Genomic DNA, 144179 nt, shown 5'->3' on the forward strand with positions numbered 1-144179 from the left:
AACTACATATTATAGCTCATAGAAACGCCCCCTAATGTACAAAGTGGAAATAGTGGCCAAAAAAGTCCAAAAATTTCATTATTTAGCATGTCAAAAAAATGGCCAAAAACGCCATAGTATAGTATGTCGAAAAATGTCAAATTTTGACCCGTCGTAAAAATGGCTAAAAACCACCTATTATAGCTCATAGAAACGCCCCCTAATGTACAAAGTGGGAATAGTGGCCAAAAAAGTCCAAAAATTTCATAATTTAGCATGTCAAAAAAATTGGCCAAAAACGCCATAGTATAGTATGTCGAAAAATGTCAGATTTTGACCCGTCGTAAAATGGCTAAAAACCACATAGTATAGCTCATAGCAACGCCCCTAATGTACAAAGTGGGAATAGTGGCCAAAAACGTCCCAAAAATTTCATTATTTAGCATGTCAAAAAAATTGGCCAAAAACGCCATCGTATAGTATGTCGAAAAATGTCAAATTTTGACCCGTCGTAACAATGGCTAAAAACCACCTATTATAGCTCATAGAAACGCCCCCTAATGTACAAAGTGGGAATAGTGGCCAAAAACGTCCAAAAATTTCATTATTTAGCATGTCAAAAAAATGGCCAAAAACGCCATAGTATAGTATGTCGAAAAATGTCAAATTTTGACCCATCGTAAAAATGGCTAAAAACCAAATAGTATAGCTCATAAAAATGCCCCCTAATGTACAAAGTGGGAATAGTGGCCAAAAAAGTCCAAAAACTTCATAATTTAGCATGTCAAAAAAATTGGCCAAAAACGCCATAGTATAGTATGTCGAAAAATGTCAAATTTTGACCCGTCGTAAAAATGGCTAAAACCACATAGTATAGCTCATAGAAACGCCCCTAATGTACAAAGTGGGAATAGTGGCCAAAAAGTCCAAAAATTTCATAATTTAGCATGTCAAAAAATGGCCAAAAAACGCCATAGTATAGTATGTCGAAAAATGTCAAATTTTGACCGTCGTAAAAATGGCTAAAACCACATAGTATAGCTCATAGAAACGCCCCCTAATGTACAAAGTGGGAATAGTGGCCAAAAAAGTCCAAAAACTTCATAATTTAGCATGTCAAAAAAATTGGCCAAAAACGCCATAGTATAGTATGTCGAAAAATGTCAAAATTTGACCCGTCATAAAAATGGCGAAAAACCAAATAGTATAGCTCGTAGAAACGCCCCCTAGTGTACAAAGTGGGAATCGAGGCTAAAAAAGTCCAAAAATTTCATAATTTAGCATGTCAAAAAAATTGGCCAAAAACGCCATAGTATAGTATGTCGAAAAATGTCAAATTTTGACCCGTCGTAAAAATGGCTAAAAACCACATAGTATAGCTCATAGAAACGCCCCCTAATGTACAAAGTGGGAATAGTGGCCAAAAAAGTCCAAAAACTTCATAATTTAGCATGTCAAAAAAATTGGCCAAAAACGCCATAGTATAGTATGTCGAAAAATGTCAAATTTTGACCCGTCGTAAAAATGGCTAAAAACTACATATTATAGCTCATAGAAACGCCCCCTAATGTACAAAGTGGAAATAGTGGCCAAAAAGTCCAAAAACTTCATAATTTAGCATGTTAAAAAAATTGGCCAAAAACGCCATAGTATAGTATGTCGAAAAATGTCAAATTTTGACCCGTCGTAAAAATGGCTAAAAACCACATAGTATAGCTCATAGAAACGCCCCCTAATGTACAAAGTGGGAATAGTGGCCAAAAAAGTCCAAAAACTTCATAATTTAGCATGTCAAAAAAATTGGCCAAAAACGCCATAGTATAGTATGTCGAAAAATGTCAAATTTTGACCCGTCGTAAAAATGGCTAAAAACCACATAGTATAGCTCATAGAAACGCCCCCTAATGTACAAAGTGGGAATAGTGGCCAAAAGAGTCCAAAAACTTCATAATTTAGCATGTCAAAAAAATTGGCCAAAAACGCCATAGTATAGTATGTCGAAAAATGTCAAATTTTGACCCGTCGTAAAAATGGCTAAAAACCACATAGTATAGCTCATAGAAACGCCCCCTAATGTACAAAGTGGGAATAGTGGCCAAAAAAGTCCAAAAACTTCATAATTTAGCATGTCAAAAAAATTGGCCAAAAACGCCATAGTATAGTATGTCGAAAAATGTCAAATTTTGACCCGTCGTAAAAATGGCTAAAAACTACATATTATAGCTCATAGAAACGCCCCCTAATGTACAAAGTGGAAATAGTGGCCAAAAAAGTCCAAAAATTTCATTATTTAGCATGTCAAAAAAATGGCCAAAAACGCCATAGTATAGTATGTCGAAAAATGTCAAATTTTGACCCGTCGTAAAAATGGCTAAAAACCACCTATTATAGCTCATAGAAACGCCCTCTAATGTACACAGTGGGAATCGTGGCCAAAAAAGTCCAAAATTTCATAATTTAGCATGTAAAAAAATTGGCCAAAAACGCCATAGTATAGTATGTCGAAAAATGTCAAATTTTGACCCGTCGTAAAAATGGCTAAAAACCACATAGTATAGCTCATAGCAACGCCCCCTAATGTACAAAGTGGGAATAGTGGCCAAAAACGTCCAAAAATTTCATTATTTAGCATGTCAAAAAAATGGCCAAAAACGCCATAGTATAGTATGTCGAAAAATGTCAAATTTTGACCCGTCGTAAAAATGGCTAAAAACCACCTATTATAGCTCATAGAAACGCCCCCTAATGTACAAAGTGGGAATAGTGGCCAAAAAAGTCCAAAAACTTCATAATTTAGCATGTCAAAAAATTGGCCAAAACGCCATAGTATAGTATGTCGAAAAATGTCAAATTTTGACCCGTCGTAAAAATGGCTAAAAACCACATAGTATAGCTCATAGAAACGCCCCCTAATGTGCAAAGTGGGAATAGTGGCCAAAAGAGTCCAAAAACTTCATAATTTAGCATGTCAAAAAAATTGGCCAAAAACGCCATAGTATAGTATGTCGAAAAATGTCAAATTTTGACCCGTCGTAAAAATGGCTAAAAACCACATAGTATAGCTCATAGAAACGCCCCCTAATGTACAAAGTGGGAATAGTGGCCAAAAAAGTCCAAAAACTTCATAATTTAGCATGTCAAAAAAATTGGCCAAAAACGCCATAGTATAGTATGTCGAAAAATGTCAAATTTTGACCCGTTGTAAAAATGGCTAAAAACCACCTATTATAGCTCATAGAAACGCCCCCTCGTGGAATAAGTGGGAATAGTGGCCAAAAAAGTCCAAAAAACTTCATAATTTAGCATGTCAAAAAAATTGGCCAGAAACGCCATAGTATAGTATGTCGAAAAATGTCAAATTTTGACCCGTCGTAAAAATGGCTAAAAACCACATAGTATAGCTCATAGAAACGCCCCCTAATGTACAAAGTGGGAATAGTGGCCAAAAAGTCCAAAACTTCATAATTTAGCATGTCAAAAAATTGGCCAAAAAACGCCATAGTATAGTATGTCGAAAATGTCAAATTTTGACCCGTCGTAAAATGGCTAAAACCACATATTATAGCTCATAGAAACGCCCCCTAATGTACAAAGTGGAAATAGTGGCCAAAAAAGTCCAAAAACTTCATAATTTAGCATGTCAAAAAAATTGGCCAAAAACGCCATAGTATAGTATGTCGAAAAATGTCAAATTTTGACCCGTCGTAAAAATGGCTAAAAACCAAATAGTATAGCTCGTAGAAACGCCCCCTAGTGTACAAAGTGGGAATCGAGGCTAAAAAAGTCCAAAAACTTCATAATTTAGCATGTCAAAAAAATTGGCCAGAAACGCCATAGTATAGTATGTCGAAAAATGTCAAATTTTGACCCGTCGTAAAAATGGCTAAAAACTACATATTATAGCTCATAGAAACGCCCCCTAATGTACAAAGTGGAAATAGTGGCCAAAAAAGTCCAAAAACTTCATAATTTAGCATGTCAAAAAAATTGGCCAAAAACGCCATAGTATAGTATGTCGAAAAATGTCAAATTTTGACCCGTCGTAAAAATGGCTAAAAACCACATAGTATAGCTCATAGAAACGCCCCCTAATGTACAAAGTGGGAATAGTGGCCAAAAAAGTCCAAAAACTTCATAATTTAGCATGTCAAAAAAATGGCCAAAAACGCCATAGTATAGTATGTCGAAAAATGTCAAATTTTGACCCGTCGTAAAAATGGCTAAAAACTACTTATTATAGCTCATAGAAACGCCCCCTAATGTACAAAGTGGAAATAGTGGCCAAAAAAGTCCAAAAACTTCATAATTTAGCATGTCAAAAAAATGGCCAAAAACGCCATAGTATAGTATGTCGAAAAATGTCACATTTTGACCCGTCGTAAAAAATGGCTAAAAACCACATAGTATAGCTCGTAGAGACGCCCCCTAGTGTTCAAAGTGGGAATCGAGGCTAAAAAAGTCCAAAAACTTCATAATTTAGCATGTCAAAAAAATGGTCAAAAACGCCATAGTATAGTATGTCGAAAAATGTCAAATTTTGACCCGTTGTAAAAATGGCTAAAAACCACCTATTGTAGCTCATAGAAACGCCCCCTAATGTACAAAGTGGGAATAGTGGCCAAAAAAGTCCAAAAACTTCATAATTTAGCATGTCAAAAAAATTGGCCAAAAACGCCATAGTATAGTATGTCGAAAAATGTCAAATTTTGACCCGTCGTAAAAATGGCTAAAAACCAAATAGTATAGCTCGTAGAAACGCCCCCTAGTGTACAAAGTGGGAATCGAGGCTAAAAAAGTCCAAAAACTTCATAATTTAGCATGTCAAAAAAATTGGCCAAAAACGCCATAGTATAGTATGTCGAAAAATGTCAAATTTTGACCCGTCGTAAAAATGGCTAAAAACCAAATAGTATAGCTCGTAGAAACGCCCCCTAGTGTACAAAGTGGGAATCGAGGCCAAAAAGTCCAAAACTTCATAATTTAGCATGTCAAAAAATTGGCCAAAACGCCATAGTATAGTATGTCGAAAATGTCAAATTTTGACCCGTCGTAAAAATGGCTAAAACCACATAGTATAGCTCATAGAAACGCCCCTAATGTACAAAGTGGGAATAGTGGCCAAAAAGTCCAAAAACTTCATAATTTAGCATGTCAAAAAATTGGCCAAAACGTCATAGTATAGTATGTCGAAAAATGTCAAATTTTGACCCGTCGTAAAAATGGCTAAAAACTACATATTATAGCTCATAGAAACGCCCCCTAATGTACAAAGTGGAAATAGTGGCCAAAAAAGTCCAAAAACTTCATAATTTAGCATGTCAAAAAAATTGGCCAAAAACGCCATAGTATAGTATGTCGAAAAATGTCAAATTTTGACCCGTCGTAAAAATGGCTAAAAACCACATAGTATAGCTCATAGAAACGCCCCCTAATGTACAAAGTGGGAATAGTGGCCAAAAGAGTCCAAAAACTTCATGATTTAGCATGTCAAAAAAATTGGCCAAAAACGCCATAGTATAGTATGTCGAAAAATGTCAAATTTTGACCCGTCGTAAAAATGGCTAAAAACCACATAGTATAGCTCATAGAAACGCCCCCTAATGTACAAAGTGGAAATAGTGGCCAAAAAGTCCAAAAACTTCATAATTTAGCATGTCAAAAAATTGGCCAAAACGCCATAGTATAGTATGTCGAAAATGTCAAAATTTGACCCGTCACAAAATGGCTAAAACCAAATAGTATAGCTCGTAGAAACGCCCCCTAGTGTACAAAGTGGGAATCGAGGCTAAAAAGTCCAAAAACTTCATAATTTAGCATGTCAAAAAATTGGCCAAAAAGCATACATAGTATAGTATGTCGAAAAATGTCAAATTTTGACCCGTCGTAAAATGGCTAAAACCACATAGTATAGCTCATAGAAACGCCCCTAATGTACAAAGTGGGAATAGTGGCCAAAAAGTCCAAAAATTTCATTATTTAGCATGTCAAAAAAATGGCCAAAAACGCCATAGTATAGTATGTCGAAAAATGTCAAATTTTGACCCGTCGTAAAAATGGCTAAAAACCACATAGTATAGCTCGTAGAGACACCCCCTCATGGAATAAGTGGGAATAGTGGCCAAAAAAGTCCAAAAAACTTCATAATTTAGCATGTCAAAAAAATTGGCCAAAAACGCCATAGTATAGTATGTCGAAAAATGTCAAATTTTGACCCGTCATAAAAATGGCTAAAAACCACATAGTATAGCTCATAGAAACGCCCCCTAATGTACAAAGTGGGAATAGTGGCCAAAAAGTCCAAAAACTTCATAATTTAGCATGTCAAAAAAAATGGCCAAAAACGCCATAGTATAGTATGTCGAAAAATGTCAAATTTTGACCCGTCGTAAAAATGGCTAAAAACCACATAGTATAGCTCATAGAAACGCCCTCTAATGTACAAAGTGGGAATAGTGGCCAAAAAGTCCAAAAACTTCATAATTTAGCATGTCAAAAAAATTGGCCAAAAACGCCATAGTATAGTATGTCGAAAAATGTCAAATTTTGACCCGTCGTAAAAATGGCTAAAAACTACATATTATAGCTCATAGAAACGCCCCCTAATGTACAAAGTGGAAATAGTGGCCAAAAAAGTCCAAAAACTTCATAATTTAGCATGTCAAAAAAATTGGCCAAAAACGCCATAGTATAGTATGTCGAAAAATGTCAAATTTTGACCCGTCGTAAAAATGGCTAAAAACCACATAGTATAGCTCATAGAAACGCCCCCTAATGTACAAAGTGGAAATAGTGGCCAAAAAAGTCCAAAAACTTCATAATTTAGCATGTCAAAAAAATTGGCCAAAAACGCCATAGTATAGTATGTCGAAAAATGTCAAATTTTGACCCGTCGTAAAAATGGCTAAAAACCACCAATTATAGCTCATAGAGACACCCTCGTTGAATAAGTGGGAATAGTGGCCAAAAAGTCCAAAAACTTCATAATTTAGCATGTCAAAAAATTGGCCAAAAACGCCATAGTATAGTATGTCGAAAATGTCAAATTTTGACCCGTCAGAAAATGGCTAAAACCACATAGTATAGCTCGTAGAAACGCCCCCTAGTGTACAAAGTGGGAATCGAGGCTAAAAAAGTCCAAAAACTTCATAATTTAGCATGTCAAAAAAATTGGCCAAAAACGCCATAGTATAGTATGTCGAAAAATGTCAAATTTTGACCCGTTGTAAAAATGGCTAAAAACCACATAGTATAGCTCGTAGAGACACCCCCTCATGGAATAAGTGGGAATAGTGGCCAAAAAAGTCCAAAAAACTTCATAATTTAGCATGTCAAAAAAATTGGCCAAAAACGCCATAGTATAGTATGTCGAAAAATGTCAAATTTTGACCCGTCGTAAAAATGGCTAAAAACTACATATTATAGCTCATAGAAACGCCCCCTAAAGTACAAAGTGGAAATAGTGGCCAAAAAAGTCCAAAAACTTCATAATTTAGCATGTCAAAAAAATTGGCCAAAAACGCCATAGTATAGTATGTCGAAAAATGTCAAATTTTGACCCGTCATAAAAATGGCTAAAAACCACATAGTATAGCTCATAGAAACGCCCCCTAATGTACAAAGTGGAAATAGTGGCCAAAAAAGTCCAAAAATTTCATAATTTAGCATGTCAAAAAATTGGCCAAAACGCCATAGTATAGTATGTCGAAAAATGTCAAATTTTGACCCGTCGTAAAAATGGCTAAAAACCACATAGTATAGCTCATAGAAACGCCCCCTAATGTACAAAGTGGGAATAGTGGCCAAAAAAGTCCAAAAACTTCATAATTTAGCATGTCAAAAAAATTGGCCAAAAACGCCATAGTATAGTATGTCGAAAAATGTCAAATTTTGACCCGTCGTAAAAATGGCTAAAAACTACATATTATAGCTCATAGAAACGCCCCCTAATGTACAAAGTGGAAATAGTGGCCAAAAAAGTCCAAAAACTTCATAATTTAGCATGTCAAAAAAATTGGCCAAAAACGCCATAGTATAGTATGTCGAAAAATGTCAAATTTTGACCCGTCGTAAAAATGGCTAAAAACCACATAGTATAGCTCATAGAAACGCCCCCTAATGTACAAAGTGGAAATAGTGGCCAAAAAAGTCCAAAAACTTCATAATTTAGCATGTCAAAAAAATTGGCCAAAACGCCATAGTATAGTATGTCGAAAAATGTCAAATTTTGACCCGTTGTAAAAATGGCTAAAACCACCTATTATAGCTCAGAGACACCCCTCGTGGAATAAGTGGGAATAGTGGCCAAAAAAGTCCAAAAAACTTCATAATTTAGCATGTCAAAAAAATTGGCCAAAAACGCCATAGTATAGTATGTCGAAAAATGTCAAATTTTGACCCGTCGTAAAAATGGCTAAAAACCACATAGCATAGCTCGTAGAAACGCCCCCTAGTGTACAAAGTGGGAATCGAGGCTAAAAAAGTCCAACAACTTAATAATTTAGCATGTCAAAAAAATTGGCCAAAAACGCCATAGTATAGTATGTCGAAAAATGTCAAATTTTGACCCGTTGTAAAAATGGCTAAAAACCACATAGTATAGCTCGTAGAGACACCCCCTCATGGAATAAGTGGGAATAGTGGCCAAAAAAGTCCAAAAAACTTCATAATTTAGCATGTCAAAAAAATTGGCCAAAAACGCCATAGTATAGTATGTCGAAAAATGTCAAATTTTGACCCGTCGTAAAAATGGCTAAAAACCACATAGTATAGCTCATAGAAACGCCCCTAAAGTACAAAGTGGAAATAGTGGCCAAAAAGTCCAAAACTTCATAATTTAGCATGTCAAAAAATTGGCCAAAACGCCATAGTATAGTATGTCGAAAATGTCAAATTTTGACCCGTCATAAAAATGGCTAAAAACCACATAGTATAGCTCATAGAAACGCCCCCTAATGTACAAAGTGGAAATAGTGGCCAAAAAAGTCCAAAAACTTCATAATTTAGCATGTCAAAAAAATTGGCCAAAAACGCCATAGTATAGTATGTCGAAAAATGTCAAATTTTGACCCGTCGTAAAAATGGCTAAAAACCACATAGTATAGCTCATAGAAACGCCCCCTAATGTACAAAGTGGGAATAGTGGCCAAAAAAGTCCAAAAACTTCATAATTTAGCATGTCAAAAAAATTGGCCAAAAACGCCATAGTATAGTATGTCGAAAAATGTCAAATTTTGACCCGTCGTAAAAATGGCTAAAAACTACATATTATAGCTCATAGAAACGCCCCCTAATGTACAAAGTGGAAATAGTGGCCAAAAAAGTCCAAAAACTTCATAATTTAGCATGTCAAAAAAATTGGCAAAAACCGCCATAGTATAGTATGTCGAAAATGTCAAATTTTGACCCGTCGTAAAAATGGCTAAAACCACATAGTATAGCTCATAGAAACGCCCCCTAATGTACAAAGTGGAAATAGTGGCCAAAAAGTCCAAAAACTTCATAATTTAGCATGTCAAAAAATTGGCCAAAAAACGCCATAGTATAGTATGTCGAAAAATGTCAAATTTTGACCCGTCGTAAAATGGCTAAAAACCACCTATTATAGCTCATAGAAACGCCCCTAATGTACAAAGTGGGAATAGTGGCCAAAAAACGCCCAAAAACTTCATAATTTAGCATGTCAAAAAAATTGGCCAAAAACGCCATAGTATAGTATGTCGAAAAATGTCAAATTTTGACCCGTCGTAAAAATGGCTAAAAACCACATAGCATAGCTCGTAGAAACGCCCCCTAGTGTACAAAGTGGGAATCGAGGCTAAAAAAGTCCAACAACTTAATAATTTAGCATGTCAAAAAAATTGGCCAAAAACGCCATAGTATAGTATGTCGAAAAATGTCAAATTTTGACCCGTTGTAAAAATGGCTAAAAACCACATAGTATAGCTCGTAGAGACACCCCCTCATGGAATAAGTGGGAATAGTGGCCAAAAAAGTCCAAAAAACTTCATAATTTAGCATGTCAAAAAAATTGGCCAAAAACGCCATAGTATAGTATGTCGAAAAATGTCAAATTTTGACCCGTCGTAAAAATGGCTAAAAACTACATATTATAGCTCATAGAAACGCCCCCTAAAGTACAAAGTGGAAATAGTGGCCAAAAAAGTCCAAAAACTTCATAATTTAGCATGTCAAAAAAATTGGCCAAAAACGCCATAGTATAGTATGTCGAAAAATGTCAAATTTTGACCCGTCGTAAAAATGGCTAAAAACCACATAGTATAGCTCATAGAAACGCCCCCTAATGTACAAAGTGGAAATAGTGGCCAAAAAAGTCCAAAAACTTCATAATTTAGCATGTCAAAAAAATTGGCCAAAAACGCCATAGTATAGTATGTCGAAAAATGTCAAATTTTGACCCGTCGTAAAAATGGCTAAAAACCACATAGTATAGCTCATAGAAACGCCCCCTAATGTACAAAGTGGGAATAGTGGCCAAAAAAGTCCAAAAACTTCATAATTTAGCATGTCAAAAAAATTGCCAAAAACGCCATAGTATAGTATGTCGAAAAATGTCAAATTTTGACCCGTTGTAAAAATGGCTAAAAACCACATAGTATAGCTCGTAGAGACACCCCCTCATGGAATAAGTGGGAATAGTGGCCAAAAAAGTCCAAAAAACTTCATAATTTAGCATGTCAAAAAAATTGGCCAAAAACGCCATAGTATAGTATGTCGAAAAATGTCAAAATTTGACCCGTCATAAAAATGGCTAAAAACCAAATAGTATAGCTCGTAGAAACGCCCCCTAGTGTACAAAGTGGGAATCGAGGCTAAAAAAGTCCAAAAACTTCATAATTTAGCATGTCAAAAAAATTGGCCAAAAACGCCATAGTATAGTATGTCGAAAAATGTCAAATTTTGACCCGTTGTAAAAATGGCTAAAAACCACATAGTATAGCTCGTAGAGACACCCCCTCGTGGAATAAGTGGGAATAGTGGCCAAAAAAGTCCAAAAAACTTCATAATTTAGCATGTCAAAAAAATTGGCCAAAAAACGCCATAGTATAGTATGTCGAAAATGTCAAATTTTGACCCGTCGTAAAAATGGCTAAAAACCAAATAGTATAGCTCGTAGAAACGCCCCTAGTGTATAAAGTGGAATCGAGGCTAAAAAGTCCAAAACTCCATAATTTAGCATGTCAAAAAAATGGCCAAAAACGCCATAGTATAGTATGTCGAAAAATGTCAAATTTTGACCCGTTGTAAAAATGGCTAAAAACCACCATTATAGCTCATAGAAACGCCCCTAATGTACAAAGTGGGAATAGTGGCCAAAAAAGTCCAAAAAACTTCATAATTTAGCATGTCAAAAAAATTGGCCAAAAACGCCATAGTATAGTATGTCGAAAAATGTCAAAATTTGACCCGTCATAAAAATGGCTAAAAACCAAATAGTATAGCTCGTAGAAACGCCCCCTAGTGTACAAAGTGGGAATCGAGGCTAAAAAAGTCCAAAAACTTCATAATTTAGCATGTCAAAAAAATTGGCCAAAAACGCCATAGTATAGTATGTCGAAAAATGTCAAATTTTGACCCGTTGTAAAAATGGCTAAAAACCACATAGTATAGCTCATAGAAACGCCCCTAATGTACAAAGTGGGAATAGTGGCCAAAAAGTCCAAAAACTTCATAATTTAGCATGTCAAAAAATTGGCCAAAAACGCCATAGTATAGTATGTCGAAAAATGTCAAATTTTGACCCGTCGTAAAAATGGCTAAAACCACATAGTATAGCTCATAGAAACGCCCCTAATGTACAAAGTGGGAATAGTGGCCAAAAAGTCCAAAAACTTCATAATTTAGCATGTCAAAAAATTGGCCAAAACGCCATAGTATAGTATGTCGAAAAATGTCAAATTTTGACCCGTCGTAAAATGGCTAAAACCACATATTATAGCTCATAGAAACGCCCCTAATGTACAAAGTGGAAATAGTGGCCAAAAAGTCCAAAAACTTCATAATTTAGCATGTCAAAAAAATTGCCAAAAACGCCATAGTATAGTATGTCGAAAAATGTCAAAATTTGACCCGTCATAAAAATGGCTAAAAACCACATAGTATAGCTCATAGAAACGCCCCCTAATGTACAAAGTGGAAATAGTGGCCAAAAAAGTCCAAAAACTTCATAATTTAGCATGTCAAAAAAATTGGCCAAAACGCCATAGTATAGTATGTTGAAAAATGTCAAATTTTGACCCGTTGTAAAAATGGCTAAAAACCACCTATTATAGCTTGTAGAGACACCCCCTCGTTGAATAAGTGGGAATAGTGGCCAAAAAGTCCAAAAACTTCATAATTTAGCATGTCAAAAATTGGCCAAAAACGCCATAGTATAGTATGTCGAAAAATGTCAAATTTTGACCCGTCGTAAAAATGGCTAAAAACCACATAGCATAGCTCATAGAAACGCCCCTAATGTACAAAGTGGGAATAGTGGCCAAAAAGTCCAACAACTTCATAATTTAGCATGTCAAAAAATTGGCCAAAAACGCCATAGTATAGTATGTCGAAAAATGTCAAATTTTGACCCGTTGTAAAAATGGCTAAAAACCACATAGTATAGCTCGTAGAGACACCCCCTCATGGAATAAGTGGGAATAGTGGCCAAAAAAGTCCAAAAAACTTCATAATTTAGCATGTCAAAAAAATTGGCCAAAAACGCCATAGTAAAGTATGTCGAAAATGTCAAATTTTGACCCGTCGTAAAATGGCTAAAAACTACATATTATAGCTCATAGAAACGCCCCTAAAGTACAAAGTGGAAATAGTGGCCAAAAAGTCCAAAACTTCATAATTTAGCATGTCAAAAAAATTGGCCAAAAACGCCATAGTATAGTATGTCGAAAAATGTCAAATTTTGACCCGTCATAAAAATGGCTAAAAACCACATAGTATAGCTCATAGAAACGCCCCCTAATGTACAAAGTGGAAATAGTGGCCAAAAAAGTCCAAAAACTTCATAATTTAGCATGTCAAAAAAATGGCCAAAAACGCCATAGTATAGTATGTCGAAAAATGTCAAAATTTGACCCGTCATAAAAATGGCTAAAACCACATAGTATAGCTCATAGAAACGCCCCTAATGTACAAAGTGGGAATAGTGGCCAAAAAGTCCAAAAACTTCATAATTTAGCATGTCAAAAAATTGGCCAAAAAACGCCATAGTATAGTATTTCGAAAAATGTCAAATTTTGACCCGTTGTAAAAATGGCTAAAAACCACATAGTATAGCTCGTAGAGACACCCCCTCATGGAATAAGTGGGAATAGTGGCCAAAAAAGTCCAACAACTTCATAATTTAGCATGTCAAAAAAATTGGCCAAAAACGCCATAGTATAGTATGTCGAAAAATGACAAATTTTGACCCGTCATAAAAATGGCTAAAACCAAATAGTATAGCTCATAGAAACGCCCCTAATGTACAAAGTGGGAATAGTGGCCAAAAAGTCCAAAAACTTCATAATTTAGCATGTCAAAAAAATTGGCCAAAAACGCCATAGTATAGTATGTCGAAAAATGTCAAATTTTGACCCGTTGTAAAAATGGCTAAAAACCACATAGTATAGCTCGTAGAGACACCCCCTCGTGGAATAAGTGGGAATAGTGGCCAAAAAAGTCCAAAAAACTTCATAATTTAGCATGTCAAAAAAATTGGCCAAAAACGCCATAGTATAGTATGTCGAAAAATGTCAAAATTTGACCCGTCGTAAAAATGGCTAAAAACCACATAGTATAGCTCATAGAAACGCCCCCTAATGTACAAAGTGGGAATAGTGGCCAAAAAAGTCCAAAACTTCATAATTTAGCATGTCAAAAAATTGGCCAAAAACGCCATAGTATAGTATGTCGAAAATGTCAAATTTTGACCCGTCATAAAATGGCTAAAAACCACATAGTATAGCTCATAGAAACGCCCCTAATGTACAAAGTGGGAATAGTGGCCAAAAAGTCCAAAACTTCATAATTTAGCATGTCAAAAAATTGGCCAAAAACGCCATAGTATAGTATGTCGAAAAATGTCAAATTTTGACCCGTCATAAAAATGGCTAAAACCAAATAGTATAGCTCATAGAAACGCCCCTAATGTACAAAGTGGGAATCGAGGCTAAAAAGTCCAAAAACTTCATAATTTAGCATGTCAAAAAAATTGGCCAAAAACGCCATAGTATAGTATGTCGAAAAATGTCAAATTTTGACCCGTTGTAAAAATGGCTAAAAACCACATAGTATAGCTCATAGAAACGCCCCCTCGTGGAATAAGTGGGAATAGTGGCCAAAAAAGTCCAAAAAACTTCATAATTTAGCATGTCAAAAAAATTGGCCAAAAACGCCATAGTATAGTATGTCGAAAAATGTCAAATTTTGACCCGTCGTAAAAATGGCTAAAAACCACATAGTATAGCTCATAGAAACGCCCCCTAATGTACAAAGTGGGAATAGTGGCCAAAAAGTCCAAAAACTTCATAATTTAGCATGTCAAAAATTGGCCAAAAACGCCATAGTATAGTATGTCGAAAAATGTCAAATTTTGACCCGTCGTAAAAATGGCTAAAAACTACATATTATAGCTCATAGAAACGCCCCCTAATGTACAAAGTGGAAATAGTGGCCAAAAAAGTCCAAAAACTTCATAATTTAGCATGTCAAAAATTGGCCAAAACGCCATAGTATAGTATGTCGAAAATGTCAAATTTTGACCCGTCAGTAAAAATGGCTAAAACCACATAGTATAGCTCATAGAAACGCCCCTAATGTACAAAGTGGAAATAGTGGCCAAAAAGTCAAAACACTTAATAAATTAGCATGTCAAAAAAATTGGCCAAAAACGCCATAGTATAGTATGTCGAAAAATGTCAAATTTTGACCCGTTGTAAAAATGGCTAAAAACCACCTATTATAGCTTGTAGAGACACCCCCTCGTTGAATAAGTGGGAATAGTGGCCAAAAAAGTCCAAAAAACTTCATAATTTAGCATGTCAAAAAAATTGGCCAAAAACGCCATAGTATAGTATGTCGAAAAATGTCAAATTTTGACCCGTCATAAAAATGGCTAAAAACCACATAGTATAGCTCGTAGAAACGCCCCCTAGTGTACAAAGTGGGAATCGAGGCTAAAAAAGTCCAACAACTTCATACTTTACCATGTCAAAAAATTGGCCAAAAACGCCATAGTATAGTATGTCGAAAAATGTCAAATTTTGACCCGTTGTAAAAATGGCTAAAAACCACATAGTATAGCTCGTAGAGACACCCCCTCATGGAATAAGTGGGAATAGTGGCCAAAAAGTCCAAAAACTTCATAATTTAGCATGTCAAAAAATTGGCCAAAACGCCATAGTATAGTATGTCGAAAAATGTCAAATTTTGACCCGTCGTAAAAATGGCTAAAAACTACATATTATATCTCATAGAAACGCCCCTAAAGTACAAAGTGGAAATAGTGGCCAAAAAGTCCAAAACTTCATAATTTAGCATGTCAAAAATTGGCCAAAAACGCCATAGTATAGTATGTCGAAAAATGTCAAATTTTGACCTGTCATAAAAATGGCTAAAAACCACATAGTATAGCTCATAGAAACGCCCCCTAATGTACAAAGTGGAAATAGTGGCCAAAAAAGTCCAAAAACTTCATAATTTAGCATGTCAAAAAAATTGGCCAAAAACGCCATAGTATAGTATGTCGAAAAATGTCAAATTTTGACCCGTCGTAAAAATGGCTAAAAACCACATAGTATAGCTCATAGAGACACCCCCTCGTGTACAAAGAGGGAATAGTGGCCAAAAAGTCCAAAACTTCATAATTTAGCATGTCAAAAAAATTGGCCAAAAAACGCCATAGTATAGTATGTCGAAAATGACAAATTTTGACCCGTCGTAAAAATGGCTAAAAACCACCTATTATAGCTCATAGAAACGCCCCCTAATGTACAAAGTGGGAATAGTGGCCAAAAAAGTCCAAAAACTTCATAATTTAGCATGTCAAAAAAATTGGCCAAAAACGCCATAGTATAGTATGTCGAAAAATGTCAAAGTTTGACCCGTCATAAAAATGGCTAAAAACCACATAGTATAGCTCATAGAAACGCCCCTAATGTACAAAGTGGAAATAGTGGCCAAAAAGTCCAAAAACTTCATAATTTAGCATGTCAAAAAAATTGGCCAAAAACGCCATAGTATAGTATGTCGAAAAATGTCAAATTTTGACCCGTTGTAAAAATGGCTAAAAACCACCTATTATAGCTCGTAGAGACACCCCCTCGTTGAATAAGTGGGAATAGTGGCCAAAAAAGTCCAAAAAACTTCATAATTTAGCATGTCAAAAAAATTGGCCAAAAACGCCATAGTATAGTATGTCGAAAAATGTCAAATTTTGACCCGTCGTAAAAATGGCTAAAAACCAAATAGTATAGCTCGTAGAAACGCCCCCTAGTGTACAAAGTGGGAATCGAGGCTAAAAAAGTCCAAAAACTTCATAATTTAGCATGTCAAAAAAATTGGCCAAAAACGCCATAGTATAGTATGTCGAAAAATGTCAAATTTTGACCCGTTGTAAAAATGGCTAAAAACCACATAGTATAGCTCGTAGAGACACCCCCTCGTGGAATAAGTGGGAATAGTGGCCAAAAAAGTCCAAAAAACTTCATAATTTAGCATGTCAAAAAAATTGGCCAAAAACGCCATAGTATAGTATGTCGAAAAATGTCAAATTTTGACCCGTCGTAAAAATGGCTAAAAACCACATAGTATAGCTCATAGAAACGCCCCCTAATGTACAAAGTGGAAATAGTGGCCAAAAAAGTCCAAAAACTTCATAATTTAGCATGTCAAAAAAATTGGCCAAAAACGCCATAGTATAGTATGTCGAAAAATGTCAAATTTTGACCCGTCATAAAAATGGCTAAAAACCACATAGTATAGCTCATAGAAACGCCCCCTAATGTACAAAGTGGAAATAGTGGCCAAAAAAGTCCAAAAACTTCATAATTTAGCATGTCAAAAAAATTGGCCAAAAACGCCATAGTATAGTATGTCGAAAAATGTCAAATTTTGACCCGTCGTAAAAATGGCTAAAAACCACATAGTATAGCTCATAGAAACGCCCCCTAATGTACAAAGTGGGAATAGTGGCCAAAAAAGTCCAAAAACTTCATAATTTAGCATGTCAAAAAAATTGGCCAAAAACGCCATAGTATAGTATGTCGAAAAATGTCAAATTTTGACCCGTCGTAAAAATGGCTAAAAACCACATAGTATAGCTCATAGAAACGCCCCCTAATGTACAAAGTGGAAATAGTGGCCAAAAAAGTCCAAAAACTTCATAATTTAGCATGTCAAAAAAATTGGCCAAAAACGCCATAGTATAGTATGTCGAAAAATGTCAAATTTTGACCCGTCATAAAAATGGCTAAAAACCACATAGTATAGCTCATAGAAACGCCCCCTAATGTACAAAGTGGAAATAGTGGCCAAAAAAGTCCAAAAACTTCATAATTTAGCATGTCAAAAAAATTGGCCAAAAACGCCATAGTATAGTATGTCGAAAAATGTCAAATTTTGACCCGTTGTAAAAATGGCTAAAAACCACATAGTATAGCTCGTAGAGACGCCCCTAATGAATAAGTGGGAATAGTGGCCAAAAAAGTCCAAAAAACTTCATAATTTAGCATGTCAAAAAAATGGCCAAAAACGCCATAGTATAGTATGTCGAAAAATGTCAAAATTTGACCCGTCATAAAAATGGCTAAAAACCAAATAGTATAGCTCGTAGAAACGCCCCCTAGTGTACAAAGTGGGAATCGAGGCTAAAAAAGTCCAAAAACTTCATAATTTAGCATGTCAAGAAAATTGGCCAAAAACGCCATAGTATAGTATGTCGAAAATGTCAAATTTTGACCCGTTGTAAAATGGCTAAAAACCACATAGTATAGCTCAGAGAGACACCCCTCATGGAATAAGTGGGAATAGTGGCCAAAAAGTCCAAAAACTTCATAATTTAGCATGTCAAAAAATTGGCCAAAACGCCATAGTATAGTATGTCGAAAAATGTCAAATTTTGACCCGTCATAAAAATGGCTAAAAACCACCTATTATAGCTAATAGAAAAGCCCCCTAATGTACAAAGAGGGAATAGTGGCCAAAAAGTCCAAAAACTTCATAATTTAGCATGTCAAAAATTGGCCAAAACGCCATAGTATAGTATGTCGAAAAATGTCAAATTTTGACCCGTTGTAAAATGGCTAAAACCACATAGTATAGCTCATAGAAACGCCCCTAATGTAATAAGTGGGAATAGTGGACAAAAAAGTCCAAAAACTTCATAATTTAGCATGTCAAAAAAATTGGCCAAAAACGCCATAGTATAGTATGTCGAAAAATGTCAAAATTTGACCCGTCATAAAAATGGCTAAAAACCAAATAGTATAGCTCATAGAAACGCCCCTAATGTACAAAGTGGGAATAGTGGCCAAAAAAGTCCAAAAACTTCATAATTTAGCATGTCAAAAAAATGGCCAAAAAGCATACATAGTATAGTATGTCGAAAAATGTCAAATTTTGACCCGTCGTAAAAATGGCTAAAAACCACATAGTATAGCTCATAGAAACGCCCCCTAATGTACAAAGTGGGAATAGTGGCCAAAAAAGTCCAAAAACTTCATAATTTAGCATGTCAAAAAAATTGCCAAAAACGCCATAGTATAGTATGTCGAAAAATGTCAAAATTTGACCCGTCATAAAAATGGCTAAAAACCACATAGTATAGCTCGTAGAAACGCCCCCTAGTGTACACAGAGGGAATAGTGGCCAAAAAGTCCAAAAACTTCATAATTTAGCATGTCAAAAATTGGCCAAAAACGCCATAGTATAGTATGTCGAAAAATGTCAAATTTTGACCCGTTGTAAAATGGCTAAAACCACCTATTATAGCTCATAGAAACGCCCCTCGTGTAATAAGTGGGAATAGTGGCCAAAAAGTCCAAAAACTTCATAATTTAGCATGTCAAAAAATTGGCCAAAAACGCCATAGTATAGTATGTCGAAAAATGTCAAATTTTGACCCGTCATAAAATGGCTAAAAACCACATAGTATAGCTCGTAGAAACGCCCCCTAGTGTACAAAGTGGGAATCGAGGCTAAAAAAGTCCAAAAACTTCATAATTTAGCATGTCAAAAAAATTGGCCAAAAACGCCATAGTATAGTATGTCGAAAAATGTCAAATTTTGACCCGTTGTAAAAATGGCTAAAAACCACATAGTATAGCTCATAGAAACGCCCCCTCGTGGAATAAGTGGGAATAGTGGCCAAAAAAGTCCAAAAAACTTCATAATTTAGCATGTCAAAAAAATTGGCCAAAAACGCCATAGTATAGTATGTCGAAAAATGTCAAAATTTGACCCGTCATAAAAATGGCTAAAAACCACATAGTATAGCTCATAGAAACGCCCCTAATGTACAAAGTGGAAATAGTGGCCAAAAAGTCCAAAAACTTCATAATTTAGCATGTCAAAAAATTGGCCAAAAACGCCATAGTATAGTATGTCGAAAAATGTCAAATTTTGACCCGTCATAAAATGGCTAAAAACCACATAGTATAGCTCATAGAAACGCCCCTAATGTACAAAGTGGAAATAGTGGCCAAAAAGTCCAAAAACTTCATAATTTAGCATGTCAAAAAATTGGCCAAAACGCCATAGTATAGTATGTCGAAAAATGTCAAATTTTGACCCGTTGTAAAAATGGCTAAAACCACATAGTATAGCTCATAGAAACGCCCCTAATGTACAAAGTGGGAATAGTGGCCAAAAAAGTCCAAAAAACTTCATAATTTAGCATGTCAAAAAAATTGGCCAAAAACGCCATAGTATAGTATGTCGAAAAATGACAAATTTTGACCCGTCGTAAAAATGGCTAAAAACCACCTATTATAGCTCATAGAAACGCCCCCTAATGTACAAAGTGGGAATAGTGGCCAAAAAAGTCCAAAAACTTCATAATTTAGCATGTCAAAAAAATTGGCCAAAAACGCCATAGTATAGTATGTCGAAAAATGTCAAATTTTGACCCGTCGTAAAAATGGCTAAAAACCACATAGTATAGCTCATAGAAACGCCCCCTAATGTACAAAGTGGAAATAGTGGCCAAAAAAGTCCAAAAACTTCATAATTTAGCATGTCAAAAAAATTGGCCAAAAACGCCATAGTATAGTATGTCGAAAAATGTCAAATTTTGACCCGTTGTAAAAATGGCTAAAAACCACCTATTATAGCTCGTAGAGACACCCCCTCGTGGAATAAGTGGGAATAGTGGCCAAAAAAGTCCAAAAAACTTCATAATTTAGCATGTCAAAAAAATTGGCCAAAAACACCATAGTATAGTATGTCGAAAAATGTCAAATTTTGACCCGTCATAAAAATGGCTAAAAACCACATAGTATAGCTCGTAGAAACGCCCCCTAGTGTACAAAGTGGGAATCGAGGCTAAAAAAGTCCAACAACTTAATAATTTAGCATGTCAAAAAAATTGGCCAAAAACGCCATAGTATAGTATGTCGAAAAATGTCAAATTTTGACCCGTCGTAAAAATGGCTAAAAACCACATAGTATAGCTCATAGAAACGCCCCCTAATGTACAAAGTGGAAATAGTGGCCAAAAAAGTCCAAAAACTTCATAATTTAGCATGTTAAAAAACTTGGCCAAAAACGCCATAGTATAGTATGTCGAAAAATGTCAAATTTTGACCCGTCGTAAAAATGGCTAAAAACCAAATAGTATAGCTCGTAGAGACACCCCCTCGTGGAATAAGTGGGAATAGTGGCCAAAAAAGTCCAAAAACTTCATTATTTAGCATGTCAAAAAATTGGCCAAAAACGCCATAGTATAGTATGTCGAAAAATGACAAATTTTGACCCGTCGTAAAAATGGCTAAAAACCACCTATTATAGCTCATAGAAACCCCCTCTAATGTACAAAGTGGGAATAGTGGCCAAAAAAGTCCAAAAACTTCATAATTTAGCATGTCAAAAAAGTTGGCCAAAAACACCATAGTATAGTATGTCGAAAAATGTCAAATTTTGACCCGTCGTAAAAATGGCTAAAAACCACATAGTATAGCTCAGAAACGCCCCTAATGTACAAAACGGGAATAGTGGCCAAAAAAGTCCAAAAACTTCATAATTTAGCATGTCAAAAAAATGGTCAACAACGCCATAGTATAGTATGTCGAAAAAAGTTAAATTTTGACTGCTCCTAAAAATAGCTGAAAATGACATAAAATAGATTGTAGAGAGGTGTCATAGTATACAGAAGTGGGAATAAAGTCCAAAAAGGCCCAAAACCTCAGAATTTAGCAAAAAAAAATGCCATAGTATAGTATGTTGAAACAAGTCAAATTTTGATTGCTCTTAAAAATTATTGAAAACAACATGTTATATATACATGTATTATTATTATTATTATTATTATTATTATTCTTATTATTATTTTTCATTTTTAGTTTTATTTTTTTTTGGATAGAATCTCGGACGACATGCTTTACCATAAGTTTTCATGTTAATCTGGACAACATACTATATTGTATTTTGACTTTCATGATATTTTTTCACATATTACACTTTTCTAAAAATATCATATGGTTTGCAGCGGCATTCATACATATGTGCAGTAATTCTTGCCATGTTAAAAGCCCCACCAGCCTGTGAAACATTTTGTATCTGTAGTTGCAATTGTGGAGATTTCTGTCGTCATTTAGGCATCAATTGCCCTTTAGCTGGCAGATCTGCATGTTAGTTTCTGCTTAACACAGTTAGAGGAAATAAAAAGATTTCCAAAATATCTAATCATATATGTGTTAATGTGGGTATGTTCCACTGTCTGCCCTGTAACTTTCTATGGATGAGAATGATGTTTTTTATCCACGACAAAATGAAACCTGGCTAATTTTTAAAATGGTCCGCTTATAAAGTTATATAATTTATATCAGACTGTTTACAGAAATCTTAACTATTATTGGATTTATACTCAGATGTCTAAGCCTTCTATGCTATTTTTTTCCCCCATTTAGCCAATATTACCTTCAAATGGGGAGTCACTGAAAGTTTTTTCATGCACATACAAATGAAACATTTCAGGTGTTTTGCTTCAGTCTGTCAGACTAATGGAAAGGAAAATGTCCAAAACACACATTAGTTCAGATTTCTGTTCAATAAATGTAAGCCAAATTGCATATTTAAACTTAAAATCTTAGAGGACATGTACATTTTACATTCACCTGGTGTGCCTCGTCTATTGTCTACCAAAAACTATGGAATTTTACAATACATACTAAATACTGAAAGGCCATTTCCCCAAATTATTTTTTCTCATACTCTCAGCCAGAAATCTCTACTTAAGGTTTGTTCCTATATCATCAAAGCCTGCTTTGTACATAATTTTATTCCTGAAAAAAAATAGAAATTTTTCTGAATTTCTGATTTAAGAAGTGCTAAAAAGAGAGAGAAAAGATTCCCGTTCAAAAGAAAACTATCTCAAAATAGCAACGGCTTCATCCAATGTTCAGATTTCTACTCATAAAGTTTTTGCAAATAAGTTGATATCTAATTAGATTAGGCATCTATTGAAACATAAAATTCCAGAACACCTGCAATACAAAAAATAAAATAAAAGTAAGTAATCATTTGGGGAATTTTCATGGTAATATCTATTTGTCAAAAGCTTTACTCTATTGATCTGGGGTGTATCCCCTTAAACTCAACCAATAAATCATAAACACTATCTGATGAAAGACAATACAATATTTTATTACTCAAACATGTTTTCCCTTGAAGTTTAGGTCAAACAAGTTTTAAAACACAAAAAGTAATATAAAACATTTAAACGCAAATACTTCAAAAGCACATTTGAACATGCATGCTGGAGCATCAGTTAAACCAGGCGCTCTTCAGACTCATGTCTAGCTAAAACCTTTAAACTGCAAAACTAAACACTTAAAAAACTACTAAAGTGGAGCTGTGTGGCAAAAAAACAAAAAAACCCTCAAAAGAAGGCGCTCTTTGGTATCATCTAAGGCCATTTTTTTGTACTTTTCAGCCATTATAAAAAATGTATGAAGTATTTTTATGCAGCCATGTTCATAGTCAGTTGCACTGAAATTTAAATGAACACTGAGCTGAACAGCTGACAACAAAAAATACATTTATATTACAATACAAAAGTACATTGTTGACATATTTCAAACAACCAGTTGTTAAACATACTGAATGTTCAGTATTTACGATTTTAAATTAACACCTCGTGTTCCTATGCTGCACCCTCCAGGGGCTCAGATAGAGTTTCATCTAAAGGACCAGCTGTCCTCGTGTCTCTGGGTCCTGCCCAGCAACTCACTCACAGTCACAGACTCGAATGCACTGTGAAAAATTTTCTAACTTACCGAGACTCCCATTTTAACAGTCCTGAATCGTCTTTTGCATAAAGTCTGTGCAGAAAGAGTCAGCTCCGCCTCTCCTGGAGTGAGAAAAAGTTTGTTATAAACATCAAGGCTGCTAAAATGGATTCACTTACATCAAGAAAATGAAAAATGAAACTCATTGGCACTTTTGAAATGTCCGACCCTGCTGTAAACCCATAAAAAAGTTTTTGAGGTGTCTGAAAAATATTCTGATTGTGTTGGTATAAAGGAGCGGTATTTGGCATTGGAGGACATTTTGCTCTCAGGTTGGCTCAGAGGTAGAGAGGCTGCAGATCATCCGAAGGTGACGGTTTAAACCCCAGGCACTGGTGGACAAGAAGGTGGCTGGTGCAGTGACCCTTCAGCTGCTAAAGAGAAATCCAGGTTTTCAAGCGTGACCTGTCCACACACTTCAGTGATGATGATGCTGTGTCCTAAATCCAGGACTAGATACTTCATGTCCATATTTCTCGACCCAATACGTACTTCTTGACTCGTGGACATCATCATATGTTGGACTGAAACTTGTAGTGTAATCCTTGGTAGCGTGGAGCTCTCCTCACTCGTCTCTACACTCATATTCTTTAAAATGCTGAACAACTTGATATGGAAGTGCCTAAATTCATCTTCAGGTGTTGGTCTCTGTGAAGTTTAGACCACCTGAACAGGGTTGGATTAGCAGGTTCAGCAGGATCCATGATGCATCCTTTAACAAGCATCATGAGTGCATTTTCATCCACGTAAAGCCGATGGTTTAATTGGGATACTGGAGTGCTTTGACTTTGGTTTGTGAGCCATCTGGAAGAGTAGAAATGCTGAGTCATCCTGCCTGGAAGCAGATTTTGAGACTCACGGGGTAGGAAACTTAGGTGACATGACAGTTCTGCTGCTTCTGAAAAGAAGCGAGGCAGAGCTTAACAAATCTCCAACTGTCCGTGTGACTTGTGTTTTGGAAAACTGAGAGGGGATGAAAGCTAATCTGACCACACAGACTGTAACAACTGCTCCTTTCCTCTTCCTCTCCTCCTTGTCTTTTCACATCTTACTTTTCTGTCCTCCTTTCATTCCTCTGTAAGCTGCTGTAAAATAATTACAAAAGACACAGTGGGTCGATGCTTTCAGAATAACATCCTCTGAACAGACTCGCGTTGCCTCGTTGTACCCAAAGGCCGGCTGTCTGAAGCTGCCACCTGCTAACTTCAGCAGGAACATGAGGTACAGATGTGTCAGTATGACAGTTCAAATCCAGCGGTGTTTCTGCTATTAGTCCCCTGAGTCCTTACTGTCAGAGTGAGGAGTGTACTTCAGTCGAAATGTCCCTGCGAAAGAAGAAAAATACAGTCACTGTGTTAAAGGTTTGGCGGTGCCAAAACAGTAAAAGCTTGAGCCAAAAAATAACTTTGCTTGATAAGAAACAGCCACTTCTTGAGTATTTTTGGAGAGATTATAGGCTGTACCAAATAAAAACATGATGAGAGGGTTCTAATGTTTTAAAAGTCACATTAAATTCTGTGCCGCAGTTACAAGATGTGACATTAATGGGATTGTGGTGTGAAATCTATGGATAAGGTAACGTTTTTTTTTAACCATGTGCTCACAAGTTATATCTTGTGATAGCAAGTCTGCGCACAAGATAATAGCTTGTTCCCACAACGTAATAACGTGTTCCCACATCATAACATGTTTCCACAAGGTAGTAATATTTGTACACAAGATAATAACTCCTTCCCAAAAGATAATTACCTTGTTCCCAAAACTTGCTGCCAACGTTTTCACACAAGAAAATAACTTGTTCCCACAAGGTTACTAACTTTTTCCCACAAGATAATAACATGTTCTGGCAAGATAGTAATGTTTGTGCACAAGAAAAAGATGATAACTTGTTGCCACAAGATAAGTTTTGCGCACAAGAAAATAATTTGTTCCCACAAGGTAACTAATTAGTTCCCACAAGATAATTAACTTGTTCCCAGAAGACAATAACGATGTCCCAAAAGATATTAACTTCTGTGCACAAGATCATAACTTGTTTCTAAAAGATAATAACATGTTTCCACAAGAAGATAACTTTTGCGCACAGGAAAATGATTGGTTACCAAAGATAATTAACTTGTTCCCACAACATAATAACATAAAGATAATAACTAAATTAATACGCAAAATGTGTCACAGAGCCAGAAAAAAATAGTTTAGTGATAGAAGTAAATATAGTTTTTTTTTCTTCAGACAAATGTCAATTATCAATTCTCGTAAAATCACAGAATTTATCTTTCATGTCATGACAGAAGGCTGCAGTCTAAACATTAGTGTCAAAGCCATTTATTGATAGTACGTCTATAGTAGTTTAGTAGCTATCGATCCCATGAGTTTTAAATTACAAATTACTATTCAACACTGGTTCAACTGGTTTACTCCCTCACCTTGCTGTGCTGAATCCATGGCCGGCTGTTTGCACTCCTCGGCTCTGTGTCCTGTGGCACCGCAGTTGTAACATGACACGTTCCCTGCTGCCCGTTTCTGGCTCCCATTTCCCACAATACCATGGGGCTGGTAAAAGGCAAAACCTTGCTGCTGGTCATGTGACACAGGGCTGTGGCGGTAGAGAGGCGGTGGCACCATCATTGGGTAGGAGAAGGGCGAGGCTCCGGGGCCGGTGGCGCTGGACGAGGCAATTAGGGGGCTGAGGTGGAGCAGGGGACCCAGGGTGAAGAGCGAGGGGCCAGCCGAGAACGGCTGCAGGTACCCAGCTGCTGCGTATCCAGGCAACGCCCCGTAGGCACCACAGTTGCCCCGACAACCGCAGGAGCTGCAGACACACATGGAGGGGGTGTGACCTGAACTTTGATCCAATGAGGAGGCAGAGGAGGGTGAAGGGGAGGGGCTAGAGGTATTTGGGGCTGGGAAGTAAGTGTTGCCAGGCACTGCAGCCACAGGGACACTGCTTGTAGTTGCCATGGAGCTGCCAGACTTTGTGGAGGGACAGGAGGAGGAAGAGAACGAGGCAGGTGGGTAGGAGTAATATCCAGATGGAGAAGTGGATGAAGAGGACGAGAGGTGGAAGTGCAGAGGGGGGTGGGAGACGTGGTGAAGGCTGTTAGAGGTGGAGGTCAGAGCAGAGCTGGTCTCTACCATCAGACCCACGGCGCCTCCCGCCAGGCCGCGGCAAACCAGCGAGTCCTGGAGTGTGGAGGAGCTGTCCATGTTGAGACCAGGGAACAGGGTCTCCAGCCTCACCCCCATCCCCACACTGAGCCCCGTACTGAAGCCTGCGCCGGCTACAGGCAGGCCCGAGCCCAGCGGCTTAGTCCTGTCCTCGGTGCACAGTGGAGGGGGCCTGGGCTTACGAGGGGAGGTCAGGATGCGTGCTGGGTTTGAGACCGGAGAGAGAAGGGTCTGGGGAAAACTGGCCTGTTGGTGGTAAGGAGACTGCGGGAGAGCGAGGGGGTGGTGGGAGGAGCAGGACGGAGGGTGAGGAGGAGCTGGATCGGTTTGGACAGGTAGAACCTGGGCTGTGGGACGACTGGAGCCTGTGGGGCAGCTGGAGTTCAGGATGAAGAGACAGGACCGATCCTTCTCTGGACCCCCTCCTGCTGTGTCTGGACCTGACACACCTGGAACACAGAGACACGGTGTTGTGTATATAAGCCTAATCCCAATTAAATGCCCAACCAGCCCGGTGTGGGTACACGTTTTCACAATTAAAGCCCTGACTCAATTCGAGGCCTGGTTACCGTGCTCTTCATTTTTATAGAAGTTCTTTGGATGTATAAAACTGGGTTTTTGGCTACCTGCTGAGCTCACATTAGTTAGCTGCTTATATCCGGCATACAAATACATATGACTAAACTTTTGGCAAAATGGACATGCTACACACATTAATAGCTTGGTACGATTCTCCACAATTCAGTCATTCAGTTCATTTTACTGAAACAATAAGCAACAAAAAAAGGCATTAATACCTGCATAGTAAACAAGAGAGATGCAAAAAAGAGGTTTAAATAACATTTTGATTGTATTTTTGTGTGGAAATAAAAGCCCATTAAGGCAAATATTACAAAAATAACACACAACTCAGTTACCACTAACACTACTTTGAAGTTGCTACTGTCCATTTTTCAGGATTTTCATTCTAATAATAATAATAATGATAATTCAACAGTCTTGTGAGAAAGCTTACGCCTGTGAATGTCTCTGGTCCTCTCGAAGGTGGAGTCGCAGCAGAGTGGTGTACGGGGGGAGCAGGAAGAGCTGGAGTAGCCTGAGGACGAGCTGCTGTCTGTTGAGACGGGGTGATGGTGCGGCGCAGCGTCCACCTCCACACGCAGCTCTCCTAAAACACATAATACCCCAAACTGTTTTAACCTTTCCAATTCAGAGAACTGAGCTCTGAGGCTGTTTCACAACCGTACAAATCCATATGTTTCTCCTGGGAGCTGCCCAGCGCAAACACTGTTTCCCACGACTGGACACAAGAGCAGCAAAGACACTTTATGGCCCTATTATTTATTATTTCATAGTATAAGTGATTTACACTGAGAATTGTTTTTGTACTTTTAGTATACATAAGGTGCCAGAGTACATGAAACACCATCAAAATAGAGCTTGTTTATCAAAAATAGCGTCAGTGGAGGATCCCCTGCACCCCCACACAAAGATCCTAACTAACCCCCCAATGTCCTAAAATCCTTGAAATATCAAAAAAAATCCCAGAAACTTCCTAAAGCCTGAGAAAAGTCTTAAAACCCTAAAAATGTCTTAAAATCCTGGAATTGGGCTAAATCCTAGGAATGTCCTCAAACCCTGGTAATGTCCAAAGATTTGAGAAATGTCCTAAAATCCCAGAAACATCCTGAAATCCTTGCATTGTGGTAAAATCCTAGAAACCTCCTTAAATTCTAAAAATGTCCTAAAATCCTAGAAATGTCCTAAAATCCTTGAGACATGCATGGGGCTGCTGCAACTGGCCCCTGGCCTGCTTTAATTTTACAGAAGTGGCCCCCAAGCAAAGCATGTGAGTATTCCTGCTTTACAGTTTAATTATAAGTAATATTCAAATGAATCAACTTTGGGCCACTAGCAGCAAATATTTTACCTGGTTTCACATCCAAGCATTGTTAATATAGGTGTAAAAATAAGAATAATGAGCGGAGGAAACCTGAGATGAACCAGCTGTGTTACCTGCGGTGGAGGTGGGATGTGCTGAGGGTCCAATGTGACTGGAAGGCGTCACCCTGGCGATGCCGCTGCAGGGCCGCTTCTCCATCTTCATCTCCCGGCTGGGGACACATACAGAGGTAGAGAGATGTGATGCATGTTGTGATTCTTCCTGTTTTGTAAACATTCAATTGATTGTGGCAAATATTGTGGCATGAAACACAATCATGTTTATTTTTAGTACTATATTTTTAGCAAATGTATAAGACGTGCTGTTGTTATAGTAAATTTCATATGATGGAGGAACAGAACAAATTATCCTTAATACCAGAGCCGTGGACTCAAGTCACAAAACTGATAGCTTGACAAGATAAAAAATGACTAACACCTTGACCGGGGCTTTCCTAACAGTGAGTCCGGACTTTACTTGGACACTGGGTCTTTTGACTTGAAAATAATTGACACTTATATCACTGATGAAAGTCGGAAAAAAATATACAATAAATTTAAGATAAATTTGTTTGCAAACAAAAACCAAACAGTTGTCAGTAAAAAGTGAAATATAGAGATGGTGCAAGTCAACAATTATAGATGGAGATGCAGCAACTTCAAACTTGTTTCAGCAAATAAATATAAATTTTAAAAAAGCAATCAGGCATTTTGAAACTTAGAGCTTAAGACTTGGGACCTGACTTGGAACTTATCAGTCTTGACTCAGGATTTGAGATCAAAGACTTGAGACTTGCTTGTGACTTGCAAAACAATAAGTTGGTCTCACATCTGCCAAATAACATGCATTTAAAATTTTAAAGTTTCCTTAAATTATGGATTAGGTTTTGTCAGAAACCTGTTTTGTATAAATAAACTCTCAGTTTAGGCCCAAAAGTTGAACATCAGTCAGTGTCCACCTCTCACCACTGGAGGGAGACGTTATCCACTCAATGTGCTCCTAACTGTCCCAACTGCTCCTCTGCAAACATGACATGGAAAACCATTGCAGGAACTTTCCATTTTCCGTGTCTTGTTTAAGCATGCAAACACAAACACACGCACACGTGTTGCTACCTGCCTTATGGAAACCTGTTGATACTGGGAATGGAAACACGATTGAGAGATAATAAGAGCTGGTTCACATGTGAACAACCCAGGTGTGCGTGTGTTTGTGTAGGTAAGAGGGTCAGATCATGGGGACGCATTTGCTTATGAGTGCTTGTTTTTGTGTTTTTGCATGTGTTTCTGCTGCTTATCTCCTCATAAGAATATCTTATCGCTGCAGCCCACTTACAGCTGGTTAACCATTGATGCTGTACGGACGGGTACCGATGTATGTGTACTGCTGAAATCAGCGACTGATCTGTCTGTCTGTTAATCTTTAATAGGAAAAAGCATCTGCTGACTTCTCCAGGCACTGCTACACAGATCTGCAGAACTAACACCAGTGAGTCTTATGTTGAAGTCAAAGTGCGCTGCATGGGGACAGCAGCAGCCCTGCATCCACACTGAATTCAGCACCTCTACTTAATGGAAATTTCTTATTGACCAAACTATTATGCAAGCAGAAAAACCAATTCAAGCTGTAATGTATAATCTCTTGATTTTCTCCAGATGTTCTGGCAGATTCTGAGCTTGTGAGAGATGCATGCCGAACCCACTTCTGGCTCAGACTGACACATACAGTAGATGTTACTCATAACTCAGCCTAGTCTAACAGGATGACACTTTACTCCCATGGAGTTTACACACAAGGGATTTAAACTGCCAAAACTCAAGAGTGTGCAATTTAAGACTGAGAGAATAGGAAGCCTTATGCGACAATATATAAATCTGTCCTTGCTTCCCTGTTGACTTGAATTTTATTTTATTATTGGCTTTTGGAGTGGCAGGATAATAAAGACAAGCAATATTATTTACATAAGCACCATGAGCACTCAGAGGCAGGTGTAGATTTCGTTAGTACCAACAAAAAGATTGGAGCTACTAACATATTGATGAAAATATACCTTAATTTTCTTCTGCAAACAGTTTTCCCCAAAAATTCGTTTTGCTCACGTTTTAAGAATGAGACCCAACGTTTTTTTTTCTTGAATTCAACGAACACAAATGATTTTATGTTTTGATATACCAGTGTGATTAGTGATTTTTGGCGTTCATTACTGACTTTTGTAGCTCGAGTTGAGTCTTTTGCAGCTCTAGTTGTGTCTTGAGTTTCTTCTTTGCTCCTTGGGTCAGGTCGTACTTGTTCAGGTCCTCCTCTGTCAGCGCTAAAAACTGCAGGTCACACAGAAAAAAAAAAAAAAAATCAGACATGCTGGTTCGAGCTTTAAAAGCTTACATGTGATTTCACAGAGCTCATATGCATTTTTAGCAATAAATATCCGTGACTTTTCCATGACTTGTTTATTTTACAGCCTATTTTCAAAGAAAACATGCCTTCAAAAACCACATTTTCTTTAAGAAAAAATGCAATTTTACAGAAAACATTTTAGCATTTGTTTTAAATTATTTTTCTGAGGAGGACATTTTTGGTTTTTGTTTTTTCTTTAAAAGGTTTTGGCAATTTTTGAAGAAAAACATGCCTTTTAAACATGTGCATACTTTCTTCAAAAATCAACAGATAATTACACTATTTATCATAGCCAGAAACTGTAAAAACAGAAAGTAAATACTGTGCAGTACTGATTTCAGTGTGTAATTAAGTGTACTTGTTTCCTGTAAGATACCTAGAATAAATGAATGTGTTTAAAGCTGAATCACCTCCTCCATGGTGAGCTGTTTGAACACAGGGTAATACTTATGGAGCCGGAGCCTGCGCAGCCAGTCCAGAATGCCGTTTTGCTCTGGAGTGTTGAGCTGGGACTGGGACGGTGCCTGTGTGTGGGACTGGGAACGAGACAGGGAATGGGACTGGGGGTATGAAAGGGACTGGGAATGTGAGTGGGATGCTGGTTGGGAATGGGACAGGTGCAGGGACTGAGGCTGTACGCTGGACTGACTGCTGGTTTGAGGGTGGAGGTGGTGCTGGGAGTGCTGCGGAGAGTATGAGTGCGACTGAATGTGTTGGAGATGCGGCTGAGAGGAGGGTTCACCTCCGCCAGCCAAGGAGCACTGGGCGGGCAGGGCTGGCACAGGGGGAGGGAGGGAGGACAGCTGGGGGGAGTGCTGGGGAGGAGGAATGGAGGGAGGCAGAGGAGGGGGGAGGGAGGAGAGGTGAGGAGAGGGGCGAGTCATGACAGAGCTGTGGGTACTGACGACGGGCTGGACGCTGGCCACTCTGTACACCGCCCTGAGAGAGGAGATACAGTCAGAGGGCACAAATCAAGATGAATGACAAAAAACGCGTTCACATTGTGGGCCCACGTGACCCGAATCTGAATTTTTGACCCATATGTTTACTGGTAGTATAAACAGCACAAATCACATGAAATCTGATCTTTTCAAACCAAATCTGGGCCACTTTTGTTTGTCGTTCTAAATCAGATACAGGTCAGATTTTTTTTAAAATGCCACCTCAGTCTGAACACCCAGGTGACCCATATCGAAATTCAATGTGACTTTTAAATCAATCTAGGCCAACATCCTTCCATAAAATGAAGAAAAACTTTGTCCGTTAGTCCACCATCCATTTTATTCTTCGATGGATTGCCCAGTCAATCTGAAATTGCACATGGCAATGGGGAACTGCCATACGTAGAGTCTGACGAAGCCTTTTGTCTCATTCACCCACTTCCTGTGCCCGCTTTGTATATAAATACTTCAGAAATAATGCTGACGCTAAAAAATTCACCAATAAGTAGTCACATTGATGGCATCCATGTTTATTATGGACTGCTTCTTCTGGTCTACCTTTGCGTCTTCTTGTTCTTTTGGGCATGCGGGCCACATCAGGGTCAAGACCAGTTCACACTGGAGTCTGATATTGGCCACATTTTAAACAATAATGTGAATAGCTGCATTAAAAACATTGTATCTAGCAAAAAATTCCGAATTAAGCACTAAGGCTTGCAGTGTGAGCGTGGTGAAAGAGAGAGAAAATCTTACCTGTTGGCTCCTCTGTACTGAACCATACAGCCAAGGTCTGAGGGACAGAGTGAGAAGAAAAAGATGTCCATCATCATCATCATCATCATCACCATCATCATCATCAACAACACAAAAATGTTTTTAAAAAACCCTGAGTGAGGGTAAAACCCAGATAATGCTTGTTTGATTGAAATTTTTGCATTAACAAAAAGTAACAGTAAGACACTGGTATCGCTAGGAAATTCAGCTGGTACAACAGAGTTTCAATGTGCAAAAATGCCTCAAAATCTCAAAAGCACACAAAACTCTGACTACTCTCACAAGTTAGACTAATTTCTGTGAAAACTTGGGTGTATTCACAAGAATGGGTCGGCTGGATGGACAATCCAAAAACATTAAAAATAATAATAATAATAGCAAAAAACAATAGACTTATTAAGAGTTTGCAGACTTGATCAATCTGTTCTTTTCGGAAAGCAGTGTAAAGTGATATAAACCCATTTTCCACGTGTTCAACGCAATAAATGTGATAACAGACTCATATCCAGCATATGAAGAATGAGCTGCAATATACTGTGGTGGAGGGCAGAGCTCTTTGTGTTTGTGGAGGCAAATTACAGCAACGACACATTTATATTTGCCCTGCTTCCCTGGGGTCTCCTGTGAGTCTGACACACACACACACACACACACACACACACACACACAGAAACTCATGCAAAAGTACAAGCACAGATATACATTGCAGTAACGGCTATAAATACTCTCCGGGATGAAGTCACACTCACAGAATCTCACACACACTCTCTCTCTCTCACACACACACACACACACACACACACACACACACACACACACACACACACACACACATACACACACACACACACACAAACATGAGGTCACCACACTCTAGGCTTCCCAACACAAACATGCCACGCTGAATTCCCACACTAGACTAAAATAGACCCCGTCCACTCCCTGCGACACCTCCAACACAAACTGCCTGCAGGCTCACCTGTCTCACCTCCTCACTACCACCAGCCAAGACCTCGGCTCACAGCCTTGTCCTTTCCATTACCTCTTTCTTCACTCCCCTCTCTCTTCCCCAACACCAAAACCCAGACAAGAAGTCTTTTAACTTGCCCGTCTTCCCCTGTCTATCCTTGGCACCATCTTCCCCTGCATCTAAGAATAGGGATCTCCTGTTTTATGTCCCTGCTGCCCTCTTTAGAGACGCACACATTCATGACATTTACAGTTTAGCTTATCTTATTTGTCGACTCATATTCAGATATCAAGGGGAATCTTTTTGAAACTTATCTTATGATTTCTCCTATATGTAGTCTCCTGTTTATCTACATTTAAAATAAAAGGACAGACACAGAAATGATATTAAATCCCCCCAAAAATCATGAAAAAAGACAACAAACCAAAATAAAGACTTACTAGAGCTGGAGGTAAATGGACAGGTCGGGGCTACAGGAGCCGTAGGAAGTGGGGAGGGTAATGGAGGGAGGGAGGAGGGGAGGGAGGCAGGACAGCTGGGTGAGAGAGGCCTGGTGGAGGTGAAGAACAGCTGGATGCTGTGGTGCTGGAGGACATGGCAGGGCAGTGCTGTCAGACACCTGGCCACAGGCAGAGACATGGACAGCAGGGAGGACAGAGAGCGAGTCAGACAGACATGGGGAGGGTGAAAAAAGCAAAAAACAATTAAAGCGATGAAAGGGCCCTCGCACCCCTATGTATGTCGGGGTAATGGTGAACTCCAGCTAAAGTGTTTCATTAATTTCAGCGAAAGTTGGATCAGGCAAGAAGAGAGTTTGGACCCTGGAGTGAAATATTTCACATGATGTAGCACTTCCAGCGCCCACTAGATGGCAATGGAGGGCACAAAAATTCCACGTCATCTTGGTGTACGTAATTTGCAGACCAAATCATGACAACTTCATGTAAATTACTTATTTAATAAATATTTTTTTAAACTATTTTGAATGTTGAGTTTGAACCTCATCCAGGGCAAGTAAGTTTTACAGGCGGCTTCCCAGAGAAGAGTCTGAAGTGCAACTTAAAACACAGTTGGTGTCAGATGCATCGGCTCGGTCTGTTAAATCACTTACTCGTAAACTGTAAGACCACAAGTGTCAGAGGGTTTGGCTCAGTGGGTAACTCAGGCGGTTAGCGTGCCTGAGGTTGCTGGTTCAGGTCTTATCTGGGACTGGTTAATTTTGACTTTTATGACATAAATAAAATATCGTCTGATATATGCCTGCTCTGCTGATATAAGTCATCGATGATGTACCTTGCAACAAACACTTAAAACAGTTAAAAAACACACAATTGTCTCCTTGTCTTCTGAATGTCCATATACTGAATACTGAATTTCCCTGCCAAGAGCTTAGTTATTTATATGCTTGACTCATATATCAGTCAAGTTTTCTACAGACGTCACTGCCGATAATGAGCTAAAGCGCATGTCGAAAACATGCAAAGTGTCAGGAGGTTTGGCTCAGTGGGTAAATCAGGCGGTTAGCATGCCTGAGGTTGCTGGTTCAAGCCTCGTCTAGGACGGGTGTTAATTGAGTTTTATGTCTAAAATAAAATATCGGCTGATAGGTCGGTCTGCTCTGCTGATATAAGTCATTGATGATGTACCCTGCAACACACTTAAAACAGTTAAAAACACACAAAGACTGAGCTAAACTTAGGTTAAGAGGCAGGAAACCCAAACTCTCTTAAATAAACATTGATTCCCGAATTAGCTCAATCAAATTTTCCTCAACTCACACAAACCTGTCCGTAATGGGACAGAGATAACACTAAAAACGGTGTCTGTTATGGTACTAACCTGGGGTCCAGCTCAATGGACTGAGGAAGGAATTTCTCCACTCCGTCGTCAGGAAATGCTTGTGACAGCTTAGAAAACAAAAAGGTTTAACTATTAAGACATGAAAACATACTAAACAAAGCACATAGTGTTATTACGTTTCTATGCAGATGATACTCAGGTATATTGTTTCGACGACACAAATGAACAGTTGATGAAATATAGTTCATTTAGGTAACTCAAACAAAGGCTGCACTGAAGCAACAAACACTAAGGATACTTGCTTAAAAGGACAGACACTTTTTTTTCACTTTATATTGTTTTCTTTGTTTGGATTTTATGCTGTTATTTTTTGTAAGGTGACCTTGAGTGTCCTGAAAGGCACCCATAAATAAAATCTATTATCATTATTATTATTATTATGATTATTGGAGATAGCAATGGGGGCAAAAGATTAAAGGGAGGGTTTGTCATTTTATACTTTATTTTGTAAAATAAATAAATAAATAATAATAAAATGTAATAAAATCAATAAAATGATAACAATAATAATAATTATAGTAATAGGCTAATGCATTGAATTGAGCTATTCATTTAATCATACTGTCAAGCATAGGAAATATATTGGATTGTTTTAATAACTTTAAAGAAGCCTACTTAAAGTGTTCCCTGTGCAGTTGTATTATTTAGAGAAATATAAGTATGGGACTGGGACTTTGTTTCGACAAATACTTAATATTAAATATAAAATGCAAAAATACGTCATCGAGACATCCTTGGATTACACTTGTAAAAGATTAATTTGTTGAATAAACAGTACTATTCACTATTATTATTAATATTATTAGTAGTAGTAGTGGTAGTAGTATTATTAGTATTAGTATTATCATTATCAATCTGTGAAAGTAAACATCTGTGCTTCAACAGTGGTCCTGACCTGGGTCATCAGCTCCGTTACCTCCTGCTGAGTTTTGACGACTGAGGACACAAAGCCATCGGACCAGTTGGCCTGTAGGAGGGAGTGCAAAGGAGGAAGGAGGTGATGGAGTAGAAGAAGCAGAACAGCAGGTGGACATAAAGGGTAAAAATATTAAGAGATGAATACAGAAAATTTAGGAATGTGGGAAGGGTCTGTGTTTACACTGAACCCACCTCAAACACATATTCACTGGTGTCTTCAGACTTATGTGTCACTCCTCTCAGCACCACCCTCTCGATCACCACTGAAAGAAGCACAGATTATTCAACACACGATTAAAACGCTTCACATGTTTCAGACAGTTGCTTTGTCACATCAGTCATGAATACTGTGTTGGATTAAACTGCCAGGAGGAATTTAAACTTGGCCTCCTCTCAAACGTAAGAAATCATGTGGGGACAAAAGCAGATTAGTTACAAGTTTAATCATGCCATCAGCTATAAGTACATTGACTTTGAAAGTTTAAGCATAACACACAATTACTTCAGTGTACAGTGTGTTCTTAAAGTTGGTAGGATTGTTGATTCCATGTCTTCTCCAGATGTTCAGATTTTATTCCTATATTATGTTGCAAAATATCTCACTTTCCCCAACCAGTGTTAATTTTGGCAGCTATTTTAGATAAAGTCTTACGCTTTTGTCACATTTTAGTCATTTTTTATCCTTCATAGCTTTAGTCTAGTTTTAGTCAATTGAAATTTAATCATTACTTTTAGTCAAGATGTTTTTTTGTTCTATTTAAACTAATCCCATTAGACTAATACTGGCGTCAGAAGTTAGAATCAAGGTGACAGGTTGTGTAAAAAAATCATTCAGACATTTTTTTTTCTATAACAACAAATCATTTCTACACATGCAGAAACTTGCATTTCTCCAGTTTTTGACAGGTTTAAGGAAGCAGTGTGGCACCCCTTTCTGTTCACAAACTCTCATTTTTACAGCTAAACAGGGTTAAAATATGTCTTTGAAAACACATTTAGAGAGAAACAGACAGTGAAGTAACATAATCTTGATTTGTATTCGATGAGGACCTCCTAGTTTTATTTTGGTCTGACTTTCAGAGACGGAGAGGGCGGCGGGTAAGTCTGTTGATCCAGCTCTATACTCTTCTGGGTCTAATTCATGAAATGTTAGTAAATCTGTGAGCAGATGGTACTAAAAACCTACACCAGATTTATGAACGCCATGGAAAACTCAGATTTGATCGTAGGCACGTGTGCATCTTCATAAATGCAAATCAATCATAAATTGAAAGCGTGCTCCTGCTTGTAAGCAACTAGCAGACATCCCAGCAATAAAATTACTATGGATGAGTGCATCCTTTTTGAACTGACAACATGCCGCAAATAAAGAAAGAGAGAGAAAAACTTTTCTGACACTAATGACAAACAATATTTATCTGCATTCCTTTTTTTACACAAACACTACGAGAGGTCAATATCAGGTGTAGATTTTGTTAGAACCTAAGAAAAGACTGGAGCGACTAATAATTAAATGAATGCCGGAATACACGTAAATTTCCTCCTGCAAACATTTTATACACAAATTCGTTCTGCTCACGTTTCATGAATGACATTCTTTGTGACTGCGGTGGTGAGCAATATGAAAATGCGTAAGTACAGCCTAAAGCTCAACCAAGAGCCGGAGAGCCTGCCGAGATGTGCCCGATGTTGTAAATTACATTGTTTGGCGAAGTCAGATGGGAGGGACTTTTACCACAGTTCATCTGCACATACTACCCACATAGCTGGTTGAAAATTAGCAAAGTACCCCTTTAATGACTTAAAGATCTCTCTGTGCACTCAGAGTCCTGCAGCTACCTGACTGAACATTTTGTCCATCAGTTGAAGCTAAAATCTTGCCAACAAGTGCTCCATGTACAGTATATGCACTCCAATTTGCCATCTGGACAGAAACCCCTGCCAAAGCCCTACCCACAGCTGCTGCTACAACTCATTCAGGATGGTGCTCTCCATCTGGAATTCAACCTCCCCAAATTCTGCTATCTGTCTGGTCCAACCTGTATTCTGTCCTCTGTCCGCCTGTAGCTATTTGTACCAAATTAATAACACTGGGGCTGGCCAAGACTATCAAGGCAGTTACATCTCGAGGCCTTTGTGTAATCATCCAGGCCTCGATTCTGGCACCAAATCCTCTTGACAGGCCCCTACGCCCTCATTCCGTATTGTCCAGAGCACATGATGTTTGTAATAAAAGTTCTTGTATTAGAACTTTTCTATGTGCGTTTTTTAGGCTTTACCCTTTGAAACCTGAATCAGTGTAACTTTTCTTGTGCAGCATTCAGACGCCTTTCATTTAAACCTTTAAAACCTTAGTAAATTGATTTCTTTTGACAACATGAAAAAGGGGTAATGAGCAATTCAGCGAGAAATGTCCCATAAATCGCAAGAAATTTGTAAAAGGTGACATGAAAAATGACATGAAAAAAAACAAAAACATATTAGAAAAATGTAAAAAAAAAAATAATAATAAAAAAAACATTAAAAAAAATTGAAAAATAAAAATTAAAAAATGTAAAGAGAACTACATATTTATTATAATTATATGTTTACAATTATGTTACAGAAATATATGTATACATTATTTTTTAAAAGATTCCAGGTAACTTTTTTGTTTTTTACTCTTCTTTTTTGCCAATTTTCAGGAATTTTTCCTGTAACTTTAACTAATTTTTTTTTATAATTTTCGTGGGGCTTGCTCATTGCCTTTTTATGTCATGTCTTATATTCTTGAACAAATTCAGGTGAATTTTCTCAGCTTTCAAAAGATTACCTTGGTCTTTTCCTGTCAAATTGCACATAGGCCTTTTTTTTAAACAGAACTTGTATTCAGTAAATCTCTATGGACATACATCTGTCTCACATGAGTTAAGACAATATGCATTCACATGTGTGTCTGCATCTATGTATGGTTGCACGCCTCAGGTGCAGAAGCAGGTTAGGGCTGCTCCACTGCTATTAGATCCATGTCATTATGTAGAAAGTGAGAGTGAGTTGAAATGGTGGGAATACTAAATGAATGTGAGTGTGTGTGTGCGTGTGTGTGCGTGCACCCAGAGGACCTCCAGGTAAAGGTTCTAACATATCAGACTCTATCTGAAAACACATGAGGCGTGCAGGCACAAGCAGCAGGGGAGGAGATGACGAGGGAAGGCGGAGACGAATAACGATGGGGATAAAGGAGGAAAGACAGAGGAGTCGCTTTCATCACTCACACACACACACACACACAAACACACACACACACACACACACACACACACACACACACACACACACACACACACACACACACACAGTGCCTGTTGGGCAGCAGCTGTGCAAGGCTTTAAATGCCGCCTGCCATTCACACTAATCTCGCTTGCCACACACACACACACACATCATGAAGTCCAAGAGTGTGTGTGCATGACATGATCAAAGGAATAATTTCAAGTATCTCAGGAAGAGATACTTCTATATGGTGATAAATATCTTTTAAGTTGGTTGTGTGTCTTTAATCCTTTTAAACCTAGAGCAACATCATTTTTCTTGAGCTGCATTTAGACGACTTTCTCAAGTATTCAAATCTTTGGACCCTTAGTCAATCGGTTTGAGTTCTTTCAAAAACATTGGGGTATAAGGTAATGAGCAAGTTGGTGAAAAATGTGGAAAATTATTTTTAAAAAAAACAACAACTTGTAAGAAATATTTTAAAAAGCTAGGGAAGAATGTCCAGAAAACTATATTCATAATTATCATACAAATATATTTAAAATTATGTTATGCATTGTATATTTTGTAAAACTGTAAAATTATTACTGTAGTTTTTTATTTCCATAACTCTGTCATTTATCATACCAACCAAAAGAGTAGGGAAAAATGTCTAGAAACTTTATTTATAATTAGCATCATTTTAAAATTATGTTACTAAAATTATAATTATTTTAAGCACTTTTTGGGTAATTTCTTTGTTTTGACTGTCCCTTTTTTTCTATTTTCAGATCATTTTCTTCTTTTCACAAATTTCTTGCACATTATTGGGACGCTCGCTGCCGTCTAACCATGTTTTTGAAAGAAATCAAACAAATGATTTCAGGCTTCAAAGAGTTAACTACAGTTTGTGTGTGTGTGCCAGAAAAAACACACTGTAAAACCAAGACATGAGGTGTGGCTGATTCTGCTCGGCCTGAGGTAAAAAAAAAACTGTAAACACACACAGGGAAAATAGCACGGCATGGCATATAAACTGAATTGTGTGTTCCTGTAAGAGTGTTTGTGTTCGCTTCCCTGCATTTGTGCTTTATATGTTTATATGTTGTACATGCTGAATACAACTCTGTGTGTGTGTTTATGTTGTTGACAGCTATGTGGTGTGACCATGAGGCAGTGGATTGTTGAGTATTGTGTTACAGACAGAGGCTGGAGGCCAAGACAATAACAGACGGGCTTGGTGAGGCTTGCCCTGACTAAAACCCAACACTGTACACCCCGAGACACCAGCTGGTCTCTCAGAGACTGATATCACTTCAATGATAATGGAAGATATCCTGAGGTGATCAGATGGTCTTATGAATAACCAATAATTCAGTGTGCATGTGATCGTGATGAATGGACAACAAGGTGCTGCTATCAACTTTTGCTAATGTAAGATTTTTGCCCAAGTGGCAACCTCTGAGACTGGAAAATGATCCTAACACAAAGTGCAAAAAGAATGGCCACTTAAGGATGGCAATCCCCACAAACCTCCATGTTAAAACGCCTAAAAAACTTCACAGCAGAAAATAACTTTTTAAAGCCTGGTGCAAAAAGCAGTTTTGGTCCCTATTAGAATTGGGAAGTATCCGGTATTATATACCAACCAGGGTATTTCGAAATCCTGAAGGTATGTTTTTCAACACTATCATAAATACTGGTGCACAGCACGCACCCCCAGAGCTCAGTATTTTAGCAGTCTTTTACTGGTGGAACAGGCAGCTGAGCTGAAAGACACCTTGTGGTGGAGGGAGAAGTTACAGGACTGTAAACAGCCGGCAGTCAGACATAGACTGTGGGGAACAACTGCATGTTTTTTGGGGGTTTTTTTTACATCTAACTTGGTGAATTTATGGAGTTTATGATTGTTGGAACAGTGGACTTATTAACTAGATTAGTAGCAAGACTAACCACAGTGGTTTAGTGGAGTGTATTTTGTTTCTGTTGAGTTTGAATGAAGTGGGTTTTGATGAGTTACCAAGACAATTAAACCTCGTCAGTTGTCTATGACCGAGAGAAAGTTGAAATCCAAAAGGAGTACGGTTGTAGTTCTCTGTTTGATATGGACAATAGGTGTGAGAATATTACTTTTTTTTTTTTTACTTTTTGTGGGTTTCTCTTATTATCATCAGTCTGAAAGCTGAAAGTAAGTCGCATACTCGCCATGGGGGATGGGGGTGTCAGTGCCGCAAGATTACAACGTAATAGATTGTGACATTTCAGGAAGGTATGAAATATAACCCAGAAGCCTAGCTTCTATAGCTAAATTTACCATTCATGACAGCTGAACAGGGGGGATTTTTTAATATAACTCAACTGTTTGCATTTTATTATGGCCCAAAGGTACGCATCATTAAGGGCGTGGCTGCTTTTACTGTTTTTCCACTCAAATGTGCTGGCTTGGCTTGACTTGGTTTGACTCAGCATGTCAGCCCATTACAGCAGGGCTACCTGAAGGTTTGTCTAACTGATCACAGCTTGTTTTGAGTAAAAGTTCATGCTTGTCCCCTCTTATTTTGTTCAAATGTTTTTCCATCACAGGACATGGCAGGTAAAAAAGGGTAACTGTTGGGGGTGAGCTGTTTGCAGAGGTGCAGTAAGAGCCTGATGTCTGCAGCTCTTCATCATACATCTCACTGTTTCTGCTTTTACTCTTCCTCTCTGCAGTGCTGAGACATCACCACTACCCCCCTTTGGAGGCCCTCAGTATATATGTGATGACATATATAAGATATTTTTATAGACATTTTATATATTACTGATAGCAGAAAAAGCCATATAATAGCCTATATTAAAGCACAGTGATGCAAAAAAAAATTTTAAAAATGCTGTGATATACTGTGAAACTGCCAGAATCTTTAAAAATACTGTGATACAAGTTTTAGGTCATACCACCCAGCACTACAAGAAGAACATATTCTAACAGATCCTGCAGTTTTATCACAACATTCATTGTTGATTTAGAAGGTTTTGTGATGATGATCACACTAAGCCTAAAACCATGTGTATCCTGAAGTGACACATTAGACTAAAGCTCTCTCTCTCTCACACACACACACACACACACACAAACACACACACACACACACACACACACACACACACACACACACACACACACACACATACACACACACACACACACACACACACACACACACACACACACACACAAACACACACCCCTGAGCCTTAAGGCAGCATTCTTTACACTTAGTTTTAGTGCTCAGATGTGCCAGCATGCCACAACATGTTCAACTGGGCTTAACTGGGTGTATACCATCACACACACGCTTCATTCCGACACGCACCGATGGAGGACGGGGATGAGGTCACACACGTGCATCCATACATTACATCAAACAGAGAGACAATAAGATGAAGGGAATACAACAGCGCTGTAGAGAATGTTTCCATTACAGAGGGCTATATGTCCTGGAAATCAGTGGTTCCCAACTGGTCCAGCCAAGTGGTCCAGATTTTTCTTTGGTCATTCTTTCAAGGTCCACAGGTTAGATAAACTTCCACACATTCAATCTGATTCAAAAAAATGTAAATAAAACACAGAAACGGTACTTCTAAATAACACTGCGTAAAATTCACTGTACTTCATAATTCAGCTTTGTTTTTTGGTTTTTTTTTTACAAACTTGGCACATTCATGAGTCAGTTGTGGTCTATGCAGAAAAGACCCACTTTTGGACCCCGACCCACCAGTTGGGAATCACTGCTGTAAATAGTACAGGATCATCATACGTGTTCATCTGAGAGTGACACAAAATGTGATCGAAAGATAAAACTTCTGCAATTACTCCAGTCGCTCACCTTTTCCTGCTTTCCCCTGATGGTTCTTGGTTGCTGCATCCTGACCCTGCCCAGCAGGTAGAGGAGGCAGATGAGGAGGTGGTGGAGGAGGAGGAGGGGGAGGAGGAGGTGGAGGAGGAGGGAGGTCCGGATGAGGCGGGGTAAGCTCCTGGCTGACCGCTTGCTCTCGTCGTCCCATGGAGACCCCCGAGCCAAGCCCTGAAACTGTGCCGGCCTCTCTGGTCTGGCTCTGGAGTGCAGAGATGAGAGATCATTCAGTAAAAGAGAGGTTAAAACCACAGAGCACAGGTCACGGTGCATGACCAGACACAGGACAGCTTTAACTCCTCAGCTTGTTTGCACACTTGAGCATGTGCAGTGCCAAAATAACAGTGACCTCAAGGTGCTATGTCTTTGCTTACAGACGGGCCAACTAAAAAAATGCATAAAGTGAATTCTGCATCTGCTCTCATGCGACCACGAAGAAAAACTCCCACACAGTTTCCCTTTTCCTGTCAGCCTTCACAGTCCCACATGGGCACAAAGCAAACACAAAGCAAGGCAGCTTTATTTGTATAGCACATTTCATACAACAGGGCAATTCAAAGTGCTTTACAGAGCAATAAAACAGAAAACTTCTTAAAGAAAAAGGACTTACAATAAATTAGAATAGAGAAAATATATAAAAATATTTTTAAAAAGGCTGCAACCTTGTTAGATTTGCTGGTGGAAATTAGTTTTGGAGATATTGTAACCGGAGAGTTAGTTATTCTGTCCGCTGCAGCAAACAGCATGTGTGAGCTGTTCCTGGTTTTGTTGATGATCTCAGAAAAAAATGACAGCTTTGCACTTCTCAAGCTCAGATTGGAAATGTGTAATATTTCTTTATAATTTTTAAAGTGAATGTGGTGCTTTGATTTACTCCCGATACTCCCTTTTCTGGACCATTACATATGGGGTGTTTCTTCAAGGTGCCTTTTGCCTTTCAGTGATCGATTTCACCTTAACAGGAGCAATGGCATCAATTACATTTGCAATTTTAGAAGTGCAGGAATTCAAGAGATCACCGACATGGTTTGAAATTGCGTCAGTTTCAAATTTGATGGCTTCCATGAAAAGGGTTCTGGCATTCTTACTGAATTTTCTGAATAGGGAAATTAAATCAGATTTTCGGGATTGGAGGATCCTACTATCACCCTCTTATGTAATCTTTGCTTTGAGACTGTAGTTATTGCACTTGGGATGTTTATTCTCTCCCCGCGCCTCAGGTTGCTAAATGACAGATAATGAGTAACACGTCTGCAACAGCAGAGACTCCGGGTGTCCTCGTTGCTGCCGACAGTGCTAGCAGATGCCCTTTTGCTGTCCAAGGCCTTCGGAGCCAGTAGTACGAGCCGAGGTGGAAGAGGTGGCCCACTTCAGGGGGACACCTGGAGGGCTTTGGGGGGCAGGTTAGCTGGGGGGTTGTTTGCGGGTGGAGTATAGGTAATGGCAATGCCTGAGACCTGAGTGAAATTATAAGATGGTGTGAAGCTATGTAAAAAATAAATCCTGCCAAAGCCTATCGTCCCATTCCCAAAAGGAGGTTAAAGTTATCGATCAAGTTTCTTCCGTGAGACTTGCAGGCATTAAAAACACAAGGCAACATTCACAACCATCTATGTGAATGCAATGCTGAAGCTGTGCTGTCATTGCACGAACAAACTTGAATACTAAGCAACGCTCTCTCCAGGGCTGGCACAGTGCTAAGACAAAGTGAGGAAAAAGATATGGCAGCGCGAGCAAACCAATATTTAACCAGGCTCGTCAACTGAGGGGGCACTCTTATTTATAGCAGCGCCCTCGAGGAGAAGTTGTAGGGAGAAACATACAAACACAAACCCAGAGCTGCCTTTCACTGTTCGGATGAACGGCTGCTCTGATTGAAATTGGGGCTGACGTGCTTCGCTTGACAACACCTCGGAAACTGATCCCAGATCTCCCACCAAACCTTACTAATCTGGTCCAGGGAATATTGTCATCTCTTAACAATTTCATTTTGTAAAACTCCAAAGATACTCTTCTTACCAAAACAATATTTTGGGGATTTAATTTCAATCTGTGTTGGACATGCTTTCCTATGACCTCTCCTGCAATTAGTAGTTTCTGTGGATACTTTCAAAACTGTGGCTCAGTTCATTTGGACCGGACAGGAGACAAAAAAGCCACATAATGTTTTTTAAGTTCTTACGTTTACATTTCCATCACTTCTTTACTACACATACATGATGTTTGAAATGTTACTGATGACTAAAATTTTGGGTTTTTTAAAAGAATTGTTTACAACATTTTTCTTGAGGGTTACAAGTCTGAATCATTTTTTTTATTCTTGAAATGGTAATTTAAATAGTTAAAAATGTAGTACAGGCATGTAGAAGCTTTTGCTTCTGCCTGAGCATTTTCAGTCACTACCTGACTATTATGATTTTGTTTATACAGTTCGTATTGTTTGTTCTTATTGTATTATGTGAGATGGTGACTGAATAAAACACTGCAAAACTGCAACATATTGAAGCATTTAGTAGCTAAAGGGCCAGATATTTGCTTCAGAAGTTGGTTGAGACCAAAAATAGCGCTTAAAAGAAAAGTGAATACTGGACTTACGTTCATTAGGCCAATAAAAACACAAATCCAAATAAATGCTAAAAAGTTAACCATATCAGATTTATGAAGTGATAATATGTGTTGTGTTTGCAGCATGTTGTGCAGCCCCCAAGTGACCATAAAACAAATTAAAGCAGATTTAGGGGCCAAAACAAAAGTTATATAATTACAGTCTGTTGTTCATGAATTGAATGTTAACACAATCCTGTGCCACAAGCTGTCATATGTCTTTCAGACAAACAGCACAGTCTGTGAGTCCCTAAAGCCCAGGAGATTATGAAATATTACTCAACTCAAAGCCAGTACTGTAAACCATTTGTCATGCTTATGCGTATCTATGAGATGTAAGCACAACAGGAAATTCAAAGAAACTGGACTTAATGTGTGCCACATGCGTACAGTATCTGTTCAACACTTTACAGTGCAGTCTGTGACTCTAATCTAATACACTTTTTGTCTGATTCAGCTATTCTTTCATCACGGTCCACAGGCTGTTTGTTCTTTGCGTGTGCTGAAAAAAAATCTGGTGTTCACACACAGCCCTGCTTCTGTAAACAGGAAATAAGCAAAGTGGCTCGGATTGAGCCACACAGAACTATTCCAGTCAATCTGCACCAGGGGGCGCTCATGTTTGCACACAGGACAGGGGGGAAGGTAATGGACTATAAAGAATAGTGATATGCTGATCCGATCTCAAACATCGGACTCAGGTCGATCAGTGCATCTTTTTGACTGATCAGGATCGGCTATATTTAGTTTCAGTTATGCAGAGCAACATGAAGCGCAACCCTGGTCAACTCTCTTCCACTCTGCTGTCTGTCAGCGCGGCACATACCATAAACGAAAATGCAGTGTGAGTGTTTATTTACGTTATTAACATAGTGATGAACACTTACTTCACTCAGCTCAGTATGAGAGCGCATGGAGTTTCTGCACCCTGCTCGGAGGAAAGAAAAGCAGGGGAGAGCTGTGCAGACCTCATTGCAACCTCAATCCCCACTCCCCTTTGCAACTAAAAATAAACCGTGCAAGCAAAAAGCCAACATGTATTCATGAAGCATAATCTGCCCTAAAGATGCTGAGGACCACAAAAATAAACGCTCAACAGAATACAGTTCATTTAGTAACTCAGGCTGCACCAAAGCAACAAACGCTAGAGGAACTCCCTCAAGAGAGCGTCAAGACCAAAAAGATTAGCATTTTATACTTTATTTTGTAAAATAAATTAATAACAGTAATAGGCAGATGCACTGCGAAGCTAGGTTATACATGGTCAAAGCCTACTTAAGTATCGGATCAGGACTGGGTATCGGTAGATGCTCAATATTAAATGATTCAGATCAGGGTCTGGGAAAACCACTTCCTCCACAACAACCTCAATTGTTTTGTGTCTGAAACGTTTGACTCTGACCTATAGTGCCACCAATTGGCTGTTTCTGTGCCAACATAAAGGACACATGGAAGTATCAAGGCAGTGATGATTACTACATTTGAAACGGACCGATCTTTTTTTGAACGTAAAGGGAGCATAAATGGGCCTTAGGTCTAAAGTTAAAATAGCTGCCAAACTGAACACTGCTACACTTACTGCAGCACAAATATCCTTATCGTTAAAACCAGTTTGGAGATGCAGTGTTTACATGTATCCTTTTTAAAATAGAGGTTACTACTTGTCATACAGTACAACAGGAAAAAAAAACCCTGAAATGCTGATTCACTACAAAAGATTGCATTCGAGTTGTAAGTTTTTGCTCTCGTACTTTTCAGAGGGAAAATCCAACATGTGCTATTGCCTGCAATCGTACACACACACACACACACACACACACACACAGCACGGGCCCGCAGATCTGAAAACAATTAAGTGTGCTACTGCCACATCCGCATGTTGCTTGCCCAACCTGCCAACTCTCTGCTCTGTCTGCAGCCCATTAGTGAGTCTGACTCCGTCACACTGTAAGTACACCAAGTAAAAACAGCGCTTGTAGGAACAACATGAATCAGCCGACGGGATTACATGGACGAAATAGAAAAACAAGGACTGTGGGAATGAAATTAAGTAACATTCCAGATAAGTGGACGACATGAGAATCTCTGAGATCTCTTTCTCTCAGCAGCTTCTCCTCACTTTCCTACAGCAGTCAGCTCAACTCTGCTGCTAATTCTGAAACTGGCTCTGTTTTACAGCTATATAAATCACTCATATACTGTAATAGGGTGATCATGCAGGTTTGTGTTGGCCCGACAGATGTGGCCAGCGTACTGTATGTGTTGTTTATACCGCTGCACTGTTGCTGGATCCTGCTGGAGAAAATCTAATTCAACTATTTTTCCTCTGGAGAAACTCGAAATCCAGCTGCTTTGTGTTAAAATAAGATCATCGAGTTGACTTAAAATCCTGAAGGAAGAACAGACTGCAGTTGCCCATCTGTCTTATGAGCAGTGGTGAAAAGCAACCAAACACATTTACTTGAATGTACTTCAACATAATTTTGAGATATATGGACTTTTATGAAAGTTTATGTATCATGCTTTTTTATACACTTACTCAAGTTTAAAGTAAAATATTGTACTTTTAATTCTACAATGTTCTTAGCATTGTACTGCTTTGTAGATAAAGATCTCACATGTAAAGAATATGATGAGCTTTTAAAACATTATGCCATTATGCTTTGCATGGAGGCCACTTTTGCAAAATGACAGGAGGCTACGGGGCCAGTCGCAGCAGCCCCATACATTTTAGGACATTTGTAGGACTTTAGGACATATGTAAGATTTTAGAATATTTCTAGGATTTTAGGGCATTTTTAGGATTTAACAACATTTCAATGATTTTAGGATATTTCTCAGATTTGAGCACGGTAATCTGATTTTAGGACATCTTGAAAATATTAGGACATATGTGGGATTTTAAAATGTTTCTGGGATTTTTTAGGACTTTACAACATTTCTAGATTTATTTTATTTTATTTTTTTACATTTTTCAGATTTTAGAACATTTAGAGGATTTTGGGACACTTCTCAGATTTCAGGATGTTTCTATGATTGTAGGACATTTTTCAGATGTTTGCATTCTTCAGATTTTGGGACACTTCTAGGACTTCGGGATGTTCCTCAGATTTTACAGCATTCGTTAGACTTCAGGACATTTTTCGGATTTTAGTACATTTTTCGGATTTTAGAACATTTCTAGGATTTTAGGACATTTCTCGGGCTTTAGGACATTTCCGGGATTTAAAAGAATTATCAGATTTTATGACATTTCTGGCATTTTAGGATTCTTCTAGGACTTTAGGACATTAGGTACTTAGCTAGAGCCTCTTTTGGGAGACACACAGTGTTGCACTCTTCAGTGAAGGCCTCTGTGTCACATTAATACCTGCAGAAGGTGACAGTAGGCCTGGCTAAACGCTGCACTACAGTACAGTAGATAATGTGTCTGCTCTGGTTTACAATGAAACCCTGTCACTCCCTTCAGAGCACTGAGGGGAGGAAAGAGAGCCACAGAGAGGGAGAGAGTGAGAGCATTTATAACTTCCTGGGGATTCACTGGAGACACACACACACACGCTCACAGACACACGCACACACACCACAGAGGGTTGATTTCAGCATAGAGAAATGTGCTGACCTGCACTAAGCAGGAGCCAAGGGCAACAAAACACTAAATACAAACGCTCCTCTCTGAGCTGGGTACTTTCCCCTCGCTGCTCACACATGTTTAAACAGTATGCCTGCCTGCTTCTGTGTGTAAGTCTACCACTGTGTGAAAGAGAGAACAAAATACGCAAACGTTAAGCTTCTTTAACTGTCGTTTTCCCAGCTGTCTTCATCTTGCTCGCTTTGATAAAGTATTCCTTTTTGTCTTTCACATTTCTCTGTTTTGTGTCTAAAAAATGCCAAAACAGCTCTCTGAAACATGATCCCAGATGTTACCATAACAGAGGGTTAATGAGCCACTCAGTTCCCTGCATCATTTGGAAATCCCCACCTCCCCCTGTGAACTCCACCTTTCATTACAACATATCCAGAAAGAGGGACGGACCACATTTGGTTGTAAACACAACTCTTTTCCTTCCTGTCCTTTTTTATCATCAACATGTGGACATTTTTATGGCTGACCGCTGATCTTGTTGCTATTTGTGTTTGTTTTAACAAGAAAAGTACATTTCAAAACATTTCAAAACATTTATCACGTGACAGGGATTTGGCTCATCGCCAGTAGGAAGGCCAATGATTCAAACTTACTTTACTCATAATCAAATCATAAACAAAAGTGAAAGTCAAGGAATTTACACCAAATAGAGGGAATTATGAACTTCTCAGATATAGAAACTGACAAAACATGACACTATTGTTTGTATTTCCATGTCCTTAAACACCTATCACACAAAAACAGCCCACAGCGTATGAGGGATAACGTATGTGTTTCATGTATGGCAAAACGAACCAAAGGAAACTAAGCTGAGATGAGCTGAAATGATTGTAATTGTAACTGATCAGCCTGATGTGTGAGGTGTGTGTGGTTATTCTGTAGCAGCCTGAGGCCTGTACCATGAAGCAGGATTTGGGGTTGGAGGGGTAACTTCAGGGTTAACTTTTTAGCTGGTTCACTTTTTATCGGGCTAAATCATGTCGGTAACTTATGCTGAGCGGCTACCCTGCTCCGCAGCAGGTCAACTTCAGGGTATCAGATAACAACCTGTCAAACCCTCGACCTCTGACCTTTGCATCCATGGTGCAATTGCGAAATCTGTATTTGGCAACAGTCCGACAGTAAGTGAAAAACTCAGCTGGGAGATGAGCAGGGAGATCTGGGCACCGGCAAAATGGAGAAAAGTTTACGACTGTTCATTTACACAGTCTACGTATACTGTTATGGAAAAAAAGCTGGTTAAAAATCAGCAAAGTATCCATTTAATTCAAATTTAAATATTGCACCAGCTACGAATTCAAAACCACCAGTGAGGAATCAGAACATGGCAGCTCATTCACTCATACTCAACTGATGGCCTTCAGGCCAAACATGCCCCCTAATAGGGTGCTGGGTGGCTCCCAAACCATTTTCTAACTCACAATAAAAATACTGATTCAGACTGGAAATTGTTTTTGTACTTTTAGTACACATAAGGTGCCAGAGGGCATAAAAAAACATCAAAAGAGAGCTTGTTTATCAGGAAAAGTGCCGGTAGAGGATCCCCGGAGCCCTTTACAGAGATCCTACCTAAACCAATAAAGTCCTAAAATCCCCAAAAGGTCCCTAAATCCTAGAAATGTCCTAAAATCCTAGAAACATCCAGAAATCTGAGAAAAATCCAAAAAATCTCCTAAACTTCAAGAAATCTCATAAATCTCAGAAATATCCTGAAATCATTGAAACGTTCCGAACCCCCAAAACTTCCTAAAACCCTATAAACTTCCAAACATCCTAAAATCTTAGAAAGGTCCTAAAATCCTACAAACGTCCTAAAATCTTTGATGCATCCTAAAATCTGAGAAACGTCCTAAAATCCTAAAACTACTCTAAAATCATCCTAAAAGTTGTGTATTCTTGCCCTACAGGAATGGAAGTCAGCTGAAAACATAAACATCCTTCAATAATAACCTCAGGCAACGTACGAACAACACAAGATAAAACTACCAGAACCACAGACGACCCATCAATGAAATCGTTACGCAGATGCTTCACGAACTCATGAATTTAAACTTGTTAAAAGTACATGAACACCCCCCCCCCACACCCCCCCCCGCTGTGTGGCTGTCTTACCTTGTGCCAGCAGGTGCAGTGAGTGTGGCAGGGCTGGCAGGCAGACTGAGGCAGTTGGGCAGCGCTGGCATCGGGCAGAGAGGCGGCGGGGGACAGCGATGCCAGTGGCGGGGGCAGGGTCTGATGGTGATAGTGGTGATGTGGCTGAGCATAACATGCGGCAGCTCGATCCCCGCCGGGGCCCGCTGCTTGAGCCTCTCCGCCTCCTCCTCCTCCTCCCCTGCTCACCTGCAACAACCAACATGCTTAGTAAGATGCCAAATCTGAAGCACAGCTAGAGACAAATCTTTGTCTACTTATCTCTTGTGATTTTGTGGTCTTTAGCCACTATTTGCTAGACTGGAAAATTATGTGAAGAGACAAGATCAATTTCACTGATCGCTCCTAAAAAGTTTACATTTGATGGGCTGCTTTCATAAGAAAAGTAACAGGCTTCATACATATTTTACCAGTAACTTTCAAGATTTTGAGGCAAATTTTAAAGACCGTATGTTCTTTTTAATGACCACTGCTGCTCCTTATTGGTTCACCTTCATTAATATATAATAGCTTTTTAAATTACATATTATTTCTAAAAAATTAGGAATTCAGAACAGGATTAGAAGTGAATATTTAAATATAATTTATCGACTGCTGGTTATTTATGAGATTGGAAGTCGTGGTGCAAAAAAGTGGGAGGCATGTCTAATAATTTTTTTTAACACTGGGGGGGACTTATGTATTTATTTTGGCTTACGAGAGGGGTATATAATACAAAAGACCTGTATTTTTCCGTTGAATTTTAGGGAATATGCCTACCAAACTTCTTTTAAAAAATGTTGTTTTGGCGGTTTTAAAAGAATTTTTTTTCTTTAAAATTTCTGAGCGAATTTTGCAGAAAACTGCAGGTTTGGAAAGCACACTCTCTTTAAAAAAAAAAATAAAAATAATGACACCATTTCTCACAGCCAGAATCTGTAAAAACAAAAACTATAGTTGGATTTTCAAATTTACAACGGTCCGTGGACACATCATGTGTTATTAGACAGGTTTGTGAGACAAAAGTTGGATGACCTTTCCAAAACTTTCAGGGTATATTCAGTTTTCAAAAACTTTTCTAGACCTGAACATTTCCATTTGCAAATTCCATGACTTTTCCAGATTTTTCATGCACGTACAAACTCTGCATCAAGCTGATCAAACAATGCTATGTGTTTTTTGAGCTGTTTGAGAGGACCCAGCGATCCAAATTTCAGTGGATATAACCTTGTTATTTTAGTTGTTTTGAGGTATTTCTTATGAGGAATCCAACAAAGCTTGATATTTAAAAACTGCAGCTGTAAGCATCTTGAAATTTTACTTTATGACAGATTCCTGTCAAAAATGCAAATTCTTCTTTCAGCCAAGTCAACCAAAAGAATATATTTTAAATTTGGCCTCAGCTGTGGGAAACATTATAAACTCCTACTGGCTGTCAGCTTTCACCTACAAGCATGTCATTACTTTGTTCCCCAGTAAATAACCCGTGAGTGAGGTCTGTTGTGCTCACGGGCAGCCTGTTATTGACTCTGTCTCACCTGTAATTTTGGTGCACAGATTACATGTCAGTGTGCTGAACTCATCTGTAACATATTTCCTCCAGCAGGTCTCAGAAAAGCCTGAAATTAGTTTGTGTTTCACCTGCTGCAATGACTTTCTCTTTCCTCTGATTGGGTGAAAACCTCACCTGTGCCCAGCGGCCTGATTGATGGGCAGGCGTGGCGATAACTCAGAGCACCGGCGCTGGTTAACAACGCTCAGTGCTCTGAATTTACGGGACTCTTCTATCCTGAAGCACCTTGTCAGAGAGAGGAGGATTCATAGCAGAGTAACATCCTGCAGCCTGCTCACCGCGCCGTCATCTCGCCTGCTTTATGAGCTCTTTCATGTCACTTTTTGTTCGGAGAGAAGGTAACCACCTGCTCTCAGTCAGCTTCTGTGTACAGCAGAGATGCTCAACTTACAGCCCGCATGCCAAATCTGGCCCCAGATAGGGTGCCTTGTGGCCCCCCGATCATTCTCTAATTGACGATGAAATTAAGTGATATATACTTTTAGTATATATAAGGTGCAAGAGTGCATAAAACAGCATCAAAATAAAGCTTGTTTATTTAAAAAAGTGTCAGAGGAGGATCCCCCACATGCACCCATAGAGGTCCTAGCCAACCCCTAACGTCCTAAAATCCCCAAACTATACTAAAGTCCTAGAAATGTCCTAAAAGCTGAGATGTCCTAAAAGCCTACAGATTTCCTAAAATACTACAAATGTCCTAAAATCCAAGAAATGCGCAAAAATATTGGTGATGTCCTTAAATCCTAGAAAAGTACTAAAATCTGAGAGATGTTGTAAAATCCTACAAATGTGCTAAAATTTCAGAAACATCTTAATGTCCTAGAAATTGCTAAAATCCTAGAAAAGTCCAATAAACATGTATTTGGCTGCTGCGATTGGACCCTGTCCTCCTGTCAAGCAAAGCAAGTTGAGTATCCTCACTGAACAACTTTCACCGGTTGTTGTTTTTTGTTATTTATGCCTTTCACAATCATAAGACAGGGATATTTTCAGAGTTGCTACATGAGTTCAGACAACAAAAGTCTCTTTACCATGTTAGACTTCTGTCCCTTGATAAAGTCTGCGCCCATACTTCTTTTAAAACAGATGTGTTGGCATCTGAGGAGGGGAATTTAGACTAGTGAAATTACATTTGTGTTCTGTTCTGTTAAATCATCTACTTGTTAATAAAGTGACATTTCTTCCCAAGAAATAAACTCCTAAAGTACAGAACAGTGCAGCACAGTACAGTACAGTACAGTATGTACTAGAACATGTGTCCTGACCTATCCATCTACATGAAATTTAAAAGTGTGTGTTATGTTAGGAAGCATCAAAGCAGGGCTGGGCAATATGTTGATATTATATTAATGTTGGGGTATGAGATGAGACTAGATATCGTAATATATGTTATCTTTTCCTGGTTTTAAAGGCTGCATTACAGTAATGTAATGTGATTTTCTGAACTTACCAGACCGTTCTAACTGCTCTATCAATTGCCTTTATCCACTTATGTGAATATCTACATTGCTGGTGATTATCTATTAAACATTTCAGTGTGTTAATATTTTGTGAAAGCCCCAGTACTCGACGCTAACATTGTTGCGTCACCGTTATTATTGTATTTGGTTACAAGAAAAGAAGAAGTGAGATTTGATTTTCTCAGTTTTGCAGAGAGCTTAAAAGTATTTTCTGCTCTTCACTCTGTAATGTTTCCAGGACTTTAGGATGTCTTTAGGATTTTAGAACAACTCTATGATTTTATGACATTTATCTGATTTTAGGACATTTCTGAGATTTTAGGATGTTTCTTGGACTTTGGGACCTTTCTAGGATTTTAGAACATTTCTAGGAATTTAGGACATGAGGGGCTTAACTAAGACCTCTCTCCCTCTGTGTGTGTGTGTGTGTGTGTGTGTGTGTGTGTGTGTGTGTGTGTGTGTGTGTGCGCGCGCGTGTGTGTGTGCTGTGCCAGAGATCCGCCATCAGCACTTTTTTTTATAAACAAGCTCTATTTGATGATGTTTTATACACTCTGGCATCTTATGTATACTACTTTGGTCCGGTTTCAAACTCAGTATCATTAGTTTTAGACTTTTACTCAAGTAATATTCTAATGGATGACTTTAACTTCTACCAAATTCATTTTTGGTAAGAAATCTGTACTTTTACTCAAGTGTGGCTTTCAGGTACTTCATGGTGACAGCTGGGCCCCTGCTCCTCACTCCTGATAACCACGTGAAATCTCCACTGTGAGCCTCCTCTCACCTGCAGGATGTCCTGGATCTGGCTGAGCTGCTGCCTCAGCACCTGCTTCTGGTGGAAACTGAAGGCCGGGTGGTGAGAGGCCATGGTGAATAATAACAGAAACTGCTCCTCGGTCCTCCCATCGTTCAGCGCCAGCCCGTAGTTATTGATCACCGTGTCTATGTGAGTCAGGATCCGGTACAGGACCCCCGCCGCCTCCCTGTTGTCCGAGCCCAGCAGCGCGAGGGACACCAGCAGCTTGCTGCGCACCACCTCGTCCGTGATGTTGGTGAGGCCCGACAGGTCTGCGGGGTTGTTGGCTTTGATCTCCGCATCCCGGAGGGAGTGGTAGTCCTTGCGAGCCAAGTCCTCCAGGCAGGAGCCGAGGAAGCGGAGCTCGATGGGGACGCAGAGGTCCAGAAGGCCGCACAGGAACTCTGCTCTCTGTGCTGAGGTGAGGGAAGAGAACCAGCGGTACACCCCCTCCCTCTGGACACAGCCCCGGCTCTCCACCATCCTCACACATCCACTCAGACTGACCTGGAGCTGAATGTTGACACAATAACTGGAATTAAAAATATCAGACTTTCAAGGAGCGTAAACAAAGGGCGCGCGTGTGTATGTGTGCGTGCGTAATTGCGCAGGCGTTAATCTCCAGTGGCCATAAGCTCGCAACTTTCACCAAAGTTAGCCCACTTTCACTGTTGTTTCCACACACTGCAGAAAAAGGAAAGAAGCAACAGTTATTTCCTTTGTTGGCGGAGCAGCAGCGACGGAGCAGCAGGCCTTTTCCCAACCATAATCTCTCCAACTCGCCTCATGTGGAGCCAAAGCGGTCTGGTTTGTGTTCAGCCGGGAGTCCCTCCGCCGTGTCCCTCCCCGCCGGTCGGACCGCTGCCCCCCTGACGGCACAGAAACACTTCTTGCAGGATGGCAGATTCAAAATACACCGCTCCATTCAAGCAAACGCTCAACCGTGAGTTTCTGATCGGAAAGTAAGCTCCTCTCTCCTGTCCCGCAGCGGCACAGCAAACCCTTCCTGTGGAGTAACTCCTCCGTCCTCATGGTTTTCCACAACTTGAAGCCCAGCGACGACAGCTAGCAAGACTATGCTAGGGTTAAAATTTAAAAACAAAACTTGTGTGGCCTGACACTGCTGCTGCTGCCACTGGAAATAACATCACAACACGTCCAAGACCATAAAACGCCGCTGTGGAGCGAACAAAACTCAGAAGTTGCGCTTAAAGTTTTGTTCGAGGTCCATGAATGAGTTCAGTGCAACATGTTGTCCTTCGCTCTCTGCAAACTGCCATGAGTCTCGAATCAAGAAAAAAAAAAAAAAAAACAGCTGTGTATAACATTAACCCAGCTCTGGCAGCAAGGCCCGCCCAAAACACGGAAAACTCTTCTCTGATTGGCTGTAGGCGCCGTCTGTATGCGAGGCGTCTTTTGTGATTGGCTCACAGGGATATCCGCTGCCCTACTATTTCACATCTTTTTCACATGCGCTCATACATATCTCAGGCTGGAGCTTTAAAGTGCCAGATACACGTCGTAAAAATGATGCTTAATAATCTATTTCGTATGATAGTCTCACCACCAGCAAAGTTATAGTCGGTTTCCACTACGACTTATTTAGCTTAGTAGCTATTATCGTTACTTTTAGAGTTTTAAAGAGAAGCTAAAGTTATTAAAAAGTGCCATGACGTTCACCACGGTCTATTGCAAACTCATAAAGACAATTTTTAAGGACATGTGTTATTAGCAATTTTTATAGCGACATTAATAGAAAAAAAGTCAACCACAAAAAAAAAAAACAGTGATGATAATTAAAGGTTGATATTAGACCATAGAAATACAGTTTTGGCAAAAGATGGAAACATAGGCGGATTAAGAGACAACATGCAGAAGGCCCCACCACCTGTCCTATACTGGATCTAAACACTTTATTATACTCATTATACTCACCTGTTGCTTGTTTTGCATCTCTTTGTAGTCGTTATGCATCTATTGTTGTTTTTGTGTCTGTGATCTTTAATTGCATTTCTTTTTACGTCTTGCAATGCTCCTTTACATCTCTTATTAGTTGCTCTGCATCTCTCTATGGTATTTTGTTTATCTTTTTGGTTGTTTTACCTCTTTTTTTTAAAAAAAAATGTGTGTCTGAGTGTCTTTTTCAGCTGTTTTGCATGTCTTTGTGGTCTTTTTGTTACTCTCAGTGGTCATTTCGAGTCTAGTTGCTCATTAGCAAAGTGGTTGTGGGTTAGGTTTAGGGTTCCGTGTGTCTCTTTGCAGCTGCTGTGCGTCTTTTTGTTTTTCTTTGTATTTGTTTTGTGTTTCTTTGAGGTCTTTTTTTATCTCCTGGTGAGCATTTTGTGTCTCTTATTGGTTGTTTTGCCCCTTTTTTAAGTTTTTGTGTGTCTGAATGCCTCTTTGCAGCTGTTTAGGGTCTTTTTGTGTCTTTTAGTGGTTATTTTGAGTTTCTTTGTGGTTGTTTTGCATCTATTTGTAGTCAGTAGTCATTTTGTGTCTCTTTGTGGTTGTTTTGCCCCTTTTGTAGTGGTTGTGAGCATCTGTGTGTTCTTGCAGCTGTTGCACATCTATTTGTGTATCTTCACAGCCATTTTGAGTCTCTTTGCGGTCTTTTTGTGTCTCTGTGATTGTAAGGCATCTTTTTGTAGTTTTGTGAATCATGGTAGTTCTTTTGCATCTCCTTGTGGCCCTTTTCTCTTTGTAGTTGTTTTGCATTTCCTTGTGGTCATTTTGTGGTGGTTTTGCTCTTTCTCAGAGGTGTGAGTATCAGTGGGTCTTTATGCAACTGTTTTGTGTCTCTTTGTAGTTGTTTTCCGTTTCTTTTATGTCACTTTAAGTCTCGTCCTGGTCAGTACATTTCTCTTTGAGTGATGTTTTGCAGTTAAATGCCAGGGGAGGAGCCTGGGCCTACAGGTGCCCATGAGGCTCATTCAACGTTCCATCTACAGATGAAAAATGTGTTGGTGTAATTTTTTAACCAGTTTGGCTGGTGATTCACTAAAACCACAGTATTGATAAACATGGTTTATGCGCTACATGGCAGTAGCAATGTTAAGTAATATATTGACAGTTGAAAAGTTAACTCCAGGGGTTGAGGTGAAGCCCCCTGGTGCTGTTATCATGTAGTTCATACCTATAACCAGAAGATGGTGCCAGATGTTTATGCTGAAACCTGATGCAGCTGCAGACTTTCTCATTGATGTAGTGTTGCATCCAGTGGCGAACTTAGCCATTTGGGGGCCCCCGCATCCATCGGTCTAATGTCATCATTTATCTTGGTTTTCCAGAGGGTGGCAGTAGGTTGATCGTCGTCTTGTCTTCTACTGTATCTTCTGACAACAGATACCACACAAGACAATAAGATATCAATTATGGAGACATATAATGTATTGACTGACTTATCTCTCCTCTCTCTCTCTGTGCTTGTCTCAATCTCTCCTCTCATATTCAAATTCCTATTCAAATCAGCTTTATTGGCATGAAGGTCTGTCACATTGTTGCCAAAGCAAAATCACAGGTTATTAAATTATTATATACATTACAGAAATATATTTTGGCACCTATTACATACATACTGTTTTAGTTACATCGAAACATTTAGTTTTAAGTCAGTCTCTCCTCTCTCCCTCTGTTTTGTCTCAATCTGTTCTCTCTCTCTGTGCTTGTCTTCATATCTCCTGTTCGTCTCTGTCTTCACCTCAGACATGAGTTATTGATAAATTTGGCATTCTGAGGCTAATTTTGCGAAGGGATTTTTTGAAAAACATAATAAATGAGCAAAAAAATAAAGGGAGGGCACGGGGCTCCAGGTGAATGCCTGTTTTGCCTAATGGTAAAGGTCGCTATGGTTGCATCCATCATGACACCTGGCTATGCCTCATCACACATAATGAAAACATCAAACACAAAAATAATATTATTAAAATGTCAATCAAACACAGATGTACTTGATATAACATGTATTACTTCTTGTTTTTCCTTCGTTGCCCCCTTGTGTAGTTCTTCTTGTTCCTCCTCTTCTCCATCAATGCAGCCTCCCTCCATCCTCCCTTTCATTGAGAACATTGGTCTCTAGAGGCAAACCACGCCCACAAACACAGGCCACGCCCCCTCCGCTGACGGAGGAAAATTCAGTTAAGGTTGCTATAGTAACCATAACCCTCCCTCTTAACCAGGCGTGTGCCACTCCCTCTCTGCATCAGGGATGCTGCCCAACACACAACCACACACAGGGAAAGTATGAAAACACAACAAGAAAACACGAAAGCCGAGAGTCGTTTTCTTTCAAACACTTTCATTATTTTCTCCACATAACTCAAAAACAAAACAGAGTAATTCCCAGAAACATAAAGAAAGAAAGAAAGAAAGAAAGAAAGAAAGAAAGGAAGAAAGAAAGAAAGGAAGAAAGAAAGAGGAGAGTCAAACTATAGAGAGAGAGCTTGGCATGCTGTAGCATGCTGCGGACTAACAGGGTGACGCAGGGCATCGTCACCAGGCTGATGGCATACAGCAGAGCTTCTTGAACCTTTTTTAAGTCTGGGACCGAAATGAAATGAAAAATACATTGTTCTGCCTCTCGGGGTGCAGGCACATTAGACTGTACTCTTGTAATAATGTGGGGAGGAAACACCAGAAATGAGCCTACAGCTGAGTTTGAGTTCCAGTTCATAGTTTGAGAAACGCTGTCGGACAGAAAAACAACAGCGAACCTCCCTGCCCCCTGGAAGTTGTTACCGATGGCAACGGGCTCCGCCATCCCATCCCATCACGTGGGAGGAGGAGGATGCACACACATGTTCACACAGTCCGATGAGCATCCATGTGCACACATGCAAACAAACACAGAGGCCGGTCTGCCAGATGGATTTGAAACACACACACACACACGAAGAAAAACCCAGTGACTATCAAAAATAATCAAATTGTGACTGGTGTTCGTGTCTGTTTGTCGTAGGATGATTGGAGGTGAGGCTGAGGAATGGAGGCGGTAAATCCTGACCTGGATCCCGACCACTGCTTGCTACTACTCTACAACAGACTTACATGTTATCACTAAAATCCTTCCAAACAGTTTGATCCCGTCAGGCTGCTCCGAGTATCACTTAGCCCCACGCAGAGGCTTCAGTTAACCCAGAAAAGGTCTACGACAGAAGTTTACAGCTTCACCATCAGTACCAAATTTTCTCCAGACACTGCTCCTATCAAAACATGTCGCATGTACGTCTGAAGCTTTTTCTTTGCTTTCAGATTCAGTGCACAACTAAGATATTACAGTACAAATGCATGCATTGTTGTACTTTTATCAATTTGCGCTACAAAAGCAAGGCAGGTGGCAACTAGTACTTTTTTCAGACATCTTGCAAGTATAGTATAAAAGATGTTGTCTTCAGGTTTGATAGAGGCAGTGGGAGACTGATTTATCAATATGATATTGTCCTCAATATTTCTGGTGTTACGCATTCAAGCTCTTCTTCGGTGAGTGCAGTTTTTCCTCTGAATACCTCTGCCAGTGGTACAGTAGGTGCAGGGCTTTGCCAAGGACGGTCTGTCTTGAACTACCACCAACTCAGACTGGTGTGTGTGGAGGTGGGAGAGAGTAGGAGGGAGATACGGAGAGAGCACAGCTGTCAGCTGATGCTAGTAGGCTAGATGTGGATGAGCGGTGACTGCGTCCACATGAGATGCTCCTGTAAAGTTCATGAACAGCATGAAAGGCCACTGAGCTACTTGGAGACCACACATACACACACATACACACGAAGACATATTTGCTTGATAGTCGCAAACGCACACACATTCTGCACAAAAAACATTTAAACACGCGTACAAAGCAAACATTCAGTATGCAGAGATGCACATAAGCACAAAAAATCCAACTCCCAGCATGAGATGAAGTGAGAGGAGACGGATGAATGAAAGGGATGGGGGTAAAAGCAATAAGTGTGTGTACGTGTGTGTGGACAGGGAGCTGTTAAAGGAGCTATATGTAAGATCTGGGCATAATTTTAGTTTAAAACATTTAAAAAAACCAACGAACCCCATCAACAGAGTGCGAAGAAGTAAGACATTTGATGTTATTTCCAAGATGTCTATGTATTGTTTAAGAACTGTATAAGTATAGCAAAGAAAGTAGCCAGGGACGGGCGTCCCTCCTGTAATAAGACATCCTGGTCTGAGAGGCGATGGTGAGTCACTGTAGCCTCTAATGAGCTGCAGGAGAAGATGAAGAAGTTGAGTCAGCTGGTGTTGTATAGAGTGGAGAAGTAATGAGTCCTAAAACGTGGAAGTCTGTTAGCCTTTTTTACTTCCATTTCTGAAAGTCTATGGGTTCTTTGAATGGGTTTTCGGCAAAATGCCTTAAATAAGGTCTGTGGTTAACACAGGCTAAAGATATTTAGATAAAATACATCCACTTAAACACGATTTTTTAACTTTTAAGGTTTTGCTCGTACTAAAAAAAGCTGTTGCTAACAAGTGTCTAAATGGGACTGCAGTGTTTGTCGGAGATGTCAGACGTCATCACACCGGACACAGAAACTCATTAAACCCACTTGTCCGCCTTTACAGCTTTACAGACTCACACCCGAACTTGTAGATTTATCTGTTTATGATATTTAACAGTAGTGTTTTAACGTATTTTTACAGTATTTGTAGTGGTGACCTTTAAGTCCTAAGACCACGATGTAGTTCGTGTATAGCCTAACAATAGCTGTTTACTTCTGCCGATTTCATTTACGCTTCAAAACACACAAAGTGGTGTTCATCTGTGAAGATTATCGTGCTGAAAAAAACTTGTAAGTCTGTGTGTAAGTATGTGACTGTTTTCTTGTTACTGTGACGTTGCTAAAACTGAGTTTAGTAAGTTATGAAGTAAACTACACACAGACGCCACACATGACGATCATAAGACGGCAGTCTGATTTTGACCGACTGTATTCTTGCTCTGCTGCAACTTATGAGTTTCCTTCATTTCTAACTGATAGCTGTAAATTATGGTTGTAAGGACACAGTCATAGACCGACATTTAAAGGGTGAAATAACGACCCGTGTCAGTTGGACTGGGTGGCTGGAAATTACAAAAAGCTCCTTTAACCGTGTGTCCAGGTGGCACACCCCCACAGCTCCTGACATACACACACATGAACACACACCCTGAGCCATCAGTAACAACCCCTGGGCAGGTGGAGGAACCAAAAGGAGTTATATAAAGAGGGGTGGAGGGTTACAAAATAAAGAATATATCCATCAACATATTGTACATGAGAGAAAATGTTAATAAATAAATTATAAGTTACAAATCTGTTGAAAACTATGATTTGAAGATGAAAAAGTCTGTCTCGTCAGTCCTGTCTGCAGACAGTGGAAGCAGACATCTTGCTGTAATGCCAGCTGCAGCTCTCATGGCCTGGCGATCAGACCAGTTCAGCCCATTTGAGTCTACATGTGAACTATTAAAGCTCACAGAAGTCCAGTTTCTGGACTATATTATCTCCTTGTAGCCCAGTTTCCTGGACTGGTTCACCCCTCTTTCCTCTTTGGGCTATGCACTTCAGCATCTCTTTCAAGGCGAACGGACCTAGGTCAGCCGAGGTCAGCTCGGGTTAGCCACCTTTAGCCCAAATATCGGTGGAGCCCTCCTTGGTCCTCGTCTTCCCTCGGCCTGTTGCGGTCCTCTCTCGCCATGAACACGAAGGGGCGGCGGATTGGTCGTAATACTCATATGAATTTATAGTTGTTGTAGCATAGATAGGCTGACTCTGAAAGCGGTGCTGTCTTTAAATAAAAAAGTGGATAAACAAAATAGCCACTCCAATGTTGAGCAGAATCACCATGACAACCAGGATAGAGCTGTAGGCCTGCGTGGGAGAGAGAGAGAGAAAGAAAAGGGGAGAGTGTCAATAATCAGGACACACACACTCGAAGCTCACACACAAGGCTGTTTTCATACACAGTATATCCAGCCTGCTAACACATACAAATGCACGCAGCCATTTATATTCATCCATTTACTTTTTTAACCAAAGCAATGCAGAAAAACCAAGACTGTTCTTATTACTGCAGCTGGTCATTAATATGTCAATAAACACGCTCTGCAGTATGAGGGAATTAACCCTTAGAAATCTGGATCAGCATCAGTTTTCTTGTGCTGTGTTCTGTTGCCTTTCACAAGCTTTAAAACCTTTGAAGCCTTAACAAACTGGTTGTTTTTTGTTTTTTTTTAGAAAACATGGGAGGCAGTGAGCAAGTTGATAAGATAAGAGATACTGTCCTTCACAAAGAAAGAAGAAAATTTGAAAATTCTCAAAAACTAGGAAAATGTCAAATGCAAATGATATTTAAAAAAATATGTTACAGATTAATGATTGATGATTAAATTAATGATTTCGTTAATTACATTTTAAGCATTTCCTTTTTAGATAATTTTCTTGTTCATTTTGGGATTTTTCAGTTATTTGTCTTTATTTTTCTTACTTTCAGGTAATTTATTTGATATGTTAGATAGATAGATAGATTGACTGATAGATAGATAGATAGATAGATGGTAAGCACATGGTAAATTCAATTGATTGCGAAGTCAGAGGACTCCCAGGATTGAGCCTTGAGAACTCCCACAGATCGGTGAAACAAAATTAAACACTTCAGCGATGGATACAAAGCAAAGAGAGAATCCCATACAAGACCTATATGTAAACCTACTTCTTCACACAATATTAATAAATAGATTCACTTTTCACAGCACCACTTTCTTTTGTTATCCGGTTTGCATTGGGTTGTTGTTTTCTGAAAACAAGACATAATACAATTGGTCACATCTAAAACAAATTTGTAATGCTGTTTAAAATTTGTAACATCTTTGCCACGTATTGAGATAAAACCCAACATCAATGATGATGCAGTTAAATGATGAAGGAGCAATTTGCATCCTCAGATAAATAATACATGTTGCTCCCACAGGGAGGCCCACCTTCGCTGACAGAGTGAGGTCAGAGGGCGAGCTCGGCTGCACAACAGCAGCCTGGAGCTGGTGGGGAGTCACTGTCTTGCTCAGTGACACTTAAGCAGATGCTTGCTGACAACCTGGGTCATGTGGGTGAAGGCCAGTCTTTCTGACCACCTGTCCACTCTGGGTAAATATGTGAAAGTGAATCTAGTATATTCAGTGACATTATAAGCGACGCAGCAGTTTTTTGTTTTTTTTTGCCCCATGCAGAATCCGTCACACATCTTTTACAAGTATTTACATAGAGCGTATATTGGTTTTATCAAAGAATTAACCAGAATAGGAGGAACAGGACATCTGTGGTTTTAATTAAGTCTACCCCTGAAATAATTCTAACAATAGTTGCAATGGGAGAGAGAAAATGGGACTCTGAGCAACACTGCACACTGGTATTAAGCTGCATCAGTGCAACATTGTTGTAAATGAATTTGTCCAGAGTGGCTGCTAACAAGGTTTCTGCTGATCAATCCGGTGATAGGCTTATCACAGATCTGTGTCATAGATGATTACCAGACCGGGTGTATGAAATCCTCTGATCATTAGTCTTTTCTGCCTCTATTTAGCAAGAAAATGTGTGCTTTTTATGCATCCATGCACTGCAGTACATCTTCAAGATATTCGTATCCATTTCCACTTTTTAAAAGGGGCTGGCTGATTTCTGAATAATTTGATTATTTTTCCTCTAATTATTTCATTCATGCCAAAGGAGCATAATTATTTACAATTAGTATTTTCAATGAGCAAATCCTATTAAAACTGCCTGGTTGCAGTTTCATACAGATCTTCTCATCTAAGTTTCTGCCAGAAAGTCAGTGAGTGTATTTCTCAAAACATCAATCTGTTACTTTAAGAATTCTGAACATTCAACCCAAGACTCAAGAGAGATAATTTAGTTTTGTCCTGGAAGACGCGCTCACGGAAACATGTTCATGTAAAATGGGAAATCATGAGAAAAGGCTAGTTAGTGTGTTTTATTTGGGGAATTTTAAGTTGTATCCACACACATTTTGACAGCACAAATAATTTGTTTTCCCACAAATTTTGGGGGAAAAATATCACATTGAACTGCAAAAAAAAAGATCAAAGAAATAATAACATGAATTTTTTTAATTTTAAGAAAATCTCCCACAGCTTTTTATACATGTACAAATTTCTCTACAGTTTGTTACTGTATTTGCAATGTATTCCTAAATCAGTTTAACTCTTTATGTGGCTGGTACAGCACTCTGAAATCAGTATTTCTACTATTATTTCCTCAACCCTCCATTATGACTGAGGAAAAAGGCAGCACCAAAAAAGGCACATTTTTCAACTCCTATTTCCTTTTCATAAAATAGCTCAATAGAGCCGGTTTACTCTTAATCCTGCTGGTGTAAAATCATAAAAAAAATGCACAGAGCACAGAGCAGTTCTCCTCAGAGATAACAAAGATCAGGCTAAGTATAATCACGGTACAAACAGTGTGAGCCCCCATTTGATGTTCTTTTCCCGTTGCTTGAAACCACTTTGCTGTCTTTAATAGAGAAATGCAACTTAATCTCCCCACCAGCTCCCTTGACCCTGCCGAACACCTTTCATAGCAGAATGCTTATTATCCTGAGGATGAAGTGCTGGCAAAGAACAAATCATTTTCCTGCTTACTGCCGTTTTCCTGAGAACTGCCACAGTGAGGCATCGCTTAAAGAAAAGCATGCTGCATCCTTTAGGCCAGTTTCAATCAATTATTCAGTAAAATCATTAAAAAGACAGTTCTTCACAGTTATATTTACCTTAATGCTTCACCAATCAACATTTTAATATTATCAACTCATCAAATGAATGTGTAATATGAAAATTGTGGCTTGCTGTGACTAACCAAGAAAACGATCACCAATTTCTTCAACTTTAGAGCTTTCGTTTAGCTAATCTTCAGTTTTATTGCCCACAAATTTAATTTTGTTGACTTTTACTACTATAATCAACCCCTACAGTACTTTAAGCAGCAGCAGGCAGCTAATTTAAGCAAACAAGCTTCATATATAATAAAACCATGGTACTCTCTCTGCCCAGCACCGCATGGCAGACAAAGTCAGTAGCTAGCAGCTAAAAAGACAGATAGTGGAGACAAAACAGAGCTAAAAGCAGGGTGAATATCCTCCTTTTTCAACAGAGCCCAAATACAGGTGTCTACCAAATGGTTGAGATGGCCATGTGCAATTTACTGGAGTGATCTGGTATAGCTAGAGCTGTTTTGTTCATATGTGGTTTGTTTTATTTTTACTTTGAAGGTATTTATAGGTGAAAATAAACACTGCACTTGACTGGGGTAAAGTGCTGCCACTGCTTTTCTGCTGAAGAATAACACAATTCGAACTCGTCAAATAGCGCCGCTCTGTCAGTGCTCTCTGCCTACAAGTGTGACACCAAAAGCCGCCTTCTGCGTCCAACCAGAACGCGGCTGAATGGCATCAGATGAGAGCCCCCTCGGACAGAAGTGTTGTGATCATACGCTGGCAGAGAGCTGGATGGCAATGGGCGTAGAACCGGTCGCATGCGCATGAAATGCTGAAGGACACCGTCAGGCAATAGTGCTGCCAGTAACAATGTAATATAAGCAGCGTGAGTGTGCTTATAGGGCGGGTGGGTTGAGGTGGATGGGTTTTACAAGCAACTGACTTTTGTGTGGGAGTCTGGAGTTTGCTTCCTGTGTGAATGTTGGTTTTCTTTTTCTACACCTTACCATGTGCTTCTTTAGCCTAATCCTAACCATCCTGACTGTCCTGTTGTGTAAATATAAGAACAATAATGGCATCCTGGGGCGTAAACAGCTAAAGCAGAAGGATACCTCAAACATCACAAGTAGACGCGGAAGGTCACTGACAGAGCGGCAGCATGTGACGAGTTGAGATGGGAACATGTTGTGTGAAAACAGGCCCTTAGAGACAACCCTTCTGCTAATATTGACTTGTGGGATGCCCCAAGGCTCCACTCAAGGACCACTGTTGTTCAGATCACTGACAATATTATCAGTGAATAGAGCATTCATTTTCATTACCATACAAACCACATACATATATTAGACAATTGCAGGTTTAGGTAGTACAGTACAGGTCTGGGACAAGTTGCGGACCCAAGTCAAAAATGACACCCTGTACCTCCATCCTCTAAAAAAAGATCATTAGAGAACAAGCTCAGACACCGAAGTTGTGCAGTGACTTAAGATCCTTGACAAAACACATCAAACCACCACGCTATGAACATTGGTTCGCTTTTTGATCCTCATCTGAATTTTGACACTCACATGTAGAATATCACCAGCACTGCTTTTATTAACTTAGGAATTACAGTACTGCAAAAATACAGCCACATCTCGCCCACGCAGACCTATGCGTGCTTTTACCACAAGCAGGCTCGACCACAGTAAAATGCTTTCTTTTGTGGCCCACCTAAGAAAGCTTTACAATAGCTGCAGACCAACCAAAATGCAGCAGCATGTGTGCTGACCAACAGGAGAGGATTTTTTTATGTATGCATGCACTCTTGGAAGTAAATTCACCTTTTGGTTAACAAATCACTCATTGGAGTAGTGACTGCTGACACATTAAACATGCTTTTAAGATGGTAAATCGGCTCATTTATAAGACACTAGCTGTTCAGTTGTTACATGATCTATAAGAATAATAGAAAAGCAGGTTTTATCTGGAGTCGATGGCATCAGAAACTGTCCAAATGATATTATTTTTAGCACATAGTGGTTTATTATTTTTATGTCATTTTATTTCTTGACTTTCAAGATCTCTGTCGCCATGTTATTTTCCTTTATGAGGGCCATGAAGGGCTTGGTTGTCTGGGGACATGTCTCACTGAGGTGTTGTTCCTGTAAAAGTGAGCCTTTGGGATGCACAGAGGTTTGTTTCTGTGTTCCATGATGACGACTGGTTGATGTCTCTGAGTGGACACAGAGGTGCAGAGCTATTTTGGTGCGGAGGTTTCATAATGGATACAGTCAAAGCATTTATTTTTTTGCTCCTATGTAATGCACATTTGTATTGCAAAAAGCATCATATCAATAAAGTTTGATTGATTGACTGATTGGTAAAAAGCGGTCCTTTCAGTGCGTGGCTGTGTGTCAGAGCAGCCCCATTGTTCCCGCGGTGTTTGCAGCGTTCCCTGTGTGTATTTATCGGAGTGTGATAGTATCTGTGTATGCTGTGAACCTGTCTTACACAAATCTCACTTGCTTCTCTGCGGCTGCAAACACACACACACACACACCACCTCCAACCACCCCCCGCCCCCCTGTCACTGACACACGCCCACCGATTGGCCGCCGTTGAAGCAAGGCATAAGCTGTTCCCTAGCAACAGAGCGCTGGTTAACCAATAGGGGGCCGTCTGTGAGGAAGGGGCTACTTTGCCAGTCTGCTGTTACTAAGGTGCAGAGAGGACCATTGGGGTTGTCTCTCCGCCTGTATATCTGTGTGTGTGTTTGGTGTGTGTATGTTTCAGGCCTCAGGTTTTCATGTAGCAGGTAGCAGCAGCAGTCACTAAACTAAATAAGCGACTTGGCTCACTGTACCGGAGCCATCACACCCCTGCAGACAAATTTGTATTAAAGAGAGCAAATTGCGTGAGGAGCGAGGAACTGTATTTAAAGGTTTACACACAACTTGAGTGTGTGTATGTGTGTGTGTGTGTGAGAAAGAGCTTGGATTCAAAGTGCGCTCAGGAGAGTGTACGATGTGTGGTTTTCACTTGATTTTTCCTGTTGGTTTCATTAGCTAATGCTGTGACCGTATTATCATCCAGGATTAGCGTGGTTGAGGCCGTCCACCAGCCTGAGTCAAGACGTAGCCAAAAAATTATATTAAAACGGCGTAATCCCCCCTGCTTGCTCATAGTACAAAAAAATCTTTCTTTATTTCACAAGGTTAAACCTTGTGCCTCTCCCCCAGGATTATCTTAATGTGTGGGATAACATTGTGTTATGTCACCGGGGATGGAATGTATCCTCATGACAGTGGGCAACAAATCCTTTTAGTCAAATCAATGTGTGGCAGTGACATGACGGATATGACAAATGCACCATACAGCTGCTGTCCAGGCTGATATTAGGGCCAAACAGAGCCACAACTTTGCGTGTGCAAACTACTGAAACTTAAAGCTGCTCTGAACAATATTTTGTACATTAACCCTTTGAAACCTGGATCAACATCAGTTTTCTTGTGCTGCATTCAGATTTCTTTCACAAACTATTTGACTAACTCTGAAACCTGAGCAAATTGTTTTGGTTTCTTTCAATAACATGAGGACAAAAGGCAATAACCAACTTGTCAAGAAATGTTGCACAAATTGCAAGAAAATAGGAAAATGTGACAAAAAAAGCTAAAAAAATTGTCTTAAAAAAGAGGGGAGGATTATTTGAAAACTTAAAAATTGTCACAGAAACTGTATTTATAATTATAATATTTTATATATCAATTATATTACATAACAAACATATTTTAAAGAAAATTACCAAAAACAAACAAAAAAAATATAAGTAGAAAAGAAAAACAGAAGAAAGACAGAACACAACAATGACTTGAAAAAGAGTATTTTTTTCTTTAACATAATTTTATAATGATCACATATATAATTTTCTTGACATTTACATGTAGTATCTTGATAATTTTGTAATAATTATCACTTCTTTTTAAAAAACTAATATTCAGCTCATTTCAATGTCATTTTCATCATCACCTCTGGCTAATTTCTTGCAATTTGTAGGACATTTCTTGTCAAGTTAGTCTATGCATTTATCCCAATGTTTTTGAAACCAGTTTGCTTAGGTTTAAAAGGGTTAATGGAATCTAAGGACACTTATTTAAATATATACAGAACACACTATGGCACTATGGTGTGTGCTCTCCCCTGCCCAGATACACGTGTGTATATTCACAGGTGAGTGTGAGTACCTCCGATTATCTGGTTATTGCTACCAGAGGTAACATAGTTACATTTTCAGTTTTTTGATCCTACCTCTAGATGTTTTTCCCTTCGTTTAAGCCTTACTTCATACCAGCTATAATAATAATTTACCCCTCAAGCTCATTTGTGGAGATACTCCATTAGGCACAATTTTAAAACGGCTCATTAGGCTTAGCAACACAAACAATCAGACTTATACTGTGAGATTTTGAATTTTTAGCAACTGAATATAGTGATGTTTTGATTGCTTGTGTTTTACTACTCCAATGTTTTATGGGTGTAATTTTCATATAAGCCTGTATAGGTTTCTACCACACCCTCACAAGTACTTTTTATATATTTTTTCCCCATCGTGCTTTATTTTATGTGAAACAAATAAACGAAACTAATAAACTAAACCACAGGTGTGTACATTATGATCATAACTAACAGGAGTGATGGCCAAATTTACAAAAATAACCCAACAACAGTATTGAGCCATTAACTTATGTGCTTTGCTGAACAATAACAAATGACCAAACAGAGAAAATATGCTGACTGTGCTGCTCTACTTTGCAGCTCTCTGCGTGTTAAAAAATGCTTTCAGCACTAATTTGTCAGTGTGCTGCTTGATTGGATAAATTAGAATGTTAATCACTGTCACTGAAAATCCATCCACAGCTCATACTGTACATGTAACACGAGACAACACGCAGTGATGCTGATACCTATTAGAGCGTGACACCTTTAATCACCAGGGACAGTGTTCATGCTCTTGGATTTTCAATCAGGCCTCACATAAATATGCGCAAGTTGATCTGATTTCCTAAAGAATAAATTATATTAGCATTTTAAAAAAAATATATATACACTACCGTTCAAAAGTTTGGGGTCACTTAGAAATTTCCTTATTTTTGAAAGAAAAGCACTGTTTTTTTCAATGAAGATAACTTTAAACTAATAAGAAATACACTCTATACATTGCTAATGTGGTAAATGACTATTCTAGCTGCAAATGTTTTTGGTGCAGTATCTACATGGGTGTATAGAGGCCCATTTCCAGCAACTATCACTCCAGTGTTCTAATGGTACAATGTGTTTGCTCATTGCGTCAGAAGGCTAATGGATGATTAGAAAACCCTTCTGCAATCATCTTAGCACAGCTGAAAACAGTTTAGCTGGTTAGAGAAGCTATAAAACTGACCTTCCTTTGAGCAGGTTGAGTATCTGGAGCATCACATTTGTGGGGTCGATTAAACGCTCAAAATGGCCAGAAAAAGATAACTTTCATGTGAAACTCGACAGTCTATTCTTGTTCTTAGAAATGAAGGCTATTCCATGCGAGAAATTGCCAAGAAACTGAAGATTTCCTACAACGGTGTGTACTACTCCCTTCAGAGAACAGCACAAACAGGCTCTAACCAGAGTAGAAAAAGAAGTGGGAGGCCCCGCTGCACAACTGAGCAAGAAGATAAGTACATTAGAGTACCCGCAAAACGCCAGTGTCAACATCTACAGTGAAGAGGCGACTCCGGGATGCTGGCCTTCAGGGCAGAGTGGCAAAGAAAAAGCCATATCTGAGACTGGCCAATAAAAGAAAAAGATTAATATGGGCAAAAGAACACAGACATTGGACAGAGGAAGATTGGAAAAAAATGTCATGGACGGACGAATCGAAGTTTGAGGTGTTTGGATCACACAGAAGAACATTTGTGAGACGCAGAACAACTGTAAAGATGCTGGAAGAGTGCCTGACGCCATCTGTCAAGTATGGTGGGGGTAACGTGATGGTCTGGGGTTACTTTGGTGCTGGTAAGGTGGGAGATTTGTTCAGGGTAAAAGGGATTTTGAATAAGGAAGGCTATCACTCCATTTTGCAACGCCATGCCATACCCTATGGACAGTGCTTGATTGGAGCCAATTTCATCCTACAACAGGACAATGACCCAAAGCACACCTCCAAATTGTGCAAGAACTATTTAGAGAAGAAACAGGCAGCTGCTATTCTATCTGTAATGGAGTGGCCAGCGCAGTCACCTGATCTAAACCCCATTGAGCTGTTGTGGGAGCAGCTTGACCGTATGGTACGCAAGAAGTGCCCATCCAGCCAATCCAACTTGTGGGAGGGGCTTCTAGAAGCGTGGGGTGAAATTTCTCCAGATTACCTCAACAAATTAACAGCTAGAATGCCAAAGGTCTGCAATGCTGTAATTGCTGCAAATGGAGGATTCTTTGACGAAAGCAAAGTTTGAAGGAAAAAATTATTATTTCAAATACAAATCATTATTTCTAACCTTGTCAATGTCTTGACTATATTTTCTATTCATTTTACAACTCATGGTGGTAAATAAAAGTGACTTTTCATGGAAAACACAAAATTGTCCGGGCGACCCCAAACTTTTGAACGGTAGTGTATATATTATTAGAAAACTTTGTTTAAATGGAAGCAAAAACAGGTTAAAAGATTTTGAGTGCTGTAAGTAACTCAGGACCACATTGTAAAGATTAATTGACACTGGATACTTGCAATAATTGATTTTTTTAGACTCTTCAGGGCAGAGAAGGCTGAAAATACAACACTGAAATAGCATCCCCTTTTTTAGATTATTTGTTCTGCTTTTGTCTTTATGTTATACGACAGCATGAAAGGGGGAGAGAGAGGAGATGACATGCAGCAAAGGGCTGCAGGTCCGAGTTGAATCAGCAGCCTCTGTACATGGGGTGCCCGCTCTACCAGGTGAGCTTCTGGGCGCCTCATAATATCACACTATCACCTTTAAGATGATATGGCTAACTAGAGGAGGAAGAAGAAGTAAAAAAAGAAGATAAATGTCCTAATATCTGAAAATCGTCCTGTCGTCCAAGTCTCAGAAATGTCTTCAAATTGTAGAAATGTCCTAAAATCCTAGAAAGGTTCTGAAATCATAGAAATGTCCTAAAGTTCTAGAAAGGTTCATAAATCCTGGAAACATCTTAAAATCCTTGAAATATTCTAAAAATCCTAGAAACATCCGAAAATTTGAGAAATGTCCTGATATCTGAAAATCGCCCTAAAATCCAAGAAATGTCCTAAAATTCTTCAAAAGTACTAAAATTCTAGAAATGTCCTAAAATCCTAGAAAGTGCCTAAAATCCTGAAAACATCTGAAAATCCCTCAAAAGTCCTTAAATCTGAAAATGTCCTAAATCTTAGAAATGTCCTCAAATCCCAGAAACGTTCTAAAATGCTAGAAGTGTTCTTAAATCCTACAAACATCTTAAAATCCTTCAAAAGTCCTAAAATTGTGGAAATTTCCAAAAAACTTGAGAAGTGTCCTAATATCTGAAAATCATCCTAAAATTCTAGAAATGTCCTAAAATCATTAAAAAGTCCCTAAATTGTAGAAATGTCCTAAAATCCTAGAAACATGTATGAGGCTGCTGCAACTGGCCTCCTGTCATTTTGCAAAAGTGGCTCCAAAGCAAAGCGAGCTGAGTCCCCCTGCAGTGGAGGATATAAGCAGACTTTTTAAAAAATAAACAGATTTAATCTCATCTTTCAGAGTTTGTTGAGTGTTTCAGTGTTTGCGTGCTCCACAGATGTGTCAGCGTGCTCAGTGTGATTCTTACCGAGTTGCCTTTGCTCTGCATGAGGCTTTGGTCCTGCTGCTCCGGTGTGATGGGGGACGACTTCAGAGGGGGGGACAGGGTGAGGTCTCGACGTAGAGGCCGTGAATCAATCTTTTCCCCCGCTCTGTCCAGCTTGTGCGCTGAGTCTTTACCCCCTTCCCTCCCCTCTTTCCCTTCCCTCCCCTCACGGTTCTTATGCCTCTGTCGCTGCACGGTGTGCGAGCGCCCCTCTCCGTGAGCGTGAGTGTGCCCGTGCCTCTCCTCCCCGTGCCCATGGGGCTTGTGGGTAGTGGAGTCTCTGGGCTGTAAAGGCTTCATCTCCATCTCATAATTGCTAATTTTCTCCTCGTCCTGCTCCAGCAGACGGCCTCCCCTGCTGTGCACGCCCCTGTGCCCCGACGTCCAAGAGGCAGACGAGGAGGACTCCGTCCACCTGTCCCCTCTGGCCTGTCTGTGATTGGACGACCCATGCTCCCGGGACTTGTGATTGGAGGAGCTGTGTTTGTGTCCATTGGTCCGGCTCGCTCCCCGTCCGCTGAGGCCACCTCCTTTTGACAACATCCCTCTCCTCTTGTCCTCGCTCCAGCTGTTGGCCCGTGGGTACTCCCCCTTCCCTCCTCCTCCTCCTCCTCCATCACCTCCCCCACTTCCTCCCTCCATCAACACCTGGATCTCCGTCTGCCCTCCTCCCCCGCCTTTCTCACCCCTCTCTCCTCCATCCTTCCCCTTGTCCCCGTGGTCCACTGCGCTCTGCCGGTGGAAGCGGGCGCTCTTGCTGCGCTGGGTCGGCCTGGCGGGGGGAGGCGGGGTGTGGGGTGGCGAGGAAGAAGGGGGACTGAGGTCAGGGGTGGCGGCGTCGTTAGAGGGGTCATCGGAAGCACCACTCTTGACGTAGAGGTCGGGGCTGTCGGCGGTGCCGGCGCTACTCGACAACCCTTCACCCTCCACCTCGCTGGACACCTGACGTTTGGGACGCTGCACCTCCATGCCTGCAGGAGACAAGCAGCGTCACAGAGATGACAAACATTTTGGGAAGGTGGTGAAGTTGGGAGACTACGACTCTTCGTTGGCTATCGCTGCTTACTAATTTTCCATTAAACATTTAAAATGAAAGCACAGTTCGCGCTAAAACACCCATCCGATCAATCGTGAGCAGCGCCACTGAACGCGAGTGGCTCACGCAGCTGTAAATAATGGCTGAAAATCACCTTTTTGTAGAATTTCATAACTCATTAAAACCAAAGAAAAAAAGATCAACTGAACAAACATCAGGTTGATGAGAAATACCTTAAATTTTAGAAACTATTTTGGGGGGAAAATATTTGGTGTGTACTTTTGAGTTTTTAGTTTGTTTGGTCGACAAAATTGACACCTCCAGTATTTTTCCCCAAAAAATTCGACCTACCCTTCCTGCTCGCTTAATCATTTTTGTAAAGTCCCTTAGTCTTTATCTGCAAATAAATGCGAAGGAAACAGAAGGATACGCGATGATGTCCAGGATGTGTGAAACACAAACATGTTGCAAAATGTCAGCGCTGATACTTGTTGACATAAATGTCCTCACAATAAAAACAGACAGCCGCTGAGAGCAGAAGAGATGGCAAAAGAACAATCACTGTCATCTCAGGTATCTGTGTGTGGGAGTGTACAGTACGTGTCATAAAGTCAGCGTGTGTGCGTGTGTGTGTGTGTGTGTGTGTGTGTGTGTGTGTGTGTGCTTATGTCACTGTGCTGAGCAGTGCATGTTCTTGTGGGTTGGACACCTGCGGTGCAGTACAGGTGTGAGTGACAGAGGCAGAAACGCAAAGCTGGAGGGTGGTTTACACTGACCTTTACCACCATCACACACACACAAACACACACCGTCACACACATTTACATGCATATGTAGACACACGTGTTGCTGCATATATGTCTGCCTGGCTGGGTTTGTCGATTACTGACATGCATGGCAATACATATGTTGTCATTTTGGTGAATAGGTTGTGTGTTAGAGCAACATGGCTGCAGACAACGAACAAAAGTATTAATACTCTAAAGCTGCACACATTTACTGTCCTCTGTTTGTTTCACGTTCATGTACAATGCTGTTGATGTGCCCTTATATATACATATATATATATATATATATATATATATATATACTGTATATATACATCAGTAGTGCATTTTTCAGGATTTTATTATAATTCAGGACATTTCTGTCACACTCATATGTGTTGGATTGTTTATCTTATATATATATTTTTTGCCAGTATTCGATATGCTGATTCATTTGGCTGACAACCGATATATCCAGTTTTTTTCCCCCACCTAATTTTAGAGATCATCAAGTCTCTCCTGTAGTGGAATTAATATCATACTATGCATACACCCACCAGCTGACGAGGGCATGAAATACAATGCTTTTCAATGTATATAATATTAATTCATTGCGCAAAATAAGAAAAATACTTCGACTTTGTGTTGATGTTTCTATATGTGCATGTTCGTGCATGTCAATTACAAAATTTTCTTTTTTTTGTTTTATGATATTGGCAGAAATCAGCATGTTGGCCGATTCAGATGTTTCATTTTAAAGCCAATTTCTGCTGATGACGTGCCGATCTTATCATGTATTCCTACTTAAGAGTGAATGGAAAACGTACGCTTTTTGAAACTTTTATAACTTTGTTATTGTTTTCATGTATTCTAAAGAAACAGAGAGAGAGAGAGCAAAATAAATCTTGAGGACATCGGTACGAAGCGTGGCCATTGTTTTTGCAGAGCCGTGAAGGTACCGTGAGTGTTTGTGCTCACCATTTCCTGGGTGCTGGAAGGACGGGGAGAACTGCTTGGCGGTGACCCTCGCCATGCGACTCTCCTCCTGGGCTTTCTGAGCTGCTCCGACCGCTGCCTCTGCTTTACCCTGCGCATGAGCCGTCCTGACACACAGAAGACAGAAAAAGGAATATATAGAGGACAATAAATCAAATTTAACTTTAAACATTCAGAATCTTTGGCGGTAGTGTCTAAAATAAATTCCCTTAAGGAAGAAGAACAGCAGGGAGGAAAGTAATAAGTAGTTTTAATATGAAAGAAGAGAACAGAATAAAAACATATTGTCCAAAAATACTGTAAGTTAAAAAAAAATACAATAACTGACCTTTCGAAACAATAAAAGTGCCAACAGTGCACCACAGTGTCTCAGTTTTTTACTGATATGAAGGTATTTGTGGTCGAGTCCAGGTTTTTTCACACAAGACAGAACGCAACCAGTTCACCTCCATTAACTCTTTACTGGTTTCCAAGAAATGATGGGATACTTTGGACGCAATCGTTTCATGTTTAGAAGAAATTTTAAGAGTAAGCGTAAGTAACTGGATGCAAATTTAAAGATCTATTTTTTTCTCCACAATTATTCAAAATCTGGTCTTTTAAAGACAAGTTGGTAACCTTTATTGTTCAACCCACAGCCAATTAAACCCGACAGGGTGAACGGGAGTTTGAGTGAGAGCGCAGTACGCAGGCTAAAGACAGCTTATCTTTTTCTCTCTGTTCTGACCTTCTGTCCACACTAACCTGACATTTTTCTCACATGAAAACAAAGCTTTTTAAAATCACTGTTTATGCTCCTTTAGCGGTCAGGCAGAAGAGAAAAATATGTAAATGAGCACAACAGCGACTGGAAATCATAAGTTTGGCTCTGGCCGTCAGTCAGAGTTCGGCGGTTGGTGAGCGTCTGTGACCCTCGTCGCTGCGGTGTGTCCTGCACCGTCGGCCCTAGTTGACCCTCGTCTGCTATTTATCTGCTGATTCAGCATGTCGACTTGGTGGCAGAGCCCGTCGGTGAATGAAATCAGTGATTGGTGTTTCAGTTCAGCACACGAGAAGACAAACGGAAGTAAGAAATGTAAACAAAAGGTTAAAGTTCAGAGGAAGTGAGGTCAAAACAATATATAAGGTAAGATTATTTTCTTTAGCCATTGAGCTCTTTAGCAGAAATGATTCCTGATGGTTTGTATTGCTGTTCACTGGCGTACAATAAATATGCTTTGTTCTTTCAATATTCAAGGTTGTGTCGTTAATGTGTTAACTGGCTAACTAATGTCAAGGCGGTCTTCTGTTTTTTCCTTTTTGAATGACGATTTCAGACGAGGGCCGTCTGCTGGTATGGAGCTGTGTTTCCTCTCATGAGGCGCAGAACATACACGCTGGTTGACCGTCGGTTTGGTGTGTTCATGCGACTTTTTGGCCAAGACACACAGCAGTGTGAGACGACACAGCAGACGGCTTTCATCGCCTCTAGTTCTCTCGTGTTCGTTTGGTGCATCTGGGCCTTTGAAGCGTAGTAGAGTAGATCACAGAGAGCCAGAGAAGACAAAATGAACACATTACTGCACATTTGTCAAATACAGCAGCTTGGTCAGTAGCCCAACACTTCAAACTATGACCCTCTAGGTACCCCTCAAGGCATCAGTTTTGGACCTTCAGGGAAGGCTAGCCAGGAGGATGGCCTTTCCAATCCACAGCTGCTAAGATGTGATCGGTCGACTGTCTCTCCAAACTGCTGTCAAAGAAAACGGCAGACTTATGTGACTGAGTTTTGTTAAAAGAACATAAAGAAAGCACCGTATAGGAGTGATACTTAGCTTACAGCCCACAGCAGGGTGCTGGTGGCCCTTCAACCATTTTCTAATTTACAATCAAAATAAAGTGATTCACACTGGAAATGTTTTTGCACTTTCAGTATACGTAAGGATGAAAAGCATGAGAATAGAGCATGTTTATTAAAAAAAGGTGCCCCCCGACGGAGATCCTTGCTAAACTCCTTATGTCCTATAATCCTAGAAAGGTCCGAAAATCTGAGAAATGCCCTAAAATCTGAGAAATATTCTAAAAACATGCTAAAATCATAGAAATGTCTTAGTCCTAGAGCGTCCTAAAATGCTTGAAACATCTTAAAATCTGAGAAATTTCCTAAAATCCTAGAAATGTGCTAAAATGCACAAAAAGTCCTAAAATCTGGGGGGAAAAAATCCCTAAACTCCAAGAAACATCATAAAATCTTAGAAACATCAAAAAAAAACAAAAAAAAAAAATATCCACATAACATGTGTGGAGCTGCTGTGTCTGGCCCCTGGCCTCTTGTCATTTTGCAACAGTGGCCCCCAAGCAAAGCAAATTGAGTATCCGTCATATAGTACGCAACTGTTAAATTCAGTTTCTTCATTCATATCCGTGTTTAAAACTTTTGAGAAAATATTGTATTTTCTCCACTGTTTGCGTGCCTTTGCAACACTGAGGACATTTTCCCATCATGTGGAAACATAAATAATACATCTACATGCAAACATATAACTGTTAAGCTCACATAAATCATTTATTCTGAGCTGTCATTATAAAAAGAACATGTGGCATAAGCTCCTTCATTTGTATCGGAGTTATCTGCTCTATTGTGCGATGTTGTAGCTGATGAATCTCATCATAAACGACACCTGAACCAGAGGGCGAGAAACACGCGAAACCATAAACGCTTTAACATAATACATGATACCTCATACAGTAGCTATGGGAGGGAGACGATTACAGCGCCACAGTTTGATGAGGTGGTATGTATTCATCTGTTTACAGGCTATGTAATCATTTGCTTGAAATGTGTTTACTATCACAAAATAATTCATCTTGCTGCCTCTGCCTGACGGGCTTTTCACATCTCCCTCATCTCTCTAACTGCTCCTTTACAGCCGCCTATTCATATCTCCCTCACTCTTCCTTTTATATCTTCCCATGTTCCTTTCTGCGTCCTCCTAATTGCTCCTTCCTCTTTATCACAATCCCCTTTTCATCTGCCTCTTGTCCCACCCTCTCTTTCTCTCTTTCTGGTAATATCAAAAAGATCTTTTTTCTCAATTACAACCCTCTTCTTACCTCCGTCTCTCCCTTTCCACTCCCCTATCTTTTTCTGCTCTCTACTTGTGTAAAATAACCTCTCCATCCCTCCCTCTCTTTTCTCTCTCTGGGCAGTAACAGTCTTGATGCAGTGTTGCATGTCGATGGCTATTGATTTTTTTCCCTCTCTGCCTCTCTGTTTCTCTTTGCCCCTCTCTGCTCTCTGCCAGCGCTGCTGTGCCAGGCCCACAGTATACTCAACACCACCCTGTGTGTCTGTGAGCGCCTGTTGGTTGTGGGGGAGGTGAGGTGTAAGGAGAGAGACAAAGACCGTCTTATTGTTTCACGTGACGCCATCACATGTAGAGATTTTGACAGAAGTTTTTCATCCATAAGGACTTAATGTCATGGATGAGCTACAAACACACTCTGGACACAACCTGCTCTAACTCTGGTGGAGAAAACATCAACACTTAAAATCTTCACTTTAGCCTTTAACTAGCTCTGATTCAGCTGCCTTGCACTCTGCTTTGCCCTTATATACTGCTGCACATATTTGGGATGTTGTATTTTCCTTGATTTTATGCATTTTATATACTCTGTTTTTATGCTTATTTTATTAATAATGTCAGTAGGTTACATATATATATATTTTTCCATTTTATGTTATGCATTCTGCACACTACATTTTTAGAATTATTTTATCTTACTTTTTTATAGTATTATCAAGTGGATTTTAACCATTTCTATGTATTCTATCTGATTTTATTTTATTTTTACATACAGGTTTTATTAGGTCTTTTTCACTTTTATGTGTTTTCATGTGAGGCACTTGGTGCCTTCTTGACTGACTTCTTTATTCTTTTTTTTTCTTTTAATGATGGTGCATTTTTATTATGAGGTGCAAACTGTTAAAATATTTAAAGTAAAAAGTTAAACAGTACTATATACAAATATATATATTTTTTAAATTGTGCACTCTATTAGCGATCACGCCGGTTGTAACAAAGGTTATGGCGACTGATAACACAGCAAACGTTCACCATCCAACCATGTTTTAAAGCTGGATAAACAGAGTAACTGGATAAACTCAACCGAATCATCTACCGGTACTCGGTCTCAACAATAACTTCCATTTCCAAAAGTCCAAAAATGTTTTTCTCACTACTGCTGACGTCATGATCCTTTACTCTATACTCAATATAAAATTAAGAATGTAGTGTGTTCCAACTGCATTGTATCTGGATTTTGTGCACGCAAGAAATGCCAGGATTAAAGAAAATGTATGAGCATGAGAAGTGAGCTTACTCAACACACTCAGTCACCCCAAAATTCAGTGCAGCTCTTAAGACTGTCCGATGGCAAAATGCAAATCAGACAGTTTCACTGCAATAATTAACGCTGGATAAAATAACTGATGGCAAGGGACTTTAAGGTACAGTTAGGAGGAAAAGCACAGGCGCTCACATATAACACTCCTGCCCTCGACCTGTTTCAGGATGAATCAGCTGCCCGCAGAGAAAAGAGATGGCTGTTCAATGGAGGCTTAATAACAAAACACAACATCCTGTCCAAAAGAAAAGAGTTAATGATGGAGAGCAAGAAAAGAGAAAGGAACAAGAGATGAAGCGAGGCGATGAGGAGGGAGGAGAGTGTGTGACAAAGGAGCGGCACAGAGGGTGTAATGGAGTACAGCATGAGGAGAGACTGAAAAGGAAGAAGGAAGATGGACTTAAAAGGTGTTACGTATTCAGCATCACTGAATCATTACCAGATTAATTGTGAGACAGCGTAATTACAGCAGCGCTCCAAAGATTGACAACCTCTACATTAAAGTCAAGGAGTGGGATTTATGAGAAATTTGGTTTTACTGGAATTTAGGGAGGCAGTTGCACATGTTTTAAGACAGTTAAAATGTTCACCTCAGTTTGAATGGAAAATCCAGATAAGTTTTTTTTTAACCCTCGTGCACTATTTCAATTTTCTGACTAACTACACATTTGGTACAAAAAATGTACCCTGTTAAAAAGTGCCATAAAAATACTATATCTAACCATTTTTTCCAACTTCCCCTGCATTGCACTTATCAACCAACATCAGTCCTAATAATAACTACTGAATATTTATTGAATTTTTTAAGATTTTCACCCCTTAAATACCAGGTGGTTTACATGATGCCAGTTTTTTTAATTTAAAAAAAACACTAAAAAGTTGTTATTTTCCAAACACTTATTTATATATTTTTTGTTGTTAATGATGCTATCACAGTCTCAGATAGGTCAATGATTAGTGGCAATATTAATATTCTTTTGTATTTATGTTTTTTGTGTTATGTCAGTTTTTTAAAAAGTCAAAAAGTGCAATAAAAATACTATATATATATAAATATTTTTTTTTCAACTTTTACTGCATTACCTTTTTCAACCAACATCAGTCCTGATAATAACTACCAAATATTCATTCATTTTTAGGATTTAAAAAAAATTCAGGTAAAATGCCCAATCTTGTAAAAAACGGTAAAATTTACAAAAACTTATCCAGGACCACAAAATGAAAGCCTGATATTATGGGATGCATGCATGTTTCAATGCTGGAATGACAATGGGATAAAAAAAAGTAGATTTTCATTTTCAGATTTCTACAATTTCAGATATTAGGACATTTCTCGGATTTTAGGATGTTTCAAGGATTTTAGGACATTTCAAGGATTTACAGACGTTTCCAGGATTTTAGGACATTTCTATGATTTTAGGATGTTTCTACCATTTTAGGATGCTGCTGGGATTTTTGGATGTTTCTACAGTTTTAGGAAACTTTGAGGATTTTAGGATATTTCTAGGATTTTAGGACATTAGGGGCTTAGCTAAGACATCCATCAGGGGGGTGCAGGTGATCCTCCACTTGCACTTCTTTTTTTTTTTTTTCTTTTAAATAAAAAAACTCTATTTTTATGTTGTTGTATGCACCCTGGCACCTTATGTATACTGAAAGTACAAACAATTTCCAGTGTGGATCACTTAATTTTTTATTGTGGATTAGAAAATGATTAGGGGGCCACCTGGCACCCTATCAGGGGCCATATTTGACCCGCTGGCATTTAAGTCGAGAATCACTGGCGTACATTTTGACAAACATATATTAATGTTTAAAATGCTACATGAAGCACCTTGACGAGGACAGAGTGAACGCGCAGGAACATGAGGGCCAAAAGCACGAGGGAGATAAACGAGGACAGTGAAGAAGAGGAGAACCAAAGCAAACAGAAGATGGAAAAGACAGACACAGAGGAAGACAACACACAGATGAGATGAGTGGGGAGACAGAGAGAGAGTCTAATCCGGGACTCATGCTAAGCTCCTCCATCATCTCTGTCATTACCTCGAACCAGCTGATGATGATGATGAGGGTGATTCATACCTGAATATCTAACAAAGCTTTCCGGTTTGCATCACTGCTAACAGTGTGTGTGTGTGTGTGTGCGTGTGAGAGTGTGCGTTGGGCTTTAGGCTAGCTGAAACGAGGTCACAGGATTGCAGTGAATGGCTCCGTCCACAAAGCACAGTGAGTCACTGGCGTGTTTATTTGGTACCGACTAATCACAGGTAGCCTGATGCCACATCAGTTACATCAGCACATGTGACAACAGTGATCAGGGAACGTCAGCCTAGTATCACACACACGCACAAATCCGGGGATTTACTGTGACAATAAGCACGTGGACAGCTGACACAGAATTTCTACCAGCTCTGGGATTTTGCTCTGGACCTGACCTTTGACCTCTCTGCTTCCTGACACGGATCAACATTAAAAAGTTCGATAAAGATTTAAAAACAGCCAATGAACGTATTTAGAAAGACACTCTAGGAAAGTTTAAAGAAAAGCTGCATCATCCTTGTACCAGATTGCTATTGTGCTTCATTTAGCTCTGAGAGTTTCTGCAGCAGATACTGTGTTTCACCTCTCAGGGTTTCTCCTGGTGTTCCACAAGGAAATACCCTGCTGTTCTGGGACACAAAGAGAGGGAGAGAGACGGAGAGGCTGTCCTGTCCTGGGCTATGCTGCTGTCTGAATCTGGGTTAGACATTTTTGCGTGTGTGTGTATGCATGTGTGTAACACAAAGAAAGAGCTGGTTTAAACTGTACCGCATGCACGGTTCGGATCATAAGAGAGTCAAGTTGGATTTCTGTCATTTTCAGAGAAAACCAAACATTCAGAGCATCACGACTTTTATCGATTTAGTCAAATGTGCATGTCACTTCCTGCCCCTTCTGACATGATTCAGCAATATCGTGAGCACTTCATGCTGCATCTGTTTCAATGACCTCATCTCAGATACTTGAAACATAATAAGGTTTTTAAATCTACTATAAATTCTGAATTTTGACCATTTCTAGAGGTAGGTGTCAGCTGTTTATGATGAAACAACATTAAAAGGATAGTTCACCCAAAAATGAAAACTTAATCATTATCTACTCACTCTCATGCCGACGGAAAGTCGGGTTAAATTGTATAATCCACAATACATATAAATACATAATAAAACCACAAAATGTCTCCGTACTGCTTGTCCTGGAGCCCTGGAGTGTCAAATTGGTTTAAAAAACATCACTAGTGCCATGTTTTTAGCCTCCCCCACACACAGTAGTTTTTAATCTGATAAAGGGACTTGTTGCTTGCTGCTAACTCCACAAGTGTGTGTGTGTGTGTGTGTGTGTGTGTGTGTGTGTGTGTGTGTGTGTGTGTGGGAGGCTTCCGGCTAGCGTGTAAACACTGGCCTGCAGGTACCGTGAGCTCTCATGTCGTGCGGGCGTGCATATGTGAACGCAGCTCCCACACTAAGCCCTTCAGGCTAAAGGCTACAACAAGGCTAAAAACATGAAGCCAAGGACGTTTTTCAAAACAAATTGACATATCAGGGCTTCAGACACTTGGATTACTTTGGACGAGCAGTATGGAGACATTTTGTGGTTTTATTATGTATTTTTTTAATATTTGAATTCTGGTCACCACTTGTTTCACTTGGTTGACAGATGAGTGCAACACTTTTACATTTAGGCTTCAAAAATCCCCAAAATGGTGTTAATTTGTGAATATTATCTTGTTTGTTTAAATGTTTGTTTACCGCAGATCTTAGTTTATTCAATGATACAAAATCCAATGGAAAAACCCAACCAGCTTTTTGACGAGGGAACCAGGGCTAACTTCCTGGTCGGCCAACAAAAAACATCATCTCTGGGGCAATCTATAGGTCCCCTTTAAGATATGTTAGCATTTAGCTGAAAGCACCTCAGTGGTGCTCTGCCTCACAGAGCTGGAAGCACGACTGTAGACTCTTAGTCTCGTCTCTCCTCTGACACTCTGTCTGCCTTCATGAAATAGGCTCATCCAAGTACTTTTTGTATTGAGATCGTGGTTTAGCTGCTTTAAGTATGCAAAAAGTGGCACCCTACTTTCAACAAGGACACTCTGTCCCTCCCCAAAAATAATCTAAGCCCCCCTTGTGCATGAGCTCCTGCCCTCCAAATATCCGAGCACAATCCTCCTCAGCATGCATAAGCTGAAGCTTGCATGATCCGACTGTATACTTTTACACCTTTCTTCTTTTTTTTTTAATTTCTCAGCCCTGTCAGATCTACCTGTGGGTCCAAATTACAACTCGTGTGACTCAGTCAAACATCGTTCAAACCACATAACTTTTTAACTTAAATGGTTTTTGGGGAAAAGCATCAGGGGACAGAGTAAAACAAAGACAGTTCAACTGCTCCCAGAGAGACAAGGGGGGGACAGACACTGAGAGACAGATGTAAACAAACAGGCTGACAGAGAAGTAAACAGTTTGATGGACGACTGACAGCCATGTGAAACTAATGAGCAATATGGTGCGAAGCATCTTCACATCAATAAATTGCTGGCATGTTAATCTGAAGGCATATTGTAAACAAAACAGATCACCACAAAGGTTATTGGACATGAGTTGTACATTTGTAGAATACAACTACTGTCAAATAAATATATGTCGAATATCATCACCATTGTTTTCAATCATTATATAAAGTGTTTTTGACAATATTGACAGTTAAAGTAAAATGTTAAAGATACCACCTTTGAAATAACACATTGCTCGTTTTAAAAAGATCAAAATCAATTTTAGCTCTCTGTATCCAGTCACAGGTACTTTTTTACAAACATGCAGGACAAAGTCCTGTACCGTTCACAGGGATACAAGTTTAAAGAATTTCCTCACTGACAGAAACTTGGCAAGCAAGCTCAAAGATGTCAGAGAAATACAGTTTATTTATTACAAAGTATTTACCATGAGAGGAAGACGCTAGTAAAAACCATAACCTATACTGGTTGCTGTGCCCATAGATGGATCGGGCACAGGCCCAGGGGCCCAAAGTGTCAGGAGGCCCTTTGGCCTCACTTGCAAAATGTCAAATTAACAAGTACCGACCAGGAGGAGACAAAATGACTGCAGAGAGACACAAAATGCCAAAAAAAGATCCAAAATTACTCCAGAGAGACACAAAACAACCACAAGGAGAAACAAAGATACCCAAAATGACAAAAATACATAAAAAATTACCCCAAAGACACACAAAACAACTATAAGGAGACTCAAAATACTCCAAAAAGACACACTTAACCATGATGCTCTGTTGAAATTTGTGACAGATATTACAATCTGGTGATTTTACAGTCTGGCTCCGAGTAGGAGAGCAGGTGCTTGTTTATCCAAAAAAAAAAAAAAAAGCAGTGGACGATCCCACATAACCCCTGACAGAGGTCCTAGCTAAGCCTCTGATGTCCCTAAATCCTGGAAATGTTGTAAAATCCTAGAAATGTCCTAGAGTCCTACAAACATTGTAAAATCCTAGAAATTTTGCCTCTATGTTGTGCAACATGTGCAGTCCTGCAGAGGGAAGATATGAGCGATGAACTGGATAAATGGCTTCAGAGTGAATAACTGACACAGTTTGTGAATGAACTGATTGTCTGAAAAGGGGTTAGGTTCAGTATCTGATTATCAGTTGACCTTCAAACAGATCAATAATGTAACACCCTGACGTCATGATCAATAACTTACATGTATGTACAGTGTACGAATATATCTGTGTTTGCATGTGTTCAAGAGCAGATCACCTGATTTCTGCAAGAGTCAAGACTTAGATGGACAAACTTGTTAAGGAGGTAGAAAAAACACAATAGTGTGACAGTGAAACGAGATGAGAAGAGAGAAATGAAGAGATTTTTAAAATGTTGGGGTCAGAGAGAAAAAGACAATAAGAAAGTGAGACAGAAAAAGTAAGAGAGTGAGAGAGATTTCCGCATTATGCCAACAATGTTGGCAGGCAGCCTGAGAGAGAGCAGAAAGGCTGAACTGGAGGCACACACACACACACACACACACACACACACACACACACAAAAGAAAGAGGATACATGAGGTGAATCACTAAAGATCCAATCCTATTAGTCCTGATGACAGTCTTCTGCTGAGGGCAGTATGACCACAGTTTGCTACAGCTGCTCACCTAACTCATCTCACACTGCTGATAAGTCACACAGAAAGAGAAAGAAAGAAATGACAACAAATTAAAGTTCATGTCAGTCACTGGATCGTCTTATATTACGTTGATTAGATCGCTCCCCTCATGTTTGAGTCCACATTTTAAGTCAGACGGACCCGCAGTGAACAGACTGTCACAAAGCACTTAGACAGCAAGCATAGCTCCAATACCCTGATGGATGGACCAAAACTTTGTCATGTGTAAAGCGTAACGCACACATGAGCGTGGGAGGAGCGGCAAGCAGCTCGTGTTAAGTTGCATCAAAGACAGCGGGGATACTTAAATTCCTTTGCTTAAGGGCCACTTTTGCAAAATGATAGGAGGCCAGGGGCCAGTCGCAGCAGCCACATACACGTTTCTAGGATTTTATGACATTTCCGGGATTTTATGAATTTTTTTCTGATTATAGGACATTTTTAAGGTATAAGGACATTTCAAGGACTTCAGGAAATTTCTAGAATTTTAGGATGTTTCTAATATTTTTGGACTTTTCTAGGATTTTAACATGGTTTGAAAACTTTAGGACATTACAGGACTTAATGACATTTCTAGGATTTTAAGACATGTCCTACATTTTAGGATGCTTCTGGGATTGTATGACATTTCTCAGATTTTAGAACATTTTTAAGATACAAAGACATTTCTAGGACTTCACAAATTTTCTAGAATTTTAGGATGTTTCTAATATATTTGGACTTTTCTGGGATTTTAACATGTTTTGAAGACTTTAGTATGTTACAGGACTTTGGGACATTTCTAGGATTTTCGGACATCAGGGGCTTAGCTAGGACTTCAGTCGGGGTGCAGTAGATCCTCCACTGGAACTTTTTTAATGAATAAGCTCTATTATGATGCTGTTTTATGCACCCTGGCACCTTATGTATACTAAATGTACAAAACAATTCCCAGTGTGAATAATTTAACTTTTAATTGTGAATTAGAAAATCGTTGGGGGGGCACCTGGCACCTTATTGAGGGCTAATGTGCGGGTCTAAGGACAGAGTGATGTTGTATGCTGTAAAGCACTCTGAGGTGAATTGTGATTTGTGATAACGGGCTTTATAAATAAAACTGACTTGACTTATTGGTACCAGATTTGGCCCACAGGCTGTAAGTTGAGTAGACCTTTAAAGTCAAGCCAAGGCGACAAACGACAAAGACACGGAAGTCTATTTCCCCAAATTTCACTTCATGTGGGGAGGCACAACTTCTACTTTTTCATTGTTAATACTCACTATGTGTACTGGACTTCATGTACTTTCTGATACCAAGCACTGATTCAACCCAGCCATTCTCACTTTACAGAGTATTAAACCAATGACATGATACATCCCATCAAGTCTCTTTTATCACTTTCTAAATACTCAACATTTTGGTTTGATAGAAATTATGTTTAAGTACAGACACTGGCCAACTAAGACAGACATTTTACCTATTACCTCTATATTACTTACTATATATTCTTGAACTGGCTCTGGCAAGTTCGTGGATGTAGATTTAATGGTGGATTCCTGTAAAGGGAGCAGCCAAATTTCTTGCTCAGTCTGTGTCCTTGGATTGAACTCATTATATTCACCTTGACACTAGTTAAATTTTCTGATCTTTCCGTACAACTCAAATCTACAAACACTGTTTCTTCGACAGCAAGCACTGCCACCGAATTACTGTATCCACGGCCCGATAACCTGCTTCCTTGAAGCAACAAGGTCTGCAAACCAAAATGGGTTATAGGCCTACTTCTGATGGGTCCCCACATGACAAGAGTATGGATGTGTATCCATGACGACAGGTCCCAGGACGGCTAATTAATTTCCTAGTCCGAAGTTGAAAAACAAAAACTGTTGCTTTATATTCCTGTCCAAAAGTTTCTATCTGCTGTAAAGAAGGTCAGGGCACACCCATTAACATCACAACCCCAACTGTGCTCATTGTTTTACTTCAATGAGCAGAGTTATAATGAGAGCGGGCTCTCATTTCCATTCAGCGGAGCAGCTTCATCAGAGTCTTAACAGCTCCAGGCGGTCTCGCTTCGCTTGCTGTTTCACTTGTACCATAACCTCCTTAACCCTACATTCACCTTAACCTTAATCCTGTTCTTAATCTGTCATTGATCTCAATTAAAGTGTGGAATGGGTCCATCCGCAAGTGTTTACATGTCGAGCCAACTCCCCCGGTGATTCAGACACATGGAGCCATCAGTGGGGGGTTGGACACTCGTACAATACAGAGACAGCGACACGAGACAGAAACAGAGAGTGAGGTGGAAGTAGAGGAATGGAAATGAGAGGTGGAAATTACAAATCACTTTGCTGGTTTAAATCATTTCGTTTAGTTCAGTTAAAAGATTCAAAGCGACTGCGCTGTAGTTCTTTGAATTTTTCTTCTAACTTTAGCGACCACTGTTCACGTGCACTACGCCGCGTACATCAGCAGAGTTGGGAAAGCTATTTTTGAAATGTTATTGGTTACACATTATCTTGTGCTGCGTTCAAACGTCTTCACAAATCAACCTTCAAACCTTGAGCGAATTGGTTTGCTGCCTTTTAAAAACATCGGGGGGAAAAGGGAAATGAGCAACTTCACAAAAGATGTTCAACAAATTGCTGGAATTAGTAGATTTGGACTGTTTTTAGAGGTAGGAAAAAAAACATATTTATAATTATCATAATTATTCATCTATTTATTCATTGGTCATAACTGCTTGACCTCTTAGGGGTCGTGGGGAGGCTGGAGCCTATCCCAGCTGTAATTGGGCGAGAGGCGAGGTGCACCCTGGGAAGATCACCAGAGTATCACAGGGCTGACGCACAGAGACAGACAACCATTCACACTCACAGTCACACCACCAGGCAATTTAGTGTCACCAATTAACCTGCATGTCTTTGGACCGTGGGAGGAAGCCGGAGAACCCGGAGAAAACCCACGCTGACACGGGGAGAACGCGCAAACTCCGCACCGAACAGCCCCCTCACCAAAGGTCCGAACCTCGCCCTAGCCCAGGGTCCAACCTGGGACCGTCCTGATGTAAGGCGCCAGTGCTAACCATCACACCACCATGCAGCCCATCTTAAATATATATTTACACATTTATTTAAATTATAACAGTAAATCAGTAAAATATATTTTTAATTTACAATTTAAATAATTACATGTCTAAAAATATATTACAGATTTATTATTATTTAAGCACCTTGTCAGGTCATTCACTCTTTTTTTTGCTGTTTTACTTTGTTTTTGATTGTGTGTTTTCATTTCTAATTTTCAGGTAATTTTCCTGGACTTTTTTACATATTTCTTGCTAATTTTGGGTTATTTCTTTTTTACCTTGCTCATTGACATTTTCCCCATGTTTTGGACAGAATTCAAACCAATTTGCTCTCACACAGAGAGAGACTTGTGAAGTTAGCAGCAAGCAACAAGTTCCTTAGTTGGATTTAAAACTAATGCGTGTGGAGGAGGCTTCCAGGTAGCATACCAGGGGCACTTTTTGGTCTCACAGGAGCGTGCATACGTGAACGCAGCTCCCACACTAAGAGCTACAGGCTACAACAAGGCTAAAAACATGACGCCTGTGATGTTTTTCAAAACAACTTGGCACTTGGATTACATTGGAAGAGCAGCATGGAAACAATTTGTGGTTTTGTAATGTATTTTTTTTTTCAGTTTGAATTTTGGTCACAGTTTGCTTCGATTTTTCCCCACGAATCTCCATGAGTGTTTCATGGACTATAAAACCTCACCCGACTTTCCATCGCCACAAAGGTGAGTAGATAATGACTGAATTTTCATTTTTGGGTGAACTATCCCTTTAACTATAGCAAGCCGCACCTATGATATAATGTCACGGGTGGCCAGGTAGCTGAACTGACTGACAACAATCCCGCAGCTGTCAGTATATTTTGATTAAAATATTTCTTAATCCTGATTAAAGTGCAGAAGTTCACAACATTATGAGCCTCACCCACTTCAAACCAGTAAAAAAGGAAACAATCTCTCATATAAAACAATCAGTTGAACTCTAACAGTAATGTCTGTGCTCATACAGCCCTCTGAGTAAGAAGTTGATTCAGCCAAAAGGTTTTCAGGGACTTTGTTAGTTAGATTAACCATTACACCGACCACCTCTAAACTGGGCGGCCTCTTACTTCAACCAAAGAAATGGAGGGAGATGACGAACAAAAGAAGTGCAGACTCTACCTGGACAGAGCGATCTCAGCCTTCTGCCGGGCGATGTCGGCTGCTTTCTGCGCTCCCTCCACGGCTCGGTCCACCTTCTCTCTGATCTTACTGGCTCGGAGCGGTATGAGGTTCTTCCTTTTGCCGCTCACCAGGATGTTCTGTTTGTACTTCCCTTCCTCTTTTGTGCCATCAGGAAACGTGGTGCAGCCGTAGCCATGGCGTTTGTTGCTAAGCCACTCCCCCTCGTACTGCAGCCCGTCGGACCGTCGACTAACACCGAAACCTGTCCTCTTGTCGTTCTTCCACTCGCCACAGTAGGTCTCTGTTGCCGTGGCGTCCACGTCGTCGTCTGCAACTGCCAAATCTGCATCTGCATCTCCGAGACTGGAAAGGTGAAAGGTTACTTTGGTTTGGTTTGTGTGTTCAATCATTAATTCTACATTAAACTCTGAGAAGAACAAATTGAGGTTTGGTCGGGAGGCAAGCTATGAGGTGCCATGCCATTGGTCCGATGGCCCAAAATTTTTAAGCCCCATTACTCGAAAAATGTCCCACTGGACAGAAAGCCCATTTCTCAGCCCATTATCCCACTGCTCTGAAGTCCTGCTTCTCTGAAAATACACACTCTCTGCCGTTAGTTTCAGTTTCTCAATGACGTTTGAGCCTCCGATCCTGCATGTGTTTACGGACCACTCACAGCGTTTTTCAGCAGCATTTGAGCAACAGAAAACACGTGTTTTTAATGACCATCCCTTCTCTTCCAACTGCTTTTGTGCCACCTGACACGGGTGTTTTAAGCAAAGAAATGATCTTTTCCTAACTATAACTGAGTGGTTTTTGTGGCTGTAGGAGAAATGGGTTATTGGTCTAATAGAACATTTTTTAGACAAACTGGGCATCAGAATACATAAAAACATGCTAAGGCTACATATCTGTGTTTAACAGAAACGTACAATGTCAGCATTTTTACAGATATTTGCCCCCATTCCCTTATCCCTGTCTGTTCATATAACACCACTCCTGGTGTAACCCTCCCTCATGGTCAAACACTGCACGGTGCAACTGAGGTTGCTCAGCTAAGATTCACACAGGCTTGTTTTCATCTTTCCTCCTCTGGCCCATTAATTAAATCTCTACTTCCCTGTTTACATTGGCCTAGTGTAAGATATATGGCTTTAATGTGTTCAAATGATAAGAATATCTAACACATGGGTAAATAATTGATTAATTGCGATACATTACATAAGCATGAATTATAAATGTTGTATTTTATCTTGCATGCACATGAGCCCTCACAGAGGCCTTTTTGTGCATGTTTACAACAGTGGCACAGAAAAAAAATACCTAGAAGTTTCTGTCCTTATCAGCCTTGCCAATAATTAATCAGACCTGATAAGCTGCTGTCAGCCACTTTGCCAACAAACAGGGTTGAGAGCTGCTGACTCTTGTCGTCTAGTAATTGAGGCCTTTAAAAATAAGCCACCTCAATCCAGCGTACTTGGAATTTAACACCAAGTGTTTCCAGAGCTGATTCACCGCATTCGAGTCAAAGACGCTGCTGTCTACAAGACAAATGAAATAGCTTTTCATATTTGTGCAGCAGCATGTCCGCTCTGCGACTGACTGGTGTGTCCAATATGACGGATCAGAAAATGTTAAAAGAAAAACAGCAGACACAGATAACTTATCACTGGGTAACACAGTGTAAACTTTTTATCAAGCCGGTTGACAGTGAACTGACCTTCGACCAACAGGCCAGTTTGCACTGTGTGCCAATCCATTTTAAAGACACTTAAGTAGGACAGGTGCTTGTTGCTGCCTTGGTGTGCCTTAGATGAAGGACAGTTTCCCTTTTTTGGTATGTCATCCCTCCTTGTTTTTCCCCTTTCTTCCCACTTTGATTCATGTCATTATCTCAGTAACTTATTGTGACACATTCTTCTCTCCAAACTCTCCAGTTATTTAACTGTTGCTTGGTTTTTGGAGCTCTTTGTTCATTTTCAGTTCAGTGCAGAATCATTCAGTGCGGAGGCACTGAAACTGATTTGACATGTTTCTGTGTGAGACAGGATACTCAGGGGCTCAGTGGAGGGTTTGCATGGGTTGCCCCAATATTTGATGGACGCGGAGTGAAAGATTCACCACAAAAGTTGGAGACTTACAGAAAAATTGTGTGATTTTGACATAATAATATGTGAAAATGCTTTCTTAATATTAATTTTGTGTATAACAATGCACAGATTTACTGGCAAACAAGAACTGCATTGGATAATTCTGCAAAAATGTGTATTATGTTCAGTTTCAACTTTTTTTTTAAATTCTTGCTGCCTACCTCAGCTGCAAATGGTAATTGATTCAGGAAAGATCACAGTTCCAGCAATAAAAAGTCAGAAATGAATAGTGGGGTTAAGACAGAACAACCCAATTGCCAAAAAAATGTCCGCACTGTACATTTCTACAAACCAAAGATACATCGCATCTGTAAGCTTAAATATCTTAAAACTTCACGTTTCTTAACAACACAATGTAAAGATGCAGTTAGGTTCAGGTAGAAAAACTTAAAAAGTTAATGGGAGGGACCTATGTCTATTTTCTTTTTTTTGCTTTAGGGGAGGGGCAAACAACTTTAAATTGCTGTAATTTGTGTTTAATTTTACTGCTAATTATTTAAAGAAAACTTGCATTTGAAAGGTATCTTTCTTTAAAAAAAATATAAAATAAATGTATCATTTATCACAGCCAGAAACTGTAAAAACAGAAATTACTGTTGGATTTTCAAATTTCTGATGGTCCTTGAACACATCATGTGTTATTATACAGGTTTGTAAAAAAAAAAAAAAAAATCCATGACTTTTCCAAAAATTTAAGGGTAAATATGTTTCCAAAACGTTTCTAAGCCTGGAGGCTGCTATTTGCAAATATCATGATTTAAAGGTTTTTTATAACCTACAAACCCTTGAAAAGTTTCTTCTGGCAACTGGGCTGGTCAGGAAGCAAACTCTGGTTTCTGACATCAAATACACACTCAACAAACATCCTAACTTGGTACTAAATGTTGGAATTGGACCAAAATTGTGAGGTGAAAATCATCCAATATGGATGTGATTTCTAAGGTACTGGGCTGCAATAAAAAAGAAATAATAAAAAAACCCTTAAATAATAAATAAATAAAAACCTTGAAATATAAAGACTTTCAAAGTATCCGTGTGATTTTTTTCTGGACCTTCAGTTTAAAAACAACCTTGCTAACTAGTTGACAAGGCCTACACCTCTACCTGGCCTGCAGGAGAGCTTGCCTCCATCATCTATTTCTTTTATTACCTGATAGTAGAGTTGATATCAGATGCAGCAGAGGACACAGTGCTCATCCCAGCTTCGCTTCTGAACGAGCTCTGCTTCGATCTCTGGGAGGCCAGGGAGCTCCTGGACTCAGACTTCCTCAGCTTGAGGCCGGACAGGATGGACCTCCGGAAGAGCCCTCCTTTTCTCTTCCCTTTCAGCAGCTCAGCCTCGCTGTGTGCCGTCAGCACAAAACCTCCACGAGACACAGCGGGGCTGCTGCCGCTGCTGCCCGTGCTGCACATGGAGACACTGGTGGTCAAAGTGCCAGGAACAGGAGGAGGACCAGGAACCACCGCCCCGGTCCGGTCCAGCAGAGCTGTGCCATTGCTGTGCTCCGAACCGGAGCGGAGAGAGTTTATGGAGGTACGAAGTGGGGAGCGGATGACGGCCGCCATGCCGTATGGGACACTCTGACGAACTCCATAGCCGTGCCGCATCCCGCCAACCCACTGACCTTGAAATGTTCCTAAAGAAAAAGGAGAAAAATGATCAACACCAATTCTATAAAGATATTTTCTTTGCAGTAGTCTCATTATTTGACAGGATATTTAAGTTTTTTCTGCTCAATGACTATTAGAACAACAGAAATAGAATAGAAAATAATATCTTTGTTGTCATTGTACAGGTGAATACAACAAAGGTCGGTTGCACTGCCTGAGTGGGACTCAAATAGAGTAAAAGGGGCATAAAATAATAAATATCTTACATGCATACACATATACACACACCAGTTCAAACATGAGCTACATACACAGTACCTTCATATTCATCACTGCTTGTTAGCAGTTGCATAGGAGCAAATCTTGCATGAATAAAGCTCAAATCTTCTCTTTGATACACTAAGTGAGCAGTTAGTGAGATTGGAAATTATTAGATTAGATTGGAAATGTTGTTTTTAAGCATGTATAAACAGTCACAAAGACATGCCAACACATGTTACATGTGTTACTGTTTCTTAAACTTTTGCACAGCTCAGCTGATTGGATTACAAAGAAACATCTGATTTTACACAGATGAATGAATGCAAACCATACCATTTAATCAGCTTTGAAAAGGGGAACAACTATCAAATGCAGAACCGTTGATTGATATTGATTTTGCTCTCTATTTAGTTTTACATAGTTTATATGGATTTTTACAGTCTGAATCTTTCATGATCATCATTATACCCAAGACAGCGGACTAAAGTTTCCTACAATGCACCCAAAAATGTAGTGTACAATCAGACCACTAACTCAAGAGCTAACTGCCATCATGCATTGCACAGATGATGAACTAAAGGTCTGTCTAGACAGTTGCTGGATCCAAAGCTGGACTGCCAACCAAGCTTTGCTTTTGGTAATTTTTAATATCTGCTTAGCACAACGACTTCATGTTGTGAACCACAATGAGACAAAGAAGAATAAAACTTGGACAAACGACCCAAAGATGAGAGTAATGCTTTCTCTGAAGTGTTTTTAACACTGTTCTCTGTGGTTTTACCCTCTCTGGTCGGTTCTCATGCACTGTTTGTGTGTATAACTGCAAAAATTTCATATTCATGAAGGCTGTGCAAATGTGACATATGGGCTGATGGGAGTAAAGGAAGAAGTACGTTAGACAACCAAAGTCCGCAAAAGAAGGTAGGCTGGAGAGGTGGTTTGGTCAAACAAACACTGATTTTTGCCCCTGATTTATAAAGAGTGATGAAGTGATTCTTAATGGTAAAAGATTGTGGGTTATGTTATTTATTATTATTATTATTATTATTATTATTATTATTATTATTATTATATAACGGAAATCTAATGGTAACAATCATGACTCATCATGATTGTTACCATTAGTGTGATCTAATGATCTAATCAATCAAGACTAATGGGTAGCGGTAAGAGAAGAAAACAAGAAAAAAGAAAAGAAAATAATGAATAAATAATCAGATGGAAATAACTACAAAAATAAGACAAATGGGGAAAAAACGAAGAAGAAAATACCTAAAAAAAAATAAAACAATAACAGAAAAATCAACAAAACAAAAAAAGGACAAAACAAAACAAGAAGCCTAAGTCATTACAACCATGCAGTGAGGTCAGAGAATCAATATAATTTAGGGAAAGGTCTCTACGTTTTTCAAAAAAAAAAGTTAGGGGGATCTTTAACTTTACGGTTTTTAACCAGAAAAAAACTTTTAAAAAATTCCCAAACTTGCAATAATTGAACAGCATTATCAGAGTATTTCACTTTTTCTCTGTGATGTGTGTACAGTAATATTTTTGATCAGATAATGTGACACAGTTATTAATAAGTTGAGTCGTAGTACTGTACATGGGAATGACTTCCTCTTTCCTGTCCATCCATTCCCATTCATTCACACCATGTCTCCGCGCTACCCGCCCGCACTGCTGCATAATAGTCCTTACATCCCCATGTTGCTGAAAAGTAGGCCATCTGAATATGTGTGTTTCTGTCATTCCTCTCTCTCTCTCTTTCACACACACACACACACACACACACACACACACACAAACGGAAGTGTGTGTTCCAATAGGAGTGCAAGTGATCCATCCGGCCTGCCCGTACCTCTGATGTAACAGCACTCTGATTCATTCTGTAGCAAACGCACTCGCTCTAACCAAACTCCATGACCATATAAGGACAGCAACCACGTTCTCCGTCTCTATCGCAAACACACACAAACATTTCCCTTGTGGGCTCAAGTGTCAGTGAAGTGGGAAGTGCTGAATGGAGCCAATGTTTTGAGCCAATCGTGTTCTTGCTTATGTTCTAAGACGCACTCGCGCAGAACAACACGCACGTCCACAGGGCTGTTAAAAAACTTGAGCGAGAAGGGGTGTTGTTTCTGAATCTGTCTTCGCCATTAGGACAATATGCTGCCTCTTATCCCTCACACACACGTGCACACAAACACGCGCACACACACACACAAACAAAAACAGCCTGTGTCATGGACAGCTGGCCAGCACATCTGGACAGGCCTTTGTAATCATGTCAGCACACAGCTGTACGACCATATGACAGACAGATCAAAGAACACACACACACACACACACACACACAGAGAGAGAGAGACCCGTGCAACAGCATGGCGAGATTACCATTTCATTTAATGGCCGCCAACATGCTTGAGCAGGAGAGTGAGACAGAGGGCAACAGAAAGAGAGACAGACCTACACAGGTTACATCGCTGATTAATGGACTTCTGAAAAGTTCAAGTTTAAAGAATAAAGAATATTTAGGAGTACACGCACACTCACTGGCCACTTTACTAAGTACACCTTGCTAATACCAGGTTGGACCCCAGTTTGCCAAAACTGCCTCAATTCTTTGTGGTTTAGATTCAACAAGATGCTGGAAACGTTCCTCAGAGAAATACTTTAAACCCTCGAGAAGGTTATGGATGAAGATCCCAGTAGATCAGCAGTTGCTGAAATGCTCAGACCAGCCCGCCTGACACCAACAACCATGCCACGTTTAAAGTCACTGATATCACTTTTCTTCCCCTTTCTGATGCTCGGTTTGAACTTCAGCAGATCGTTTTGACCATGTGTACATGTCCAATTGCATTGAGTTGCTGCCATTTGATTGGCTGATTAGATATTTGTGTCAACAAGCAGTTGAGCAGGTGTATCTAATATAGTTGTGGCTGAGTGTAATTTCAAAACTTGGCTCCAATACTCATATAAAAAAGGTCCGTAAGAAACTACGGTTCAGTTTGTCAAATTTCAGGTTCACCAGAAACTTTCTTTCAACTGAGGCAGCCAAGATATTCCCCAATTCAATGGGTACCTCCCACATCATACACATTACAGCCTTAAGACCGCTGCAATCACTGCACAAACAAGCACTTAAACTTTAGACAAGAAACCGTTTAGTTTTCATTATCGCCATATTCTCAAGAAATATAACCTGCTCAGTTGGGAAGACCTTATGAAATACAAAAATGTCTGCTTAGTTTATAAATCAATGCATGGTTTAGCTTCTGCTCCTCCGTCCGGCTTCATCATCTTTACATCAAAGCACAAACAGAGTTACAAGAGGAGCAGCGAGGGAGGACTGCCGTTAGTCAGGCTGTCTTTTCCTTCAGAGCATCTCATCAATCAAACACAGTACACTGTAAAATTGATTTTACTTTTTTTTTTTTTATCTAGGAAACCTTAAATAATGTTAGTAAATATAACTATTAATCTTAATTTATGTTAACATTATAATCACAAGTTTACTTAACATTTAGTTCTGTTTACTTAATTTTGTGAAATTTAATTAAATAAGTCTTTCTAAGTTTTAGCAACTTCAGTAAAACGCGTTTATTGTACTATAAATCTGTATTCTGCTGACTGCAAACTGGTCAGTCATGTTTGTATATTCCTAAACACTTTTTCTGTTCTTTTGTTTGTGTTCTTGTATGTTTATACCCGGAGAGAAACCTCAATCCTGTGTATTTCCTGTGTATGGTGCAGAATTGGCCAAAAAAGTTGACATTGACTTTAACTTTTTTCTTGTGTTTTTGACAGAAATTAAGCCAGTTTGTTCAGTTTTAAAGTTTAAAATTTTAAAGCTGCTTCTATAAGTGTTATCAGACTTTTCTAACATTTAAAATATACAATTTTGAAGATGAACTGACAAAACTTTTCAACAGTTTCAACATAAACTCAACATTATAACCTTCATGACAGCATGAATAATCACAGAGCTGTTTTATCAGACTGCATTAGATTTAGATAGAAAATGTAAGAAATAGTTTTAGGCACTGTGCAGGTTTTTGCCTTTTTAATGAGTCCTTGGAAGTAAGGCTGAGCGATATGACAAAATATATCGTCTGACAATAAAATTATACATATTATGCTATATCATTTATTTCGTTTATGTCATCTTGCGCTTTCCCTCTGTGTGGCTGAGGGGGCGTCTGCACAATGCACGGCACCGCAACAAACAAACATAGAGGAACTGGAAAGCGATACTGAACTTTACAATAAAAGTACTTTATTTAACTTTATACTTTAGTTTATTTAACATTATGACAGTATTTTATTCAGCTGTATTATAACAGCAGTTTGTGTAACTTTATTTTATGGCAGCAGCTACCTCATTTGAAACTGTAGTTCATTTAAAAATGTTGTATTTTAGTAGTTCACATTAGTTTAGAGGAGATTTCAAAATATCAAACTAAATGTAGTGTATTGTGATAAAGCCTAAAGATTCAGCGGGGCACTAGGCTGCTTTTCCAGTGTCGCTCTCCGTGGTGCTGAAAGATACAGTCCGAGAGGCAGGCTGTTGGTGGTGATATTACTTCTAAATTAAACCCAGTTACAGTTTTTTTTTGTGTGTGAAATCAGTGCATTACACAGAAACACTAGAAAACATGAGCAGCTGCCAGGCTTTGAAAAGTCACAAAAATACATTTTGTACTTTCAAACAGAAACGCTTCACCTGCTGTGTGACAAGAGAGGCATGCAACAGCAGATTAAGTTATCCTCCTCTCATCATTTTCAATATCAACCTGTCACAGTAGTACTGAAAAAAAAAGGCCTCAACCCCGAGCCTACGGTTGTGAGGAGAATCTGCTTCACAACTGGCATGCCAAAACGATTTCAGCGATTCTGCCCAGAGGCCAAACAGGAAGCACTCTGAAATCATACGGGCCTGTAACCCAGGCCGAGGCTACAGCGGGCACGAGGCGGCCGCACGGAAAGGGTTAACACAGAGAGATCAAAGCTGCGGAAACATCACAGAGGCACAGCGATTTGATCACGCGCCAACCCCCGGGCTGAATTCATAATTGTCTCTTTAACAAATGCGCGTCTATTCTCCATTTCTAGGTTAAAAACCATCTGTCTCTCAGGGGTCTATATTTCATTCTAATGATACAGCAGGAGAACACGAAATCAAAATCTGTCAATTCTGCTTGTTTGTTTTAACAGCACTATATATCCCTTTTTTTCTGTATTTCCACTAGTTCATTTACATTCATATCATTTCATAGCATTTTCCTCTGCGACTTCTTTACACCTCAAAATATTGATTTGTGAAGTGCAGCAGTAAGAAAGAGCAAGACAGCCTGTGCAAGGAGTCGAGATTGGCTATTTTATGAATTATTAATGTTTTGTTTCACCATGTCAGCGCTCGCATGTCGGAGGAGTGTCTGTGTTTGTATATGTGAGAGAAATGACGAGACGGACTAAGATTAGACAACACAAGGTCAAGTATCTTGCACAGTTTTCTTTATGGCTCAGAATCTTTGTGCCACTCAGGGTTAAAGTGGAACTTCTTCAGTTCTCATCTAATGCTCCATTACCACAGCTACAACAACAACACCAAAAACAACAACAACAAAAACACCAACAACAACACCAACAACAACAACAACAACAACAACAACAACAACAGTAATAATCAGATTATAAGTAATAACAAGGGACTGTATGAAATTTAAATTGTGTTAGCCTGTGCTTTTATTTATTTTTTTTTTAATGGTGTTTTATTTATTTATAGATTTAAAAAGTTATTTAAAAATAAGATGATCAACAAATATAAAGCTGGGGGGGTAGGACTGAGGTTTAATCTCTGAATTTCTGATACTTTCTTTTATTGCACTGCATAAATTTAAAGGGAGCTGACGAAGAAAAACAAATAATGTAAAAAGGGTAGTAGTCCTGTTTTGTTTTTGTTTTGTTTTTTTATTTCTGTATCATTACAATACACTTAGTACTTATTGTTTATCTTTTGTATACTAACTTGTGTATTTGAGTTTTCTAAATTGTAAAAATGATTAAACTAAACTAAACTAAACTAAACTAAACTAAAGTAAACTAAACTAAACTAAACTAAACTAAAGTAAACTAAACTAAACTAAACTAAACTATCGTGATACATGAGTGCCGATTTGATATGTATTGCTATTTTCTAATATGTAATTGAGCTTTATTTATTTATTAAGATTATTTTTTGAAGCTTTTATTGCCTTTAATGGAAAGGACAGTTTAAACATGAAAGGGTGAGAGAGAGAGGGGGTGACATGCAGCAAAGAGTTGAGGCCGGAATCGAACCCGCTGCCGCTGTGGCGAGACTACAACATCTGTATATGGGGTGCCGCTCTATCCACTGAGCCACTAGGCGTAATTGAGCTTTCAATCATTAAAAAATTATCAAACAACTGAGAAAAAATATCAATAAATCTACATTTGTATTTTTTAGTTTAGTTTAGTTACATATTTAAAATTAGGTTACAGTAAAATATATATTATTATTTATTTATATTTGTTGTTATATTTTAGCATTTTCCATGTCATTTCCCGTTTGTTTTTTTCTTTTTTGTTGTTGTTTGGGATTTGTTTTGTTTTTTGATTATTCAGTTAATTTTTTTGTAACTTTTTACTCATTTCTGTCTATTTTTTGGGTCATTTCTTGTTCAGTTGCTCATTGCCTTCTCTCCATGTTTTTGAAGGAAATCAAATCCATTTTCTCTGATTTCAAAGAGTTAAACATTATAGAGAAATTGCAGCACCATGCCTCCCAAGTGTTTCCAGGGCAAACTCCCTCATTAGTATGTCCAGTTGGTATCAGCGGTGGTGCAGGGCAGACTTCCAAGATAGATATTTAGAGTTTTCATGTTTCAGACAGCGCTGCTAATCCTCACTACAAACATCAAACCACTCCCATTACATAAGCTAAAGCCTGCAGTGGGGTTGTTGTGGTAGTAGAGGAGGAGGTGCGTATTAGCAATGACCCTGAAAAAGAAAAAATACCAAAGCTGAAAGCGAGGGACACTTCTGAATACTTTCTTGACTGTACAATTGATGCGCGTCTGTGTGAAATGAAAACAGCGACGTATAAATGCCGAGGAGGTGGATTTCCTCCGACTCCACCACATTTATAAGTGATGCGTCACTTCTTTCTGAACTGATGTGTGGGTATAATGTGCGATGCTTTTAGGAGAAAGAAGTAAATCCGGTGCATGTGTCAGCATGTGTCCTTGAATGCCAGTGGAATTATATTTTGGATCACTTTCTATGAAGTGAAGCAGACTGTAGTGTAAGAAATACAGAAAGAGAGAACAGCGCATAAGATCAGGTAACACAGACACATCAGGTGGGGAGAGGAGCCACAGGGAAGACAGATGGTAACTAAAGACAGGTAGACAAGACAACTGACAGGCAACCAGCCGCACAGACAGGCGGGATAAACAGCTCGACAGACACTTCGCAGATATGCTGGACGGACAAGCAGACAAACTACGGTTGAATCACTGAAAGCAAGTAGTTCAAAGCTAAACCTCCGCCTGTGTAAATCACTGTGTGGGACCATTATCCGTTTAAGAGATTTTGCTTAGGCCCCTTTTCTGTCTGAGTCTTTCAGATTCCCATTTGAGGATTATTTATCTGCTAAAAAATGTCATGAAAAAGACTCATGATCACATGGCAGTTTGCTGTTGCCCTCAACATTTGAAAAATGTCTTTGTATGTTTGTTTGTTACCAACCAAAATAAAATGAACTCAAGATATTGAGATTTTTAACAAAATTGTTGAAGGTTGGCCGAAGAAGCAAAATCAGGGATGTGAACATTTTTTACTTTTCTATGTCTAATTGTTGAGTGATTTAAGTGTATGTAACCTTAATTTTTGTCTTTTGTCTTTTTTTTTACTGTAGTTGTGTGTTGGAATTCTATATAATCTTGAGGTAAATATTTTCATTTTTGTCTTTCTAATATAATTATTATTGCATGAACGCTATTGTAGGTAACTTTAATATCTACTTTTTTCCCCATTTTCTTCACTAAAAGCCTCACTAGAGACAGGAGTTGGAAAACAGCAATAGCTTTAATCTCTGTATGTGAAACATCAACTACTACTGCTTGTTTTTAACAGGCTAAAGTTGTACTATATTAATTTGCATTGTTCCTATCAAATAAACTACATAAGTATAACATATTTTGTAACCGTTGTTGTCGTGATGACCTTGTTTTATATTATAGTTCAGTGTGATTTGTAAACAATAATAACACAAACTGGTTTTCTTCAATTATTCCTTTAAGACTTTACAAATCAATCGATAATGTGTGAAAGTCAGATGGGGACAGGAAGTGAAAAACAGCCGTCGGATATCATTGGGATTGGAGGAAAATGCATACAGGAAGCACATCTGACATGCACATGGCCAAAAGTGACACTGATGAGCTGCGTGACTCTGCACCATCAGTGGGAAAGTTGAAAATATTTTAACTTTTGTACATGCCCAAAAACCACCAGAAAAATGTGTTGCACAGCAGCAAGACAGGAGCGTCCGACAGGTGCACTGTACCACAGGGAAACAATGGTTTAGCTGGCGACACGCCTCAGTGTAATCGTCACCTTAGACAGACCTGCACAAAGCAGATAGTGCCATCCGTATTTTAAGCTGAAATGTGATCCTTTCCTAACCATAAGTAAGTGTTTTTTGTGCGTAAACTTAACCACAAGTTAACCACAGCGCTACTGAAATGCAAAGAAAAGTTTCATGGTATAAACCAGTACATAACAATGCACAAATGTAACGTATCCATGGTTTGTAGAAACGTATGATGCCAACATTTATTCTGATGAGTTTATCAACATCCACTGAATCATCCTTGACTGAATCATAATCAAAGAAAGGATGCATCTATTAAGAACAAGAGTACCAAGTACTGAGGATTATTTGAAAGGAAATCTGAATGGACAGCAGAACAAAGCCAACATCTCTACTTTAACAACATGGTGGAGACTCTCTGAAAGGGTATGGCCTCTCTTTCAGGCCAAGATTGCAATACAGGCCGACCTCAGCAAGACTGCAAACTAAGAAAGGATCACACTCCTTCCCATAGCAAGCAAAGTGCTTAACAGGATCATCTTGAACAGAATAAAGGAATTAGTCTGTGCATTCAGCTACAGCAGCAGCACACCGAGCTTCACTGACACAGACTACAACTCTGCTGCTGCATTTACACCGCCTGTTCAAGGCGGGAATATCACGCAGTAATGCCTCCTGGTTTTTCTCTGTATGATGTCCAGTTGTGGAAAAAAGGGGACAAGGTTGTCATGCCTCTAAACCAGAAGAGGAGGTGGTGGGTGCGCTATACATGCCAGCATACACCTGTGGTGTATATAATTTGACAGGTATTGTAGCCGGCAGATACACAGGATCGGCTGCTAAATTTGAGAGGCGAGAGCGGGGTATAAGTCACCATGAACACATGGCTAATATAAACAAACAAGTCAAGAGAGATTGATAAAAAGCGACCTGTTGAATGTTGTTAAAGCTTAAATAAAATTGTGAACATTGCTGTCCATGCAGGCATTTATTTGTCAACGCTGCAATGGCTTCTGTCCTGCAGACCGACATCTTTGTTTGTTTTGTCAGCTGACAGTTATGTGGTTGCTGCCGCCGGCTGACAGATTTCACTCCATTGAAACTGCTTTCCCAGCACTCGCTGTAACGTGTTAAACGGTGCACTGCTGCACTGAAACTGAGCGCAGCCACTAACAGTGTCAAAACAAGGTCTGTGTTAAAGGTAAAGCAAAAAAGATGTTTATGATTCTGGGTAGGGAGGTGTGACGTTTTGATTACATATTATGTGGTGACCACTCCGCGGGGGGTTTAAAAACAAGCTGTTAGCACTCAGTGGCTCACTCAAAGAAGAAAAACAGCGCTCGTGAATGCCTGTGAACTGGGAAAACTGAGAATTCGGGAGCTCCTTATCCTCCGAGCAGAAAAACAAGATCAGCAGCCATATGACAGCGAGAGGGTGTTATTGTTTAAAAGCACTGCAGATGCATATGTTATTTGTTGGATTGAATGCTGTTGTATTACATAACACAATCTTCATGTACAAATGTAAAGGAGACATAAAGAAGGGACCTTGTAGCGGCTCTACAGCCCGATCATGCTTAAAAGTTGGAATAATCTAACACATCTCCACGTCTTCACCCTCAAGTTCTCCACCAAGCCGGTTTAATTACTCACACATACAGCACAGAAGAAAATATTCACACTTCAGCCGCAGTGTAGGAGGCTAATTTTCAAATATTCTCTCTCCAAATGAGATGTTATTAGTCTTGGTTTTAGTTTTTCTTTGTCTAGACAAAACAAGACTGGGAGCCCATTTGTAGCTTGAAAAACTGAATACTACTGTGACACTTGTATCTCTGAATCTGGCTTTAAGCATCAATGTGTAAGATTTACCTGCTGTAAGCAATAAGTGGCTAATTCAAAGAAGTTGAACAGCAGTCTAAAATGAACACAAACTGGGAACACAATGAGATTCAGGACATCAGCCACCGTATAACAGAGAAGGTAAAATATTGTTATTGACACATTAATGACATTGTTATTGTTTATAAAACACTGCAGATGCATATATTACATGTTACACTAGAGGCTGACACAGACAGACAGATAGACAGATAATAGATAGATAGATAAATGGATAGAATAGGATTCAAATACGCAACAAGAAATTGCATGTCATGTTTGAAAAGGAGTAGGAGAAAGTATAAACTCATTATTTCCCACCCCATCCCAGCTAATCAGTTAATTAATTTGTGATCTTTATCTCTAACATATATATATACACCTATATATTTACACACACACACAGACTTATATACATACAAACAAACACACAGGTCACATCCATCGTGCCTCTTTTGATGCGGGATGCTGGGATGCAGTGTGTAATCACACACTGGAGTGAGATGATGCAAAGGAGGCGTAAAGAAGGGACTTTGTAGCAGCTTCACAGCGCGATCTTTGTGAAAAGAAGTAAAAGAAACGAGTGTAGATTGCTTGGTACATGTCAGCGATGGCTGATGATAAACTAAGATGTGAAGATGAAAGGAGGTCAGGTTGGTCACCTCAGCAAGAGTCCTGAAAGTAAGGGGATAAGAGGATGGCTAACTTAAAAAAGGTATTTATTGCTTCCAATCTGAACACGGCTGAGAGGTTCAGAGAAACACTTCATAGTTACAGGGTGATAAAAAACAGAGTGGCGCTGTTAGCTGAAGAGCTTCCTCCCACGCGCTCAAATAGGCTGCAAATATAATTCTCTCAAATACTGTCTTACATGCACCTGTCATCAAGCCTCCAAACATCACGTCTACATGACACCAACAAAGCAGGTTTCTGACTGGATTTAGCCCGCCTGTCATATCTCAGAGCAGGGTATAATACATGTAGTTACTGCCCAACAGTTTGGTCAAATGCTACAGAAGACATGGCAAAGAAATGACAAATTATACAAAATGGAGCTGCACGCATTGTTCTTTTATAGTGTTGACAAATACGTTGAAAATGCACAAAACTCTTCAATGGTTAATGCTAAAAGACTGATTGCTCTGTTCTTTACCCTTTTTCATTAGAAGTATCTCCGTTACAAAAACATATTGTATCAAAACTTTTCACTCAGGACAGATAAACATATCTACAGTACATGCTGCTAGAGGTAACTTAACACCGCCTGGAGCAAAGACAAATGCAATCAATCGAATAGTAATGTTCAGAGAAATGTATGAATGGAATTCACACAGCATCTCCTAAATAAATACAACAAAACGTAGGAACCAGTTCGGTTCTGGACAAGGGAAAATGTGAAGAGGGCCTGCTAAGTGTAACAAAGCAGATATAATTTGATTTATATTATCATTATTAGAATGAAATGTTTGTTATCATTTCTTGTTGAAAATATCGTTACTATTATTATTTTTTTAATTGATAAGTGTTATGTATGGTATATGTTATGCACTGTAAATGTATCAACATGTACTGGACCCCAGAAAAAAATGCTGCAGCTAATGGGGATCCTGAATAAACTAAAACGTAAGAGAATTATTACTTTATCAGTTTCTATGATATTATCAGAGCTGGAATAAACGTTGAGGCTTTAAGCAAGCTAGTGAAATATATGTTAATATAGGAAATTATAATGTTGTTGCAGCATATTTGCCAGCAGCTGGGGGACGGGGGGGGGCTTCCAGGATGCTGCGGAGCTGTTACGCTGCCTCATTTAGTGATGCATCTGCCTCAGTGACACTTTTTCTTTTCTTTTTCGGTGTGTGCCGAAGTCTTCATGGTACAGGGGGTAGCTGAGTGAGTTCCTGTGACACCCCTGTGTGGTGTATCAGTTCGTCAGACACAACAACCACTGCTGCTGTAATCTCTCGCTGTTACCACACAGTGACAGTTGTAATCTCTGCCTCTGCCTTTGTGACTCACTTCGTTTCTCACTAAAATGATTACTGAGGCTGTCTTTTCATTTTTCTACTTCACTCTCTCCCTCGCTTTCTTTGTGAGTTCGTGTGAGTTTGTGTGTGTGTGTGTGTGTGTGTGTGTGTGTGGTAATCAGTCAGCTTAGCTCTTCATCTCAGTAAACACCATTAGCCCGGAAGACCAAACCAGCCAATCAGAGCCCGGTAGAGCCGGCTGGGCGGCCAATAGCAGCGAAGAACACTCGGTCCCTCGTGACACGCTGACCTGCTGCATGTCGGCGGGGGTTGCTATGGAAACCCTACTGTACAGAGCGGCTCCGTGGAAATGCAGCGGAGCGAGGGAGGAAAGAGAGAGGTGGGAGGAGAGGAGAGAGGAATGTTGGCAAACGTAGGAGAGGAACGAAAAGCCAAACAGCAGAGATAAGATAGAGGAGGAGTGTTTCCTAGAAATGTGGCGTCAGGTGCAGTTGGAGGGGAGAGTGGGACTGGCAGTGAGTTTAGACCTGACTGTGGGAAATGTAGCTGGCTCTTAAGTGCACAGCATGTTCCAAAAAGTATGTAGGCAGCAGAGCATCTTTGAACGTCTTGGCTCCTGACTCTTATTGCTTTGGACATGACGGAGCCCTGGGGTTGCAAAGATAGACTGTCAGCTTTAATCTAAGAGTAACCTGCGTTTGGCCAAATCAGAGGACCAATTTACTACCTTCGACCTTTCCGTGGTGTAGTTTCATTCAGGGTGGCGACGATATTTTGACATTTTTAACTAGAAAGAGACACGTGTGGTTTGCTTATTTTCTTAATATCAAGTATATAAGTATACATCAAGTAGATGTTGATTGTGTAAAGCAATGGTTATAGACTAATGACACTAAGCAGGTTTCCATTACAGATTCGTGCAAAACTTAAGTGATATTTTCAAAATGTCAATAAAACGCAATTGTGAGATGACTGTGTCTCCACTGAGTGATGTTATGTGACTTCTCCTCTCCTGATACAAGCATGTCGATGGATGTTTCAAACATTCTTACATACATATTGCAGCCACCACACTTAACATCATTATTTCAAATCAAAGGCGATGTAGGCGTGTTATGCAAGCAGTAATGGAAAGGCAAGCCCCTTATACATGGGAGCGGCCACATATGAGGGATTTCTGGGAGGTGATACTAAGATTTCACAGAGGAATTGTGGATTCAAAACTTCCAGGTGATCCGTTCAACTTTATAAGAGTCGTGTGATGCAATAACACCTCTTGTAGCGCCTGCTGCATCATGCCCGAGGGAGCCAGTTCCTGCCAACAAGTGCACAGCCATAGCATCATGTAACCTATAAAAGCCAAAAAAATGTGTTTCCATTGCATTTTTGCAAAATATGGCTTTTTTTAATAACCTGAAATACCACCTCATGCCAGCCTAAAACCTTTTTTGAAATAAATGTCAGATTTTTTTTAATTGACGTGTTTCCATTAGGCATATTTTATATTTTTTATATTCGCAGTTTCAATTTGTGCAATTTGGAGGTTTATGGAAACCCACCTACTATTTGCATGTAGATGGTTCCTTATATGCTTCATTTTTACAATGCTCTCTGCCACTGGGTGCGATCTCCCACTAAAATGGATGCTTTATTAACAGCTCAAGGGAAGTTCTTCAACCACTGGATAGAGGATAAAGCTTTTAGCCTCATTCCCACACCTGCTAACATCTGGCTTGCTAATGCAATGGGAAAGTATACAATCAGAATTGACTCCCGGGTCAAATGACTCATAGAGTAGTCACAGGTTTTTATCGCCTCTGGCTCCGATCGACATTGATGGAAACACAACACCTGGGAGAACGCACTAATTTTCCTTAACTGGCGAGATGCACTGACGCACAGCCAGTAATAACCATCTGTCTAACTGTCTGTCACATTATTCCAAAATTAGTCTGCACTGAGTTTAAAAGAGAGACTGAATAAGTAAAAAGAAGAAACCACTGTAAAATAATCTTTCGCAGGCCTGGTGTTAGGGCAGGACCCTGAGCCGATCTGAGAGCCCGAGCACGTGACGTACCGACACCGGCACAATAGCAAGTAGCGAGCCAGCTCACTAACTTTAGCTAGCATTAGCCCTCATCTGTACAGCACGAGAAAAAGGCAATTGCGGGTTGTTTTTTTTCCTCTTCAGAGACCGATGACTACACATTAAATTGACAATTTATTACACAGCTGAATCTTCAACACGTCATCGAAAGTTAAAGATCTAAAAAAAGGTTGAAATCTAGCTGCTGTGTCTCCTCTCGTCTGTATCTGTGTTCATTCGTTGCATGATGGGATGCTTGGGTAGCAACCATCTGTTGTAAACTACATTTCAAGATGGATTGTGGGATAGTTTGAGTCCAATATGTGGGGTATCTTAATTTCCACTGTATGTTCTGACAGCACTACAAATTGCAAAAGTCACAATATGGTGAACTACATCGTGACTCATGAGGGATTTCAGACAAATCCAATGTTTCACCTCAATGTTTGTTTGTTTATTCATTTATCACAGCATTAGAGATTAACCCCTTGCCATGCACGGGCCTAATCCTTGTCTCATCCGGTGATCGCCTGAGAAAAAACTCTTGTTGTGTCCCCTGCACAACTGGTTTCACACGAGCTTTGCTCTGCAGATCTGGAGCATTACTTTTGCAGAACACAGAGGCTAAATGATACCATGCAAAGATAACCCAGAAAGGCAAATGTGCCATGTAAAAATGAAGAGAAAGAGGCATGTCATAGTAAGGTAAGGTTTGTCCTCGCTTCTACTGTTTCAGAAAATACAGTTACTTTTGTCATTCTGAGGTTGTCTTTTATGATCTTTCTGTTCAATTCTGTGGTGTTGTGCTCCCTCTATCAAAAATATTTTATTCTAAATCATAGATTAATATAAAGGACAAATGCTTGCTGTTATAATAAGGACACTGTGTACTGTTGGAGCAAGATAAACACTCATAACTAGGCCAATCTCTGCTGCATTTACAGTATGTGGGTTCAAACACTTCACAGAGCTACAGTGTCTCTCCAACACGTCCCTCTCGGGGAGGTTTTCTTATCTTTTTTTGTCTTTTCCTTTCTTTCTGTAATGATCTCACTCTCCTCTGATTAGAGTGTATCTCTCTTAGTAATCATCATAATCATCCAACCAGCCATCTTCCCATTATCTGTTCATCATTTAACTGATCCATTCATCCATCAGTCTGTACATCTGTCGATCCATCTATCCATCTCTCCCTCTGTCCGCCCGTCCGTCCCTCTGTCCGCCCGTCCCTCCCATCTGTCTGGTTATCTGTCAAGCCGCCTTCTTCTCCTTTGTCCTGAGTCAACCCCTCGAACCAGTCTGGTCTGCAGATTTTATCGGCCTGATCAGGACTGTATGTGTGTGTGTGTGTGTGTGTGTGTGTGTGTGTGTGTGTGTGTGTGTGTGTGTGTGTGTGTGTGTGTGTGTGTGTGTGTGTGTGTGTGTGTGTGTGTGTGTGTGTGTGTGGTCCAGGCCGGCATTGTGAAAACGGCCTGCTAGTTGTAGAGTTATGTAACAAAGCTTTAACTGCATGTATGCTACTGTCAGCTCTGTTGCTCAGCTCACACCAACAGATTTCGTGTTTGTGTGTTTTTGCATGCACAGTGTGTATGTTCCTGTGTGTGTGTGTGTGTGTGTGTCTATTTTTAAGCAGGAATCCATATATCCATATGGTGTGTGGTGTCTCATTAACAGTGACTGACGCGGTCTAAGAGACCCAAAGTGCATTGATGCCATTGATTTCAATTTCAGGACAAATTTGATGCTTTAGAAGATATTCTACAAACTAAAGGTCTTTTTAAAAAATATTTAAAATCTGTCTTGTTAACCCATTCAGATCCTCTTTCTATTCAAATTGACTTAACTTTTCTAGGATGCCTGGATTCATGACTGCTGTCATTGGACTCCACCCAAATGTAAAGAAGTATGTGATGGGATGTCAACATACCAATGAAAGAGTTTTTAAGTATCACTTTATTCACTGATGTGAATTAATTATTCATGAAAAACTTTTTTGTTGAAAAAAGGGACTGTTAAGACCATTTATTGTCATTTTTACTTTAATGCAATTTCTGCGTTAAGATTTTTGGTCCACTGGAATGGACAGAAAAAAACCCACTTAAAAGTATCCTAATAAAAAAAATAATAATAATTTATTAGTGCATTTAGAGCAGGAATCCATCATTACTGATTTTTTTGTGTTTAAAACATAATCAGGCTCTGAACGGGTTAATCAAATAAAAAATAAATGTACATTTCACATAATTAATATTTTAGGTTTTCACTACAGTCATATGAAAAACATGAATGGACTCACAGGTATATAACATGCATTAAAGTGGCCAACACTTAATGGAAAAACTGTTGGAACAAAATTGTCAAATAGTATTGAAATTCGACTCTCAAGCCACTAATAGGCTCTCGGTCTTGTTTTGCCTAGACAAAGAAAGTAAAACCCCGACTAACTGCATCTCGTTTAGAGAAAAAGAATATTTAAAAATTAGCCTCCTACACTCCCACTGAAGTGTGAATCTTTTCTTCTGTGCTGTATATGATATTTTACAGCCTCCATGAGTGATTTAACAGGCAGGGTGGAGAAATAAAGGGTGAAATCGTGGTTTTGATGTCTCTGCCCTCTCTCGTCCTTTTTACACAGAGATGGCGCTACAAAGCCGCTACTTAGTCCTTTCTTTACGCTTTCTTCACAAATCTGCATTTTTACACAAAATCAAACGACAGCAACATCATTCTGCTCCAGTGCGTGATTATACAGAACATCCCGCAATCAAAGGAGGCAAGACAGATGTAACATGTAACACAACAGCGTCGGCTTCCAGTGTGACATATAATACTGTATATGAGTCAAGAGCATACACTGTATATAAAGATGGACGACATGACAACTCCCGTAAAGTGTAACTTTTCAGTCTGGATCACCCCCTGGTGTCTGGCTGCAGTTTAGGTCGTAAAGCCCGCCCCTCTGTGTTCGTGAATGGGACATGGGCAAAACTAAAAAACTCATGGTGGTTTCTGTCACTGAAGGTAGTTCTCATCACCCAGATGTTTGTTCAAGTGTTAGTTTTTATGATAAAATCGGTTTTATTGAGGAATTTCTGCCATGACTGACAGTTGCGACAGCCAATCCTAGTGCGCTCGCATTCAATGAAGGTGCTTGCGATTGGTCAGATGGGTGTTTTGGCGGGAACTCCTCCAACGCGGGTATCTCTACTGTGCAGACTCTCAATGCCATCACCAGCACAAGATGGCAGCGTCGGTATCTCGGATAGTTTAGCCTCACTTAAGAATAGCGGGGGTTAGTGGGGGCGCGTCATCCATCTTTATATGTAGTCTATTGTGGAGAGCTCTTCATACACAAAAACAAATACATTAAATGTCAATAATAATTATTTGCCATCTCTAGCTATATGGCGGCTGATCACGTCCTCTGCTCGGAGAGTAAGGAACTCTTGAATTTCATTGTTTTCCCAATTTGGGGACATTTACAGAAGCAGTTTTTCTTGCGGTGTGGTCGCCAACATAAATCCGCCACAAAAACACCACAGCTCCCCACCAATGGTCAAGTCTTTCCAGCTTTACATTTACACAGACCTCGTTACAGCGCTGTTACTCCCTCCTGTCTCGGCTCAGAGGTGAGACAACTCTGTCCCCCCTTTCCAATTGTACATTATATATACAGCACACCAAGGCGGCAAAACGGCGCAATATTCCCTCCTTGAACAGTAAATGTGGCTTCTGTTAGATCATCCCAACGGTGTAATCTGTTTTCTAAAACACTTCTTGGGACTTGTTACTCGGGAGCTGTTGTCCTCCTCTGTCCCTCCAACCTTTTATTCATCCCTTAAGACTGCATGGCCTGAATTTAAGGCCTTAAAACACACAGTGTCCTCGTGCAGCTTAAGGGGTGAAGGTTGGGTGGAAAAAGACAGAGAAAGGAGGAGTGAGAGGTGGAAAATTAGAGGATAGATTGAGAATCATCTTTACAGCCTGTCCTGATGCAACCCCCGGCCTCTGCACGTCTGTGTGTGTGAGTGTGTGTGTGTGTCTGGGTGTGTCGTCAAGGCACAGCAGAAGAGAGGATGACCTGAGGAGACCTCCGGACAAACTCCACCTATTGTTCACCTGTCGTCTCTGTAACCGTCATCGGCCCGTCAATCATTCTTTAGTAACAAGCCATTTTCACAGATGACAGATGTCAGTCAATCTCAAATATCCCTCCTTGACAGACACCTTTCGGTTCACACACTCACAAACACACCCTCAAACCAACCCCCAAAACACCCACAATGCATCTGTGTGTTTCTTCCCCCTCTTACCTCCATCTGAGTACGTCTCTGTTCCGTATCCGTCCTGCAGCCCGTTGTTCCAAGTCCCCTCGTACTTCCCGCTCGTCCCCGTGCTCTCCCGCACGCCGTAGCGTCCCTTAAAGCCGTGCGTCCACTCACCCTTGTACACCCAGCGGCCTTTGTTCTCCAGGCCCACGCCGTGTCTCTTGCCCTGAGCCCAGGTGCCCTGGTAGGTGTTCCCGCTGGGCCAAGTGTAGACGCCCAGCAGCTCAAAGCCGTGGGCCCAGGAACCGCAGTACTCGCCCTGGCCCTTGGGTCCCGTGCAGATCCCGTGGCCGTGCGCCTTGCCCTCCTCCCACCCTCCGCAGTATGACCCCCCATCGTCAAAGTTGAACCTGCCGCCAGTGGACATGCATGAAACAGGTCTTGGCAATTCCCCTGAAGCCTCGACAAAAAGAAAAAGAAAAGAAAAAGAAAACAAAGGGAGGAAAAAGAAGGACAGGTTGGTGCTAGAACCAATCCATGAAGCCAAGTGTGGAGGTTGGTGAGGTCAGGGGTGAGGAGGAGGAGGAGGAGAGAGTGGGAGGGAGAGGGAGAGGACTCCCACACAAATCGAGCAACGCCACCTCTTGCTGTCTGCTGGTTTGGAGAAGATGAAGGCGAAAAGAGTTGATCGACAAAATGTGGCCCCTCACAGGGGTGTCAGGGGTCTCCCGTGGTGGTGGGAAAGGGTGACGCTGTTCACACCATCCTCTTGGTGGACTCGCTGTAGCATCGGCTAGCACTTTCCAGCTCCTCTGTGGCAGATACAGGTGAGAGAGGAGGAGAGTGGGCCCAGAGCTGCCATTATCTCCTCTCAGCAGGAGTTTAAACCATCAGGCAGCTCCACCGGCCGGCCATCGGCCTGCCCACACAGTCTACGACACACACGACAACTCTTCCTCCTACTCCTCTCCTGCTTTCCGCTCAGACCCCCGCGTTGAGCCGCCTCCTACCTGATGATGCCTCCACCTCTCTGGGGTGTAGAGCAGAGAAGTCTCCCTGGTGGCAGCCCTTCACACCTCCAAGCGTCCAGCAGAGGAGCCACCCTCAGCCTCCCGGATCAGCACCCCAACCGGAGCTCTGACATGTTGGGTGTTGGAAGACAGAAAGACAGCTTTTTCTTCGAGCCTGGTCCCGATGATCAAAAAGACCATTTAAAGTCTGTAGCTCTCTTCAGGCTTCACCATCCTCTTCTTGTTCTCATCCTTCATACACACACACACAATCACACACTGTGCCTGGCTGCACAGCAGAGGAACACACACATGCATATAGAGAGAGAGAGAGACAGAAAAATGGGGGAAAACACATAAGGTAATCTGCTTGGCTGCCTTCTTTTTTTCGTCTGTCCTGTGGTGCTGGGGAGCAGCAATGCAGTCTCCTGCCTTATGCACGCACACACTATACGTAGGCACACACACACAATCTCTCTGACAGCAAGTGCGCACACACAGACAATGAAAATAAACAACTGAATTGATTAATTTCTCCTCCTCTTTTCCCCCTCTCCCTCTCTCAGACTGTCTGTAGGTCTTTAATCCACTGCGTCCATAAGTGGTTTATCCTCTGCGTGGGTTGCCTTCAGGTTGCCTGCTTGATAAAATAACATCCATCTATATGATCCTGTTATGGTGTGCTCTGTCCTCTTCAGCATCTCCTACTCGTCTCCATGTTTCCCTACGGAGCGCCGGCTGACGCACAGCCTGCCTTCCTGCCTGCTGTCCTGGTCTTACAATCTCTTTTCCTCCTATGGCTGGATCTGTGGATCTCTCTCTCTCTCCTGATCTGTAAGTGTGTGTGTGTGTGTGTGTGTGTGTGTGTGTGTGTGTGTGTGTCTCTCTCAGAAAATCTGCTCATTAAAGAGGACTGTTCCAATGCAGCCAAACAACCCCCCTCCTCCTGCTCAATAGCACACTCCAGCTCTTAAAGAGACACGCTCAGCACAGACCATGGCACAGACACCAGCTTCTCTCCGCCTCCCTCACCTGTAGCTTTTCATCGTCTACTCGTCCTTTGTCTGAAAAAACATGACAGACAGTGCCGAACTGGTGTTTCTGTGGTTAGTCCATGGAAAACTGCACCATTTGCGGTATATTTTGACATCAATTTACATGCAGAACAGGTTTTACCATATGATAGTAGATGTATTATTTTACCTAAATACATGCAAATATACTCCATGTTGCCTTTTCGTTGATTTCTTACCATTTACAACGTCCGCCTCGGACGCCTCCATGGATGCTGCCATTGTTATGTGACATCAGACCGCTGAAGTCAGAGTACATGGATTTGCTCAGAGTTCACAAGTAGGAACTCTGACTATAAGTGTCGTTCCAGTTTACTTTCTCTAGTACGAGAACGGGATATCTTGACTTAAGAGTTGTCTGGAACGCAGCATCAGCCTCAGAGATATGGGGAGAGCTCAGACATCCGGAGGACCACGGAGCAGAGCGTTGAAAGGAACCAGTTGAGGTGGTCCAGGAATCTGATCAGGAAGCCCCCTGGGCGTCTCCCTGGGTGGACCCAGAACAGGATGGATGGATTATATCTCTCACCTGGCCTGGGAGGCCTCCAGGAGGAGTTGGAAAGCGTTGCTGGAAGGAGGGACGTCTTGAGTTCCCTCTTGAGCCGGCTGCCCCCGTGAGACCTGGATAAGCGGACGACAATGGATGGATAAGTGGATGAAAATTACGTTGAAGACATTTTAATTGTCTAATGCTTTTAGAGTGTCACACTGTGAGAGCATTAACATTATGACCTTCTGCAGGCATTGGGTTTGTTCTTCATACCTTACAACAAAATATTGTTATTCTACATAAAGATGACTTTGTCATGAGACATCTGGAAGATGCTGAATTTTGATTGTTTAACAACATAACCTGAAACAAACAAATAATATCAGCGGTCATCTGCCACCAGTATTCTACGTCAAATTGACATCGGCATTAAATATCGACATCTATTGACGTTGGTGGCAAGCAGGAAAAAGTCAAAATATTAATGTTTGTATTTGGGAACTAAGCTGCTTTGAACTATTGTAAACTCTCCGCCAGCAGACAGATGCAGCTCAAAACAAAAACTAAGCAAACAACATTTTTAGGAACAATTTTGGGAAGCAGGTTTGTCCGGTTCATAAAAAAGACGAGACTCTTTTCCCTCAGTCATGCACCAGGTCTGGTGTCTTACTGTATATCTCAGGCAGAAATTAATCTGGGGATATACATATTTAAATCATCTGGTCCAATAAGATCTCGTAACAAATTTCATATGTTAATTTAGGTTTCAGTCCATCATTTTGGACATGTGACCTCTTCTCATTTAATGCACAGACGAGAGGGAGAGGGGTGTCCAACTCTTGACTCCTACGTCTTCAAATCATAAACAATCTTCTCTGTTTTTGGATGATTCGTTTATCGGAGGCATAAGAGAAAAACGTTTTCTTCACAAAGTCAACATAACAAAGGGTGAGTTATTGATACGGAAATGGTCATATGTGGGTGAAGTATTCCTTAACTGTGGGATACTCAACTTGATTGGCTTGGGGGCCACTTTTGCAAAATAACAGGAGGCCAGGGGCCAGTCGCAGCAGCTCCATACATATTTCAAGGGTTTTGAGACATTTCTCAGATTTCAGAAGTTTTTTGGAATATAGGACGCCTCTGTGAATTTAGGACGTTTCTAGGATTTTAGAACGTTCAAACAGATTTTATTATTTTATTATTTTATTATTATTTCTAGTAATTTAGAACATTTGTAAAATTTTAGGACATTTGTAGGACTTTAGACCATTTCTTGGATTTTAGGACATTTCTAGGAATTTAGGACAATTGCAGGATTTTAGGACGTTTTAAGGATTTTATGACATTTCTCATATATTAGGATGTTTCTAGGACTTTAGGTCATTTCTAGGATTTTAGGACGTTTCTCCGATTTTAGGACGTTGCTCAGATTTTAGGACATTTCTGGGCCATTAGGACATTTCAAGGATTTTAGGACGTCAGGGACTTTGCTTGGACCTCTGTATGGGTGCGAGAGATCGTCCACTGGAACTTTTAGCCAAAAAGTTAGCACCACATGATACTAATGTCACTAAAGTTGCTACTTTAGACTAACTCCCCTCGGACCACTGTCTTCTTTTGTCCCTACCTCTCCCTGACTGTCCTCTCATCCCCTCCTCTACACTTCTTTCCATGTCCTCCTTTTCCCCATTCAGCTCCTCCCTGCAGTTGTCCTGTTGCTCTTGTTGTCCTTGTCCTTCTGTCTGCCAGTGTCTGGAAGAGCTAAGCCAATTCTAGCCCAGATTACAGTAATAAAATCACTGTGAGGCTGGGGATTAAGGCTTAGGCCTCTAAACACACTGGTAGTAGAGAGAGAAAGAGAAAGAGAGAAAGAGAGCGAAAGAGCGAGGGGGGAGGGAAGTGGAGGGGGATGAGAGAAAGGAGGTGAGCAGGTGACTGAGAGGGCAGGTGGGGTGACGCACAGATAGTGTGATTTCCTGACCCCAACAGAGGGATTAGGATTTAGAGAAGTTAGTAACACAAGTGTCTGCGCTCACAAATCCACGACATGTGAACAGAGTCAAAAAGAGCTGAGAGGGCGCTGACACCATCACGAATAACGGTTACTGGGTCACATACTGAGCAAAACCGAGAATGAGCAAAATTACATTAATGTACGAGGGGTATGAGGGGTACTGTTGTCAACATTTAACTCACACACAAAAGTTACGTTTGTCACAATATTACAGGTCTTTGTAGTTCAGTCTGTAAATTCAATCGATTTGGCAAACTATAAACTCCAGGAAGGAAAAAAGTAAAATGAAAATTCTAACCAGTGCCTCCACATTGGATCAGATGATGACAGTGAAGTTTACAAAAATGTGCAGCCAGCACTAAATCTCAGCTAAAATATTCTTTTTTTGTTCTCAGTTAGGCAGCCTTATCACCATCTGCTCTGTCTGTGCAATGTGTAACATCTCAAGGCAACCAATATTTCATCCAATGATCAAAGTGAAAGTCTGTGTGAGGCTGCTAGTTTTGACAATTTCCACATCCTCATCTATCAAATACTGGCATCCAAAAGTGATTCAGTTCTTCTACATCAGGGATAATCAACTTGCTTTGCTGGAGGGACATTTTTGCAAAACGACAGGAGGCCAGGGGCCAGTCGCAGCAGCCCCATACATTTTTCAAGGATTTTAGGACATTTCTTGGATTTAATTAATTTTTTTTCTTTTTTTTTTAGGATTTTAGGACATTTCTTGGATTTAATTAATTTTTTTTTTCTTTTTTTTTAGGATTTTAGGACATTTCTTGGATTTTTGGACATTATTACGATTTCTCAGATTTTAGGAAGTTTCTAGGACTTTAGGACATTTCTAGGATTTTTTAAACATTTCTAGGACTTTAGCATGTATCTAGGATTTTATGACCTTTTTTAGCATTTTAGGACATTACTCAAATTTAAGATGTTGCTAGGATTTTAGGACATTCTAGGATTTTAGGACATTAGGATTTTAGAACATTTCTTCAATTTTAGGATAGGATTTTACCACATTTCTCAGATTTTAGGAAATTTCAAGGACTTTAGGACGTTTCAAGGATTTTAGGATATTTTTCCGATTTTGTGACTTTCCTTGGATTTTAAGATGTTTCTAGAATTGTAGGACCTTTTTTAGGATTTTAGGACATCAGGGGCTTGACTAGGATCTCTGTCCGGGAAGCTGAGAATCCTCCACTGGCACTTTTTCTGATAAGATTTATTCTGATGTTGTTTTATGTACTCTGGCACCTTGTGTAAAAGTACAAAAACAATTCCCAGTGCGAATGACTGTATTTTTACCAGGAATTAGATAATGGTTAGGGGCCACCCCAAATCCTTTATGGGGCCAGATCTGACGCACAGGGCGTGAGTTGAGTATCACTTATGTACATATAAACTTTACTGAAACCAAGTCTGACAGTTTGTTAATGCAACATGAGGTGCACCAAGTTAAGAAAAGCTAGAAAATATCCCCCTTCCTCCACCTGGCTCCACCATCTCTCTCTCTCTCTCTCTCTCACACTCACTCACACACACACACACACACACACACTATAGACCGACGTAACTCATGACGATTCCACGCTACGTGCCCCCACGTCAGCAGTGCACCCCAAAAAAAAAGAAAAAAAAAGTCACTTCTCTTTAGTTATTTATAAAATCTTTTTTTGTCCCGGAGTTAAAATAAAAAAGGGGGTCGCAGAAGAAAAGGGAGAAGAGGGGCTGCGAAGGAGGGAGGAGTGAACGAGAGGAAGGCAGCCTCATTCTCATCCATCTCACCCTCTCCTCTATTATTCATCAGCCTCTTCTTATCCCTCGTTCAGCATGCTGATGGAGGATAAAATAGGTCAGAGGGATAGGCTGGTGCTCGCAGTGACTGATGCCTACCCTGACACGTCGTGCACTCGTCTCCTCCTCCTCCTCCTCCCCTGCATCCCTCGCTCCTCCTCCTCTCCCTTTTCTTCCCTGCTGCTGCTGTCTTGTCATCTTTCTCAGCCGCTCTACCTCCTCCTCTGCACTGCCTCCCCTGCTCTCCAGCTCCTCACATCATCTGATGATTCCTGAACACTCGTCGTAGCTCTGCTCAGCACACCTTCCTCTCTTTCTCTCTCTCTAGTCTCCCCTCTTGCTTGTTGCAGACGAGTAAAACTCAAAGAACGTGTTGCTGCAAGTCATCTGCAGGGGTCACAGCAAACCACCTAGTAAGCAGTTATCATGTTAAAGGGGAAAAAGAAGAGACCAGTAAACACAGAATATCTAACTGGAAAAAAAGTTGGGATGATGAAAAAGATGACCAGAGTAAAGCACAAGAGTTACATCAGAGGGAACTTCACTTGTTGCAGTGTTTTTCTCTACTTTCTGCTCAAACCAGTAATGCAGTGGTTCCTAACAGGGGGGTCGCAGTCCAAAAGTGAGTCACAGGTCTATTCTGAAAGGACCGTAGGTGACTCGTGACAATGTGAAAAACATACTGCCTGTTTTGTTTTTTTTTTACTTTTTTTTTTTTTTTTTTTAAACATTTTTGGTGATTTTTATTTTTTTGAGCGAAAAAAAAGCCTCCTTTTTTTAGAGGCAAAAAGCAAAAACATTTTAGAGGAACAAGAAGGTTGCCATTTTCTTTTTCTTTTAAATTACCCCAAATTTTTTAAGGGAAAAAAGCCCTGAGCGATTTTCTTTCTATGAAGGTTCAGGCTCAGCCCCAATGTCTTTAAAAGCTAGAAATGCCCCAGGTTTTTAACTAATTTCACAAAATTTTTGCAATATGTTTTATTTAATTGTGTTTTAAGCCTACTTATTTACATTTTGTCGAATAAAATGTAATATGTGTTAATTCCCCTAACCCTAACCCTTATGTGCAGACCTAAAACTAATAGGAACAATTGCTCTAATAACACCTGTAGCTATGGTCTGCCATTTATTGGTTGCTCTTATTCAAGTTGGAAAGTCTTTTTTGTTCAATTGTTCAGGTTTTACAGACATAAAGCACTACTTTCTTGGTTTTGTTTGCAATTTCTTTCAATATTTGCAAGTTTCTAAAGCAGTCTGCAAAGTTCTGTTCTCCACCTGTGACCGACTGCACTGACAAAAACGTCGACCAGATGGGAGCAAAGTCTGTCTAGAAATATAAAAGTACATGGTACAGTGGAAACAGTGGAATTTTTCAAACGTTTGCAAATGTGTTACTGTTAAAAATTACATTGTCAGAGATTTATGTGTTTATTCACTATGAAAATGTACCTTTATTACTGTGATGCATAACAAGACATGCAGTATAATTTTCTTTCCATTTTTGTCTTCTTTTTGTATTACCACTTTTCTAAGCTGTCCTCAACACTATAAAGTGGATCAAAAGCTTTGTGGCAAACAAACATTTATAATACGTACATGTTTTACTCATCATGATAATCTTCACAAACACCACTTTTATGGTTGCTGAAGTCTAAAGGTAAAAAGTTAACATTAGGCTATAAACGAACTACACTAAGGTCACATCGCCACCAATACGAGGCTGTAAAGTCATTTTTGTCGCGGTTCGGCATGATGATGTTCTGTATTCTTGTTTTGCCTCAAAAAAGCGTCAAAGTTAACAGCGCGGTTTCTTTAGCTTGTGTTAACCACAGATCTTATTTCAGGCTTCTAACCAAAAACCCATCCAAAAAACCCATCCACTTTGAGACGAGGGAACTGGAGGTGCTCAAATTATAACTAATGTCCTGGTTTTAGGACTCATTACTGTTTAGTTTAAGCTACGACAACTGTTTGACAGTGAAACATGCAAAACGGCTTCCACGCCACAGCAATGTTGTCCTGCGAAAACTCCAAATTTTAGCAACTTTTCATTGTTAAGGTCTTCACCATTCAAATTATTTCTTCTATAGGAGAAGTTAATTAAAGTAGAAAACATGTCATGTCATGCTCAGGCCATAATTATCACATCACTCCGCAGTTCCCCTCACTTCTACAGGCCGTTTTAATGTTTTTCAGCTAATTGTTCTGGCTTTAGAGCCTGAAACTTTAATGTTTTGATTCACTTCTCTTATCAACCATGTTGCCAGCAGCAGGAAGCTGTTTTCAGTGTAAAAAAAACAACAAAAAAACACTGTGCACCACCAATCCAGTACCATATTGCACCTGAAAAAGCAGGCATCCAGCTTGTGAACATACAAACAGCTAAGAGGCGAATGAATGCTGAACTTACCTTCATCAGGCAGAAACAACAACTCCCAATGAATGCTTATGTTGCTCCGCATCACCTGAGTGTGTAAACAGGCAGCAGTTTGCCAACAGATTTTTCACCATCTCAACTTTACTGATTGATGATATCTAAATGTTGTGTTTAGTTTGTTCTGCTGCCCCCAAGTGGGCAGAAAAATCACCTAAAGTGGGTTTAAGTGTAGTCAAGTTTTAGTTCTGGCACAAATCTGACAAGCTTGCAGGTAAAACACCCCCTGTGACATCACTGATCTATAAGCAATAAAAGAGGAACGCTACACAGATGTTTTTGGGATAAAAAGAGCCATGTTAAAGGGAAGATAATAATTTAGCAGTTTGTACAACCCCCAACTTTTTTAGTCCTCATGACATGACGATGCAATTTAATTTCAATACTCACCTGCACTAAGATGTGGCTCCGAGTATTTAAACACTACTGTCTTATTTACTTTGCCTCAACACACTGGTCTCAAAAACGGACAGCAGCAAAATACCTAAAAATGTTAACGTTAAATGTTACCATGTGAAGTCACACAGCGTTATTCTTACTGAGATTTGATGAACAACTGTCAACATACCAGAAATATAACAGTGTACTCGTAAAAATAGTCAATATATACAAATTTAATTTCAACAGTGGGAGAAATTTAAGTGTTTTTTTTTATTTTCTGTTTTAAATTTGAATGATATTCAATTTGCATTATTTGAACTTTTTGCAGGGCAGTTCAAAACTTTATAAAAGTTCCTTACAAAGAACACACATACACGCACACACACAAACCGCAAACTCACAGTCACTCAAACAGTTTTGGGCAAATCCCACTACTGGTCTTCAAAGAAGACTTTAGCCATAGCGAGGGCAACCTTGGCGACCTTTTTGTCCTTGGCGTCGGGGCCCATGTTGGCACGTGCAAGTCCTATCCAGTACTGCTCTGTGCGGGTCTGGTAATCCGTCACTGTCTCTCCCTCCTGCACTGCGGGGTGCTCCTCTTCATCTGGAAACACACAGTTATTCAAATTACTGCTTACATTTTAAAAATCATGGTCAAATTTAGTGAGAACAGCTTCTAGCTGGTTTCCTGCCAAATCCAACATCACCTTTAAAAGGAGCCTATCTGCTCCAAATTTCCCAACATGCAGCTCATGGTCACTTCTTCCCGGCTTCATGTTTAACACAGACCGCGTTTTTGGGCTAATACTGCCTCCTGTCCCCGCTCGGACGTGACATAATGGCTTGATATTCCTGCCTTGAATCAGCAATGTAAAAGTGGCCTAAAGATTCAAATTTCACTTCAAATACATTTTTCCCCAAAAAATATTTAGGCCATTTTGGGTAGTCCTTATCACTGTTTGTTGATGTGGGTATGAAGTTTGGTTTTAATTAGTTATTTAATGATATAAAAAGCAGGTGTGACGTCATTATAGACAGCTGTGTGTGCCAATTTCATTTTATTTAATTTAATTTCTTTCATTGGCTTTAAGTTAGGTCTGTTTTTTTTATTGATTTATTGGTTTATTTATTATTTGGTCTTTTTATGGTTTTACTCAATTATGTTATCATCTTTTAGATCTATTTTTCCTATTGTATTTTATTCTTAGTTCTTAGTCATTTAATTCATATGTATTATCCTCTTTCAATGGCTACATGTACTATTATTTTTTTTTCTTTTATAAATTTTGACTCATGTCTTTGTATCTTTTATTTGTTTATTCATCAACTTTATCTGATGAGTTTTTAGTTTTGTTTTTAATGTATTTGATTCCCTTTTATGGTCAGTAAATGGTTTTATTTTGCACCTTATATCCAACACTTGTGCAGCACATTGTGCTTCCACCTGGAATTAAATTTCCTATATAAATAAAGTTTTGCTTTCTTGCTATAACTTATATTATCATGTTTAATGTCAAGCATATACTGATCCAAATACTGTGTTTGTTGCTTATTTTTAAGTTGCATTAAGTGGTAAAGACAGACAGGATCATGCGTAAGTTTAAGAGGCAAAATAATTCCTTGCCTTCCTCATCCTCGCTTTCCTCTTCAGACTCCTCCTCCTCTTCCTCCCCTTCTGCTCCTTTCGCCTCCTCCTCCTCCTCCTCATCTTCCTCTGACTCAGACTCTTCCAGCCACTCCTGCGTCTCTGTGGAGGAAAAATCATTAATCCAAATGAAACCTCACACACTTCTCTCTCATCTAATCGTCCTCCATCTCCTCTCCTGCATCACAAGATATTCAAATGAGTCAAAACAGCAAACTGGCTGCTTTCAGACGAGCTGAACACATTTCTTATCATGTTTTGTTTACTTTATTTTACGTTTTCGATGTGTCTTTTTCACCCACTTGGATCCATTTCAACCAGAACGTCCCACTGGTCCATCTTGTTGAGGTCCAGACAGTAGAAGTCGTTCAGTGTGAACTGACGGTCGCCAACCTCGAACATCCCTCCGTATAGGAAGAGCTTGCCCTGACGCACCGTTGCCATGGCGCTGGACCTCGCACAGGGCTCCACCAGAGGGGCCGAGGCTGAACCAGAGGGGATAAGAAAACATCTGATGGTCAAACCATCTATATTTTTACTGTTTTTTCACATCTTCGCCTTTTGAACTCTGCGATAGAGAAGTGAAACACTAAAAGACGGAAAAAGTGCCTACATTGGTATTTTTGCTTATTGGGGTGTCATTTCATGAAATATCTTCAAATGCTTCATATTTCTAAAATCTGTACAACCTAAGCTCAAAGGCCAATGTAAATACCCCGGTATCTGCGGTGAAATACTACGTTTGCACAGCACATAAAGTAAGATAACAGCTTTTATGGCTCTTATTTCAGATATATTTAAGCAGGACCACCCACAGGAGGTCTGGTTTTAAAGGGTTAAATTAGTTTAGTCTGTGTGTGCGTGTGCGTGTGTGTGTAATCTTGCCATCGTCCTCGTCCTCCTCTTCCTCCTCCTCCTCCTCCTCCTCCTCCTGAGCTCCAGGGATCACCTCCTTGATGGTCATCACGGTGCCGTCCTCAGTGATAATCTCCTTGATGACCTCCGTGGGTCCTTGAGGTGTCCCCTCCTGCTGCTCCTCCTCTTTCGTCTCCTCTCCCTCCCCCTCTGCTCCACCCTTCTTCCCTCTTCTTCTTTTCTTCTTCTCTGGCTTGTTTCCCTGGACACAGGAACAAAACAATTAAAAATCGCAGACATCGGACGAAGCACCGATCCCCTGCTGCTCCCCTGAGAGATGCTGGTTCCAACCAGAGATGAGCACTTTTTGAAAATTGATAGAAATAATTTAGGGATTTTTAGAATTGTTGGTCATTCATTTTTGTGTCTTTCCAAGACAAGGCAGCTTTATGCATAACACATTTCATAAAACAAGTGCTGTACAGAGCAATAAGATATATAACATACTAAAGGATAGAGACTTAAAATAAAAGAATAAATAGAAAATATATAAAATGTGATATTAATTACAAAATGATTTGCAATAACAACAATAAAGAATTAACAAAATAAAATTAAATTTAATTCAAATTCACCACTAAAATGGCAAAAGTGCAGAAAAGAGCCTCAGAGAAAAAAAAAATAATTCAGTTTTTTTTTTTTAAATCAAGTTTTAAAATGAATTTGCAGTCATTCTAAAGAAATGATCAAGAGATGATCATGCAGTGGCGGTGGCGAGGGACTTGTTCAGCATCAATTATATACACAGAACAGAGTCTGAAGCTTAAAAACGTCCTCCATCCAAACAAACAGTCACTCTTTCAGCAGGATTGTGGCCTCGCAGCTTACCCTGAGCAGGCCGGGGAACCAGCGGTTCTTCGCTGTGTCGTACAGGTAGAGGTCGTTGTAGAAGTCGCCCTCCAGTGTCTCCTCCTCTTCCTCATCACAAACTCCACCAAACAGCACCGCCCGCCCTGCTGGACCCACTGCCAGGGAAAAACCAGAGCGAGGTGGAGGCTTGTTCCCAGAGGGGTTCAACCTGGACCATGACCACTTCTCTGCAGGACAACCACAAAAAACAAGTAAGAACAGAAACTAAAGGTTCATACACATTATTACCAATAACTTTCCATGACTTTGAAGCAAATTTTAAAGACTAGACATTCTCTTTACTCCTTATCAGTTCTATTTCATTACTATATAAGAGGGGAAAAAAAAGACATTCAGAACAGGATTAGAGCTGAAAATAAATTTGTTATTTGTTCTTTATTTATGAGAGGGGAGGAGGGTAGAGCACAAACAAATGATCTCTTTTTAAAGACAAAATTTTGGGAATTTTCTTTTCTTTGAAAATGTTGGTGATTTTTAAAGAAAACAATTTTGGGGATTTTTTTGCAGAAAATTCATTTATTTTTATTTTTAATTTTGAAGAAAAAATAACGGCTTTTTTTTCTTTAAAAATGTTTGGCAATTTCTTTTTTCCTTTAAAAATTTCTGGTAATATTAAAGAAAACATGCATTTTCTTTAACAATCACCAAATATTACACCATTTATCACAGCCAGAAAATGTAAAAAAACAGTAGTTATCTTTGGACTTTCAAAAACCTGTGTAAAATCTTGAAAATGTGAAAGAAAATTCCATGCCTTTTCCAAAACGTTCAGGGTATACTTAGTTTTCCAAAACCTTTTCAGGCCTGGAAACTGCTATTTGCAAAATTCATGACTTTTCCATGACTGGAAGCTGAATAGTTTCTATTAATATCTATAATTTGTACTATCTCTGGTAAATTAAGTTGTTTGTACCTTGGCCATCTTTACCCTCTCGCTTGAGAAGGAACATGTCTGAGTGGATGGTTCCCTTCTCTACATCCTTCTTGACTCTCTAGATAAAACACACACACACAATTAAGCAGAACAAATCACAAAAGTATTGTTTAATCAGTATGGGACACAAACACACACTCACCACTTTAGAGTATCCCCCATAAATGATGACACCCGTGCCGTCTGGCGTGGAGGTCATCTGACAGGCGGAGCGCGGGGAGGGGGCGGTGCCTGACGGAGTGAGGCGTGACCAGGAGAAGGTGTCCAGGGAGAAGGAGTAGATGTCATTGTAGTAGATAAAATCCCTGCAGGGGGAAGAGGAGGAAGCAGGAGAGGAAACTGAATCCTTAATTGAAAACAGAAGGATCTGGTGCATTTAAGAGCTCGAGGAGTCAACTTAATGACCTTTTGCGAGGAGATCGCTGTTTAGACGACAGTCTGGAGTTCATTCTCACAGCTGCATTAATCAGTTTTATGGTCACTTTGGGGCAGAGCTCCATAACGAGCTAAATATAACTCACTTTTGTCCAATAAGTCCCATAATACTGCCGCAACAAAGACCTCTCATTATGCTGCCTTTGTTTCTTTATACAGAGTAAAACAAAACGGGCATAAATGTGCCCCAGTGTGTGATTTTAGAGAGCATGACGGCGTTCAACAGGCAAACACTCCCTCCAGGATCTTTAACAACAGATGCAATTGCAGCTAATCCCTGTGATTTTTTTGCACAACTTTGCAATTTTGTCCAATCAATGCAACTTTAAGGCAAATTTGACTATTTATTTTAGTGAATTTATTTATTTGGTTACCCATCAGCCACTTCTAGGATAGCAACTACTCTTCCCGGGCTCCACACAAGTAAATATAAAATAGAACAAATATATCATTTTGAAATCAAAGGCAAATATGAATGAAAAACAATGAGAAAACATGAAAACTAAAAACTAAAAATATAAATAAATAGCAATGAAAATAATGATTGTAACAATCACAACAAGTATCCTCACTACATCTGAACAGAATTTAAAGAGAATTAGAAATAGAATTTAAAATGGGTAACACAACAGCATCAGCATTTAGTGTAACATAACATATATGTCAGGTACGGCTTTCTGAACAATAACAATAACATGATAACAGCCGTCAATGATGATAATTGATCATTAAGTTTCAGATATATGAGCAGTGTTTCAAGTCGCTGGAGAGGTAAATGTTTAAGTTTTAACTGCACAAATGGTAAAATGATATAGAATGAAACTTTAATTTTTGATTAATGTACTGTGTTTATATAATAATGTTTTCTATTAATGAACAATGTTAATGGTGGTGATGTCTTTATTTTCTTCAAGCGCTCTCTTAATCTCTTTGTTTTTAAATGTTGTTTTGTTTGTAATCCATGTCATTGTGTTTTTGTGAAGCCAAAGACAATTTTCCACATTTTGGACAAATAAAGATCTAATCTAATCAAATCAAATCTAAACTAATCTATATAGACATACTGTCCTTGGTGATTTTTCGGAAACTTACCTGGTGCTCTCGTGAAAACCTCCAAACACCAGCAGCTGTTTCTTGCCGAGGACCATCCGGTGACCGCTGCGTCCTGATGGACCGCCAGGCGCCCTGGAAAAACACACAGCCTGAAATTATTTTGGATTACTTATTTCTGTAAAATAATGACTGTAAATGTCCAAAGCACCATGCACCTATTGGACTTGGTTCAAGCAGTGATTTTATGGCAGTTTAATTTTTATTACCTAATCAATCAATTTATCTTCTAATAAAACTTACATTAAAAGACTGTAACATAATAATATAAGTAATATAAGTAACTAATTAAGATGTCCTCATAAATGAATTTAAGGTTGAAGATCTTTACAATCAGCAGTTTCAAGGTCAGCAGCCATGATCAGTGTCACCCTCACACAGAAAAGTGTTTCTGCAGAACTTTATGACGTCGCAGTCAAGTTGACCTTTGACCTTTAGGATACAGAACAGTATCACCTCAGCATTACATCCAATTAGATATTTGTGTGCAAGTTTGTCTAAATTAGGGTATGAATTCCAAAATTATGGGGTAAAAAACATGTTTTATGAGGTCACAGCGACCTTTGACCTGCAAATTTTAATCACTTCATTCTAGTCCATGTGGATGTTTGTGACAAATTTGAGGAAATTCTCTCAGGGTCTTCATGAGATATCACCTTCATCAAATGAGTCAGGTTACAATGACTTTAACCTTTGACCTCCAAAATCCAATTAGTTCATCCTTGAGTGAAAGTAGATGTTTGTGCCAAATTTGACGAAATTCTCTCGAGGCGTTCTTGAGATATTGAGTTCATGCGACTGCGATGGACGAGGTACAGTGACCTTGACCTTTGACCACCAAATTCGAATGACTTCATCCTTAACTCCGAGTGGACGTTTGTGCCAAATTTGAAAAAAAATTGTCGCTCTTGGCATACAACGTTCAAGTGCCGTATTACCAGCACGGAGTCACAAAAAGTGTTCCTGGTCCCCCTGAGATCTCTGTATTCAAACATTCAGTCTTCATTCATAACTATATTTACGATTCCTCCAAATCATCATCATGTCTATTTTTATAACCCTCTGCACATACTTGATGTTCTCCCACGTGTGTGTAGCCAGGTGCAGCACCCAGAGGTCCTTGTAGTGGTAGAACTGCTCCCCGTTCGGAGAGGCAAACTCTCCCCCAAACACCCAGAGCTGACCCCCACCCTGGGGAACCACCACCGCCTGCAGAGGAGGACAGCAGGGAGGAGTGAGACAGAGGGGAGGAAGACAGGAGGAGAGGGCTGCATAAACAGAGCGAGATAAGGAGGTTTTGATGTCCTCAGATTTAATTGGTTGTCTCGCAGCAGGCCATCAGCCGTGATGACATCACTGATAAGATCCTCTGATCGGTGCTGCAGCAGTCTGCCCTCTTGTGGTTTACATGAACAAACACATAATTGATGAAGGACTTCAAAGAAAAATCACGTTTCAGTGAAGCAAATGTTGCTATACAAGGGCGTGATTAATACAGATGCAAAATAATCCTGAAACACTTTAATTAATATTAGTTCCCTTCTTTTTCCTTACTTGAAAGTTGTGCTGCATGATCATAAACTTTCTACCAAATTGTACCTGCGAACTGCATCACAGTGCAGAAGGAAGTGTGTATCTACTGCGATCTCACCGAGCACGACTGAGCGAGCTAAAGGCAAAGCTCAGCTGAGGAGGACGCCAGCAATGTTTACGTCTCGTGCTGTCACCTGCACGAGTCTCTCGTTATACACTGGCCCTTGACAGGGTGGCTGGTGGCCCCAACCACTTTCTAATTCACAATAACAAATAAAGTGATCCACACTGGGATTGTTTTTGTACTTTTGTGATACAAAAGATGTCAAGGTGCATAAAACAACATCAAAATAGAGCTTGTTTATCAAAAAAAGTGCCCATGGAGGATCTCCTGCAGCCCCTGGCAGAGCTCCTAGCCAAGCCCCTAATGCCTTAAAATCCTAGAAATGTCCAAAATCCTAGGAACATCCAAAAATCTGAGAATCATCCTAAAATCCAGGAAATTATCTAAAATCCTAGACACATTCTAAAATCCTAGGAACATCCAAAAATCTAAGAATCATCCTTATATCCTACAAATGTCCTAAAATCCTACAATCATCCTAGAAAATCCTAGAAACATCTGAAATTCTGAGAAATGTCTTAAAAATCATCCTCCTAAGAAACGTCCTATAATCCTCAAAATGTCCAAAACTTTCCGAAACATCCTAAAATGCTTGAAACACGTATGAGGCTGCTGTCATTTTGCAAAAGTGGCCCCCAAGCAAAGCAGGTTAGGTATCCTCGCTCTCCTCCATGAGTAGATGCACGCCTCCTTCTGCGCAGTGATACAATTGGCAGGTTTAGTTCATGAGAGAGAAATTAGTTCCTGAATGAGACAGTTCACAGCAAGATCTGTGGATTATCTTGAGGAACCCGATCATGATTCCTGGAAAGAGACATTTCTGTTGTGGTTTTCAGATGTATTTTTTGGTGCTTTGAGCACCACAAGCCGAGTGCCATCTGGTTCCATTATTAAGAGAAGGCAGACATTTCTACAGCCAAAATCTCCAAAACTCAGCAACTCACACAAAACAACCAGGACTAATAAAAAGCACCATAGGCAAGAAGAAAAATCTATATTTTTGGTTTTGGGGTGAACTGTCCCTTTAAGGATCCGGACCTCTTGGTGAGCGTACCTGGTGGGAGCAGCGTGGGGGAGGAGGGTTGGGGATCTCAGATTTAACCCAGCTGTTCTTCTTTATGTTGTAGAAAAACAGATCGTTGTACAGGTACGTCTGCAAAAAAAGAAAAAAGAAAGAAAACAGGTTTATAAATAAAGACTATATTCAGTGGAATTTCTGCTGATGAAACAAATGCAGCAAAACTCATGAGCCTCACTGACAGTTTGTGCATGTGGACGATTGTGAAACAGTCAGTTCTACAAAATCTCAGTCGACCAATCGTTTACACTAAGAATAAAGACGGCTTCTGCTTTATACACTTTGTACACTTTGATGTGAATGTTAAAGACCATACATCCTCTGAAACTAACTTTGATGCTTCTTATCAGTTCTTTTACATTACCATATAATAGCTTTTTAAAACATATATTAACATATATAAAAAAACTCATTCAGAATAGGATTAGAATTGAATATTCAAATGTAATTTAGGGACTGTTTGTTGTTTATAAGAAGGGAGGCGGTGCAAATTGGGGGGGGGGCTTGTCAAATATCTTTTCAAGCACTGGGGAGGGGCTTGTGTTTTTAGTTTGGCTTTAAGAGAGAGGAAAGCAACTTTAAATGGCTTTATTTTTTATCTTTTTTACTGTCGATTTTTAGAGAGGAAATTCTAAACACACCAGCACATGGATGTGGAAGGCATTTGTTCTTTAAATAATTTTGGTCTTTTTTTCTTTATAATTTTCTGCAATTTTCAAAGAAATCATGCCTTCCAAGTTTTCTTTTTAAAATCCACTCAAATTAAACCTTTTATTATAGTCAGAAACTGTAAAACTGAAATCGTTGTTGGATTTTTTTTAAAATTTACAATAGCCCATGAACTCATTGTGTTATTATACCAGTCCATGAAACAAAATTTCAATAGTTTCAAAACTTTCAGGGTAAACAGTTTTCCAAAACTTTTCCAGGCCTAGAATTTGCTATTTGCAGATGTCATGACTTTTCTAGGTTTTTCATGACCCTCCAAACCGTGTTGGTAGTAATAAAAAATCCTCTCTGCCTCTGTGGCTGTGAGCTGGTGGACACAGATTAATCACCATCACTCAGACTGTTTTACCTTCTTTCCGTTGAAGAATTCTCCCCCAAACAGGATGAGCTCATCTTTCTCAGGATGCGCAGAAAGAGACGCGCTCAATCTGAAAAACATTCAAACATCCTCCTAACGTGGCTGACCAACAAGATTCATGCATAATGTTACAATCTCCTCTCCTCTTAGCCAAACTAGCAGCACGGCTCTAAGGACGGAAAAGTAAGTGTGACGGTCAGTCAGGAGTTAATCGTGAACAAAGAGATGCGGTCTCTCACCTCGGTGATGGAGGTGGACATGTTGACTCTACGACTTGGGTCTTCTTTGCATCCAGATTCTGAAACTCAGCGATCAGAGCCTCTAAATCCTCCTAAAGACAGAGAAGGAAGGAAGAAACCATAATGATGTGTTTCAAACTAATGTTGTGGGTCCTGGCAATCAGTGGTGGTACATTTACTCAAGTACTCTACTTAAGAGCCAGTTTGAAGTACTGAGGTATTCTTTTCATGCCACTTCATACTTTTACTCCACTTCATTTCAGAGGAAAGTATTGTACCTTTTACTTCACTACATTTATCTGACATTTAAAGTTACTTTACAAATTATGATTTTCACATTAAAAAACACGAGTTTATACAATGATGATTTGTTTGAAATAAATGACAAAACAGTTTATACAAGTACAAGTGAAATAAATAGTTAATTAACCAATTAGCTCATTGAAAGAAAAATAATTTTAATTTTAATAATTTTGTGTGGTGTTTTTTTTTTCTTTTTCTCTTTAATAATTTTGAGTTTCACTGGGTTTTTTATTTTCTTTTTTCAAAATAATTCTGAGTTTCAAGGGTTTTTTATTTTCTTTTTAATAATATTGAGATTTGGGAGATTTTTTTTCGTTTTAGTTTTGGGGTGTTTTTTTTAAATCATAATTTTAAATGTTAAAAGTTTTCTATTTCTTAAACATAGTTTTGTATTTTTTTGGGAAGGTGTGTTGTTTTCTTTCTTTTATTTGAGTTGTGTCTGCATAGGGTGCTTTTACTTTTAACACTTGATGTACATATTCCTGATTGTACTTAAATTAAGTAAAATCATATTTTTAATGCAGGACTTTTACTTGTAACAGAGTATTTTCACAATTTTGCATTAGTACTTTCTTTGGTAAAGGCAAAATCCTGTTAACAGCCAGCTTTAATACTTTATTATAATTTAGTTTGAGCGTTGCATTGTTGTTAACATTCATAGTAAAGTGTGCAGTGAAAGACCAGCAGCTTACTAAAAATAACACAAAGCATCAATAAACATCAAACGTCAAAACATATTAACGGACATTTGTACAAAGAGACAAATCTACTGTCACCGCGGTGCAAATATGTCCTCTTTGTCATGTAAAAAACAAAAATATCAACATTTATATTAACAGTTTAGTCCCCCGGTTCGGCTGAGTGTTGTTACCTCCTCTCGTTTGGACCTTTTTGAAACCTTTTTCTCCATTTTGGCGGCTGTTTTCTCCGCTCCCTTCACCTTCTTCTCTTTCTTGCCTTTCTTTCCCATCACTGCTGTCTCACACGGACAGATTTCGCTTAGTTTCCGGCGGTTTTATCGGTTATTTTAGATGAAGTCGGTGTCACATGGAAATCCAAACAAATTGGCATGCCTTGACCCTTTCCTGTGGAAACTGAGATTTACTTCCGGCAACAAACTTGACGTAAGCACGGCGTGGAACTAAACACCGCCCTCTGGCGTGTCGGAGGACAAGTGGACGGAAAATGCAGCACAAAATGTTGAAAATTGCTCCCAAGTGGTGCAAAAAGTGAATGTTTTATTGTTAATACTTAGATTTCGCGGTGTACCGATACGAAATTATAAAGTACACATATCAAGAGATTTTGAATTTTAAATTAAAACAAAAATTATCAGTACACTTAATTCACAATGTCTTATTATTGCAGGATGTGTGTATATATGTATATTTCTCTTTGCATTGTATTCTATGTATTTCTTGTTTTTTATTGTATTAATGTTAACTGGCTGGTTACTTTTTTTCTGCTCAGTGTGCTTTTTGTTGTCATTTATCTTTTTTGTATTTTTCTGTATAATGTTTTTGATGGGGTTTTATTAAAAAAAACTTTCCTCTTTTTTATTTTTTATTTGTTGTTTTCAAGTTGAGGGGGGTACATTTATATAAGCTTATGGCTTCTTGACCTCTCCTGATACAGTTCTTATTCATTTATTTATTTATTGTTTTGGATTTAGTTCAGTTTTATGAGTGTGTGTAAATAAATTAAAAACTACAATAAAATTCCCTTGATGCAATGTGTGTTTCCCGTATTACATAATTTATACACCAGTAGCCTAATTTTACATATTTGAGTTGATTTTATTTATTTATTTATTTTTTTATTCCAAAGACAAACACCATTTCACATAAACACACACACAAAAATTAATCAAACAAGAAAACAATACTACAGATGCTGTATACCACAGCAGACATTACAAAAAGTGAATGCAGTGATCACGCGTGGATACACTCTGTGTTCCCATATGCAGTAAGTGTTTGCGTGTTTGAAAACACGTGTCCATTTATCTTCAGTGTGTGTGGAATGTCACAGAGAGAAACGACAGGTGCTAATGAGCAGGAAAGTGTCTTGACACTCTGATATGGCATTTTTCTTTGTCACTAAAGCCCTCATATAACAGGCCATACATGCACACAGCAGCAGTTTCCTCAAAGATGATTTGAACATTGTGCAGATGCAGCAAATACCGCAGAGATAAGGACACTTGGATGACAGTACTGATTATAATCGAAAGAGGGCAGCTGTGTGTTTCTGTGGAGACAGTCTTTAAAAACCTTAACAGAGATACTCAACTTGCTTTTCTTGGGAGCCACTTTTGTAAAATGACAGGAGGTCAGGGGCCAGTCGCAGCATCCACATACATTTTTATGGATTTTAAGACATTTCTAGGATTTTGGGACATTTCTAGGATTTAAGGACATTTTTCAGGATTTTAGGCCTTTTTTATTTTAGGATGTTTCTAGAAATTGAGGACCTGCAGCTCGTGAGTTGAGTATCACTGCCCTAACAGACGACTTTGGCCACAGTATATCTCATTATCTCTTTGATTATAAGAAGTTAAGACATATATTTTATTGGCTGACACTCAAAGAGATAAAATGTCCAACTAATCCCTTATGCTGAGTAATGCTGTCTGCTATCTTTTATCTTATTTTATTTTTTTTTACAAATAAATACTGCCAACTGCAAAATTAAATGTCACAGTCACAATGATTGCAGAGATTGCTATATATATTGCTTTCACAATATCAGTGAGGATGTCTCTTCTATGATTTCCGCTCCTTTGAATAGATCGTCCCTCTCTGGTTAAATGGAGGTGTTATCACCTTCATTTCTATCACCTTTGATTATTTCGTATCTGTTCACAGTGATTAAAAACGCAGGAGACAATGTTCAGAGCGGACCTATGAATTCATCAGTGCTGTCTTCTGCTGTGGCTCTTTCCAACCATCTGTCAGCATATTGTGATATTCATTTTCCTTCCCACCATTTACAAACACTCACAATAGCTCACACACATGCACACACACACACACACACACACACACACACACACACACACACACACACACACAAGCAGCACATGACTGCTCAACCCACCACTCACTCCTGACCGCTAACCTTTGGTGCTTTTCTGAGGCGCCCCGGGGTTTTATGCTGCAACACGTGGGCAAAGGACATGAATTCAAGTGAATTTACAGTTGTATTTGATGTGATAATTCCTGTTCAAGTTGTAAAGACAGAGAGAGTAATGTGCTCAGATGAAAAGGTTAGCAGAAAGCAATAGGAACCACAAATTCATTTTCTCCACCTTAGGGTGCTGCACGGCAGTCACGCATTTTATCACAAGTTATCCACTCATGCCACTAAACATAACGTCAGACGACTAATTGAAATTATGAACTACAAATTCACATTGTATCTATTTTCCTAGTAAGTAATAAACCCCACTTCCTTGCAGCCAAACCCACTGAAACGTTTCATTGAAGTCATGTGAGGATGCATGAAACATTAAGCTTTAATGAATGAAAATACCAAAATCATTGGTCGTCTCATCTGGTGGTGGATGTTTGCATCAGATGCAGGTGTTACTTTAACTATAGCTTACACCTACTGCAGGAGGCAGGTTATAATTTCAGTGCAGGCAGAGAAAATTGTCTGCCCACACCATCAACACGGGTTCAGTGGAATATATTTCACTGATTGTCCACGTGTGAGGGACATTTAGATAAAGAGACAGCCTCTTTAAATGAGAGCCAGTGTTGTAGTGTCAGTGAACTACCAAAGATTAGAGGTTTCAGAGTTTATGCTAATTTCAAGTAGCATGCAGTCTTTAAAGGTCCGGTGTGTAGGATTAAGGGGATATATTGGCAGAAGTAGAACATAATATTTAAAGTATGTTTTCTTTAGAAGAAGTATTCGTCTTTTTTTTTTAAACAAAGCTTAAAAAACGAAATTTCATTGGTCATTGAAGCTGCAATATCTTTGGAGTTGAAGGAAGAGTTGATTTAAATCAGCAGTATAGTAATATATCAGTATGTAATCACCTGAAAATATAAATTATGTTGTTCTCGTTACCTTAGAATGAGCCGTTTATATCTACACAGAGAGCGCTGATCATCTGCATATCATGTTGCTGCATTCTCAGCTGATGACGTCCAGTGGCGTATCATGCGGACACGAAAGGTGGCTCTTTGCATCAGGACCTTACGCCGAAAGCGCACAAAAGCAGACAACTTCAGTATGAGAAATGGCTGGCCTTTCATGATGGTTACTCCAATATGTGAGCATCAGAAGAACAGTTTTCTGATGTAAAACACCATTATTCAGTGTTTACGCTTACAGCCCAGCTCTGACATACAAAGCAGCGCAGAAGACAGAAACTGCTTGTTTTAAAGAAGAAGAGACCTCTGAGGATATTTCAGCTCCCTGTCAAAACCTCCTGAATGTCTGGATCTTAAAATATCATCAGAGAAAGTAAAGTGAGCACACATTAGCAGGTCCCGGGCAAGCTGACTCTGCAGCGTGCAGAAAAGTGTCAGAGAAACACTTACTTGTAACATAAAACTGCTGTATTCAGTGTTTTTACTGGTTGAAATCACTTAGTCCATTTGATTTGCAGCGTAAAAAGACCTCTGCAGATAATTTTGTTCCCGATAAATAAATAAAAAAACCTCTGAACAATAAACACTGACAGAATCCGAAGAGGGAGAAGTATCAGCTGGCTGCAATCTGCAATCCTCCCCACTAAGATGGCATTAAATCGCCTCAAATCTTACACACTGCTCCTTTAATAAATAATGTGAACAATGTCTGCTTCAGTTCCTCCTATTAACGAGTTGCCTTTGTCATTTTCTCATCTCAAAAAGCAGGAATTAACTGTGTTTGTTTGATTTTAATGAACATGTCATGTCGTGTCTCTGAATTGACATGACATGGACTGACTAGATGTGATTTTAAATTACTCGATCTTGCGTGGCATGATCAAGTTTGACCCGACTAGATTTGATTTAAGTTCATTCGAGACAATTTAACTTGACTTGACAACGCAGGTACTTTTCAAGCCCAGTGAGTCAAAGGGAACATCTCTGAGCAAATGTTGTTTACTCTGCTGAAGACAGAAGAACAGATGGCTGCCTCGCACCTGTGCATCTCTGCATGGATACACACACACACACACACACACACTCTCACAAGCACACGCACAAATGCTTTTGTGACTCAGCATCCTTGCGTCAATACTGCCCTCAGCACCGGGCCGTCTGCCTGTTAGCCTGAACGTCTGGTCGTGATTGACGCTGGGGAGAGAGAATAAAGGAAAGAGGGATGAGATAAACGGAGATGCTGACACCTGAAATGAGATTCAATAACTGAGGGTGTGGTTATTAGGGTTTTTGAAATAGACACACGAATGAGGAGGCAGGAATACACACACAGTTGTTGACCGATATGGAAAATTGATTTCATGCGCCTGTTGTTTGAAATAAAAGAAACCAATCTTAACGCTCGGCTGTGGGGTAAAATACATTTTTAAAAAAGGGAAGCGTGTCCATTGAAAGTATCTTTAAAAATACAGATATCTTTTAAAATAAATTTCAGCATTTTGAGGGGTCATTTTCTTGTTTGTTTGTTTTTTTAATTGTCTTTTTTTCTTATTTTCTGCCAATTTTCTTGTAACATTTTTTACTGATTTCTTACTAATTTTTTGATCATGTTTTATTAAGTTGCTTTTTGCCTTCTCCCAATGTATATAAAAAGAAATCAAACTAAATTGCCTGGGTTTCAAAGGGTTAAACACAGGTGTAGCCTAGTATTTAGCTTCTTGATGTAAAAACAACAGTCAAGAAAACAGTAGTACACAGTAGAAAGCAGCATGGAGGCCTGTGAAAACTTCACAGTGGTTACTTCTTTTTATATATCGCTTACTTATGGACTCTTAATTTCAAACTCGGTGCAGACTAATTTGAAAAGATTTAGGTTTTAGTGCTTCTTGGGCAAAGATAGACGGTATTTTGCGCTGGTGCATCATTGCATCTCGCCCGTTAGGGGCTAAAGTAAATGCATTCTCAGTCTTGGTCCATTTCAATCTGCCACTGATTTTTTTAAATTTTTATCATGAGATTAGATTCTTGATTTTTTTAAGACCAACAGTATATTTAGCCCACACCTTTAGCTTCAGAACAGCATGATAAAAAGTATCAGGTCATTTAATTATAATACAAAATATTTGGATGCATTTTTGCTGGAACAAAAGACTAGTGTGTTCAATGATCCTCTATTCTTTTCTTTTTATTCGTCCTCTTTGTCTGTAGTTTAATCAGTCCACAATTAGCTGGCAGCACACACCGTAATATCTTCTCGAAACTAGTTTATGACGCAATAACAGACAGAGGCTCTCCTACTCACTTCCCTTTTCTTTGTTCTCCTTTGAGCCTCATCTTCTGTCTCTTTAATTATTTCCCGAACAAAAACACCAAAAAGGGGGGGCAATACAACAATACAATGTGTAATGAATGTTCCTGTGCAGCTTCCACAACATGCATTGAAAAGGTGCCATGTTCAAACAATAAAATACAGTGCAACTGCATGCAATACATAAACTACATAAAAATAGAATAAAAATTCCAGTGCAGGTTTAATTTAAGTATTTACAAGGTCACTCCTGGTGAGAGCAAATATTTTTGCTTCAACAAATTACGTTGACAAGGTGTTATGGTCAATGATAGTCTTTTTACTTTAAGTATTTGGTTCCCTGTAAACAACAGGGCTTAAAGAGGCAGAGTGTGTAAAGAAAATAGAGATTGGACACGCCTGGAAATCCTGGTGGCAAAGGAATCTATTGTATTTTCAAATCATAAATGCATTGCAATTCTGAGCTCATATACCAAGAATTATGACTTTACACACAGAGTGATCATTTCTTATATTTCTAATTGTTTTAAATATTTTGATTAAAATTCCTCTAAGTATGAAAATGCTATAACATTTTTGTGAGAATCACATGAAATATGTTCTCCTCATAATTTACCAAAGTTTTGTAAAAATACAATTGGCAGCAAGACTATTACAAACATACGCAGAGGGCCTGGGTGTGTATGTGTGTGCGTGCGTGTGTGTGTGTGTGTGTGTGTGTGTGTGTGTGTGTGTGTGTTTCACATTGTCTTCCTCTGTGCTCCTTTAAACTTCACAAACAATCGAGACAGACAAGAAAAAGTAAACAGACTGATTGATCCCGAGGCACCACCCAATGTGTGTTTGTGTGAACCTCCATGCACATGAGAGTTCAGTATGTCCCAAGGAGCATGCAAATATGTGTGTGTGTGTGTGTGTGTGTGTGTGTGTGTGTGTGTGTGTGTGTGTGTGTGTGTGTTTGCGTTTGTGTAGGGAAGTGAAAATCAGAGCTCACACCTGTCTGTGTTCCCTGTAGTGTGGATATAAACTGTTTGTTGTACTGCGGTCAGGTTTCCTCTCAGACAGCCTTTATCTGCAGCTGCAAAATGTGAAAAAAAGAGAAAATGGTTAACAGAAAATAGGATGAAACAGAAGTGACAATGTGATATTTTCCATTTTGTGAAGCTGTTAGAAATATGTCCTAAATGAAGAAAAAAAACATAACAGATTATCCACTGAAAAATGAAATACAGTACAGTGCAGTGCAGTTTTAGTAACGGTACAGTTATTTCCTTGCAGACCTCAGTGAGACGGCTGCCAAACTGCAGAACACTGTTTAGACCAGTGACATTTACGGACGTATTAGTGGCCACAAAAGCAGGTATTTTTTAACGAGACGTCTGATATTTCCAGCCATGTTTTTGGCAACCAAACTGGGTCTCTATCAATGAGACGTTAGGACATTCTCAGCCATGTCTGTGGCAACAAAACCAGGTGTTCTTTTAATGAGACGTCAGGACATTTCCAGCTATTTTTGTGTTGACCAAACCAAACCAGGTATTTTTTAATGGGTGGGGGGGCTTGTTAGCAAGCCTGTAGTGTATATAACACACACTGTAACATGGCAGTATGTTACATTTGTGTGCACTGTAGCAACCATGAACATACATCCATCCTGAAATCCCAGAAACGTCCTAAATACCAAAAAAATGTCCTCAATCCTAAAAATGTTTTAAAACCCTAAAAATGTCCTAAAATCTGAGAAATGTCCTCAAATCCTATAAATGTCCTAAAATCCTAAAAACATCCTAAAATCCTATAAATGTCCCAAAATCTGAAAAATGACCTCAAATCTTATAAATGTCCTAAAATCTGAAACATGCCCTCAAATCCTTTAAATGTTCCAACTCAGACTCAGTAAATGTCTCTCTGTATCCAAACAATGAGCTAAAATAGGCTCAGACAACCCATTGAGTATAGGTGTAAAAAACTACTACTTGTTGCCATGCCAACATCACCTTTAACGAGCTGCTGAAGACACTTTCCTGTTAATGTTATATTACAGTTGTCATTTCAGTTTTTGAGAAATGTTTGTGGACCTAATACTCCACTTTGTGTCAAGTCAGATATGTGTCCCCTGCTGCGCTCTGAGGGGTGACTCATTGTTTACTCATTTCACACAAAGGCGTTTGACATTTACAGAGTGGTTTATTAGTGGAGGGGTTTATCTCGTCTGGTTTAAAGGCCACAGCTTGTTCGAGGGCGAGCTTGTGAATGAAATTTGGTTGTTTTGTCAGATCATTGAAAAGGCTTCTGAGTGAGATGGAAATCCATTTGTCAATGTGTGGGTACCATGGAGGCCAAATATCCATATTATTTATTTAATATGGATTTAGTATGGTTTATTTAACAGGATATTGTTCCATTGATTCAGAAGCCCACATTGTTGTTATAGCAACCAAAAAAGGTAATGGCTCAAAAAATTGCATGAACCTTGTGAAAAAAAAAGTACAAGAAAAAATCCTGAAAATCTGTAAAAATAAATAAATAAATAAAATAAATAAAAAATAAATAAATAATAATAATAAAATAAAAAAAATTTAAAAAAGAAGGAAAAATAAAGAAAATATAAGAAAGAAGTTTTTTTTTGTTTTTTTTAAAAATGATGAAAATGAATTGCTTTAAAAATTATAATAAATTTTGGAGCATGGTTGTAAATATTTAATTAGGATTATTTTTTTGAGGAACATTGCTTACCAAGTTGCTCATTGCCTTTTTTCCCCATGTTTTTCTAAGAAATTGTACCAATTTCCTCAGGGTTCAAAGGTTAATATATTTCTGAACTTGGATTTCTTCATCTAATTCAAAACTAGACAGAGTGTTGGTTCATACAGCAGAGGATTATTTATGCAGTCACCCTCAGGAAGAGAGCATTCTTTATAGTTTAAGTGACCCCGCAAGCAGGTTTTTCTATGTTTATAGGGAGCACATGATGCCCACATGCAATTGAAACTTCCTCAAAAAGGACACCAACAGACTTTAGACATCAATGCTAGGTATTTTTTTTTTAACCTTTTTGTCTTCACTGCTCTCTTAATAAGTCTTTTCCCCCTCTGATTGCTGAATATATTTGTTTCTTTTAAAATAATTTTTTTCCAAAACTCTTTGAAATTAAGGTGGTTACTCGAACCGTTAAGGGTTATCCAAAAAAAAGTGCCAGTGTAGGATCCTCCGCTCTCCCCAACAGGGGTATTAGCTAAGCATCAATTGTCCCCAAATCCTACGAACATCCTAAGAACCTAGAAATGTCCTCAAATCTTAGAAACGTCCCAAAATCTTAGAAGTGTCCTAAAATCCCAGAAACTTCCCTAAAATCCAAGAAACATCCTAAAATCTTAGAAACGTTATAAATACAGAGAAATGTCATCAGTGCTAGAAACATTCCAAAATCCTAGAAATGTCCTCAAATCCTAAGTGTCCTCAAATTTA

At 39.5% G+C, this 144179-nt stretch overlaps 3 protein-coding genes across 5 annotated transcripts; all 3 read right to left on the bottom strand.

The window, feature by feature from the left end:
* Positions 1-22812: 22812 nt before the first annotated feature.
* Positions 22813-57090, bottom strand: zcchc14 (zinc finger, CCHC domain containing 14). Its single transcript, XM_088079766.1, has 14 exons — positions 55769-57090; positions 51931-52158; positions 43542-43770; positions 36637-36707; positions 36422-36493; positions 35506-35573; positions 34107-34285; positions 32676-32712; positions 31392-31920; positions 30796-30905; positions 28662-28759; positions 27661-27813; positions 25904-27094; positions 22813-24802 (listed from the first exon to the last, which is right to left on the bottom strand). Exons 1-14 carry the CDS (start codon positions 56261-56263, stop codon positions 24747-24749), a joined length of 3516 nt encoding a protein of 1171 aa, XP_087935892.1. The 5' UTR covers positions 56264-57090; the 3' UTR covers positions 22813-24746.
* Positions 57091-60057: 2967 nt separating this feature from the next.
* On the bottom strand, positions 60058-117824 carry jph3b (junctophilin 3b). Of its 2 annotated transcripts, XM_088079767.1 has the most exons (7): positions 117088-117824; positions 114871-116124; positions 95261-95747; positions 91958-92323; positions 77117-77241; positions 74318-75306; positions 60058-63636 (listed from the first exon to the last, which is right to left on the bottom strand). In XM_088079767.1, exons 2-7 carry the CDS (start codon positions 115250-115252, stop codon positions 63556-63558), a joined length of 2430 nt encoding a protein of 809 aa, XP_087935893.1. In that variant the 5' UTR covers positions 115253-116124; positions 117088-117824; the 3' UTR covers positions 60058-63555. The 2 variants fall into 2 exon arrangements, with proteins under 2 accessions (XP_087935893.1, XP_042352739.1); XM_042496805.2 differs by lacking the exon at positions 117088-117824 and having other exon boundaries at positions 114871-116750.
* A 6454-nt stretch (positions 117825-124278) lies between these two features.
* On the bottom strand, positions 124279-135403 carry klhdc4 (kelch domain containing 4). 2 transcript variants are annotated; one of them, XM_088079768.1, is made up of 13 exons: positions 135172-135403; positions 133998-134089; positions 133750-133828; positions 132648-132746; positions 131009-131145; positions 129919-130011; positions 128534-128696; positions 128371-128449; positions 127416-127624; positions 126558-126789; positions 125975-126157; positions 125652-125774; positions 124279-124631 (listed from the first exon to the last, which is right to left on the bottom strand). In XM_088079768.1, the coding sequence occupies exons 1-13, from the start codon at positions 135268-135270 to the stop codon at positions 124459-124461; spliced, it is 1761 nt and encodes a 586-aa protein (XP_087935894.1). In that variant the 5' UTR covers positions 135271-135403; the 3' UTR covers positions 124279-124458. The 2 variants fall into 2 exon arrangements, with proteins under 2 accessions (XP_087935894.1, XP_087935895.1); XM_088079769.1 differs by having other exon boundaries at positions 125975-126214; positions 126528-126789.
* Positions 135404-144179: the final 8776 nt, after the last annotated feature.

This window comes from Plectropomus leopardus, chromosome 7, assembly GCF_026936395.1.
Source record: "Plectropomus leopardus strain MGB_pleo_1.0 chromosome 7, ASM2693639v1, whole genome shotgun sequence".
In the NCBI taxonomy this organism is placed as follows: Eukaryota; Metazoa; Chordata; class Actinopteri; order Perciformes; family Serranidae; genus Plectropomus; species Plectropomus leopardus.

What these genes read in the sequence shown, in the direction of transcription:
- klhdc4 (XM_088079769.1), bottom strand. Translation starts at nt 135,270, where the DNA reads ATGGGAAAGAAAGGCAAGAAAGAGAAGAAGGTGAAGGGAGCGGAGAAA. An exon ending in CCCCACGCTGCTCCCACCAG is followed by an intron (nt 131,146 to 132,647) that starts GTACGCTCACCA and finishes CCTCCTCTGCAG; the next exon opens with GCGGTGGTGGTTCCCCAGGG. An exon ending in GGTTCCCCGGCCTGCTCAGG is followed by an intron (nt 126,790 to 127,415) that starts GTAAGCTGCGAG and finishes TCCTGTGTCCAG; the next exon opens with GGAAACAAGCCAGAGAAGAA.
- zcchc14 (XM_088079766.1), bottom strand. Translation starts at nt 56,263, where the DNA reads ATGGTGGAGAGCCGGGGCTGTGTCCAGAGGGAGGGGGTGTACCGCTGG. An exon ending in CCAGTGAATATGTGTTTGAG is followed by an intron (nt 36,494 to 36,636) that starts GTGGGTTCAGTG and finishes TCCCTCCTACAG; the next exon opens with GCCAACTGGTCCGATGGCTT. An exon ending in ACTCAACTCGAGCTACAAAA is followed by an intron (nt 28,760 to 30,795) that starts GTCAGTAATGAA and finishes ATGTGTCCCCAG; the next exon opens with CCGGGAGATGAAGATGGAGA.
- jph3b (XM_088079767.1), bottom strand. Translation starts at nt 115,252, where the DNA reads ATGTCCACTGGCGGCAGGTTCAACTTTGACGATGGGGGGTCATACTGC. An exon ending in GATATCAACTCTACTATCAG is followed by an intron (nt 92,324 to 95,260) that starts GTAATAAAAGAA and finishes TCACCTTTCCAG; the next exon opens with TCTCGGAGATGCAGATGCAG. An exon ending in TGCAGAGCAAAGGCAACTCG is followed by an intron (nt 63,637 to 74,317) that starts GTAAGAATCACA and finishes TCTCCCACGCAG; the next exon opens with GCCTACAGCTCTATCCTGGT.